General features: G+C 39.8%; 8 protein-coding genes across 19 annotated transcripts in view; 3 read left to right on the plus strand and 5 right to left on the minus strand.

Annotated features, from left to right (window-relative positions):
- Window positions 1–385: 385 nt before the first annotated feature.
- RHOT1 (ras homolog family member T1) lies at window positions 386–27,677 on the minus strand. 5 transcript variants are annotated; one of them, XM_086762048.1, is made up of 21 exons: window positions 27,500–27,677; window positions 23,742–23,800; window positions 21,391–21,472; window positions 20,152–20,195; window positions 19,302–19,355; window positions 18,885–18,937; window positions 18,224–18,332; window positions 17,538–17,639; window positions 15,986–16,084; window positions 15,465–15,573; window positions 14,402–14,522; window positions 13,610–13,694; window positions 13,050–13,195; window positions 12,351–12,451; window positions 11,975–12,105; window positions 11,542–11,625; window positions 10,658–10,777; window positions 10,127–10,329; window positions 8,627–8,749; window positions 3,055–3,198; window positions 386–1,548 (listed from the first exon to the last, which is right to left on the minus strand). In XM_086762048.1, exons 1-21 carry the CDS (start codon window positions 27,534–27,536, stop codon window positions 1,431–1,433), a joined length of 2,124 nt encoding a protein of 707 aa, XP_086618174.1. In that variant the 5' UTR covers window positions 27,537–27,677; the 3' UTR covers window positions 386–1,430. The 5 variants fall into 5 exon arrangements, with proteins under 5 accessions (XP_086618174.1, XP_086618175.1, XP_086618178.1 ...); XM_086762049.1 differs by lacking the exon at window positions 3,055–3,198; XM_086762052.1 differs by lacking the exons at window positions 23,742–23,800; window positions 27,500–27,677 and adding an exon at window positions 22,901–22,916.
- Window positions 27,678–29,217: 1,540 nt separating this feature from the next.
- RNF135 (ring finger protein 135) lies at window positions 29,218–35,875 on the minus strand. The gene is made up of 6 exons (XM_086762097.1): window positions 35,329–35,875; window positions 34,401–34,487; window positions 33,659–33,850; window positions 32,239–32,398; window positions 30,849–30,950; window positions 29,218–29,972 (listed from the first exon to the last, which is right to left on the minus strand). The coding sequence occupies exons 1-6, from the start codon at window positions 35,674–35,676 to the stop codon at window positions 29,437–29,439; spliced, it is 1,425 nt and encodes a 474-aa protein (XP_086618223.1). The 5' UTR covers window positions 35,677–35,875; the 3' UTR covers window positions 29,218–29,436.
- Window positions 35,876–37,232: 1,357 nt separating this feature from the next.
- ADAP2 (ArfGAP with dual PH domains 2) lies at window positions 37,233–44,926 on the minus strand. 4 transcript variants are annotated; one of them, XM_086762099.1, is made up of 10 exons: window positions 44,716–44,926; window positions 43,412–43,542; window positions 42,631–42,722; window positions 42,411–42,496; window positions 41,965–42,074; window positions 41,149–41,295; window positions 40,365–40,445; window positions 39,912–39,974; window positions 38,553–38,630; window positions 37,233–38,227 (listed from the first exon to the last, which is right to left on the minus strand). In XM_086762099.1, the coding sequence occupies exons 1-10, from the start codon at window positions 44,801–44,803 to the stop codon at window positions 38,009–38,011; spliced, it is 1,095 nt and encodes a 364-aa protein (XP_086618225.1). In that variant the 5' UTR covers window positions 44,804–44,926; the 3' UTR covers window positions 37,233–38,008. The 4 variants fall into 4 exon arrangements, with proteins under 4 accessions (XP_086618225.1, XP_086618224.1, XP_086618226.1 ...); XM_086762098.1 differs by having other exon boundaries at window positions 40,365–40,448; window positions 44,716–44,925; XM_086762100.1 differs by lacking the exon at window positions 38,553–38,630 and having other exon boundaries at window positions 40,365–40,448.
- A 2,492-nt stretch (window positions 44,927–47,418) lies between these two features.
- ATAD5 (ATPase family AAA domain containing 5) lies at window positions 47,419–66,159 on the minus strand. Of its 2 annotated transcripts, none has more exons than XM_086762521.1 (23): window positions 66,086–66,159; window positions 63,341–65,142; window positions 63,062–63,149; window positions 62,780–62,944; window positions 62,130–62,268; window positions 61,566–61,650; window positions 60,872–61,053; window positions 59,922–60,079; window positions 59,462–59,615; window positions 58,929–59,222; window positions 58,659–58,755; window positions 57,706–57,788; window positions 57,425–57,570; window positions 57,158–57,308; window positions 56,519–56,689; window positions 55,404–55,522; window positions 53,708–53,801; window positions 53,410–53,474; window positions 52,317–52,497; window positions 51,343–51,527; window positions 50,239–51,056; window positions 48,911–49,075; window positions 47,419–48,720 (listed from the first exon to the last, which is right to left on the minus strand). In XM_086762521.1, exons 1-23 carry the CDS (start codon window positions 66,149–66,151, stop codon window positions 48,642–48,644), a joined length of 5,487 nt encoding a protein of 1,828 aa, XP_086618647.1. In that variant the 5' UTR covers window positions 66,152–66,159; the 3' UTR covers window positions 47,419–48,641. The 2 variants fall into 2 exon arrangements, with proteins under 2 accessions (XP_086618647.1, XP_086618646.1); XM_086762520.1 differs by having other exon boundaries at window positions 51,343–51,530.
- Window positions 66,160–66,608: 449 nt separating this feature from the next.
- CRLF3 (cytokine receptor like factor 3) lies at window positions 66,609–84,374 on the plus strand. 3 transcript variants are annotated; one of them, XR_015260531.1, is made up of 9 exons: window positions 66,609–66,918; window positions 69,571–69,778; window positions 71,600–71,687; window positions 72,153–72,330; window positions 73,808–74,030; window positions 74,733–74,865; window positions 78,582–78,694; window positions 82,980–83,305; window positions 84,008–84,374. XR_015260531.1 is itself a non-coding variant. In XM_086762090.1 (8 exons), the coding sequence occupies exons 1-8, from the start codon at window positions 66,790–66,792 to the stop codon at window positions 83,036–83,038; spliced, it is 1,131 nt and encodes a 376-aa protein (XP_086618216.1). In that variant the 5' UTR covers window positions 66,609–66,789; the 3' UTR covers window positions 83,039–84,374. The 3 variants fall into 3 exon arrangements, 2 of the variants coding, with proteins under 2 accessions (XP_086618216.1, XP_086618215.1); XM_086762090.1 differs by having other exon boundaries at window positions 82,980–84,374; XM_086762089.1 differs by lacking the exons at window positions 82,980–83,305; window positions 84,008–84,374 and adding an exon at window positions 78,996–82,108.
- A 153-nt stretch (window positions 84,375–84,527) lies between these two features.
- On the minus strand, window positions 84,528–115,080 carry SUZ12 (SUZ12 polycomb repressive complex 2 subunit). Its single transcript, XM_086762088.1, has 16 exons — window positions 114,762–115,080; window positions 111,834–111,880; window positions 111,666–111,730; window positions 105,775–105,843; window positions 102,941–102,990; window positions 100,039–100,124; window positions 98,387–98,618; window positions 97,537–97,639; window positions 95,050–95,155; window positions 93,213–93,390; window positions 89,764–89,855; window positions 89,163–89,306; window positions 88,365–88,522; window positions 87,694–87,892; window positions 87,081–87,160; window positions 84,528–86,745 (listed from the first exon to the last, which is right to left on the minus strand). Exons 1-16 carry the CDS (start codon window positions 115,078–115,080, stop codon window positions 86,400–86,402), a joined length of 2,274 nt encoding a protein of 757 aa, XP_086618214.1. The 3' UTR covers window positions 84,528–86,399.
- Window positions 115,081–126,361: 11,281 nt separating this feature from the next.
- Window positions 126,362–138,394, plus strand: UTP6 (UTP6 small subunit processome component). The gene is made up of 19 exons (XM_086762266.1): window positions 126,362–126,453; window positions 126,554–126,638; window positions 127,244–127,285; window positions 127,372–127,464; window positions 128,136–128,183; window positions 129,001–129,064; window positions 129,607–129,725; window positions 130,325–130,402; window positions 130,825–130,906; window positions 132,021–132,102; window positions 132,721–132,902; window positions 133,756–133,835; window positions 134,513–134,590; window positions 134,756–134,935; window positions 135,676–135,756; window positions 136,561–136,670; window positions 136,757–136,823; window positions 137,116–137,188; window positions 138,212–138,394. Exons 1-19 carry the CDS (start codon window positions 126,362–126,364, stop codon window positions 138,367–138,369), a joined length of 1,794 nt encoding a protein of 597 aa, XP_086618392.1. The 3' UTR covers window positions 138,370–138,394.
- Window positions 138,297–141,644, plus strand: part of COPRS (coordinator of PRMT5 and differentiation stimulator) — a 6,344-nt gene continuing 2,996 nt past the window's right edge. Inside the window, exons 1-2 of one of the 2 annotated variants that reach the window (XM_086762269.1) lie at window positions 138,297–138,431; window positions 141,060–141,147. In XM_086762269.1, the coding sequence (XP_086618395.1) occupies window positions 141,063–141,147 (85 nt within the window). In that variant the 5' untranslated portion in view covers window positions 138,297–138,431; window positions 141,060–141,062. Of the gene's footprint in view, window positions 138,432–140,151; window positions 140,210–141,059; window positions 141,148–141,644 lie in introns of those variants that run through there. The other variant, XM_086762268.1, reaches the window with a different exon arrangement.

Below are 141,644 nucleotides of genomic sequence, written 5' to 3' on the forward strand. Positions count from 1 at the left end.
GATAAAACTTTTCTTATTCACCTCCTCCCACCTAACTTTTTTGGAAGGCCAGTGTAAGAGACAGGCATTAGCTTTCCCAAACAACACACTGAACTATTCACTTTCTTCTCCCACTCTATTTTGTCTTTGACAATAAACACAAAGCTCATTGACTACGCATTTGTGTTTCTACTTTGAAATATCATAGAAGTAACTTTTGTCTTCTGATAAAAATAAAATATAAACTAATGCAGGCAGCACAGTCGTAAGACAAATCAAAGAAACTACACAGCCAAGACATTTAAGCTCCGACAGTGATTTTCTTGGATAAAGGACAAGGTTTTATAAGGATCGCCTTTCAGGGAGGGAAAGGAGACAGGGGCAGGGGAAAAAACAAAAACACAAACACAGTACACAGTTATTTTATTGAAATACTTGAAAAGGCCAGCAATGGAAAAATAGGTCTGTCAGGAGGAATTAATGTTTGATTTACTTGATTATTAAAAAAGCTGTGTCTATAGGTAATTCTAGCCAGTTACAGAATGCACTGTGATCCATGCAACTAATATACTACAGTAGAATAGGGACTGTGTACTATTTTAGTTTTATCTTATACACAGCTTTCAACAGGTATGATTGACAGATGTGAGAAATTAAACAGCAACATTTTTTGAATTATAAACATTTATAATATACAAATTTGTTCATCTGATTCATAAGGGTTATAAAATACCACATAATGGAAAATGAAAAACATGAATTACACACAGCACATGAAGTTGATCTGGCAGTTTTTTAAGTTTTTGCTTTTCCTTCTAAAAGAAATATCAGACTGCTAAATATGTCACTGGTCATGTAACATACAAAATCATAGGCCAGAAAAGCAACAGTGACATTTTCTTGAAATACATAGTTGTTGGGGAAATTTGTTCATCAGTTAAAAAGAATAGATAAGAATGAAAATCACAAATTCTGCCTGGTATAGCTTATAGTCCAAAAAGATGAAGTCACTTCAAATGAACGTGAAATAAATAAGCAATCCTTGAGAAGTATGATCCTTGAGTTGAGCCTACTCTACTGAAAAAGAGTTTCGACTATACACTAGTATGTCACCATGGTGAAACACCTAAGAACAGTATTTTGAATAGCTTTTTAGGAAGCAATCTCTTACTGCTTTAATATATACAGGTTATTTACAACAAATTCCCTTTTGGCCTCACAAGTTAAGCCATTACATCTGGCTGTCAAGATGCAATTCTTTTTTCCACGCATGATGCAATACTGTAGTTAGAGCTATAATTTAAAATAATCTTATGCATGAATTACAAATATTAATAAAGTAACTCTGCATATATAAATATTTCTAGCAGAATTTAAAGCATTCAGAATGTACATAAAAGTTTTTTTAAATTTATTTTTATTTGGTAGGGCCAGATATGTTTCTTCTCAGATCATCGTTGCTTTAGTAATGCTTTGTACATAGCAAAACCCAAAACTGCAAAGACAGTAGCACCAAAACTTGCTCGGAGCCAAAATGTAGAGCTCTTGAGGTCCGCTTGTGTCACATGCCTAAAATACAACACACATACAAAACCAAGTTAATTCCATGACAGGAACATCAGACAACTTGTGCTAAACTACTGTGCTTTTGGAAATTCATCACTACACTTGTCACTGGCAAGCAGCTTACAATTCAGCCTTACAAATACTTATACAGTCATTTTACTTTTCTTAAAAGCTTAGGATTTGATCTGCTGCCCTGATCACATTAGTAGATCTCAAAGTCAGAGAGCTCACACAGCGGAAGGGAAAGGCAGGAGCAGATCATTAGTCATGAATGTGGGGAGGGCACTGTGTCTTCTTTGAGAGTACCAGCAAGCATTCAGAAAAGCAAAACAAAAATAGCTAGCAAATAATTAATAATTCATAGCGAGAACAACTCTGTCCAGCAAAATCCTTTTTTTAAAAAAAAAAATGTTGAGTTTGCATATTTCTGCTTTTCCATGAAAAACTTTCTAGTCCTGTTGAAAACCTATTTATACTTCTTTCCCAAAAAAAAGTTTACTGACAAGTAGCAAGTAATATTTTTCCAAAAGCTAGAATCAAAAGAAGGGCCATTTGTAAATCCCTTTCTTCCCAGTACAGTCACAAGAACAGCAACAGAAACAGTCATCCAATACACCAAGCTGAAAGCTAAGAGAAAGTGCTAGTGAAACAAGCAGTGACAATGGCATCAACAGAAAAAGACAAGATGTAACAACAGCATGAAGTGACTATATGACATAAAAACCCACATCTTGCATGACAGTAGAGACAGCCAATGACCCAACTCTCCCAAATATTGCAAGAAGTTTGTCAGCATGCTCAGTTAAACACGGCTAGCCATCCTCAAAAGTAGTCTCAAGTATGACAGCTTACCATAAAGCAGGAGCTACCATTTAAAACAAGTTATCATAAATAATTCAAAGCACAAAAAGTTCCTGAACAATAGTAATGGGTTTTGCTTGTTTGTTTGCTTTTATTTAAGATAGAACTCACAATAGAACTTCACTAGCCTACGTATTTTAGCCTGTATTAGTCATGACGGGTTACTCAGTGAAAGCTGCAGGAGGAGTATTAAGTACAAGGAGCATACAGAGGTCTTAAGCATACACGGTGCACTGAGAGTTCATACAGTGTGAACTGCAGAGCTATCACATACGAGCTGTTTAATAAAGCGGGAATTGTTACTTGTTATCAAAATACACAAAACCATTTTAGGATATCCTTCAGTAGGTATTTGCAGAAGCAATACAAGCCATATAGATAATCAGTGTACCCTAATACCACATGCTGAAGAACACGCTCGTTGGTGCACAAACAGCGAAAACACAGCTGCTCTCTAAAAAAATCCTAATCTCATTAAAGAGTATCTTGCTGTGTTATGGAACAGATCAAATTCATGAATTCCTGCAAGCATTAGTTCTTCTACAGCTAGCTTTGACAAATTCTCTGCAAACTAGATGTCAAGTGGTTTGCTGAGGGGAAGAAAGGGAAAAGGCAATGGCAAGGTCACCTTAGTTAGGCTGCTGTTACCTGTCTTCAAGTAAACGTGGACCAAGAGATGACTCCATGAAGATGGAATCTTCTACAAAGTTGACGGCGTGCACCTGCTGCATAATACTGCTCTCCTCGTCTGCTAACAGCATGGCCCCCAACTCATCTATGTAGGGTCTTAACCTTTTTACACACACGCACAGTTTGCAGTTCATAGCATAGCTCAACAACAGCAAGTGTTTCAAATACGCTCAAATGACAAAGCCCAGAGAATTTATAATTTTAAGCTATCTAACCTCTGATTCTTGTGCAGTTTTTAAAAATTTAGTGCTTGGGGAAAAACAGAAATAAATGGAGTTTGTAATTTTGATGAGTTAAGTAAAATATATTATTTTATACAGCTAAATGCCATTGCTTTAAGGACAAAGAAAACTGCTTAGGAAACTGAATCTCTTCCCACTCCAGTCCCAAAGCCTCAAGTTTCATGTGTCCACAGGACACTGCAATACTCCTGCACCATACGCATGTGCTAGAGTACCTGGGCTAAGTACACTGGAATGTCTCCAACACACCAGCCCTAAAACTGACAAGATCTCGTTACTGTTGGTAATTCAATTAAAGACTGTATTTTATCACTACACATGGTGGGTTTTTTTAGTAAAAGATTATAAAACCCTTGTCTTCAGGTCTGTAAATTACAAAACTTATCCGTGTATGTAAAATAAATCACTTTTATGTAACATGATTTTAATAGACTGTGACAAGTTCTGTTGGGTATTTGTGTAACTAACAACTCTCAAGCTTAATTTCGTTAGTTCAAATGCCCAACTATTTGTATGGTTTAAAAACCATCCTTTTAATCGTGCAAATCATTATTTAAATTGCAAATGACTGCTTTTGCGTTGCTTCACAAAGCACTCTCACATCTAGATTTTATGACTCCTATCTATAACTTGCCTTGTTTTGACTTTTGCACATGTCCATATTTAATACCATGCAAGAAACTTGCTGAGCATGCTTCATCCTTTTAGAAAACAATTAATATATTCTCACTTATTATAAAATCCTCTTTACATGTTTAAAGGGAGAGTAAATTGACTCTGATCCCTTTTCTAAGCCTAGCAGTAACAAATTCATTTAAATAAAGGAACTAAATCAAGGCAGAGATTGGTCTTATAACCTCAAGGAAATCTACTGACTTTAATAAGAAACGATTAGGGCCCTCTGAACATCTCAGCCCAAAAATCCAAAGTACAAAAATACTTACTGAAATTCAGAACACTATAGATGTCTAATTGCTTTATACATTTGAAAAAAATTCTAATTTTTCTTCCTTAAATATTCCTTATGCTGTCATAAATTCAATTTTCGCAGCTTTGATCCCTGATATTGTTTAGCTGCCATTCAAGTGATTAAAAAAAAAAATCTGTCTGAAATAACTGAAATAATAATAAAGGAACAATGTTTGTTTCCAGGATAGGTTCTTTGACACAAAGGTGGCTATAAATGCAGAAAAACTTATCTCAATATATACTTTTCCCATACATTTTCTCAATACCTTTATCTCAATGCAGGTAAGAGAGTAACTCTGAATTAGAAAAATTATTGTCTCCAAGGGTAAAACTTATATATGAATGTGCACATATACACACGTACAATAGTAGTTAGGACTCCATAAAAGAAGCTGTATTTGAAACTCTTGCTTATTAGCAATAATAATTAGCTTTCAAACTTCCAAAATAGATTAGTGTGTGTATTTAATCATACAATTAGTTCCACATACATAAGAAACTCTACAAATTTTGCCTTTGGCATAAAAATTAAGATTTTAATGCACGTTTTGGAAAAAAAGGACAGATTTTTATTCAACCTACCCTTAAGAGTGAGTCAAATAACCTGTCACTTCTTGAATAAAATCTTTGAAATCTGTAGTCTTTCTTTTAAGAAGCTTTAACAGCTCACAAGAAGTTTGCTACATGCACTTACCAAGAGGTTAACTGAGCATGCCTGTCATGGTTACACACAGAGCTGCTGAGCCACGGGCCAATACTGACACTTCTCCCCATGTCAGCAGCAGGAGAATCCCAAGTCTGGGAAGGTCTAACCTTGACTATAAAAGTTCAGAAACATTCCTCTATTAACTACAAAAGCATTTTAAAAGCACACTGGTGAGGCCAACAGGCTACTCACACCAAACTTACAAGCAAGTTAATGCAGCCAGCCAGCAGCAGCAGCCTGCTCTGATAGACAATAGGTTCTAACAATAAAATATAAGCAACCAAATTCCAAAAACATCACGTAACATCTGCAAGCTGCTGCAGCTTCCCTTCAGGCACATATTCTCCTAGGATGCAAACAACTCCAGCAGTTAGAATTTTCTCCCATGTATTAGTCATCTAAAATGTGAAAAGCTCCAAGTGCATCTTATAATCTACAAAACCTAAATGGAATGTAGAATGCCAATTCAATAGATCCTATTTGGAAAGAAATCTGGGGACGCAGCTTTGCAAAGCTCTACTCAGTATGGGGCATTACACAGTTTAGGGAAATAAAATACTGTTATACTGTCCTAATTTGGAGGACACCAAGTATAAGGATAGATTTCTGCAATTGGATTTAATGGAAATACACTACAGTTTTGAAAAATAACCTGCATATAGTGCACATAGTAAAAAATAAATCCTGGGTTATATTCTTAAAATTTTCTTATTACTACAGGAAAAGGAAACTATTGTCTTAACTTTAATTTCACAGAAGGAAGCTTTTCATAGGACGAAGAAAAAAAAAAGTCTTACAAATAACTCCTGAAACAACTTTGTTTTATACGCAAGTAGAACTTCACTTCTGTTCCTCAATATTTTAAAATTTCAGAAGGAAGAAAAACATGCTCTGAGAAGTCTCCCTCACTGAACAACACAATTCTCATGCATTATAATTATTTTATTTTGAAATGAACTTAGCTGACAAAGAAATGCCACTAATATACAAGCAAAAGGCAACAAGTGATGATTTAAAACCAAGAAAGCAGAAAAAACACACTTAAAATTGATGCTCTGGAGTTAAAAAAGGCCAAAAATCCAAGCTCATCATTAAAGAAAATGTTAGAATGACATAAGCAGAAATCTTGCTTTTAAAAAGAGGTAAAACAATGTAGCAAAAAGAGATTAAGTGCCAGCCACACAAATACAAATGAACACCTAAAGGAAAGAACAAATTAAAAATATAAAAATACTACAGCATAGTAAGAAGTCTCATACATGCATGTACAGTGCTTTGAATGCAGTGCCTTCTTCCTCAAAGAACCAATAAAATGTGATCCTGGGTAGTTCAAACCAACAATCCTGTTCCTGCACAATAAACATCTCCAAACTGAACTTCCATGTGTGTTGAACCTGTCCTTTGGTCGTCTACAAACCCTCAGGAGAGCCTAGGAAATTTGTCCATAGAAGAGAAACTGAAGGTGGGCATGAATAGGTTCTTCAGCTGCACAGAGGCAATGTTCTTCCGTTAACTACTAAGGTGGGAATATTCACATGTGATATTGTATTTTGCCTTGGTAACAGAGTTTAAGCACTTCTTTAGCAACAAATAATACAGGAAGGGGTCTAATGTGAAAAATTTTAGTTTACCTACTTCCACTGTCTAAAGCTGCAGAATAGGAAGGGGTCAGGAGAATAAAGTACTCCTGAGTAACCTTTCACCCATCAGTTATCTAACTTTTGCCCAACTATCTGACCTAATGGTAAACACTTGTAAAGGCAAAATAAGAGAAGTTATACAAACTAACTACATCAGAACATCCTTCTTGATACAAATGCTTTTTGTAACCTAATCACAAATCATTAGATTAAAAATGCATCTAAGGAGCTACATTTTTAAACAAGAAAACTCTCTCCATCCTCCTTAGTCTACAATTAGGAGCTATTCCCTCTTGTTCACAAATACCTCAGCTCTGCTATATACGCAGTTACACAGCAGTCCGTGCACTGAACGGTGAATAACCTGCAGCAACGGGTTCGTGAGGAAACACCCTTGAAGAGAGTTGGTGAGGTGAAGTGAGCATGCGGGGAACCTGCAACAAAACCTTAGGGACTGAGTGACGATAGACAAAGAGATCCTAGCAAATAATTCTTCCTTTCTATTGGAAAGTGGAAAACTCTACAAGGAACTCATATCAAGTGCAGTATCTATTAAAAAAAAAAAATAAAGGCCCATACAAGAGAGAAACAAGCCACAACAGCTAACGTAGCAACCCATAACCATTCCAAAAAATGAGGATGCGTTATAGAGGTGATTTCAGCCTCAATAATGAAGAGCTGGGGTTTTCTAGTAGTGACTGCTGAATTAAGTTTTAAAGCAATAACATGCAAAGAGGTTGCTGTTTCGAGGGATTTTTGTCCAAGGGATGCCTGCTGTGGAAGACATGCAGCATGAACAGTCTCACTCAATTCACAGTCTTTTCCTGAGCTGATGAGTTTTTCACCCTTCTCTGAACTCTCACTCTGTGGTTAACATTTTTATCTTTGATTAAAGTGGGATTTCACAGCGATCAGTCGATGGGTGTATCAGTAGGCCTCCTATGTGCATGTAACTTGGATTTAAAGGAGACAGCCACTCTTACTTGGAGCAGCTACCTCCGAAAACAGTAAAAAGTAGTAACACACATGGATCAGCAGTATGTCTGGACATTCTAACCACGGCCTTCAAATGAACACGTTTTTCATAGTTGCCTCCAAGAATCACATTTACTATATAAGCCTCCAATAAGGCTATAAATGATGGAACCACTGCACTACAAAAATTGTTTGGTTTGAACTCCCATTTGCTGGGGTGCAATGACAAGGGCTAAGGTGTTAGTAAGTGGTGTGTCAAAAACTGCCTGCAGTACACACAAGACAAGGGACAGCACGGTTTTCAATGCTGAAAACGAGTTCTCTCTCTTTCCCAATTGTTTTTTTTCCAAAGTTCTGCAAATGCAAAGGTTGAACTCTCTACCAATTCTTATATGTTGCATTCCATCCAGAGAGAAATTGGATGTTAAAAGCTCTAGATTTTGTACACAAAATACTCACTCTGTGTAAACCAAGCATAACACACACACACACAGAAATTCTATGAATTTCCAAATATCAAACTAGCAATTTCAAATACGTAATAGATTATACGATGTTGCTATAAGTCAAGCTATGCCTTTATGAAAATATTTTGTAACTGGTATCTAAGAGGCGCTACCTCCACTCAATACTAAACAAACCCATAATGTCTCAAGTGAGACACATTACACAGATTTATAGACGCTACTTAACATCCATTACCAGTTCCCTAAAAACATAGTCCTAATTCCTCCACAGTACTTCTGCAATCACTAAGTGCCTGAATCAACTACCAAACTGGTAATGTTTCAAAGAAATTACTGGACTAAGCTCAAACAACCAAAAGTACCTTCATGTTAAACAAAGTTTGACAATTCTATGACAATTATTAAAGTAATTATCTGCCTATTTAGTGGATATGGAGTGAAAAATCTGCAGTATATTAGGTTACCAATTGCTTTTTCAAAAAACCTTTATTTTTAAAGCACACCTGGTACCTAGTAAATAAAGTTAAGGACCTGTTAAGAACTGCAGTGAAGAGTTTGTTCTTTACAGATTGCAGCAAGTCTGAGTTGAGGAAGTTCTGACAGATGCAAAATGTACACCTGTTGCAGGCGCACATACAGCGTAACCGGGCATGGCTGCGAAAACACACAGAAGGACAGGAGTTGAAATCTTGCTCATAAAATCAGGTGCACATTAGGACTGTGCCACAACCAAGAGAGATTTAGGAATAAAAGGTACATTTGAATGAGTAAGGAGAGGAGAAAAAAAAAAATACACTGAGGAAGCAAGGGTACAACTACAGCTGTGCAGAATTTTAAGGTTAGATGTTCTACGTCTTGGACATTTTGGCATGACCACCATACACAGATCTTAATAGCAAAGCACAAACATGACTGAAAATGTTTGCTGAATTTATTTAAGTTTGTAAGGAGAGCATCTAAAGGCTTCTGAGTATGTCTGCACAGCAATAGGTAACACCCCTTTTTCAAAGGAAAGTAAGCCACGTTTTCTACCACTTTGAATGCACACTTTACAAGGTTGCCTCTACTTTTCCCACCCTAACAAACACACATGCTTGAAAACTAAGGGAGAAGCAGGAATATTGATATGACAAGACATTTGGTCAGTGCTACACTTTAGTGGTTTCCCAGTATTCCAGTGCTACAAAATAAATACAAGAGAACAAAAACAAAACAAAAGCTTTACAAATCTAATTCAATAAACTCAGTTTCAAATATTTAAAAAAAAATCCTATTATTTTGGGTGAAAGTGACATTAGTTCTATTTAATTTAAAGCAAATGTCAGCTGTCATACTAGACTCCACCTGCTGTAATATTTATGTAGTTCAACACCATATTAAAAGCTCCACCCACCAAAAAAAAGAGATGCAAAGTGAGCTTAGCAACAGTGAGATGTGTAGTGAAGAATGTGAGCTTAAGTATCTTCTATCTGAAGCTCAAAGGGTGTTTATACAGAAACTCCTTTTTAAAAAAAAAAAATAAGATCTATTAGATTAATGAACCAAAGCACATAGTAATAAACACCCTGAAAATAAAAAAAAAAAGCTTCAAGCAGTACATTGGGGGAACTGTTGTTGACTAAAGAGTGTCATTACTTGTAATCAACTGTCAAGCCAAGCTATTAACAAGGATTACACTACAACTTGTTCACAAGTATCTCAAAAATACCAAGATATGAGTATTGACATACTGAGTTATGCATCCACTGTAAGGACAGAACCCTACATATTCATTGGAATTTGCAACAGGAGCTGGATGAAGTAGTGTATTCTTTAAAAAATATGTTAGCAACAATAGCCGACACTATTTATATGTTGGATACATATCGACTTTCTCAATTTGAAATTATTTGAAGGTTCTACTCAAGTCACTTCGGTCTCTCTGTTGCTAAATCTCAGCGAGGCAGTTCCAGCCTCGTGGCAAACAATGACATGCAGTGGTATTGTGCGTGACCCATGCAATATGAAAAATGTAACAGTTCAGGTACTTACGGATACATTGCCATAGTTGTCAGTTTAACAAAGATATCTTTACTCGGCACGTCAACAGTATTGCAAGTAAAGGCTTGAGGTGGAGGCATTTTGTGTTTTTTGCAGAATTCAGCAGGAGAAATACTATATTCCTGTCTAACTTCATGCAAGTCAGACTTTGCAGCTACTACTAAGCATGGTATTCTGCTATCCATGAAGTGCTGCTGCAAATTTAAAAGAAAAAAGTGAAAGAAACAGTATACAATACATTCAGCTTGGAACAGCCAAAATTGAACTCGTTGCAGCAGCATTAAGATACATTCATTGCACTGAAGGCAAGCATTTCTAGAAGCAGAATATTTTATACAGACAAGTAGACATTAGCTTTGTATGAATAACAAAACTGCATTTTTAATGCATCAACCATATATAACCAGCACTCATAAATAAAGCGTCTTTTAAATGCTACAAGTTGTGTATAGGAACAGTAACTCTCACTGAATATTTTGTCAGAGAAAAGATACATAAATGTAAAGGTTTGTATATACAAACCTTAAAAATCCTGGCACAGTACTCAAAGGACTTTGGGTTACTGACATCATATACCAGGCAGACAGCATCGCATATGGTCTCAGCATCAGTTAAAAATTCAGAGTCACTGACATCATGTAGCTGGAAAAAAGAGATGGTTGGAGACGAAGAAAAGCTTTCTCATTATGCAGGTAAAAGGAATTTTATAACTTACTTTCTCTCATAATTTTTATGGCTCATTTTTATGTATCCTTAGAACTAACGGACTGACTATAGGTAGAATTAATGAAAAAGAAATATAGGAATGTACTATACAGCCAACATATGAGAGCTGTATCACAGGCAATCACAGCCCCAGCACATAAAAAGTTACATTTACTTTAACACAAAGTTCTAGATACCCATAGAAACTGGCATTGATCCTACAGAGGAAAACCAAAGAGCAGAGAACTAGATCTTGGAAAACAAAGAAAGATATCATATTATCAAAAAGGAAAACTACAGTGGAACGAGCTTTAAAGAAAGTATTTCACCCACTGAAGACTAACTTTAGCCACCCTAATCACTTTACATGACAGATTCTTCTCTACTGAATAGGTAGCTAGCTTGCTGATAGTTTATCATATGTTGTAATTTGATGCCCTGCAGCACAAACATAATGGACTGGGTTCTGTAGAATTTAGGTCAAGGTTTCAAAAATAACTGGTCCTCAACTGGTTCAGTGTAAAGTATTAGCAACAGGTAAAACCAAAAGCTATTTGAGCTGGGAAAGGAGTCAGGCGGGGGATTCCACATTTATGAAGAAGAGACAATTAAAACATAAATTTGTTTGCAGCAGGCTCTGAATAATTCACTGAATTTTAAGATTAATCAGTCATATGGAAATAATAATGATGCAGCCTTACCAGCAAGTATTTTTCTTGTCCATATACATAGATTGTATTAATGGCATAGTAAGATTTGTGTTCTGCACGTATTTGCCTCTGTCTCTGAAAATGCAGAATTTCATGTTAGACCACAGCAACTTTCTCCTTTAAGTCAGATTTGAACAGCTGGTTTACTCCATTTATCAGTGAATGAAAATTACAGTCATCTGTGGTTTATGTTGCAAGCAAATGCATAGCTATAGTCTATGATTCTCAAGTAATTATTGCATGCAATAGCCATTTGTATTTGCTAATAATAATAAAATAACCCCATCCACAATAATTCTATATTCCCTCAAAGAACTTTCCAAACTCAGTAACAACCAGTAAAGCTCTAAGATCAATTGGTTTTGCTTAACTTCATCCTTAACTCAAAAGCATATATAGGTGAATACAGCCAAAGGTTTCTTACGATTAGATTTCTTCCAAGAAGAGCCTGAAGAACGCCACTTTTTCCACAGCCTTTCATTCCAACAACATTGCATCGGAAAACATTTCTCTGAGTCTGTTTTTTCTGGAGGTCTATCTTTTTATCTCTCGTTACTTTTGAGAAAACAGAAATATTTTTCACAAGACATACATGCATGTATGTATATGAAAATATGAAATAATTGTCCATTTGCATTAAAATACACAAAAATATCTGTTAAAAAAATTGAATCAAAAGTTTGACTTGAGTAGAAACTAAAAGAAAATATATGTTAAAAAAAGGCAGATAATTTGTTCAAATAATTTACTCTTGATCAGATTTCTAAATTTAAGTTGTACCGAATTTATTTTTTTATTACCTGTAATTGCTGATGCTTGAGATTCCTGTTCTGCAAGTATTGAGTAGCCCAAATAACCCAGGTACTCCAGGCAACGCTGTACATCCAAGTATGTGGTTAGTCTAGCAGAGGGGACAAAAAGAAGTTTCTAAATTGTTAGCATCTGTGATATCAATTCTGTACAGTACTGAAATATTTTTTTCCTCCTATCTCCAGACTGATATCTTGAAGTATTCCTGGCACTATGTAGTATGGAAGGACAAAATACTCTGAAGGTAAACAGTGGCAGCTTTACCAGTCTTAATAGCCAGCAAAACACTATGAAGGCAGTACTGAGGCCTATCAATCCACACTGTATTTTTTTCCCCTCAGCAAATAATGTTTTCTTCATTTTCCATATTTTCAATCGGAAAAAAACCCTCATTATTGAACATCATTATTCAAACTGTCTCTAAAGAGTAGAACGGAAATAAATATTTCAACAAGTTTCAGGGAGACTTCCACATTTTTGAAGAGATGCTTCTTCATAGTTAGCCTAAATCCTGAACAGGTTATAACAATTGCCTGAAGATTAGGCCACTGGATGGCTATAAAACTTGACTGCTTCGGTTGACTTTCAACTACTGCACTTCCACTCTTTCTGCTAGATTTAAGAGGAACGTACAAATGCATTACCATATCCAAAGTTCTTAACTACTAAAGATAATGTATCACACTTACGTCCACTGAGAGAGAAACCCTTGGTACGTGATCCACCCCCTTTCGTTCGTACAAACAGTGTTGTTAACATCAGGTCCCCATGGCATATAAGGGAAGACTTTGAACAAATCTTTCAATTCATCAGGAGACAAAGCACAATCTCTATCCTGAAAACAAGCATATGATATCAGATATAAATCGCTTAATGTCTATTCTAAACTGGTATTTTCTTGCTGTACGCTTGCAAGATTCAAGAAACTGGCTATAAGAAACTGAGCTGCTTTCTTTGTAATCATTGTTCTTTTCTTGTTTTTAAATAAGACTAAACACATGATCAAGTTAAAAAAATCTGGTAGTACAACTCTAACTGCCAACTCTCCTTGTAGACAGAAATATAAACAGCAGGTCAGTTTTGAATGCATAGCTTCAGGTTAGTTTTGAATGCATAGCTTAAGTCGGAGCCAGTTTCTGAATGAAAAGACATAATGACAAAAACTACGCTTTTTGCTAGCAAAATTGCTAGCAAGCTAAGGCTCTTAAGTATAAGGGCACACACACATACTCTGAAACTAAAAGCTTACCAAATCATGTTTATCAAAAATACTTTGAAGAAACAAGTATGCATGATGATTTAATTCTGTTGTGCAGTCTGGAGGAATTTTTAGCCTGTTTATTGAAAACAAAACCAAATACAGTAAGTGTTAAGTGTGTTCATGAAATATAGAATATTAAAACTCAAAATACAGATTTTTTGAAATTACAACAACATTTCGTGGTACTTGACCTTTGCATTTAGCTTTAATAATTTATCTTTAAAGAGATCAAAGCATGTACTTTTTATTAGGAATTCTAAAATTATGAGTGAATGTCTTTATAGTATGAGATATATAGATATATAGTAATCAGGATTTTGTTTGGTTTGGTTGTTTGTTTTTTTGTTTGTTGTTTTTTTTTTAATGGAAAATCATGTAGTTATTTTTTTTTAAAGAAGCCACAGTGTTGGTCGATCTCTTAACTTTTTAATTTGGGAATTTTCAAAGGATCTCAAACTGCTATGAAAATACTGACAAGACTTTTCTAATTTGTTGCCACATACAATAAGCAACTGCTCAGGTTCATGTTCCTGTTTTGTATTGAGAGTCTCTTTTGTCATCTTTCTTATAGAGAGAGATGGCAGTACACGATGTGGCGCAAGAGAGAGTAATTTTCAGTCACAGGAAGATTTTGGCTCGTAGGTCATAAGTAAGAGAGATACTTGATGTAACGACGTGTTAAATAAACACACTACAATAACCCTTTCCTCCTGCCAAAGCAGGAGGCAGCATAAATTAAATGCCTGTAACTTAAAGCAAGCTAAAATAAGCAATACATACGGAGGAAACAAATACTCTGGTGTAAGCTCTAAGTCATCATCATATCCAAAGCGACGTAAAACAGTCCAAGTTGTTTCATGTCTTCCTCGCTGAATGAAAAGTGTGTGTAGAAAAAGAAAACCTAAAAACCAAATTATGAAATCTTAAGGCCCGGAAATGCTTTACCTGCTACAAATATTTTTAATAGAATCAATATCAGATTGAAAACATAAAAGCTTGAAATACACACTCGGATTTTAAACCTCCTGGGTGACATTACAGTATTCTCTACACAGATTGAAACCATGTTATTTGTAAAAGTGTTATTCAAAGAATTGTCTCCTTAAAACAGTCCACTTGGTTTTCTGTTGTTGTTTGCTTCTTTCAGTACCAGCATTTTAGAAGAACTTAGCTGTATGAAAATAAAGACAATATTTTCAACAACTTAAAATAATAAGCCTTAGCAAGAAGCCTGGAGAGTAGTCTCATGGAGACTGCCTTTTAGTTTTCCTGTACCAAAATAACCAAGTAGGAATTTGTTTAGCACTTCCCAGGGCTTAATGAACACTGAGATTTCACTGTTTAGTAAGGCTATGCCTTAAGTTTCCCACTCTTTACAATTTCTCATGAGTCCTATTAAATATGTAAGCTCCACAAGCAAAACAGTTACACTGATGCTCAGAAAGAGAATATTTTTTCTCCTTTCACTTTTGCCATATGCTCTGAGCAAATCTGTACAACATAGCTGTTAAGATGTTGACAGACACCACACCTTGCTGACAAGTGTTGCAGTCAGTGAGCCTAGAGACAAGATACAGATTTATCTAGGAGACAATCTCTTTTGAATCAGTATATATTATGTGGATTCCAAACCCTGTAATGAGAAGTAAGAAAGACCTTATTTTATTCACCCCGTTATTTCCCAGTTTAATCACCCTTTGTTATCATGCTGTCACTACCACCCAGCTCTTGTAGTCTAAAAGAATCAAGATAAGGATCATATTCCAAAGTTTTGGATTTTTTTACTTAAGAATGATTATCATCTGTATAAAGACACATTTTTTAAGAGTTAAGTAAGGCTTACCTTTTAACGTTAATCCATTATCTGCAACTCCATCACTTAGGTTTTTCCTGACTACATTCTTTACATCTTCCAAAGCTTGAGGTGCCAATGGTGTATTAAAACAAATTCTCTAAAAAAAAAAAAAAACAAAACGAGCATGTTAGGACCACTGGCACTAAGCTGGACAAACAACATGTCCTGTATGAAATAAGCTAGTAAAGGACAATCCAATTTCTTAGTGGAAATAAAGGTGTACAAACCTGATTTTATTTTTAACCACAAGCATTGAGGCTTGTACATTTAACAGGTTTTAAAAAAATTTTAAATTTTGCTCCTGTACTAAAACTTGAACAATGGTTAGAAATAAAATTGATACCATTTCCATTTTTATAGATCCACTCTTTTATGCTGCACTTTAGACTTTTAATATTTACACCTGATCCCCTTACAATTCACCTTACTACTATTCCTTCAGAAACAATCACTTGTTTTTCCAGAATTATATAGTTCAACTATGAAGCGTGGTGAAAAGCAAAAGTTACCTGAAAGAAGTTGAGCTCTGCATCATTGAGAGTACCATCATTATCCTGATCAGAAATTCTAAAAATGCGAGTCAGTGCTTTAATACAGGCAGGTTTCATCTAAGGAATAAAAGAAAGTTCAGTACCTTTCTAGGCTTGACTATAAAAAGTTTACATTGAAAGACAACAGGCAGCTCAATCACATCAAAACAAACATTAGCCTTCATTTCAAATTTTTAGAAGAGACACATTCATACACACATACACAAACATAAAAAGCAAGAGGAAACAAAATCCTGATCTAGCAAATTTATATGCATAAATTTATAGCAATGATTCCACATTTAATGTCTTTCTATTCAATTATTAGAAGAGCCTCAAGCTCTTGATAAGCTGAAGGTGGCTCTACTTAGTTATTAAAAAAATCAGTTTTCTAAATTCAGCCTTATTGCTACAGAAAGCTTTAAAAAACAACTGAATCATTTTTTTTTCCCCAGACACTTTTTGTTGGGTAAAAAAAAAATAATCTTGCAATCTCAGTGCCTTGCAAAACGAAACAGCTCTACAACTACAGCCAACTCTTTCTAAACAAGCATACTATCTCTATTCACCATTTCAACTATGGCTTCAGAAGGCTTCAAACATCAAATACTGAAAATCTTCACAGGGCTCATTCATCTACCAGGCAAACCACTGATCATATGGACTATCTCTATGACAAAAGAACTGCTAGGATACCTTCCAAGTGAAGGAAAACAGACACTGGTAATTCTCTCCCAACAACTACAGTGATGATGGACTCTTCTCTTCATAGAGGTCACACAGATTGCATAGAGATTGGTTTTGGAAAACCAAAAAGATTTCAGCACAACAATTTTATCACAACATTACTAACTCATAAAGATGATTCTGATGGAAGAAATCAAAACAGGGTTATTCTCTGGTTCTCTACTTAACAAAGTATTTATGACTGAAGCAACTTTCCTACTACCCAATATTACATGGGGGTTACATTTAAAGATTTTATTTGTACGTGCCCATGAAATCAACGTTTTAAAAAAAAAAAAATTCATATTCCTGCATAACATGCTTAGCTAAGTAACTGTGATACTTAAAAACCAGCCACATCACTTGTGAGACTTTGGCAAAAGCTGTGAAAAACAAGATGCTCAGAAAGTTATTTCCCTTAAATCAGGACAAGTCTGGAGTATTTTCCCTGAAACAAATGGAGTTACTGTGAAACTTATCTCCAAAGGAGAACTGAGTTGAACACATTATTTTGTTCACATTACATTTGGCTTAAAGCCATTATCAAAGCTTCTCATTTTACTTAGCAGTTCACATGGGCAACAAAAACTGTCTTCATTGCTTTGAACGAAGAGGAAAGACAGATTGGATTAATATGGCACAAAACAATCACCATGGCTCAGGAATATAATGCTTGACATCTGGGGGTAGGGTGGTGGCAACAGAACGCACTAAGAAATGCAAAATCCACTGAAAAGGAAAGAACAGGAAAGTGATTAACTCCCTGCCCCCATAATGGTTGTTTGTAGAATCTATGTATAAATACCTCTTTCTCCTCTGGGCAATAAAGAGGACCTGTAGGATGTAGAACAGCTTTCTGCGCATAATAAAATAGCTCAGATATGTTCTTCAAGTTTTTGGCTGAACACTGAAAGAGAAATCCTTATATTGATTAGTTAGTTTCTTCAATATTTGGCAATTTCTTCTGAAATTTAAGCAAGCATCAAACTGCTAAAAATCTAGCCCCCTCTCGTGGGTACAGCTCTGTTTTGGAAAAAAAGAGATCTAGCCCCTGTATCTGTTCAGTAATTAATAAAGGAGGTCTCACCACAACTTGCTGTCGTACCAGCAACAGAGAAATAAAGAAGTTGTATCTACTTGGGGGCGGGGGGGAAGGAGAGAGGCATATCTACACATATTAATTCAATTTTTAATACTTTGTAAAAACCTGTCTGGCGTAATAATAAATTTAAAACATGTGCTAAAGGCAAGGATATGAGGAGGCTCTAAATATTAGAAGAATTTGAAAGTAACGTTTGATGATACAATAGTGTAATCTTCTCTAAAGGAAAACAACATATAAACTCATCATGACAATGACTTATCTTTTAATATTTTATTTTGAACAACAACAACAAAAAAATCACCTTTTCTATTAAAAAAGCATGCCATACATGCTTGGCAAGAACGTATTTTTTGTTACTCATTCTAACTTCAGAAAGTCTTGCATACCTCTACACAGGTTTCTATCTCTGTATATTGATTCATAATGGGAAGGATAGTTTCCATACTGCTATATTCCACTAGATCAGACTTGTTTCCAACTAATATAAGAGGCAGCCTGAAAACAAAAAAAAAAACGATAAGAGCTTTAAAGACAGAGGGCTAAAAAGATCTATCTTAATTTAGCATCCTACCTCCCACCAGAAGCCATTACATTATTTTCATTCTGGAATTAAGTATCACTGACAGCCAACAGGCAAAACTAAACGATAGCAGTTTTAAGTAAGTTGTTTTGATATACAGTTAGACAGAAATGTACTTCTTGTTGATACTACAAAAACCACATAGTTTAGCACATAAGTAACTAATCATATTATTATTTTACAAAACCAGCATCAGTAGAAAACCTATACAGACCACGTAGCCAAAACTAGTTATACCAGAACACACACACACACACCTGGTAAAAGCTGCCCATGAAATTCAAAATAAATAGCATTGCTGTCATATGTAACAGACCTACATACGTTAAATCTCTTGTTGCTTGGACTTCTTATATAAACTTTAAGTTTAGAATTTGATTTTCTTAAACAATTAACATCCTCAACACTGTCCATTGACACTCATCGACGTGCAGCCTAATTCACACTTCTCATCTTTACTTATGCACCTGCTATCTTTGTCTGTCCTTTCATTGATGAGAGGAATCCATCGACTTGTTACCTAAAGTTAAAAACACACATTAAAAAAAAGACATTTTCAATTTGAATGTGACTGAACTGTGCACAAGTTTGACTACATCTGCTACTGCTTCTTTCCCAGCAAGGCACGTATTTATTCATAAAGGAGGAAACAAATAAAAACTGGAGTTGATTAATGAGCAACTTTGTCATATGACTGAAAGGACTGAAAACTCAGATGTTGAAACAGACCAGAAGCAATACTACATCTGTACGTTCTCTTAACAACTTCATCTCAAACACCATCTTACGCATTTTAAACGTCTAATACATTTTTCAGCTTGCCAACAATTAACAATGCACAAGTTGCATCTCAAGGAATAATTGAATAAAATGTGTTACCATACCTTATCAATAGAATTCTTGTTGTTAACAGCATATACTATACAAATCACATTTGCCTAAAATGAGAAGAAAGGAAAGGCATGGGATTCCACTGTTCAGAGTCTCTACAGCAACAGAGAGAATTAAGTACCATACGTAACAACATCAGAGTAAGAACAGTTCCACTACTAGTCAAGAATTGCGTCCCTGACTTGTTTAAGCTATTTGTAGCCTGAACAACAGCTTAAACTGAATAATTTTTATGTTGAGAAATGCCAAAAAGCCTATCTTGCAGTGTGACATTCACAGCTTATGCCTGCAGAGAGACCTATGCTCCCAAGAAATCTAAACGGAAGAATTATAATTTGCCGCCTCTACTCAAGTACCAAACTAAATGCCAGAAATGGAACATAACACCATGACAGACTGTACAGAAAATATGAAAAGGTGCTCAGAAAGAACTGAAAATAGGAAACAGAAGGAATCAAAAATTACCAAGAATCTCATGCTTTTCATAAATACAATAATACAAGATGACAGAAAGAAGGGAAACTGATCTTTCCAGGGTAGGATTACTTCTGTCAGTCCCTTGAGCTATTGATTAAAAGATATTTAGGTTCTATCATTTCACTCCGAAGGCCAAAGCTTAAGCTCAATTCACAAACACAGTGGCAGTACCTACTTTTCTTAAATAGAGGAAGGTTTACTACGCAGGGCACAAAGCAAAACAAAATGAAATGTCAAGCAAGAAAAAGCAAGGCAGGGTTTTTTTTCTTAAATTCATACTGAAGCCCATCTAATGCAGAGAACTTAAAATGAAAGGTTTCTCCAAAAGCAGGAAGTATTTTCTAGTAAACACTAAAATACGCTTACCTGTGATATTTCATGGTAAAGCTGCTCATCACTTTGCTCTGCTTCTGCATTTGATAGAATAAGTCATTCATTAATACTTCGCATTTTTTGCAAACAAAACTGAAAAACTTAAGAGCATTGTGAAATACCCTAGTTCAGTTTCTTAAGACGGTCCTGTGAAAGCTCTTGTTATTTAAATGTTTTTTTAATAAAACACACTAAAGAGGGCTTCTGCTGTAACAATAATGGAATTGATCCATTAACACACAAGACAGAGTCTGTTTCACACAAGTTTTTTAGCAGCTATTTTAAAGAAGAATAATTACATTTGTAGACAGGTGTTCTCTGGAATGAGTTATAGTCTGCATCCCCCTGCATTTATCAACGGCTCCTTCCTGGGATAATAAGTAGCAATGTCGTTCTATAATGTAAATTTTACCACAGAATACGGCATATTTTAATTTTGTTGCAGTGTCAATTTTTTTTAGTAAGATCAAGCCTTCTGTTAACCAAAGCTACGAATTTACTCCACATAAATTTAAGCTGAAGTCCAACAAAAAGATAAACATTCTTGCTTTGTTCCAAACAGGTAAACCAAACTAAAGATATTTCCTCAGCAGTGGTGGGAGAGAGAAGACAGGAAGGTATCTGCTGACATGGCCTAATTCTTGGCTGCCATTATAAATGGCAGAAGGATTTTTCTAGCTGTGCAACAGTTGCATATATTTATCATAGCATATGAACCTTGACACTGAGCCTACTTATCTACTCAGTAAGGTCAAGAAGATTAGAATATATCAAAAAAACCCCCAAAATACAAAATATTAAACTGGCACAAAAAGATAAGGTGTCCAAACTTAGAAATTTAGAAAGACATAGAATATAAGGTATGTAAAGTCTCCTGCATCTTACTGAATTCTTCACTGAAAGAAAGAAAAACAGTTTTGAATTCCATGAAAGTACTCACCTTTGTCTGAACCTGTAAATACGTCTGTCACAGAAAGAACGCTAACTTCACTGGAAGATTGCTACAACTACTTTTCATGGAAGTACCAACAGCAGATAATGTTAGGCTTGGAAGTAGTAGGACCAGCCATCATAGTCTGATTTAGTTTTATCCCAGGGGTTTCTACTTTAATCTAGTCTTCTCCTACACGTAGCTTTGGTCCTACACCAATAAGACTCTTAAAGAGAGTACTGAGTTAGATAAATAATTCCATACCAAATCAGTCAATCAGTAACGGCATTGTGTAGTCTTACCTGAATAATCCACTATGTGGGTTGGCACTCTTTCAGGGGTGACATCAGCTGGAATGGTGATTTCTTCAGCTCGTGGTGGAACCTTGGGTTGTAAAGAAACAGCAAGAAAAAGCCTTTAAAGATAATCCAGAAAATCCACAGGGTCAAAAAAAGTTGTACACTATAATATATCTGCCAATTAGTCAGCTTTAAATAGAACAACTTAATTGTATTTCAAGTACTTTGGGTTTGTTTTTTGTTTTGCTATGACTGAAAGTCAGTGCTGCTTTCTCATTCTTTATTAGTCTACTTCCTGCAGTAGTAAGTACTTCATTAGTCTGCTACTACTGCATGCTGTCTAAGACAGCAATGTTAAGGGATTCAGTGAATGCTTCTATAAAACTCAAATCCACTACACCCAACCACCTACAGAGAACTATTGTAACATTGAAAACTATAAACAAAACCTGAATTGCAATTGACTTTAAACAAAAATGTCATATAAATGAAAGTTCTAAAATTTTGTGGATTATCAAATTCAATCAATCGCTTCAAAGGGCTACACGTTCTTTAGCAGGACAGTAACATCAGAGCTTGCAGGCCATTATTGACAAATCAAATACTGTTTAATCTACATTTAAACATTTTAATTTTTGAACAAAGTATCCTGATCCTACCCCCACTGAAATCAGTGCAAACAGGGCATGAGTTGTTAAAAAAAAATTAAATATTCATGATACGGCAAACAAGCATGACAGACAAAATACAAAAGACAAAAAGTCAATTTTTATATAATCAAAAGGTGACAAGTTCCATATTTCTGAAAGAGTGCTAAACATTAAGTTCAGAGAAGTCTGCAAAGTAAAACATGATACTAATAAAAAGCGTGTTCTGCAAAATACTGTAAGTTAGCTATGACTGCTGGCCATTTTTTCCAGAGAACACTAATCCATATTCAGGAAGAATGAACTTAAACCTATTTTTAATCAAAACTTCCTGCACAGCTATTCATTGCCTCTTACCTGCTGACACTGAACTTCAATTATACTTTTGTTTTCTTTTAATGAAAAATGGAAAAAAGAAAAGCCAATCACCGGAAGAATGGCTCTTTGTAAGGCTTCAGGCTCTACTTACATCTTCATCCAGAGTGATTACTGATAATAGCCAGTATATTAAACACTATTTCAAAGTCTGAAATGTCCGTTACACACATACAGACAGCTCTGATCTGCATGACTGACCTGCAGGAATTGTACATGTCTCTTTCAGCAGTTCATATGGGATGCTGTGTTTAAAAAAAAAAAAAAAAAAACAAAAAACTTCTCTAATTTCAGGCTGATTTTGTGTTATATATAAATGATGCTTTTTATCTCAACATGAATTTAGAGAAATTTTATAAGATTATACAGCAGGAAGAAGCCGAGAAGGGAAGAGAGGCCGACAATTAATTAAATACGTCAACAAACAACCTGTCAAAGGAATGGGTCCCTGAGCATTTTAAGAACAAATAGAAACGGGAGCTCCTCCTTACCTGTAAGGTAAATTCAGTTATGTTAACACTCTAATCTTGACTCATGAACTGCGGTAACCTAGTGATTTGCATTAAACACAACACAGTGCAGATTCAAAGAGCAGCACATGATGTCTATTTTAAGACTTGTGATCAGAAGAAATAAACATTCATGTTTATATGTAAAAAGCTTAACTATTTGCAGCAGCTGCAGTTCTTTTCATGGTAGAAAGAGAACTATGTGCAGGTTTTTAAAAGGAATAAAACATAGAAGTAGCTTTACTTTCATTCTGGAAGAAAGCAATAAGAGTTTTTGGCATGTTTTACTTCGAAAGAGTCAGGAAAACATTCTTCAAAAATAGAAATAAAGGAATGCCTTCGTTAGTTACAAAAAATGGCTAAGTTATACAATGTAGTTTTTTATTTTCTCATTCATTTTTCAATGTACTTGCTCTTTAAATACAACATTAAAAAAAAATTTGAAGGTCTTGCCTCTTTCAGCAGCTTCCCATTTATGAGTCTCTAATGTTGAAATGCAGTCAGTTATGACCAGTTTCAACTACTTAAAAAAAAAAAAAGTCTAACATTCCTCAGATATAAAAAAAATAGTTTAATTAATCATGTCAAAAACAAGACAGGAACTTAGATAAAATTTAAATTCCTAATCTTCATGGAGAGGTATATTTAAACCAACCTACAACACTATTCCAGAAGTCATCATTGCAGCTTTAGAGTTTAAGGCTTTATTTTTTTTCTAAATAGGAAACACTAGCTTAAAGCAGAGCCTATTAACTTACTCTTTGAAAATAAGTTATACAAGAGGATAGAAATAAAACATAGAAAACAAATAAGGATGCTCTACCTCTTCTGGAAATTCTTCACTAACAAGAGACATAATTAGTGATGTCTTCCCAACTCTGGCTGCAAAAGCATTAAAAACAGAGATTAGATAATTTGATTTTGTTATACTCAATAGTTGCATCGCATCTTAAAATAGGAAGTATTTTAAAAACATTTCCCAACATTCACCATGTTAAAGGCTTTTTATCTCTTGTTGAAACATACTAAATAAGGATGACAGCAATTCTCTCTGATTCTTGTATCGAAAAACTTTAGGCTCCATTTCACACTTCTGCATTTCATCCAGAAGGGAATCAAATCCTGCTCTGGCTTACAGAATAGAATTAGCAGATTTGTCTTAATACAAAACTCTTAAGCAAACAAACAGAAATTCAAAACAAACCAGAAGTGCATTAATACAACCTAATAAATAGAAACAAAGAAAGTACACAGAAAGGAATCTAGGAATTAACTATTTTTACGGCATTCTTGATACCATGATTGTGCTTCAGTCCTGAACTACCAAGGATAAGAGCTAGACAAGAACACACGGCTCTATCATCACAAAGTCTCTACAAACTAGTCTGACTACTTTCAAAGTGCAAGAGCATAATCTCCTAAACACAAATGATCTGTGTCCCCCCCCCAAAAAAAAGTAAAAAATCCCAAACCACCAACCATTCTGAAGTCACAGGTTTCTTAATCCAAGAAGAAAAAGAATATAATCTCTGCTTCAATATTCAACTCTACTCAATCAAATAAAGCACTCAGTTCACGTGCAAAGTTCAGACTTCTGATATCACAGTTGGATTGCTTGGTTTTGAGCATCTTTAAATGTGACTATTTAAAATCAAGAGGTGGTAACTTTTCTCAGGGTTCCTCCCTCTCTAAAAACCTTCATCTGCCAAATTCTTGTTCCTATCAAAGCCTTGAAAGGCTACTACTGCTTTATTTGTTTTTGAGACATTTCTTAAAACCCAAGATGTTCAGATTCAAATGTTATCTGGGATTGTATATTTCTGACAGCCCTCAATTCAAGCAAAAAACTATTTAATCCCAGACCTACAGCATCTTTACTCGTGTGCATGTTTTATTAACCAAGACATTGCTCACAATCAGTCAGAGCCTGCATCACTGCTCCTACTGAAAACAATATAAAATGTCACCAATGGACAGGAACTGTTTTGCTGATACCACTGCATTTACACTTGTCTGTTTCACTGTATATAATTCTGAATATGGGAGGAAGAAGAAGAGATGAAATTGTAAGACTGATTGGTTTTGTGCAGAAAATGGTATTACTGAACTGATGATCTAGTCAAAGTACATTCAACTTCTTCAAGTCTATTTTTGGTATAGTAACAAAGGGCTTTCTGACAAACTGAAACAAAAGCTTCTCTTCATCATGGTAAGTTAAAGAGTAGTTATTACAAAATTATGAAAGTAAAGGACAAGTTATCCTGGGGAGGAAGACTTTTTTTTCCTTAGGGAGAAGAGTTGTACGTTTTTCACCAGTGGTATTAGCTGGAGAGCAGCAAGAAGTAGGTTTTTGTAACAGCAGTATGGCTGTGTTTTCATCAAATGAGCTAAAACTGTAATTTACACTGCCAGGTGTCCTCCTGCATAAACTACTTCTTAAGTTTCATCCTGACAGAATCAAAAGAACTTTACAAGCTCTCCTATTTCCATAGATAACTACTTTACTGATAGGCAAGTAAAGTTATTAGATAATTACTGAAAATGATGCAGCGTATTTTGCATCTGACCAAGTCAGCTTTAATTTGAAACGGTGACAAAACATGTTGGCTTTGAGACACAGGAACTCATTTCATTACTGTTATATGACTGAAAATAGAATATTATGGACTAGCAGTTAGTAAAGATGCTCAGTATGTATAAGCTTCTGATATGATACACTTACAAGTGTTCTAGAGTTGTTTTTTTTTTTATGAAAATCTATAGGTTCAAGTCTAGAGATTTGGTTTATTTTGCTTGAAAAATAGGTCAACTATTTGCCTTCCCAGTTCTATTTGTAGTCCTAGAAATAACAGCCTAAACAGTACTGGCTGACTAGGAAGAAGAAAACAGCATAGCACGTTGTGATAATTAACTCATCTTTTTCCTATATAAGTCATGCTGCATAAAATAACATGCTGAACACATTCTGAAAATGATTGTCTATTAAAAATGGATGTTTGCACCCCAGATACTAGGACTAAAACAACCTTAAACCTAAAATGTAGACCACCGAGTATGAAAAAGGCCGTGTTTTGGACAGGCTTGCAACAAAAGGTCTTCATCAGACATTTCAGAGGCTGAATGCGACCGTCTGCTGTTATCACCTAACAGGTATACATGGTCTGAACTAACTTGTGGTTTCAGACTAATATAAAACACGTGTACAAAACAGCACTAACAGTGTAAGTGACAAGTTCTACTGACTTATAAAATAAATTTCTCCCTTGTCTTTGCTACAATTCCAACAAAAATACAATATAAAGATGCTCACAGGCTCTGACGTGTACCACGTACTACATGTTGCTATATTTAAGAGACCTGTATCTTGGAAATTTTCAGTTGGACACGCTGCAAACTTAGTTGCCAAATCAAAGCACCTGTTACACCTCTACTGAAACCACTGTACAGAGCCAGTTCAGAACACACCGTTGCCAGAGAAAGTAAGGTAAATTAGGTTTATAGTCTGAAGAGAAATTCAACTGTGCATCCAAATGCATAAATATATTTCTAAATAAACTGAATATTGTAAAACTAGACAAATACAAGCTTAACAAGTTAACTCTTTCTGCATAGTACCACTTCCCTGAAGATTTCACTCTAAAGAAGTCACAGAGGATCCTTCTAGGAAGTAGGGACAGAGCCAACCCATGCTATAAAATAACTGCATTAACTGTACCATAAATACCTACGAGGCATTCAACTGTCAGGACAGCTTTGCTAGTAGCACTATGTTCTTAGTATAATTAAGTAATTTTACTAATAACACTTGGCAATTACTCTGTATTCTTTTACTGTGAGGAACTTAAGTGCACTTTACAAACTAGCAGAACAACCTCCTTGCTGCTCTCTACATCAGTAAGAGCCGTATCTTTGAGATCCTGCCCACTGATCTGGGTACCTAAGCGTGAACATAAGGACACAAGTTTAGGATCACAGGAAAAAGCACAGACTCACTGTAACTTTGGCATGCACATAAGTATGCGCTGTTTATTCAAGGTCACGCAGTAAGCTAATGGCAGAAACAAGGGTCTGGCTCCCCGGCCCTGTCCTGGCCACGAGTCCACACCACCCGACTGATAACCGCCTGGAGCACGCCCGGCCGCAGGTTTCCAAACTCAGTAAATAAGAAAGCTTTAAGTTTGGTTTCCACAAGAAAAAAAAAAAAAAAGTTTAAATAGTCCATGGCCAAATACAGGGCAAGAATTTCACCCCGGTTTCATCTCCAGGGACGCCCGAGCTCACCAACTCCCGCGCAGCAAACGGACGCGAGAGGCCGGGCGCTCCCGGGCCCGCCCGCACCTCCCTCCCGCCGCTGGAATCAAGCGCGGAGCGGTCACGGAGCACCCAACCCACGCAGGGCCTCTCCTCTCCCGGGCGCCCTGGCCCAGGCTCACCGCCCGGAGGCGAGGGAGCCCGGGCGGGGACGAGGGACCCCCGGCCCCGCAGCCCCAGGGCGATCTGACAGCCGGCGGCATGGCGACAGCGGCCCCCCCCTCACCCCAGCGGCCCCCGCCCTGCCCCACAGCCCCGGCCAACACTCACGTTCTCCCACCAGCAGGATCCTCACGTCTTTCTTCATGGCCCCGCTCCCTGGCCCCGCCGCGGAGCGGCTCACATCGGGCTCGAGCGCGGGAAGCGGAGCCGCTGCGGCCTGAGATCCCCCCCCGGCCCCGCGCCGCCTCCTCCCCGCCGAGAAGCGGCCGAGCTACGGCGGCTCGCGAGGGACAGAGCGGGCAGTGGCGCCAGGCGCGCCTGCGTGCGGCTGCGCGGGGCGCGCAAGGCCGCGCGCCGCCCTGAGGCGATTTGGGCGGGCGCCCCTCAGAGCCCGGCCGGGAAATAGAGCGGGGAGCGGGCTGGAGAGGGGGAGATTTGCTCTGGGCTTCCAAGAGACCGTGGCTGAGGTCTCTGCCACGAAGGAGCCGCGATGCAGATGTCCTGTACCGGACTGAAACGGGGCTGGCTGCAGGGGCGCGCGGCCCAGCGAGTGCGTCCGAGGCGCAGGGACACATCAGCAGAGATGCAGTGCACTCCCTTTCAAATTGTGTGGTAATTTATGATCCAGACCATAACAAACTGCTGCTCCTGGGCAGCGCAGCACAACTTCCATGTGGAAAATCAGTGGTGCCCAGCGAGTTCATCGTGCTGCCGCTGCTCTTTTTCCCGATGGACCGGGAAAGGACACCTCGCTCCTAACCAGGCCGCAGCAGCAGCTGTGCGTTACACTGTTGGCAACACTGGGAGAGAGCTACCCCCTGCTCCTGTAGAAGCTGACAGACGCACCTCTGAGATCTTAAAAACGTGCATTTAGTCCAGAGTGGTCAGTGACAGCGAAGCAGAGCAACGTTGAAGATTACCACCACTTCTGTCAATGACTTCAAAAGCCACGAAGCTCCATTTGGCTAAATGAACTAGTTGAATCCTGCATGCTTTATTCACATTAAATTTCTCTTTTTTTTTTGTGTCCATTCTGGAACACCACTGTCATCCTGAAAAAGCTTTTGCTTCTTGGGAACTGTGTTTTCAGTTTGCCTGCATGAAGCAGTCGTCCTCTCAGAAATTCAGCTGCCGGTAGCTTTTCCAGGATCTCAGCTCTGGCCCCTTCAACCCGCAGAGGCAACAGAGACCCAGCTACAGCCAGAAAGATACAATATGCAAGAGCAGAAACATTGCCTGTACGCTGGCAAGGAAACTCACAGAACCACTTGTTTCCTCAGGCTTTCTGGCAAGAAAAGATGGTCCTTTCCATGACGCAGTCCTGTTTGCTGGCTCTTAAAAAGAGCAATAAAGTGACTGCATGATTTATTAGCTGGTACAAGCACCTTTTAAAACATCTGCTTCCAAAACCATTCCCATGGTCACATTACAACCAGGACTGACAATGCTTTAGTCTGGGCAAGACTAAAACAAGATAAGGTACCAGCGAGATAGGATGTTCTTCTGGGAGATCTCCCTCAAGTGTCAGGTCCTCAAATACAAAGCTTATTTCCTGTAGTTTAGTACTTAGATATTTTAATGCATGAGATCAGTAACAGTCTTGCCCTCTGAGCATTCCTTACTCAATCAGATCTTTCCAAATAAAGCTCACTTAATAGAATGAAACGGCATAATCTGTTCACATATAATTTTTTTTATCAATGTAGGAAAATGAGGCCCATGGAAAGGGCTTATCCCCAATCTCAGAGCTTCTTTGGTGCATTCCTTCTTAGGAATATCCCGGGATGATCTGAAGCTGCTTAAGAAATCCACTTCACTCCCACAGGGACAGTTACCACCTACAGCATACGCTGGAATTGCTTTAATTAAGTTTGGCTACATCAGAGCACAGCATGAAGAAAAGCAGAGCAGACAAAGTATCAGCTGCTGATTTCCAGAAAAGCCTGGGTGGCAATACGCTCCTTGGTAAATTGTTGTGCTAAACACTGAAGTTTGTATGGAAGCTCTGCAGTCACAGCCAAAATAGTCACTTTTCTGAACAGGCATTACCTCCTGTTTGTGTGACTTATAGTTAAAGATCCATTTCTTTCTAGGCTATATAGCCAGAAAGCAGGGTAAAGAGGATTTGAGGTATTGATTTCAAAAGTATGCAAAAGCATTTCTTTGTCATTGATGGAGTAAAATGACACCATCTTCTTTTCTAGCTCCAGGAAAACTCCAACCCTCAATGGTTTATCCTTGTGCAATAATGTTTCTTGATCTCTGTGCCACGCTGACAGCTGCTTTTTTGGACCTAGCCATTCTACACACCAGGAATGCTCTGTTCTTCCTAATTTGTCCCTTTTACCAATCATTTCATGAGCAACTCCAACAGCCCATCCATCGCTGTCCTTGGTAATTACTTCCCAGTAGTGGCACCCAGTAGAGAAGCTCTGGGAACACATTACTTGGCTGATGCAGAATCTGTTGGGTGCTGGTTCATAATTGGTCGAGTAGCTGGAAACCATTACTTTCCTGTTCTGGGCTGTGATTGCTAAGCGCTCGTATACTCTTTTGAGATCAAAAGTCACATCATCTGCCCCTAGAAGAGAGAAAGGAAAATATTCTCACCTGCAGGCAATGAGAAGGCAGATCACCTCAGTATTTAGCCATCCTAAATAACAGTGGATGTACATGCCTACTCAAGAACAGAAATGAAAACCAATGATCATACAATAAACCTTAATCAAAGTTCAACCTGCAAATCAGTAAGAATGCTCAACCAAACACTAACAGCTGTATCCTGAGCCCAGTGCATGCTGAAACACTTAACAGCCACAGATGAGTAAACATGAATGACAGACTCATGCACTCCAGTGGGAAGGTGAAGGTAATTGGCACCCTACACGATGGATCTTATTCCTAACCACAACCTTATTAAAAAATTAACCTTTTGCCAATAATAAATGGGATGATTACCTTAATAAAACTTACATAGTCATCTGTTCACTGGGACATGTTCTTGCATACCTTGGCAGCAAAAGCATTTCGTTTGTGTTTTAAGCTACAGCTGTAGTAGTGTGTGTTGACTGTAAAAATATTTCTGTAAAAACGATGGCGAATTCAGACAACAAATGGAGTCGTGACGGCTTAACACGGTAACGATCAGTAAGGTGCAGCAACTGCCCTGCCCGTGCACCAACTTGGACTCTGCGGCCAGCACAAGCCACAACACAGCTTATATACCTCCATGAAAAAGGTTTCTTATCCTTTGTATCTTGCACACGCAGTCAGGTATAGTATTGCATTATGCTGCAGCAACTGATTAATTCATGGTAACGTTATTGTGTTTCTGTGCTTCAGGTAAACAGCCAGACCTCCTGCTGATGTTTGTAAGTACAGTTTACTTCAGCAAATCCACAGTCTCATAGTCACTTGAACATTGTCATTGAAGAGTCATGTTGGCTTGCATACTTACACTGAGAAAACTGGCTTGAAATAATTGGCTCTGGATTTTTAGCTGCAGACTCTGGAGATAATGAGCAGACATTTGTCTCCTGATGTGGGTCTGGAGGTTGCACTAAATATGAAAAAAATAAAGCGTTAAGGCACTCTTCAAAATGTAAATAGGAAGTATTTATGCTTCTAAAGGAAAATATACATAAAATAAACCTAGCTAGTGGTTAAAGTACAAAACAAGTAGTTATTTTTTTGATTGTTTAAATTATCAAAGGATGTGTAGACAAACATTTTTATCAAAAAAAGTGTATGCTGTTGCCCTAAGTGTGGTCAGAATGGAGCAGTCAGAAAAGTTGGATGGGTAAAGCAGTTGGATCTTTCTACGCAGATAAACCAGTTTCTGTCATAAAAGTGTTTACGATGGTGGTCTTTTTTTTTCTGAGTATCGTGTGTTTCTTCTGTTACTTGCACACACATTTCATAAGCACAAAGTAATTTTTTATTGTACTTGCTGACCAAAAATCCTGACATTTAGCTCTGCAGCTATAAGGGCTGTTTCTAATTTTCTAGGGCATTGTAGTACATATTTACAAGACTCATTTGCAGACACTTTCTGGCATAGTTAGGTAATACATTGCCTTCATCATGAAAGCCGTCCTTAAGAGTTCCTGCCCCACACCTCTGCCCACTGATTCCTTGGTTTTGCTAGTAAAAATGATTGTGGAGCAAAGCTGCAAACTCAGTTGCTGAAATGATCAAGAAAAACCCTGAAGTAAAAATATAATTAAGTATCTGGGGTTTCTGAGAACCGGTGCAGGTAGTATTGGGAAGAGTGGGAAGGGGAGGATTGCCCCTCAGTGCCAGTGGGGTTTTAAGTCAGTCTTAAATTGCTCTCAAAAACACTCAGTAGTCTTTCTACAGCAGACAGATGGTGCTGGGAGGAGAAGTCCATAGCAAAGGCCATCCCAGATCTAAAGTTTTGCTTAAATAAAGCTTTTGGTGGGAGGGAATTTTATGTCTGCTCTTAGCAAAGACTTTCCTCTTACGTTATTCTGTATTTAGAAAAAAAAAATCTTTAAATGGATTATGTGTTATTCTTCATTCCTGATCTGCATGTCAGTCAGTTCTTTTATTTTGGGCTCCCATGAAAGAAGTATAAAGTAATCATGCTGTCTCCAAAACACACAGGCACACCTGTCTTGTCTGAAGTTTTTGTTTTCCAAAGTTACAGACCTACCTGTTTGTAAGAATGGTTCTTTCACACAAATCTTTACTGTGGGGTCAAAATAGTGTCAAATTACAGCAGCCCAACCCCGCCACGCAAGGGACTGAGTTGAGGGGAGTCACATGCAGGACCCTGCTAGATCCACTCCCTCTAAAAATGAGATTTCAAAATAAGGAAAACTCACCTGTTGGGAACTTCTGAGCATATTTCTCCAAAAGTAAAATTTCCAACTTTCTTTTAAGATCTTCTACAGCACTTTTGACAACATTAAGCTTCTGATCAAGTGCAATTTTATTCACTGTTGAAAGTAAGTCTTTGTACCTATGTCTCTCAGGTAAGTAACTCTAATAACAGAAAAGAATCAAGGAGAAAATGTAAATAATAGCAGTTATTTTGCCTACCATATCAGATTATATTATAAAGCCAGAGTGGAAAAACAGCAGTGATCTCTCCAAACTCTTATCCTTTTATTGAGAGCTTCCTTTATAGGATAGTTATCTGGGAGAGACAACTTGAAATCTTACAGAAAATATGAAAGAATAGTTTATTTGTAATAAAAAATAAAACACTTTGTTTTCTGCAAGAAAACTAAGAATGGAACTGATTTTTCTTTTATATGTGTGTATATATATAAACCAATTTCTTTAAATATACATATGTATACATAAACTTTCTCTTTTTAAACTTTCTTCTTGTTCTAGAACCCAAACCAAAAGTTTTAAAATGCTTTAGTAAAATGTAGCATAAAACACCCACAAACGGCTAAGCCTCATTTGCCTAAATTTAGCAATTGTGGAAATCTACATCTGAGGTTGTTCTCTTAGTCTGCCTTTATAGTCTGCGGAAAGCAACAGGCGTTTTGAAGGCTTGATTAACCTCATTTGCAGGTAGGTGTCTCAAATAGGCCAAATGACTCACGCTTTAAAAGTAGCCCCTTATTGCCTATAAGTGGGCTCTGGCTCTGATATAAATCCATAGTCACACGAGGTGAATTCCAGTGTAGGCCCCTGTGCCTTGGCCCTGGAAGTCCACTTCTGCCTCCTGGCACTGTCACACCCAGTGAGCACCACTCCAAATTCCTGCTAGCTAATTTGCATCATTGGAATTGTTGTTTTCAACATCAAAACAGGCTCTGCAGAATTTAAAGTGCTTTAACTGCCTCATCTGAGAGCCCTTGACATATTTTCCCCCGTACAGTTGTTAGAAAGCACTTAATCACTTTGTGAATTCTTTACTTTGCATACATAAGTGTATATACATGTTCTGGAAAATAAACAGATAGTAAATGATCTATCTTAACCTTAGATTTGATGCAGGACTGGATTTAAGCAACGCAGTCCCCACTTCACTCCAGCTGACCAATGCCCTTGGAACAAATCTAGTTCTGAATTGCACCCCCAGCCTATGTCTTTTCTGAGACTTTTTCCCTGTGAATTTCTAACCCCAAACTTTCCACAGTAACAGCAATGTCTGTGGATTAGTATCATTGTCTTAGTGAGAACAGTGCAGCAAGGACCTGAAAGTGCTCTGTACATGTTCAGCTATTCAAGACATTTAGCTTAAGAGTTTCTACTCATATTCTGCCACTTCATTTCATCACTTACCGTTTCAGCTTTCATGTCCATGAGGTTGTTTGCTTCAACACAGAGCTGGTGAATAGTCTCTTCAATTTTCTGTTGAGCTGCTTTTTGCTCCTGTTCAATGAACATCAGTGTGTTACGCCCCTGTCTTTCAACATACTCCTTCATGCAACAGAAATCTTCAATAATCTGGCTTTTGATCCGAGATGCATATTCCTGAAAGGCAGAAAACACAGAGTTCATTGTGTTGTTAGACAAGATACATGGAATACGAGAACCTACCGCCCCGTCTAACATTTTATTTGACTGACCCCTGCAGACCAGAAACAGCTACCTTTATTCAAAGGTATAAAATATATTTGATGCTATCCTGCATTACTTGCAATGAGATTTTGGACACGTTAAGGATCTTGACTATTTTATCACCAGCAGTCTTTACTTGACAACTTAGAAAGATCAATATTCCCTCTTTATGATTTACATTTTGCATCTAAGAGATCCAGAAACATTCAGGCTACTCCTGGGATAGGCAGAAAAAGGCAACAATGCACAACTCCAGTGGCTTTTGTGCCAGCCAAGATAGGAGTTAGTACAGCTGATGCCATAGTTCACTCTCATCAATAAAAACAAGAGTTGTGACAGCAAAATAAAGAAACAAAAAGGCAGATTCCTGCTCTGGGCTGGAAAGCTGCACTGGAGTCAATCATATGTCCAGGTGGCAGTGGAAACAGCAGCTAACTGCAGGTAATTAATGTACAATGTGTACCTTTGTTTCACTGAGATTTTTCCCCAAAAGGTGGATGGTCTCTACAGTCACTTCTAGTTGCTTGGAGATGTCCCATATCTCTTCCTCCTTTAAAGTGACACATTGGACCATTTATATAACTCTCAAAGAAAGCATGACTAGGTTAAACAGCAGGATAACAAAAATCCATATGTCACTGACGTTAACTAAGCACTGGACTGGTTGAGGAGGGGTCTAGAAGACACGATTAATTCTGAGTGGGAATAGTCACAATGAAGTCAACAAGCAACAGCCATCAATTACGTGTTCAAATAGAACTGTGAGCTTCAGCTCTTTGCTCGACTGCAGAGACTGAAGACGACTTTTTAGATACGGATCTGCTAAAATAATGAAGGTCAACAGATTTTTCTCATATCCTCCTCCTAAGTTTGGGAGCTATTTTAAGCAGAGATTTAGATAATGAAGCAGTCTTATTTTGTGCCATTCAGCTGGGCGGAGCTGTAGCACTGTATAACAATGTCATGTGTCCTTTCAGGCATCCCCAATGCTACGCAGGTGCAATAAATACCACCCAGCACAAAGAGGAGTCAGTTACTACTAGTGTACATCAGCCAAATACATACAGCTGTCAGTTCTTCTGATTCAGCTGTGCAGTCCCCAGTGTACCAACCCCACCAGTGAACCCCAAACACTGCTTTAGCTAAACCAGTCCGCTCAACATACACGATACTGGCGTGACAATACTCATCTTAGCACGGGAAACGCAAAGCATCCGGGAAGGGGGGGAAGCGAACACAAAGATAAAGTTAACTCCGTCCCCACGTTCATGACCCCGGTGAAGTATCTACAATCGCGGCCAGAGCTGTCCCGGGTCGGGGGGGGACAGTGGGGCGGGGAGCAGCCCCGGGCTGTCGGCGGGGGTGCCGCGGGGAGGAGCCGGGGGCCGTACCTTCTCCGCAGGTCGCCACCCCGCCGCGTTCCAGTGGCTGGAGGCTGCAGCTCCAGCGAGTGTGGGTTCATCCCGTGTCTCCCACTCTTCCTCCTGCACCTCCTGCGAGATTAAGCTGACCAGAGCGGCCAGCTCCCGGTTGGGCCGCAGGTCCTTCAGCTCGAAGCCTTCCCGGCAGAGCGGGCAGCCGGCGCGCTGCTTCCCCTTGCAGTACTCGCTGATGCAGGCCCGGCAGAAGCTGTGGCTGCAGCCCGTGATCCGCACGGGCTCCGTGAAGTACTGCAGGCAGCAGGAGCAGCTCAGGTCCACGGCGCGCAGCAGCCGCTCGAGTTCCACGGCGGCGGCCATGGCCCGGCCCGGCTCGGGGCGGAGCGGCCGGCCGAGTTTCGTTTCCCCCGGGCGCCTCCTCCCGCCGTGTTCCGGAGAGAGAGCCGGGAGGGGCAAAGGCGCGGAGCAGGAGGGCCCCGCTGTGCCGGTGGCTCCGGTAGAGGCCGCCGCGCTGCACCGGGCCGTGCGCCGCCGCTCAGCCCGCGCCCCGGGGCCCTGGGCGGGACCCCCAGTGCGGGACCCCCAGTGCCGGCCCGGCTCCTCCTCTGCTGGCGGCTCGGTCCGAAAAGTTGGGGGGAGATGGGACACTGAGAAATGAACGGTGACGCAGAGCTCTCCATGACCTGGCCTTGACTTTTACTGGCTCTCCAAAAAAAAGTTCCTGTTATCTGCAGGATTTCATTTTCAGAGGGAATTTCCCGGTTTTGTAACAAGCCCCACCAGAGCTGCTGACATGGCTGCTCTGCTGACCCATCCGGGAGAGCAAGCACCGCAGCGCCGTGGACTTGCAGAGCCCTGTCCCCTGTGAAGTTTGGGCCTCTGGGTGGACTGAACTCTTCTGGGGTCATCCTGGCTTACTCAGCTCATCTCAAAACAACCGTTCACGTAGGTCACACCAAAGAAAGACTGACATTATTCCTTGTACAAGTCAGAAGGTGCTTTGCTATCGATTTCAAGAGCTGCAGGATTCAGTTGTTAAAAAAGATTTGCTGAACCAGCGGGAGCTAGACTGAATCAGGTTGCATGGGGAGAGAGTGGGAAGACAGGGAAGTTTATAGGAGCCCATCAGCAAGCAAAACTGCTGCAGATTGCTCAGAGTTGGATGGTGATGAGCTGGCTGAAACAGGCAGAATGATGATCCAATTCAAACCATTCTTCTGCACTACTGTGGGGAGGGAAAAAAAAAAAAAAAAAAGAATTAATCTCTGTAATCCCTGCAAGTATTGGCAGTTCCTCATTTGTGCAGAAGAAAACTATTCCGGGTATTTCAGACTGGCTGGCAATTGTCAGCAAAAGGTGGAAGACTCACCAGAAACTTAGTCTGCAAGACTTCCTCTTGATTTGCAACCTAAGGACTAAGGCTATCTAAAATAAGAATTAAATATCTGAATGACTGGCTGCTTGGTAGAACCAAATCTCAGACTTGGTCTTGAGGCAAGAAAATACTCAATGCAAATCTTCACCAATTCCTGCACAGAATGGAGGTAAGTGGTACCTGATCAGGAGGCACTCACCCTCCAGCACTGGAAGTGTCATTGAGTGTCTTCAAGCAAGTCACTGAAGACAAAGAAGTCACTGAAGTAACTTTTAAAACTAGTTTCTGCCTTTCAATCCTCAGAGTAATCAAGCTCATTAAGCTTCATCTGGTTTTTAGGAGGTGAGACAGATCAGCATACGTTCATCCTATACTTATGATGTGTTTGCTGGAGCACTTTGTGGGGTTGCTTTGGAAAAAATTTGGTCTTCACATGTTGGATTTGCCACTCATTAAAAAGTCAAACAGTAGAGACTGTTGAAAGCAAGCAGCTAGAAGTATTTGTCATCAGAGTGATTCCATTACAGTATCTTCCAAAATTAAAACTTAACTTTTATTTTTTACTGTGCCAATAATGTAACACTGTAAAATACATTAAACCCACTCTGTTGAAAACAACCATGTCCCTGTCTGGACAGGAGCTGCAGGCAGGTGGAGCACAGCTGCCTGACTCTACTCCTCCCTGAGAAGGACATCCAGTGAGTCCAGCATGAATTGGCATCTCAGATCTATCCACCCTGCATCTTCCTATAGGAGATAATATCTTTGCCTCTCGTTCACCATCCCTATGTACTCATGCAACAGAAGCAGCTGATACACACACCTCTTCTGGATATATACCACTGGCTGGATTGTCAGGTGCACTCTTCAGGATGTACAGGAGTCCTTCTGACATGAAAGGCAAGGAAAAAAGGAGCTGATAGAACAGCATTTGCAGGAGTCCTCAAGGAAACGCATGCCAGCCCTTCTAGGGTCAGACTTTCTCCACTGGCTTTGGGGTTTTTTCCATAAGGCAACACTGGATGATTCATCCCATCAGGCTAGGAAGGCCTCCTCTGCTCAAAGCAGAGAAGGGTAGGGAGAGAGAAGGCAGTTCAAGCAAGGTTCTGCAGGGGCACAGATAATTTCTGAGTATCTGCACTCCCTCTTACTCATTCCTCTGTTGCCACTCTTCCTGTGCGTGTGGCTGTTCAAGGAAGAAGCCTTTTGCAGTAGAGTCACTGCAGGGTCTTGAGAACCATCCTTGCCAACAGGAGGCCATAGAGCAGTGCTGAACAGAGCCTAAGAAGTGCAGTCCACCGGAACTCAGTGCTAGTCTTAACCAGTCAAAGGCTGGGCAATGACTCCATTTAAGGCGTCTATCCACTCCCTCTGCTCCCTGTCGTTCTCACATATAAACACAAACTCTCTCATTGGTGTGACCACAGTGATCGCTGGTTTCCTCTTCTTCACTCGGAGTCCCTGGGGCAAGCCAGCTCGTACTTCATATCCCTCATCCATGCTTCCAATAAAAACTTGGCCCTGCGCAAATGCATCCTGGAGAGAAGGAAGCAGAAGACAGCCATTAGCCAGTGGACAGCGCAGCTCCAGCAGACATTGTTCTATCCTCTGACATGGAGCAGGAACTGGGAACGTGTGAGGGGGACACCAATTTGGTGACAGGCAACAGGAAACACACCAGAGTTTTTTTATACTCATGGGGATTCTCAGAAGGAGGAAGTAGGGACCCAACCTAGAGACTGACTGACAAGAGAGATGAGCTCTTGAGACTGAGCCCGCTTTCAGTCTTGTGAAGCCAGTGGAAAAGCTGGATGAGAAGAGACCCTTCCTCCCCTCCCAGCTCAATGAACACTCTCCTTACCAGTGGATTTTTAAAGTACATCAGGTTCCTTTCTTGAGAATCCAGGCAGAACCAGCGCACCTTAAAGGCCTCCTTCTGCTGCAAGTAGATGGTAGAAGTTCTTTAAAGACCAAGTCCCAGAGGGGGGTTTGGCCTATTCAAGGCAGATCCATGGACTGCTTAAATGACTCAGAGCTTGAGTTCAGTTTCATTCATCCGTGAAGCTGGTAACGGGTGAGTCACTGCTGTGTGCAGCCCTCACCTCCCTTCTGCCTCTTGAGTGGGTCCACACTAGAGATCTGCATTCAGTGGCAATCCCTTGGGGAAGGCAAGGAAGTTTGGCTCTACCAGTGCTCAAATTACCAAGATTACAAAAGTTGCAGCAAATGAATTAATTGAAAGCACTGCAAAGTATGATGCCTGGGCCAGTGGCGATAATGAGGAGAGAGTGCAATCAGCTTCAGCATTTTGGTTTTGGGGGTTGTCCCTAGCATTGTCGGATGCACAATCGTAGGGACAAATGATTTTTTAAAAGTGCTAATTCCAGCAACCACACTCATCCGACCATTCCCTGAGCTATTCACTGTTCTGTGCTGAACGGTCCTCTTCTAGGACTCACTTCAGTTTGAGCAGAATTTAGGCCTTAGGAGAAAAACACACAATCTTCCATGGTTGTAGCTGTGAGTATTCTCTGTGCAAGTACCTGCAGGAAGATGTATTGAGAGACTAACACTGAACTGGGCCAAAACCCCAGCATACTCAATACCAACATTTCACCACTGAACTTTATAATGGGACTTTGGCTCATGCTTCGCTCAGAGGAGAGCGAGGCAAAAGTGGCAATGTTCAAACAAGACCTCAGATCTTTATCTCCTCCTTCAGCAGAGCCTAAAATCTCCCTCTCGTGTTCCAAGAAGTAGTGGCCCAAATACTTTCCTGCAAAAAGTTAAACCAAACCATAGCTTCACTGTGCAGAATTTCCTCAATCACACTTTGCTGCTGTAAGCAGATGTGACTTATGTGCTACTGACTTGAAGAGAAACAAGGAAGTAGGGGAGTCAGCATGTGATGTTCTCTTCTAGCAGGAGCTGCAGTTCTAGAGCTGCAGTTAGGAGATACAGAAATACATTTAGTTTTGCATAACAGGACTTTCCACACCCATTGCCAGCCATTCTGCTTACTCTTCAAGGAGGATTCTTCTTCTCAGACTTATTCTCCACACAAAATAAAACATGATCATCCCAAAGAACATGACAGGCTTGAGTATAATGTCTTTTATCGTCCCAGGAAGTATACAGTCTAATAAATAAACATAATAGAATTATCAAATACTCTCCATCTAGAACAATTCTGTATGTGTACTGCCAAGGATGCACTTACTTTTGGTCCTGTTTTCTCCATATATCCTTCTTTGACATAATTTCTTGTGATCCTGGGTATGAGCTACGAGAACACAAACATACAGAAAAAAAGTCTGTCTCATTCAGGCTTGCTTTTCTGTTCTGTTCCTGTTAAAGCTAATCAACATCAATTTTGGCTTTTGGGGTCCGGGGCTTTTTTTGGCTGCTCAGTAAAGAGAAGTCTGAAATAAGAAGTAACATAAGATTTTTGAAAGATTACAAGTTACAAGGACCACATGGAGACTTCTAAGCCTTAAGTGTTGACTACGTTTTTGCATGTTACCCAATGTGGCCTTTCCTTCTATCTCTCTGTCCATTCCCAAGACCCACATGCTGCTGTTTGAGCACCTGACTCTGGCAGAAGAAGTCAGAAAATGTTTTCCCGTGCTATGTTTGCACAGACTGCTTCAAGCTCTTCAAGTTCAGTTCTCACCTCAGGCTCTGGAACAGCTGGGAAGGTTGTTCTGAGATAATGGTAACGTGCTGCCCGAATAGCATTGAACCAGTCAACAATCTCCTAGGGAAAACAGTGAATACAAACATAAAGACAAAAATAACAAGAATGAGTAAGAGTGCTGCCTCTCCAAAATCTCTTTCTCCTTCCTTGTGACCTATTTGCAAAGATGTACTTTCCTCCCCAAGGGGCAGAGAGAGTCAGTGACTTGTCCCAGACACCTGAAAAACGCTGAGCCTCCAAAATAATTTAAAAATTCCCCTACAGGGAGGTCCCAGACATTCTCAGCATGAACAGTCACCCAAGTCTGTGGACACAGGCTTTTTCAGTTGATTCAGTTATGGATTGTTTAAAAACTTTTGTACCTGGGAAGACATGAGAACTATGACAAGGGAAGAAAGAGAAATCTAACAAAACCTGTAGACATACTTCTTTAAAATATCATTGTTTTCTTGGAAATAATGCAGAACAGTAATATTTCATGAATGTCAAGAAGGCTTCAAAGAATATAACCGCAGAATTGTATAAAGCCATTAGGCAGTTACCTTACAGAGATTCACATACGTGCCCTACTGAGGCCTTAAGACTATTCAGGGTGTGAAGCTGAATACATGCCCCAGAAAAACAGGAACAACTTTCTATATTCTACAAGTCATAGCAACTTCAAATAAAATCACATTCTGCTGAAATATGGTATTTCTTCCAAAAATACAGATCCAACATCTAAGAATCTTGCTTATACCAAAATCTCTGTGGTATTCACCTTTCCACTTTCATGATAGACAAAAAGGTTCCTTGTTTGACCACCTGTGTTGTATGTGATCTGCAGCCCATGAGCGTGTTGGATTTTCTCTGTCTGGAACATTGCATTCAGATTCTCAATGCTGATAATGGCTTTTGGACCTCTGGACTGTGAAATGAAAAGCATCACTGTATTAAAGTGCTCTCAGGGAAAGTAACAGAGGACACATTAGCTGTATGAGAACTAGATCCCTACTGAAGAGAAAGCAGGCATCCTAAAATATCTGAATACTGGATATACCTGAAATATAAAGCCTTAATTACATGCTACATAAAATCACAAAGAGTGACTCCCTTTCCTTGACAAATGCTGGATCACTGAGATGGATGTGTCTCAATTGCAAGGCATGGGTTCTATCTCCAGCCTCGTGGTTGAAGAACAATTAGCTACACTCTCCCACAGAAAGGAGACATGTTGACCAAGATGCCACAGCAGTTGATGAGAGAATATTTTGGTAATATAAGAGGTAAAAACTCCTAACAGATCTCTTCTTCATCTTGCTGTTCAAGTGCCAGTATCCATTTCCTTTGTCCACTAAGCAAAAGGAGGCTGCAGGATTAAGATAAGGAATGAGGAAAAGGGCTAAATCCAAAAGAGCAATTGCCTAAGATACCACATATGTTAATGGGGAAACATCTGGGCTGCTCCAAACACAGGCTGGCCTGGCTGCAAAACTGGAGACAAAGCTATTTATGCTGTTTTTTTTCTGATGAAGAGCAGGGTTTGAGGATGGATGTTGACCAGCTACCTACAGCCAACTCTGGCTGAGGAACTCACTTCTTTGGTATAGTACTTCATCACCCCTTCCCTTGCTGATAGGAGAAATCGCCTCTTCTGGAACTGTCTGCTTTCCCGCCCACGTTTCCAGAGGAATCCTTCACGGCTCCCTACAGATTGGACCAAGATAAGTGTCAGAGAACAGCAGCACAATAGCAGGACTGTTTATCTGAATGGTGATGTGGCAAAGAGTTTCAAGTCTTTTTTCCATCTGAGAATTTTCACCTCAAATGAAAAAATCAGTGGAAAACTAGTGAGTACACCCTTGCTCTTGTCTAGGTGCCTTTTCTTAGAAGCTTCTTCTCAAAGTTAGACTTAAAGCAAGGCCTGCACATCAAACAGTTCAAATATAACAACCCACTTTAAAGATCTTCAAAGCTGCAAACAGAACACTGTGCTGTTGGCCTTAAGGCTAACACCTTTTCCCTGACAATCCTAACTTTTACCTGCAGAACAAGGATCTTGGCAGACTTGGGTGGCAACAAATTCCTCACGCTCATATTTAGCTCTAATCCATTGCTCTCTTAAAACCCTGAAAGAGGAAAACATGGATAAAGCTGATCTGCCTCTTCTCTATTTTCACCAACCAACCAACAAGACCTGTAGAGGGAAGCAGTAGTTCAACGGCTGTAAAGGTCTGTAGCAGTGAATACAGCATCAACTTACAAGCAATCGCAGGACTGGGGGATGTAATAGTAGGGAGGGACTTTCGCCTCATATTTAGCTTTGGCACAGAGATTCCCATGCTTCTTCATAAACTGAAATACAAAAAAAGTTACAGCTAGGTGTGCAACTAGAAAATCAATACCATGTCATGAACATAAATTGAAAATTGAATCAAAGGGAGCACAGCACAATCTTGCCATAACTCTCAGTGCATCTCTACTGATGTTTATAAATTCCCTTTAGCATTGTAGCTTGCACTTTTTAGGTGGCTGAGCCTTTTTCAGTATTTACAGTTCTGAACCAGATGGGAAGGAACACAAGATTGTAGCTGTTGATTAAAAGAACAAAAGAAAATTAGGAGAAAAATTATTTGTTTATGATTTCCCTGTACCTTCATCTCCTCCTAGACATTAACTGTGATTATGTTATTAACTCAATTAAATTGAAAGATGAGAGGCTGAATCAATATTTTAGAAGGGTATGTTGATGACCGAATAGAACACACTATCTGGAAATATCTGTGGGCTTCTGAACCAAAGTGAGGAGTTACTGTATACTGTATAAAAAAAATACACTGCAGGCTGTTAGAAACACGGTCACTTATCTATGCAATTTGATTGAGTAGGTCATAAAAAACCCCCTAACGTTACCCATGGAGTTAACTTGGCTCGGAGTGGCTTTGTTCCTCTGTCCATGGTGGATGACACAGGAATTACGAGGCAGAGGAGGTTATGATGAAATGTGGAGAAAAGTAAGCGAATTACTGCTTTTTCCTCTGTACCTCTATAAGATCGTTCTCCCAGAAGTCAAGCCGAAGGGATTTGACCCTGCTGATTTGAGGAAGATTGCGATGGATTCCAGAACAATTCAAGCAAATGAATATTCCAAGTTTGTAAGAAGCCCACTCTGGATCTAGACACAAACACAAAGAATGAACTAATAGATGGGGAAAGGCACAGCCATTGGCAAGGGAAAAAAAAAGCACGTCTGGTGCACAGCCCAGGCTTCACACATAATACATCAAATCCCACCCCATCATTTACGGCTGTCACTTCACTGTGTTCAGAGGAACAGCACCTGCTTTCCCCAGTGAAGAATGAAGCCCCTGCATTCGAAGGCTCTTTCACCGACTATTTGTTTAAAAATTAATGTGACTGTACAGGGAGCTGAGTGGTGATGTAAAAACTCAGCTAATTATTAGTTCTGCATGGAAAGCTGCTGTTGCTGAATTAACAAAGGAAGGATGTTGCGGACAGTGGGCACTGCTGAGCATACAACGGAGTACAACCACCCAGAGCCAGGACTCGAGTGTCCGCTGCCCACGAAAGCTCTGCTCTTGCCTGCTGCTGCATCCCCTGGAGCAGCCTCGATGGGTCGATGCTTAGAGGGGCTCTGAGTGCTCTAGCAAGATCGTTTCCTTGGACCGCCACTTTCACCGTACCACCCTCCGCTTCTCCCTTATCACATCAAACAGAAGCTACTTGTTGTCTTCTTCCAGCTGCTGTAGTCAGTAACGGCCGGGCACCACCACTGGGTTCGGTGAGGGTGACTCCCAGCTCAGACGAGCACAGGGTGCCAGCCCGGTGTGCGCTTTCCAGCAGACTCTTTGGTGCCTTTCTCCACGCCAACGCCAGTGCAGAGACGTTCCCCCCAGAGCTGGAAAACCACCCCACGCCCTCTCCTCCTCCGGCCCTATGCACTGTCTACAAATAACTCCGGGGAAGCTGCCGGTGCGCTGAGACCACTTCCTATCCCCCGCTGTCCTCCCCTCGCCCCGTGGGGCTCCCCGCCGCCGCTCCGGGCCCTGTCCGGCCGAGGGCAGCCCCGCAGGGCCCACCTGAACGGCTGCCCGCCCCGGGAACCACCTGTTCCCGCCTCCTGCCTCTGCGGCACATCAAGAGAAGGGTGACGACGGGCCCCGCTTTTCGGGAACTGAGCGAAACACAGATCGGCACGCCGGGAGGCTGACTGGACCTAGCCAGCCCCTCACTCATCCCCAGTCTCCCGTGAGAAGCCCGCCGGGTGAGGCCAGGGGAGGGGCGAGGGGAGCGGGGCTGGGCGCGCCGCCGGTCGGAGCCCCCTTACCTGGCTCCCCGCAGTCGGCGCAGCGGCCGTTCCCCGCGGCTCTCTGCAGCTCCAGCAGCAGCGTCTTGTTGCGGTCGCGGTCCATCATCGCCGCTCGGAGCTCTGCGGGAGGCTCGGCCTCAGGAGCAAAATGAGGAACTGGAGCGCGGCCCCGGCGCCGCGGGGCGCCCCGTCCCCTCCCGCGCCCCCTGCGCTGCCGCCCCTCAGGCCGCCTCCTGGCGGCGGCTCCCCTGGGCCGGCGGCGGCCCCGGCTTCGCGCCAAGGCCCGCGGCGGCGGCGGGCGGGGCCAGCGCGGTGAGAGCCCGCCCACCCGTGCCCGCGGCGCCGCGGGGGGAGCCGGCCGGTAACGGCCGGGAACAATCCTCGTCCTTTCTTTGCGCAGCACTGAATCCAGCGAGGACGGGCCTCCCCCAGCGAGCCAGGAGTTTCTGCTCTGAAAATTCCTTACTAAGGGTCCTGTTTGCAGGGAGAGGGCTCATTCCCCCGCCTACAGCGTTGCCTCAACTCCACCTCAGGCTCGTCTCTGAAAAAATAATTTCAAAAAGCCTGCTACGTAACAGAACGGCAGCCGTTCAGCTGACACTGATACCCCAAGACAGCAGCTGAGTTACGCTCTGCTCAGCGGAGCTCTGCCACCCCGCAGCTGCTCGGCGCAGTGTCCGAGGAGCTGTGCAACACCGAAGGGTTGCAAGGAAAAAAACCTGTCAGTATCACTAAAAATGGGGGAAAGGGAGCATTTCAGGATTTGCAAATCCTAATGAAAATGTCCCTCTTGCAAGATAAAGCCAATGTCAAAAAGTCTGTGACTTAATACTCAGTTTATCTAAGGAAAAAAAAAAGAGAAAACCTTAAGATGAAGGAAAGATTTTCAAGGTTAATTAAATCAGAACTAGATTAAGAGGTATTCAAATATTTTTCAGGTTAAACTTAATTTGCATAGTTAACTTGCATCACTATAGTGTACCATAACATGCCATTCTTTAGTAAATTTTATGTATAATCTTGTAAAAACACTGTAGTTACTTATTTTGCAGATGATTAAATACTATACTAGAGTTGTATTATCAGTTGAAATTTCTGACACATTTCTTCCATCAATTTAGGCACTAAACAGTATTGTGTCTTCCATTTTCATTTTAATATTGTGAAGTCATGAAATAAAGGTGAGCAGCAGCTGAAAAGCTGAGTTGTTGAGCTACCCACCTAAAAGGTCTCTCTTCAGCACTTACCCTTTAAGAACTGTTGTATACTAGAATGTAAACATGGACTTAATTTTCCCCAGAGATAATTTTCTTGCAAGCCATACACTGAAGCTCTTTTGCTAGCGTTAATTTTTGTGTTGTCCTTACAAATCCTGTAAAATACAAAGGAGAACCCATACGACGCTTGCAAAATGGTTATATTCAAGACAACCTATAAACCCACCACCACAAAAAGCTGGCATTGGTCAGAAGCCCTGTGATTTTTCTTATAGTGTCATACTCAGATGGCTGAGCTTCAGCAACTTGGAAGGGACACGTCCTTCCCAGCCATCAAGATAAAAGCCCTGAAACAGGGCAAAATGTACAAAGACTGAGATAGTCTTGCTTGTAAAGGGATCCATCCATCCCCCTACTTCTACTCTGCATTAGTATTAAAACACCCTGTGCTTGCAAGAACACACCTAAGACTTAACTGCTTTTTTCTGTATTACTCATGGGATTGTAGAATAATGTCAACTTCATTTGCATTATAAAAAGAAACGGTGGAATGACAGTAAAAAGAAAGAAAAGCTTGATACTTGACTGAGCTTTCAGCAATAACAACCTATTTGTTTTTTAATGTTTTTAAATTATTGTACATCTAGTAATAACTACTGCTTAGATAGGATGCAGAGTCATTGTGAAACTGCAGGGTGGGTTTTTTTTAACTTGTAGTTTCACTGAATTCTTTGTTTATGTAGATTGCAGATATGGGTTTTGTCTTTTACCTTTCCAGGTATCTCCAGTCATTCTCAAGATGCCTGAAGCTGATTTTTATGTTTTGGAAGAAAATGTGTTTTCTGCTAAGCAGGGCCCAAACCATTGCAAGAAAACATTTTGAATCAAAGGTAGGAGACTTCCGCAGTACTGGAATGGATTTTGTGAAGCATTTCCTTTTAAGCAGAGTTAATCAAAACCAGCCCCAGATCTCTTTTCCTCAAGACCAGCCTGTCCCTCATAGAAATGGGCTTTCTTCCAGCATACAAAAGGTGCTCATGCTTGATTGATAAAAATGCAAAGTTGCTCATTGATCAAATAAATCATCGCAAGTTGATTTATCTTTCACTCAAACAAGCTTGAGTTGTTTTTATGTGGTAATTGCACACAAGTATCTTATCAGAAAGTGAAATACTTGAATTCCACCTTACTGTTCAGACTCCTTTTGGACACTGTAGCCTGGAGATTCTATAAAAAAAAAATTTAAGGCAATTATTAGAACCAGAGAGTTGACTTCAAAAGGAGACAAGTTCTCTCCCATTGATTTCTAGTTTATGTCTTTTAAATTACCCATGAATTTCCTAAAGTAATGATACTTTGCAGGGTCTGTTTCCAATTTACATAGGTCCCCACTCTAATCTAGTTAGATTGACATTGCCTTTATAAAGCAGTGAACAGATATACTTTTACATTGTTAATTAAAAAAAAAATATTTATTTTTACAAAAATGTACAGAAATTCTTAGACCATTGACACGGCAACACAACCCATTAAGATTTTAACAGCCACCACTTCATTTCATTCTTATTTGACAATTCTGGGATACCGAAAGAGTAAGCTAAAAAGATTATTATCAACAATGCAGAAGCTTAAAATAATTTACTGTTTTCATAAATATTTCTCATTCCTGAACATCTTTAAGACATGAAAAATATAAGATGAGAACAGAATGTACTAGAAAATGGCCTTCCTTATTATTACAGAAACATTGAGGTAAGTGGAGTACCACTGCATGGCACCAATCTGACTCAGTTTGAGGAAGAGAAACATGGAAAAGTGCATACTTAAAATATTTCCAGTTAAAAAACCCCGAAACATCTTTCAGGGACTGAAAACATTAAGTTTTAGGAGTCTTACTTTTCATACAACAGAAATATTCACAATTGTTGCAAAGTCTCACAAATTTATTGTATAAAACCATATTCAATCACAAATAATCAGGCTGAAGTCTTGTCAAATACAAAATGAAGTATAAAAATAGAACATAATATACAAGACTAAAGTAGTTAAATATTACTGAAACCAAAGTAACACTGGAATAATTGTTATTTACAAAGTCTTGCCTAATCTCCGAGTCCACCTTGAGCTACAGTCATAATTTCTCTACCTTTTTAGGAGATTAACATGCAGATCCGACAGCTGTAAATAATGAAATTAAGCTGATGTATACAAATATATGTACACTGAGGCACAGCGCTTTGTAAAGACTTTGTTACCCAGTCGTTATTGTGAAGAGTTGTTTTTAGTCATTTACATTTTAGAAGACTCGTTGCATCCTCTCCGTGCCCCCTCCCGCCCTGGGTTATTTAACACTTAACTGCAAATTAAGAAAGAAACAAGCTTATTTTAATAAAACAGTCTCCTCAGAAAAAAAGCTGCTCATTACAAAAGGACTTCTTGCTATGTGATACACAAATTACAGAGAAAGACAGTACAAAGTAGTCCCCATTGATTAGTTTGTGCATTTATTATTATAAATGCACTTACTGGACAAGCACCAAACCAACCCACGTTTCAGTTGTGGAGAGCAATATCATGACAATAGATATATACATTATTTTAAATACGTATAGAAATTTAATATACAAATGGCTCTGAATATACAATAAAATAATGTGGTTAAAAAAAAAAAAATCTAACTATGGTGAGAATACACCATTAGGCACAATATTTCTGGTGTTAGCAATTTTAAGGGAAGTCCAAAGCCAGACCGTTTATCATTTGTCTGGGTATTTCGAGATGAATCCCTTCAAGATAATGCAAGAACCTATAAAAAGAAAAGTAAAAGTGACTATAAGGGCACAAGGTTATTTCCAAACATGAGGCAACACTTTCATTATTTAGAGAAACAAGTGTTAGCCTTTCTTGTCCAGAATTATTTGACAAAGTATTTTATTAAAATTCTTAACTACCTTGTATATTCAAATGTAGCAAGATTTAGGAAAACCAAAACTTACCTTCTTTTAGTCTTCTCTTGCTCTTTAAGCTTCTCAGACCTACAGATACTGCGAAGAGTGGGGAGGTATTCAAGTACGCTGGCTTGCTTATTACCTAGGTTTAAAGGACTTCTGGAAAATACAGTTCTGATGACTGCCAGCCTCTTCTGAGCTTTTTTGTGAATACTAGAATGAAAAACAAAGCTTTATTGTTTCTTATTCAAGAATGTGCAGTCCTTATTTTGTTCCTTTAAGATCAAATCCACTGGTTTAAAATTCTGTTAAACATACTGATGTCCAAAACTGCATCCAAACGGATTAGATGCCTGCAAATTCTGATCGTGTGTTGCTTACACAGCATCACAAAGCTGCACTCGGACAGAAACAGAAGGAACAGTAGTTTGTTTGGCCAGTGCTCTTTGCTTAACTACAGAGTCTAATCTGGAAGGGACTCCACAATCTAGGTACGTGCGTGAGGTTGAGTATTATCTGTCAGACAATGTAACCAAAAGCATCTGTGGTCTTCAGAAATAAAGTGTCATGCAATTGGTATTTGCTAGAATGTCAATATCCAATCCAATGTATAACTCATGACACATTGGCCAAACGAGCACAGTTTGATGGTTAGATCCATTTTGACATTGCTCCTCTGGGGACTGACTTACAAAAATAGTAGACTCACCTGTTTTCCTATTCAGACCCTTGAATAGGTTTTATTCACCTATTATGCCAATTTCACATATGACAACTTGTTTATGTTAAAAATAACCTTTCATATCTACACTTGCTAGCAGCAATGTATTTTTTGATCTTTTATAGCACATTAAAGGTTATTCTTCTTTAGCATAAGTTACTACAAAAAATTTGCCATAGCTTTGCTCTGAATTTTGTTAGGTCTTCATCAAGCAATACCTATGCATTTAATACAAACTCAGTATGACCAAGCACTGGATGAAAAATTTGCATGTCCAGTACTTGCAGAATCCATTTCAGCCCATCTGTCTGTCTTGAAAAAGCCATTCCTCTTGGGTTTTGTTATTCTTTTGGGGGTGGGTGGTGGTGTTTGTTCACTTTTGAAGTAAATAGACTAGATTAAGGCTACCATTCCTGAACAACATTATAGTCAGGCTATTCAAACAAGAAAAGTAACTTTCTGCAGAGATTGCCAAGAAGTTAATTTAAGCTTCTACAAGCAAAATGAGCAATGTATTCCAGCATTTTGAGACACGCTGACAACACTCACATTGGTACGAATGTGTATACATAGTATCTGAAACAGTCCTACACCCTGTGAAATGCTCTTCTTGAAATAACTGCATTATATTCCAGAAATATTAGCAAAGTCTTACCTTGAATCAGCAGACTGACTGAAGGATACATCATTTCTTGTGTTTGAAATATGCAAAGTAAGTCCCTCCAGTTGATCACTTTCAGGTGTTTTACTGGTACTCAAAGAGGATTCCAAGTTTCGTGAAATACTAACGGAACATTTGTTAAAACTGAGTGCTTCAATAGCTGCCTTTATTTCACTACAGCTCTGGAAACTCCACCAATCAGTATTTTCTATACTGAATTCATCACAAAGACCATTTTTGATTTTGCCATTTGTCCAGTTAAATCCTTCATCTTTAGAAAACTCCAGTGGTTCCTTGGTGTTAGTGTTTACACAGCAATCCAAGAAAGACATGTTCTCCACAAATTCAGTCAGTGAATTCAGACACTGAAAAACAAAAGCAGACCTTTTCTCATTGGCTGAGGTTTTCGTTTCAATTTCTTTTTCCTTTTTGTTCATCAACAATTTTGATTCCTCTTTATTCACTCCAGCACATGATGTTGGACTATTTGATGGCAAAGTTATGAATTCAGATGAATAGTTCAGTCCAGTATCAAAGAGATCACTATCATCCAATACATCAAGCCTTTTCTGGTTCTTTGTCTTTTTAGACTTTTTTCCAGAGCGATAACAGTTAGTAGATCTGTTTTTTGAAGAAACTATGGTAGTCCTTTCAAGTACAGAGTTTGAGGCTTCAGATTGGTTTGAAAGAACTTGCACTGGTAAGGGAAGAATAAGTTCAAGATTACTATATACAAAATCCACTTTCTTCATCTGGAATTCTGTGAGAAGCTGCATCAATTTATTCCATTTCTCCATGGTTGTGATTTTGTGCTGTAAAATAATAATTGTGAAAAATTTATTAATACATTAAAAATATATGTACTTAATAAAACTCTTATTACAGAAAATCTCACACTCCTGTCTTTGTGTTTATGAGGCAAGGGACTGTTTTGCTTGCAGGAGACTGCTCCAGTTCAGATTTTGCTTAATAACGATACAAACTCCTAATTTCTACTACAAGCCTTTTCAAAGAGATTTGCCTCTAAGAAGATGCTATTTATAGCGATGATTACACTCAGTGTCATTCAAAGTATTAGCTAGTCAACTACAAAAATACCTTAAGAAATGTAAACAAGTCTTCTGAAGGCAACAGGATATTCTTAAGGCCAAGCAGTGTCTCTACACAGCCTGTATCACATTTTGGAAACTCCTGAAGACGCGCATCAGCTTGAGAAAAATCACTCTTGGAATCAGTAGTCTTTTCAGAATGAATTGCGTGATCTGCTTGATTTGTCTCATCTCCTGCTGCACAAAGATAACATGTTTTACTTGAAAAGAAGCAACTGCATCATGAAATTGATTTTTTCCCTCTCTTTGCCTCAATTCCTTTTGTAAAGGATACCTTAACTGTTGCCTCTTGCTGCAGTTCTGAATGCATGTAGCAACTGAAAGTAGTCCTTCCCATCCCCATTCATCATCCTCATTTAATTTCTTTAAGTGTCACCACTTTGCCTGCTCTCCCTTCTTTGCAAGCCACCATTTGAAAGTCTGTTCTTCCTTTTACGCCCCAGTCTAGTCTCTCTGTTGCTCGCTCACACGCTGCCTCACACACCGACACGTGTTGAGGTTACTCTTCCTATATCCTTTGGGACCAAGTTCTTACCCTTGCTGTCTGCTTGCTAGCTGTCCAATTTTTCTCCCTTTTTCAGTTCTGCTTCTTCTGGATGTATCACCTACAACTCAGCTAAACGGATAAAGAACTGCAAACCCTGAGTTGAAGGGAAACTACTACTGGTTCCCTGCTTTGCCCACTTTTGCTACTCAGAAGAGTAAAGGGAGATAATTAGGTACCATAATGATGGGTAATAAACAGGTGAAATAAAACCCAAACTTTTAGTTTGTTGTGCATATATACAAGGCTTTTAAGTAGCAAAAAAAAAAAAAACCCACCAAACCCAAAACTCTAACCAAATGTTTAGGAGTCTTACAGAAAGTTATCATCTATTCATACATGTCTAAGAACAGCTTGTTTTAATCAGATTCCTGTTAAGATGGAGAATTACTTTTTAAAATTAAATTAAATCAACCTACCATGATGTGCCACACATTTATCTTTCAAGTATCCACCTCCACTTCTAACCCAAAATTGTAAGTAGAGAACGCTTTGTCTGATATCACAGTTATTTGTGGTTAACAGAGCAGCTAAGTCTTTTACATCCGTTCGTAGATTCTCAGCCAGGCACAGCACTTGAAGATAGCTAGCAGCATTTATCTAAACAGAAGTTAGACAAAGACCACTCAACACAACTCCTACCAATCAGACTGCATAAGTCACACAGAAGCAAATTATTCTACTTATGCTTGCAATAGCTTTTTCCTTTTAATACAGAAGATTAGTTTATTAAATTACAGTTACGTTAAAACCTCTATTGAAAAGCAGAACACTCTACCAAATCTATACAGTCCATGTCAGAGAATTAAGTTCAGTTTAGAAATTCAACTCATTAAAAACAAAAAACCATATTCTGCTTATGCTCCTGAAACCATGTATATCTTGCTTCTCATCACCTGTGAATAGATTTTAGTGAACTATATTCACTTGTAAGGTTTTTCTTTCTTTCTTTCAACTCTGCAATTTTCTGGTAGCCTAAAAGACTTTCAATCTCACATTAAAAAAAATTCCCATCTCTAAAGTTAGTTCCTTCTGATTCTCATTTATTTAGGTTTGTCATATAATTACATAGCTGCAAATAAAGATATTTGCTATACAGAATACTAGTGTTTACATTAAAGGAATAACCCATAATTCTTCTAGAATAGTTTATATACTTTTTAATGAAAGAACCAATACTGCCGTAGTCAGCCTTCAGATCAAAACTATTAGATGTGTCATCTATGAAATTATTTACTACATCCTAAAAACTAAATTAAGTGATGTTCTTATTGTAGTTCTCTGAAACACTAAATGGCTAGGAAAATAAATCTTCCATGCTATTAAAAAACTCTACATGTGAAGATAAATACATCCTACACATCCTTGCATAAAACCTGAAAAAACAGTCTTCTGATGAAACAGATATGTTACGTCAGATAAATATAAAACTACACCAACAATGAAATGCGAAACTTAAGTTAGCTGACAATTACGTGCTTAGGATGTATCTGCATTTCCAAACAGACTTACCAAGGAAGGGGTTCTAAAATTGATCTCTTCAAAATAGCCATCAAACATTAAGCTGAATGTTGGATCTGTATAAAGAGATACAAGTGAACTGTCACAATGCTGTGTTCAAAACTAATTGTTCTTGTTACCCAGTAGAGCAGCTAGTATCTTTATCCAAATACTAAAATACTCGCTTTAAAGTCTCCACTCATCTAGTTTTACATTTAGGAGCTGTATTCAGCCATCACCCTTTAAACCATCTTATTAAAAGAAGCTCTTCTGTCCGTAAGGCCCAGTTACTGTAACAAACACTACTCACCGTTGGTAGTAAGAATTACAGGTCTCTTTGCAGTTGCCATGAATGTCTTTATGGCATTTAGAAATCCTGCATCTTCATCAAATATTATATCTACCTATAGAAAACAAATGAAGGGCAAAATATCAATAGCTTTAACAACAGCTACAAGCTGTGAAGGCAGTCACACCGTTAACCACTGAGTGAGGCTTAACATTAATACAGATTTCTTGAACGTGCATGGGCATACATGCTTCAGGTAAAGTTCACTTGTTAGCACACAGTGCTTTGATCAGTCTGCCATGCTGAAGCTTACAAAATCACAGGCTGGTTGAGCCTGGAAGGGACCTCGAGGTCAACACGTCCAACTCCCCTGCTCAAGCTGGGTCACTTAGAGCAGGTTGCCCAGGACCATGTCCAGGTGGCTTTTGAAGTTTACTTTTTTTCTTTTTAACAGAATTGCACCAGTGATCTGTATGATCAATCATTTAACAACACTGCTACACCTCTATTTACTTAAATTACATTCTTGGATGTAACTTTGTATTCTTAGTTTAAGATTCAAAGACATTTTGGGGCAAGAAGTTGAAGAAAAGAAGAATTTAATGTGGGCTTATATATTGTAATTACTGCGGTGTTAATGGTGACTTTTAAAGTGTCTCAGTGTATGCAAGTGGTGTAAAATCATAAACCAACACTTTTGACATAATTAAAATAATTAAACTAGCAGAATCCTGCAAACTGTTCCAACAGTGAACAACTGTTGATAGATGATAGTTTCTTTATCTTTTAAACTAAATTGGTAAAATAGTGATCTATGGTTAAAAAAAGTACTCATGAGGACGAAATGGAGAATGGATCGAAAGCAGCCCTGAGGAGAAGGACTTGGGGGTTCTGGTGGATGAGAAGCTCAACATGGGTTGGCATTGTGCGCTTGCAGCCCAGAAGGCCAACCACATCCTGGGCTGCATCGAAAAGCAGCGTGGCCAGCAGGTCGGGAGAGGGGATTCTGCCCCTCTACTCTGCTCTCGTGAGACCCCACTTGCAGCACTGTGTCCAGCTCTGGAGCCTCCAACATAGGAGAACATGGACCTGTTGGAGCAAGAACAGAGGAGGCCACAAAAGTGATGAGAGGGCTGGAGCACCTCTCCTGTGAGGACAGGCTGAGAGAGTTGGGGCTGTTCAGCCTGGAGAAGAGGAGGCTCTGGGGAGACCTGATAGTGGCCTTCCAGTGCCTAAAGGGGGCCTACAAGAAAGACGAGGAGAAACTCTTCAGCAGGGCCTGTTGTGATAGCACAAGGGGTAATGGTTTTAAAGTAGAAGGAGATAGATTCAGACTGGACATAAGGAAAAAAAAAAGTCTTTTACAATGAGGGTGGTGGAACCCTGGCCCAGGATGCCCAGAGAGGCGGTGGATGCCCCATCCCTGGAAACATTCCAGGCCAGGTTGGACGGGGCTCTGAGCAACCTGATCTGGTTGGAGATGTCCCTGCTCCTTGCAGGGGGGTTGGACTAGACAACCTTTAAGGGTCCCTTCCAACACGAATCATTCTATGATTCTATGATAAACCACTAAACATTGAATTAATCTTTAAGAAGTTGATAATGCTCACACTTTAATCTACCTAGAAGTCTCAAGGAGGAAAGGAAAAAAAAGTTAAGTTATTTAAACATAATGAAACCGTCTTGCTCACATAAATATATTTCACAGGAATTTTACCTCTTCAAAAAGAATGAGAGATGTTGCACTTTTTCTATTGTATTCTCCTCCTTCTACTTCTTTGTTTAGTGACTTAATTTGAGCATCTTTCTTTTCTTCACATGAATCCTGAGTATCTCCTGCAGATGGGCAAAGAATCAAGCAGGAAGTAAAGCAGGACAGAAACCATTTAATACGCATTCTAAACAGTGGTTTCAAAAACTCCCCATGTACAAACTGCTTAAGAAAATCTATAGCGACACAAAACCTTAGAAATCTGTCTTAAATCCTTTTCTGATGTCTCTTGTTTAAAAGAAAATTGAAAAAAAAAATTGCTGGGAATTCAACAGTGTTTGGTGAAGGGCTGACTATTTGTAAAATTAATTCTGCACCTAACCTGTTTGTGACCCATCGTGTCTCCGGGGCATGGAGTAGACACAAGTCCTGGAAGACAATGCAGTATGATTGCCTGAAAAGGCAAGGACTAGACTTGATTGGCCCACTTCTATTCAGCACTTTGCCCATGCATTCTTCTCTACTGTCTGTGCAAAAATACCAGTTGTCCAAATATATTATTTCCTTTCTAAAATCCTGTCTTTAACGCTTCCTGATTCCATGAAACATTTGGAAGTGTATCTTCCATTGTTAAGATGACTCAAATATTTCAGTGTGCCCTACTACGTATTAAAACCCACAGCCTGTAATCAAACATTTATTGGCTTTACGGGACTTCATAATTCTGTGGCGGTCATTTTGATGCATATCTACCACCCAGCACAATGACCATTCCACACCAATCTGAAACAAGCACTGAGGTAATATAAAGGTGTGTTTATCTAGAGACAGTTTTTAATTTATGTTCTCTTACCTAAATGCTCTGAAAAACAAAAAACAAAACCAAACAACTAAGAAAAGCCTACTGAACTTCAGATTGTCTGTACCCTAGTTAACTCTCCTGTAACACAGAGTAATGACTACTTCCTATATAGTTAAGTGTACCTGAGATGCATTAAATAACTCGTCAGCTGTCAGAGTGTAGTAAGTGTGCTCTACTCTTTTCTCCACATACAGAGTAGTACATACAGTGTAGCTTTTCCATCTCCAAAGGTAACGAGTTATTAAATAGTGATACCTACCTTTGTTTTTTTCTTGAGCTGTTACTGCTCCATCATTACCTTTACGTTTGGAAGAAATTTTGAAATAGTTTGCAAGTGTTTTAGGGGGTAAGCTTCTTTTCAGTCCTGCTCCTTTTGGTGACAGCGGAGGTTTTCTTGGTGAAATAACTTTCTTTGGAGAATACATTTTTTCTGCAAGATAGGTTTTATATTAAACTTAAGCTGGAAATGTAATCTTGACATTTCTCAGGCAAATTTAGAGCCAATCTGTACTGATTTCTACTTATTTTACTTTTCTCCTGCTACAGGAAAAGATTTCTGTTCACTTTTCTATTCAAGTGCCATAGCACTTACTCCACCACTACAGAAATAACTTAAGATAATCAAGAGTCAGTCATTTTGATGAAGTGAGTATTTAATTTGGTGTGTAGTTGTGTTAACCAACAGAGCATTTATTATTATTATGTCCAGATAAGCTGAAATTTGCAATTTGTTATCTTTTTTAAACAAGTGATGTCTAAAAATTGTTTTGGGAACTCAGTTCCAAAAACAAACAAACAAACAAAAAAAAACCCAACCAAAACAAACAAACAAACAAAAAAACCCCAATCAAACCAAACCCAGCCAAACAAAAAACCCAGATATAACCATGAAACTTACTTGGTGACCTGGCACTGTTACAACTGTTAAAAAAGCAAGGCTTATGTGCATTAATGCCTTTTTTGTCCACTTGATGAGACTGAGTAGCTTCTTTTAGTTGAGACAGTATCTGTCTACCACTACGCTGGCAAGAGGCATTGACTTCAAATATCTGCAATGGTATTTCATTTATATTAAAAAAAAAGTTTAGACATCTTGTATTATGAATGCTTTCATATCACTAGTTACAAATAAGAAAAATAGCAGTGAGGAAAGGACTCCACAAACCTTAAACCCAAGCTCCTGAGCACAAGCATATACTGCAGCGGTTTTCCCCACTCCCGGTGGACCAGTTATCAGAACTGTATTGCAAAGGCTAGTCTCTTCCTCAGCATCAGATTTATAATCTTTAAAGTCAAGGCTGTCCAAAGAATCTGTAGAATTATTGAAAAGAAAGAAAAAAAAAAAGAAAAAAAAAAGGACTGTTCATACCATTATCAATTCATGTCATTTTTATGCCAACTTTAACAAAGAGAAGCTATATATATTATTTTTAATTCTATTAGCACCTTGATGCTCTTTGTCCTCCTTTTCCGCTTTCTGATTTCTTTTTTCTTCCCAATCGGCTCTTTTTTTCCATTCTTTTAACCAACTATAAAAGGAAGGAACAGAACAAAAAATAAAAGTTACTGCTGAATAAAGTGAACCAAAAATCAGATGGAACAGAACATAAAACCAGGGGACACCAACCACTTGTTATCCTTTTCAGAAACTTATAAAATTCCTTTAGGATTAAGAAAAAAAAAATTCAATTCCAGGGTTTGTTTGATTCTTTTGTAAAACAGGATTCCTTATTTGTTCTCTGTTCTATTACTTGATTGGTATAAAACCAAGTCACTTATTGAGCTACTTAAACTCTGGAAAATGTTTTATCATTCATAGTTTAGTGCTGTTTGTCAGATGGATCTTTAAATTCTGCATTAGAGCCACAACAATAACTTAAACCCACACAGAAAACGCAACCGAAAGCACAACATATTAGATGTACTTGAGTGCTAAATTACTGTCAAAAGCAGAGGCAGTGCATCAAGATCAGGATCAGCCACACTTGCAGGGAAGTATACGCAGGTAGTGAGATAAGTTGCTGTATCTCACGCATAGTGCGCAAGCCTAAGTACCTGACAAAAATATTTTTTTTACTAACATTGTAAGGTCATTAGTTACTTATTTCATTCTAGCTCACAGCCTAATGTAGCATTTAATCTGTGTTTTTGTTTTGTACTGTATCATACAAGCTATAGAGGTGTTACTGTAAAAGAAACAATGAACAAAAGATCTTTCACACTAACTCACAATTTGTTTCTGCAACTTTTTGTAAGTAAACCAAAAGAAAAGCCACAAACATACAGCCTGTAAGTGTTATTCAAGCACACTGTAAAATAACTGACGTCACTCATTTGAGCATAATCAAGTAATAGGATGTTTTGAGTTATTTTAATGGATCCATACTCCCACTTCTGACCTGTGTAGCCTTTCAATTTCTTTCTTGTTCCCTACAAGTTCACTGGAATCTTGAGGCTGATATTTTTCTGTCCAGAGCATGTCTTCCTTTTCAACACCTACAGAAAAAACCAACAGTTTTTAAATAGTTCTTCATCCAAAAGAGCTGATCAAGTCTAGTAGAATATTAAGACTAGATATGATTTTTGCATCCCAGTGGAAAACTGACATACATTATATATAACTCTCTTTGCATTGAGGAAATGTAAAGTCAGACAGGAAATGTAGTTACCTGAAAGTGCATTTGGCTCTGATAAATATTCAGTGTCTTCTGTCATAACATCTGGTTTCTGGGTCCTGTTTTTTCCCAAATTTATTGCTTGTCCTGTCTCTGCTTTTTTTTCTCCAGATACAGGAGAAATAAGGTTCCTGGCAATTCTGGATTTTATTTCAGTCTCTGTACCTTCAATTTGTTTTCTTCTTTTTGATTTGTGGTCTTCTGTTTCTTTCCTTTTCCTCTTAGTTTCCTTCCAATTGTCAGAACGTTTCTGATTTACCTCAGAGTTTGCAGTGCCATCTCCGCTTTCTAAGGAAAAAAAAAAAAAAAAAAAAAATCACATAAGTTTAAAATTTTAAGTTATGTCCATTACAGTCATATGTTTGCTTAAGACATATTTGAAGAATTTGGTCAAAATTACGTAAAATATGAGGACCAATTTATTTCCAACAACAGTATTCCTTCACAGAAACATTTCTGGCAATTCCAAGTTGCCCTTTTATGTCAGAGAGTAAGCATGTTTATTTTTCCCTATGTATATTACTAACCTTGTATACTGTTTTCAAAAACCAGCTGTTCTGTTTGCTTTTTCAGAAACTTGTAGAAGTATTTTCTCACAGGAAATTGAGAATTAGAAGACGTGATCTCATCTAGTAAATCTTTCCTGGATGTATCAGGAAAAATTGGTCGGTGGCCAGAAAGCTGAAACAGACACACATGCAAAATTATTACTCAAAAATATTACACAGAATAACAACGACATTTTTTCATAATTTAAATTGGTAGCTGTCTTGTTAAACTCAGAAATTAACAGGAAGCCTTGAGAATTGCTAAACGTTATGATGCAGAATGGGTAAATCACACACAAGGGAAAAAAAAAAATCCAGGACTACACAGATTCAAACGACAAGATTTTTTAAAACAACAGAAGTCCTAACAAGTAACAAAACAAGTTCAATTTTCTTTTCATTTTTCTTGTAACATAAGTCCCCATTTTAAAGTACTAACCACACGTGCAGAACAGTTTCTGGTTAGTTCTGAATTCACAGTGGAAAATTCACCAAGTGAGAGAGTTATTTTTGTGACATTAGTGACTTCAGTATTCAGTTTTCTTAGCTTAGTTAATAGAGGACACGATGGTGATTTCAATTTCCACATTGGATAACCTACAGAAGAACCCCCACCAAAAACAAAACAACAAGAGAAAACTTTTGTTAACAGTGATACAGTCACAGACAAAACCATCCCACAGTAAATAAGAGTAAATGCTCTTTAAATTACAGCTTTATCACATCAAAGCTAAGCTTGTTTAACTTAGACTGGATCAATTTTTTATCTTTATGAGTTCTGCCTCCCACAAGCAGAACAAATGTGCACATATTTGCATACAGGATTTCTCCAGTAAGTTGCTCCTGGGCTCTGCTTGCTCTAAATAACCACCTGTGCCCTCACCAGGTCTCTGTAGGACAGATGCTCACCAAGGATTTTGCTTGTTTATTGGTTGGTCTGCAAATACAAACTCTGTTAAGAGGTATTCTACCTTCTGCTTTTCTGTCATGCCCTTTCCTAAGAACATTGCAGCACACTCCCTCAGTTAGTGGGAAGAAATGGGCTGTGTTTTGCTCTTCTGAGAAATATTTTGCCTTTGTCAGAAGGAAATGGTTTCTGGCCCAGTCAGTCCAACATGACCTTTATTCTCCAAACTGGAACTTGAAAGACTAACTTTTTGACTAAATATTACAAATTTTGCATCCCCACCCATAAATATATATTACTTCATAATCAATTTAATTTGTAAATTTTGTAATCAAAAGCATCTCACTTAGTGTGACGAGAACAAGAGGGAACTACCAATTTTTCCAGTTATAACAGTAAGTTCTGCTCTTCAAGTTTATTTTCTGCACAGATTTACTAGAAATTATTATATACATTTAAACAATGGCTGAACAAAAGCTTACAGTCATCCTTTTGCTGTACATGGACAACAGTCTGAAAACAGGAACTTGCAAGAGAGTACGCTTCCATTGCTGCTGCTTTCTTTGCAATCTGTCTTTTCAGTGACTCTGGCAATCCACTCATCAAGAATTCACGTTTTGCTCTGAACTGATCATCATCTTGAGAATTTTCAGACGCATCTTGGCTTTAATGAAAATAGAAATTAAAAAAAAAACCAAAACAAACCCAACCAAAAAAACCAACCACATTAGAACTACCAGCTATGTAAGGCTTACAACAGAATTTAATCACATTTATTTGTACACATCATTTAGAAATAGTCTGGGAGAACTGCTAAAATTAATTTAAAAGTAGTATGTTTACATTTATTTTTAAATTCTGTGTTAGAGATTTTTATTTAAAAATAATCCTCTTTGGTTTTGTATTTTTATATGCAATTTAGGATTTCTTTTTAATCAGCCATCAATTACATTTTCAACCATCTAAAATAGCTCCACAATGGCTGAAGAAACAACTCAAAAAAAAAAAAAAACAACCCAAAATTTTGCAAGCAGATTAACATATTGGTCATTATGAAAAACATGAACATTTATGTCACATTTCAATAAGTGTATTTAAATTTGTAAAATGAGAAAATGTTAAAGGAGCCTTGAAATGTATTTTGATTCTTAAGCAACTGCAATCTTGAAAACTGACCTGCTTTCATCAAAGATCACAATTGGTTCACGTGCAGAGTTCTGAGCATTTCTGCCTAGCATGGAAGCTGGATATCCCAGTTTTCCTTTAAAAAGAAAAAAAAAAAATCATGATTAGATTAGCATTAATATAGAATTCAAACCTTGCTTCTCTGTTCACTATCTATATTTAATAGCATGAGGGATTCTCCTTTCGTTAAGGGAAAGCTGAGTGTTTTAATAAAATTCATTATAGTTTTATTTCTAGTTATTTCATCACTAGAGGCGTTATTTTTGGTAACGTTAAAAAAAATCCTTACATTAGAAGCCAACAAAACATGGTATACTATTGGCATTTTTTTAAACAAACATAGTTTTCCCTGAATGAAGAAAAAATCAAAGCAGCACATGTAAATAACCTCTCCACTATTAACTTATGTTATAAAAATAAAAGGTATATATTGGAATAGTATATAAAAAAAACAGAATAAACAAAAAATGTACTGCAAAGGCAGCTTTACAAAATAAATTTATAATAGTCAATAACTGTAATAAAAATTACATATATTCAGTAAACCCCAATTACCACTTGAGTTCTTTGCAACCTTCAAGTTTCTAGACTTTTTCCCCAAAACATCATTTAAGCTCCGAAGATTTTTTTGCTTCACATTTTGCACTGTAGTAGTGGAATTACTCAGGCTTGATTCTAAAATTACTACTGATTCCTAGAGGGAAAGCAAATAAAATAAGAAAGTAAACACAACTTATCCTCCTTTATTAACTGTACAATTTAGTGATGGATTTAGTACTGAGAAAACAGAAGAAACTCCTAGAGAGCTTAGAAGTTTGCAAATATCATGTGAAGATTATATAATACTTTTATTACTGTTGTTTACACAGAAATAGTATATAGACTATATATTATAATGCCAGAATTACTCTCACCTAAATTTAAATGTCTAAAACATACACACTTGAAACAGACAGCTTGCTATCTGTTAGGAAAGAGAAACAGTCACTTCTGAAGTGGGACCCTCTGCTGCATTTTATAGGTCTGCATTAGGATGAGCTTTCTAGTCTATGCCTGGCAGTTATGTTACTATTTGACATTTACCATACCATTGCATAGATATCTACCTTATTTGATTCTTTAAAAGAAATGTTTACAAGATAAAAAACATTTTTGTTGCCTAAATTAATAGCAAAATTTTTCCCCTATGAAGCATAGAGGCTTACTTCATTTTCTTGCATTTTTTTCTTTTCAGCAAGAGCTTGCTGTCGAGATGAGCGCCTCACAGGAGTTGGTAAGTCTTCATTAGCCTTTGATCTGTTATGCTGTATAGCCTTTGCTTTTTCAATCAGCTGTTTTGCTTTCGATAAGTTTTTAGAAGTGGAACTCATCTGTTAATAAAGTACAGAAGAACCAAAATACTTAGCAATTAGTAGCAATGTACTTAGTGCCTTATGTACATATAGTAAATGACAAAATACTGAAACACAAACTGTTACCTAAATTACCTTTATATTTTTGGAGTTAAACTCTTCATTTTTCATCTCTTCAGCTTTATTTGATTTTGTAGTTGCACTGATACGTGTAAACCTCATTCTAAGTAGGGAAAAAATATTATGAAATGATTACTTTTTAATAAAGGGAGATGTACTCTCAGTCTCATTTTCAAAAGCCTTAAAAATATATACATGCAGCTTTCGTACACATTCCAATCAATCTGTAATTATGTCTTACTCTTAAAATACTTGCAAAATACAAAAAGGTGGAATATACTCTGAAATACTTACCTTATTGGGCTGTTTCCAGCAAAGGGCACGGTAATCACCTCAGCTTTATACAAGTTACTTTTCTTCAAGGATCGCTTGCTTGCTTTTGGTGTAGAAGTCTGAAAAGGACAGCCTCTTAATTCATCTTCAGAAAAGGTATTTTTAATCCTGGTTTTTTTAGGTGTAACGTTTTTTGATGTCTTGATTTTCTTCTGCCTTAAACTCCTCCTTAACTCATTCACTTTTGGACTTGATGAAATTCTTACATCTGAGGTGTTTTCATCACTAAGAACATTAGCTCCTGAATTCTCACCTTCACTGTAATTGCTAGTATTTGAGACATTTGTTTTCTTAGTTTCTGAAGCCTTCCTTCTTCTGTTTCTTTTTTTCTGAGACTTCTTAGATCTTTTGGGTTTAGTTCTATTGTTTTTGAGACTAGAATATGTATGTTTGTCCACATAATCTTCTGGTACTCCACTTTCTAATCCTTTATTGGAAGCAATGTCATCTTCAGGTCCTTCTTTTTCTTTGGAGGACTTTCTGATGGCTTGCTTTTGTTTTCCAGGTGCCTTTTTAACTCCACTTTTTATTCCATCTGATGCCGGTTGTCTAAACGCCTTCATAAACTGATGCCTTTCTTCCAGAGTACATTTTGGCTTCAAAGAATCTGACCCTGCAGTCTCTAGTACAGCTAACTCCAATTCTTCTTCCTCAATAACTACATTAGATTTTCTTTTCTGAGTAACCTGCTCAGTCTGTTCACTGTCCAAGAGGGGTGGGCTACTTTCTTTTTCCTCTACACATCCTTTCTGCTTCAAAAAAATGGAAGCTATTTTCCTAGAGCCTTTTTGCTCCTTATGTAAAGGAGCTAATTTGGGGGGAATGGAATGAACTTGTGCAAGGACAGTTACTGTTCTAAGTGGTAGCTGTTGAGATTCCTCACACTTTTCCGGGTCACCGATACTATCACTTCTGTCCGTTTCATTTGCTGTAGCAGAATTGTCCATTGTTGGCTTTGTGTCTTCTTCAACATGGTCTACATTATTTTCTTTCTGACTCTTCAAGAAGTCCTCAAATGACACCGTTATTATACTATTATTTACCTGTGACGTCTTATCATGCACAGGAACTTCAAAACTGGAGTCACTAATAACAGCGTCACACTCTGCTGTTGTAGGAGATACCATCTTTTTCTTGTCTTCAGTTTCCTTTTTCCACTTTTCATTCAGCTGGTTTTCAGAAGAAAAACTTTCAGACAAATCCATACTTACTTTGTGCTTCCTCTTCCTTGATTTTCTTATACTATTTTTTGTTGCATTTATTTCAGAACTAACTTTCTTTGCATTTTTTCTGCAGATGACAGCATTTGAGAAGTTCTCTCTTTGCACATTGTCTTCTGCTAGTTCTTTTGCTGATTTTTGGTCAACTAAAGTACAAGTAGCAATAAAATCATTATTGTCTTGTTTCAGTGCTGTTGTTTCTCTGTTGTCATCACTACTAATTTCTATTTCATGTTCATTCTCAGATTCTTTCATCTCTTTGAGTTTATTATTTAAATTAAGTCTCTTTCCTTTCCCCTTCCGCTTTAAAGGTGGTTTAAAAGGTAACTTACAGTCTTTGTCATCAGCATCCAACGGTGCTTTATTTTCTCCAGCTACAACTGGTAATGTAGCTTTCTCAGTTACAGATGTCTTTTTAAAATAATCCAATATATTGTTGGGTTTTGGTGGTGAAAACACTTTATCCACTGGTTTTGTTAATGGCGAAAAATATCTTGTGATTGTTTTCACAGAAGTATCTTCCTCTCGCCGTTTCTTGCATGGCTATAAAAAAGTTCAACATTAATCTTAGTCTTGAAAAATTTAAGATGACTTAGTACGGTAATATAAAGCAGTACAGTATCTGCAGTATATATTATCGACATTAGTACTTTTTCAGAGGATAAAAAACTCATGTCAATGCCCTAAGAGCGTGTGCACATCAACTTCATCTCCATGTTTTCAAAAGCCATCTAAGCTTGAAATAAATATTCTGCCATTTCAAAAAAAAATAAAAATCCCATGTAGATTTGAGACCGCCACAACTGAAAGTGACCACAAGGTCTTCAGAACAGCTCTCCAGAGAGCTCATAATACGAGAGTTTAGAAAGTCTACTTCAGTTCAGATGATCTACCTATTGGTTAGCTTGAGATGTTCATCAGAGCATTTGTAGGGCACTCGGAGGATTCCGTAAAGATGTATGATCCTACCGTAAACACCTGACATATCTGAGGAAGAAACTATACCCTTTAAAACACTCAAAGAAAATAAATACAAGGGAATTCATATCTCATAATTCAAACTATAAAATAATAGATTTGTACAAGTTCAAGAAAGATGTCTCACAAAGACTTCAATAACTCCCCTAGTTTATAAAAACCTGAACTCTTCCGAAATCACATCACCTGAAACGGAGAACGCTTCTTCCCAAAGCTACCGGGGGCTCCGCCGGGGCGCCCAAGAAGGCATTTCATGACAGCCCGGCCCGGGGGCTGCGCCGCGCTCCCGAGCGCCGACCGTCCGGCTGCCACCGAGGGCGCGGCGCCGGGCACCGGGCTGGGCACCCCCGTTCCGCCCCGGCGCCCTCTGACGCCTCCCCCGTTTCCCCAGGCGCGCTGTGACAAGCGCGACCGACCAAGGGGGGATCCCTCCGCGCCCCCCGCCCCGCTGCACCCCCGAGACGGCCGCCAGCCCCCTCTCCGCCCTCACAGCGCTCCGCCTCCGCACCTGAGCGTCGCCGTCTTTCCCGAGGAGGGAGGCGGCCGCCGCGGCCACGGCGACCCTGCCCACCATGCCCCGGTTGCTGGCGGGGAGCGGAGCCCTCAGCCGCGGGGGGAGGCGCTCGCTATCGCCATGGAGCGGCCCCGCCACAGCCCGCGCGCCCGATGGCCGCCGCCGCCGCCGCCTGTCAGGAGCGAGGGCCAGGCGGGCAGAAAAGCGCGCGCGGGACAAGATTCAGACCTCCGCGCGGAAGGGGGCGGTGCCGCCGCGCGCCCACGTGACCCACCCGCGCTGCCAACGGCCGGCGGCTTTCCGCCCTCACGTGACACGGGCCGGCAGCCTCTCACCCCGCCCTTTCCCGGTCACGTGCCGGCGGGGCCACGCCCGCCCCCCCCCCCCCCCACCCCTCCGCCATCCCCGCTTCGCCTCCGCCAGTCGGGTTTTCGCGCCGCGGGGCGGAGAGGGGCGGGGCGTGAGACGTCGTGCGGGTGGGGCACAGAGCGCGAGAGGGGCCAAACTTCGCTGAGGCGGCCCGGGGCGCTCTGGCAGCGCGTGCCGTGCTCGCTCCCGCCGACGTCACCCTCCGCGCGCCGCCGCTCCAACGGTCGGTGCTGCCGCCCCGCGGGGGACGGCGCCCGGGTCTGGGGCCCTTCCGGGGGCGAGGCCCGCCCCCCGCCGCCCCGCCGGCTGCCTCGCCGCCGCGGCTGCCCATGGAGGCCGAGGCTGAGGCCGAGGCGCGGTTCCTCTTGCAGGAGGCTCGGGAGAGCATTGAGGCGGCGCGGAGCTACCGGCGGGAGCTGGAGCAGCGGCTGCGGGGGCTGCACCAGGCGCGACAGCAGGTGGGGAAGCGGGACGGGACGGGGCTCTCCGGGGGTGCTCATCGCCGCGCCCGCCCCGCCGCTCCCCGGGGCTCCGCGATGTGCCCGGGCCGTGGGTGGCGGCGGCCGGGGTCTGCCCCGGGTGCGGGGTGGCGGCAGTGAAGTCTCCTCCGGGGCCGCGGCAGCGCCCGGTCCTGCGCTTCTCACCCGGAGCCGTGTTTTTCTGCGTAACCCCTGTCTGCAGGGTGCGCGGAGCTTGGAGGGGGACACGGGGGGCAGGGGGCGGGCGGAGAGTCCCGCCGGACGCGGGGCGGATGGAGGCCCCGGGCGCGCCTCGGGGAAACCTGTGCCTTGGCTCTGTAGGGGCCGGGGATGGAGGGCTCGGGCGTGGAGGGGTGCGGAAAGTGCCAGGAGGAATCAGCGGGGTCGCCACAGGCTGAGTCGAAGTCCGTTAAAGAACTGAGCCTGGTTTTCTGGGTGGATAGGAAGGTTTCCTAGGCGAGAATAAAGATGTCCAAAGGGACTACGTGTTCTAAAGTAGCTGGGATGCCGAGTCGTATTTTGTAGGGAGTGTCATGCCTGCGTCCTTCCCCTCACATCTAAAAGATCCTTGCCTAGGTGAGTTGCTCGCTGGTTTGGTTGCTGTCCTGGGCTCTGTTGTCCCCATGAACCAGACTCCATGGATCACGTACTCTGTGGGTCATGTATAAGTACTGCCAACATTCCAGGTTAGCTGGGTTTTTTTTGCAGCTGAGCACTGAAGCCACAGCAGAGTTTTCACTGGGACCAGTAACCCACCCACTCTGTGCTGAAGATGTGTGATAGGATATGCAAATGTGGGCAGGGAGATTATGGCGAGCCAGCAAAGGGCTGGCTTCTCTGCTAAGACGTCTTCTAAGCATTTTAGTTTTTGCAGAGTAGAACCAATGCTTTACTATCTTTGATTCAGCTCTGCAAGGAGTAGATAAATAAAACCAGAACCAAGCTCAGAAAATACATCTGTGGCGAGCTGGTAATTTTTCTGAAGCAGATTCCATTAGCATAGAAACCTGCTACCAATCTGCTAGGTTAGCGTCCTGCTACTGAGTGAATGTGGGTGATCACTAGACATTAAATTAGTCATCTTCAAAGCCACAAGCTACTAAAGAAAATGAGTTGTTCATGACCATCTTTGATCTAAACCTTGTAATCTCAGAGTGTTGCCTGATAACTCAAAATGCATTGAGAGGGAGCCGGTTTGCCTTTCTGCGGTGGCTGTGAGTGCTTAGCTTACCTTTCTTTCCTTTTCCCCTCTGGGGGATTTCTCTGCTTGTGTGTATGTTTCTGTTTTCTCTCTTCCCATCTTCAGGACCACATGCTGTTTTGTCCACAAAGAATCAGCCATGCAATGCATGTCCAAGAATTCTCTGTGTCCAGAAGTGCTGACTGTCTTAGACTGGGGTTCAGACAGCAGAAACTTTATTATTTGGGGACTGGGCCGATGTGATAGGAAAAGTGCTTTATGTCACTTTCATTGCATCCTTTTCTTTTGGACCAATGGGACACGATTTTCAAGAAGCTTCATACAGCTCTGTATGTTCCAGGACTTGCATTTCCTCTTCTGCGTAGCTAGAAGTATCTGTAATTGTGAGGCTGACTTGTTGATTCTGTACCTGCATGTAGTGGGGGTAATGGGCTTAGAGAAGTGACTGTTCGGTCTTCCTCCGCCCCACCCCTTCACGAAGCTAAATACTTCCTTTTTTTCTCAAGCCTTGAAATAACAAGAGAAGGGAAACTGAGCTGTGTGGCAGCTGGAGACGTTCATGAACATTACTTGAAGAGGAAATTTATTTTACCTAACCAGAGAACTTCCTGTGTTGGTTGTCTGTGCTTCTAAAGATCTAGAAATTGCGTGTAAGGCTGTGTGCATGTTACAGCGTTTCCTTGTGTGTGTGACTTAGAAAAGTTCTTCATAGGGAGATGTTTACTTCTGACTTTTGTATCTTTATCTCAGGTATGTTGCAAATGCGTTTTCTTCCCTTAAAGTCAGAGTCAGCAAGTTTGCAAATATTTTAATAAGCGCTTGTAGAACCTTCTGTGGTCTAATTCTTTCAGAATCAGAACAAACTTGCTGTTCACCCTGTCCTGTAGCCCTAAAGCACAGACAAATCAAAGGTGGCTACTTGAAAAAAAAAAAATTGAAAAGAATGCAGCTTTACAAGAATTTTAAAAATCCAATGAAGTAACAGAGCCTGGGAAGGTGCTTCTAGAGAGTCTTCTGAAAGTCTGGTATATTTTTTTTTTTCCCAGTGAGGTTTACCTGTATATGATGGCAGAGTGGCTTTTGAATAGGATTACAGCAGTTCTGAGGGGCGGCAGAGAGAAGACCTACAGAGCATTCAGACTTCTCTGACAATAAAAATTCCTTGATTGAAGAACACATATCCCAGTTTGTATTTTGCTCCATTAATATGCTCTTCCCATTGTCCAGGCTAGTTTCTTTGCCTCTGTCCCTGCTGTACGCGTACTAAAAATGACTGCGCTAGTTTGTTACTTGCTAGTGGTCCTTTTTTAAAACTGACTTCACACACAGCTTTTCTCCAGCAGATGCAGATGAAGTGGTTCAGAAAAATAAAATATATGTATGGCCTTTGCCTTTATCCTGAATCCTTCTTTCCTGTTGCCTGAATTTAGATCAGAGAAAGTGCAACATTGACCAGGGATGTACTTGAGCAACATTTTAATGATTTAAAAGGAACCCTAAAGAAGCTGTTGGATGAGCGACTGATGTCACTGCTGCAGCAAGTGGATGCTATAGAACAAGAGAGCATCAAACCCTTGGATGAATGCCAGAAGCTAATAGAGCATGGAGTCAGTACGGCCAATGATCTGCTCCGGGAAGGTAAGACAGGACCTGGTACTAGGCCTTAGCTCTGCCTTCCAGTGTGTATCTTCTCTCGACGGCTGGAATGTTCCTGTTATGATCAGCATATTTGGCTCATTTTGGACTTCTCTCAAACCAAATATTAAGAAAAGGTTACAGTTGGGTAGATGTAGTGAAGAGGTGATCAATATTCTCTCTTACAAATCTGTATTTTAGTATTTTATTCCAGTCCTAGGGTGTACATATGTCAGTGTAGCCTATCTATGAGGGCAAGAAGTAGCTGCTTTCGAAATGTCTCACTGCAGAGGTATCCTGCACCCCTCCATGCTAGAAAGAGGATTATGTCAGGCTACTTTGAAACAGAATACATCTTCAGTACCATAATAACAAAACATCTCTGCTGATTGAAGAAAGTTATTTGTGTCTTAGTGGAATAGCAGCTGGAGTGAACAGATTATCTTTCCTCTTAAGTGATTATGTTCACTGTTGATGGGGAACGTGAGGAATGAAGTGGCCCCTGTATGGGAGAAATTTCTCCAAAAAGTTTGAATAGAATATTACTGTAAGGGCCAGTTTGTACCCTGCTGATGCTAATGGCCAGAAAGGAATGTCACTCTTCACTGTTTTCCCCACACTGGAGAACCTACTGGGAGCATGTCTGAGCCATGAGTATGTTGGCAGTTTCCTTGCATTGTTCTCGTGTCTCAACTTTAACTTTCTTTCGACATGATCTCAGTGTTGCGAACTGAAGCGCATTGAGCGGCCTGCCATGGGTAGGAATCTACCAGCTTCCACTCAGACATGAGCTTTGCGCTTAAAGAACATGCTGGCTTGGTAGCTCTGTGCCTCCTGCTCGCAGGAGTAGTGGCAGTATTTAAGAATTAATTTGTTGGGTTTTGTTTTTCCCCCTAGCACTGTAACTTCTAGGACAGCTGGTAGTCACCTTGGTTTTTTTATGTCTGAAGTTACTGAATCACAGGGTGGTGACAGAGATTGCCTGTGTCTTATACGAGTTTCTGTCAGATCTCATGAGAACCTGACTAGCTGTGCGCCTCCTATCCCGTGGGTCACACCGTCCCCTCTGTTGCAGTAGAAGCATTGCTAAGTCATGTTGTCAGAATGAGTAGATGTTGCATCTGAGTCAGAAAGGAGTTAAGCGTCTGTGGTTATTAAATCCTGCTGCCAATTATGACATATGATTTCTTTAGAGATTTGTAACTTTTGTAATCCTCCATTTGGAAAAGGACTGAGCTTGCTTATGTTGTAAATTACCATAAAGTCATCAGATAGGAGAATAGAGCATGAGTATCTGTAAGCTGAAGTGTGGGACGCTACTTTATATGGAAAGCTTATGAAAATATTTCTATTTATCTCCACACTTTAATACACGGATGACTTCCTTCATTATGACAATAGTTACCATGTAGATTGTAGCAAACAGAACAATTATTGAAATTATTTTTTCCTTTTGAGCTCCTGCCTTTTTATTTTATGCTCAGTGACGGTGCTTCGCTTTTTTCTTCCTTTAAAGCAGGTAGAGGAAGGGATTAATCCTGATTTCTGGCATCTGACCCCTGTTCTTCTACTGTCTGAGACCTGAGGCATATTATTACATCTGTTATAGGTGTGTCTATAGGAAGCTTTGAGAGCTTCAAAAGTTGCTAGCTAGGCTTTATATTGTTAACTGTAATTGTATTTTCTAGCTAAGGGTTTAGCAAAATTGCTGAGAATGCTTCATGTTTAATTGGTTGTTCGTGTTGGAACTGGTTATTCTTTGAAGCAAAGAATGCCTTTCTTGGACATTTTCTCATTAGGAATATTTTTACCATTTGATTCCAGGAGAGAGTGCAGTCCATGGAGATGTGGGACAACAGAATGAGAAACTTTGCAGCTTTACAAAAAAAGCTTTACATATTCAGCTAGATAGGTAAGATACTGCCACACTGAGGTGATCTGAGGCAGCGGCACATGTGCCCTTCTTGTATAGGGAATCTCTTCTCCTTTTCAAACAAAAGCCTTCCGCTCCATTGCCTTAAAAGATTTGTTTGAGGTGTTACTGTCCTGTTTGTTTCGTAGACTTTCATTGGGGCTGGCAGTCACAAAATGGAGTAGTTTTCAACCTCCATATGTTCTGTAGAAATGTAGGCTGTTTATTTGTGAACGATGAAACCACTCCTGGTGGAACAGCCTGTGTTTCAGAGTATTTACTGAGAAACAGACAGTCTGGTTAGAGCTGAAACACAGTGTTTTCTGAGTCTGTTAAGTTTGAAGTGCACATGCCAATTTCTGCAGCTGTTCTGTCTTTGAAAATCTGCACAAATTCAAGTGTATGGACAAAATACAAATTTGTGGAAGCTGGCCCCTTTCATTACAGCAAACTTTCCTTTCTCAGCTTACCAGAAGTGCCCTCCTTGGTTGACGTGCCTTGTTTATCTGCCCAGTTGGATGACTGCCTTCTTACTATATTGAAAAATCAAATATTCAGACATGGAACTGTGGCATCTCGCCCACCTGTACAGCTAGAGGAATTTGTTGAGAAGCCTGGAGGTATTTTAGTCCGATGGTGTAAGGTAGGTAAAATACCTCGGGTGAAAATCATTCAGAGTTCAGTTTTATTGAAAGAAATCAAAAAAGCCACTTTCATTCCGGATTCTGTACGGACTTCAAAGGAATAGTCCACTCTGTGTGTAGTAAAACTTTTTAGAAGATATTTTTATGTCAATGGCCTCATTTAAGGCAAAGTAATCTAGTGATGTGATGGTTGGCACTGGCAGTGACACTTCTGTGTTAGACTCTTGCTGTTGGACTCTAGCTGCTCCCATCTGCAGGTGGAAGGGGCTGACACACCAGTGCACCTCTGCCTCATAATCTCCTTCCCTGTGTGTGGAACAGTCCGGAGGGGCAGCGGAAAACACTGCTACCCTTGCTTCCCATGCTTAAACAAGTGCCATATACTGGCCAAGCTGGAAACGCCTCCCTCATGTACTCTTCCCACTAAACAAATACTGGAGAGTAATCTGTCTGTGATGCTGTTGTACAAACAGGACCAGGAAATCCTGGGGAGTGTGTTTCTGACAGAGGTGGTTTGCACCTAGCCGTTTGTGTTGTGGAAGAGAGTGGTTTGTTTGTGTGGCAACAACTGCCAAACACTCGATGAGAGCGGGCCTCAGTGCCAGGGTGATGCTTATCTTCCCTTTGAAGATGCTTTAGCAGACCTCGCATGAGGCTGACCCTGTTCTGTTACGCTTTTACACCTAAAGATGTTTGTTGTCTTGGGGAGATGCAGTGGATAGAAATAAAGTATTTTAATGTGTGCATTAGCTAGTCAAGTAGCCTTTCTCTTCACTACCCGAAAACTATTTTTGAGTAAAACACTGCTGTGCTCTGATGTGGTTTAGTTGTTGTGGACGGCTGTAGGCTCCTTGGCAGCATTAAACAAACTGTTGTTGTTCTAGCAACAGCCAGCCATTGGTCAGCCATCCTCACCTTGTGAAGGATGCAGAGTCATGTTATCAAACCATAGGCACTACTGTCGCATGTGGTCTGATTTGCTGTGCTACAGAGGAGTTCCCTCAGTTCGGTCATGCTTGGGGGACAGAGGAGCTTTTGTAGGGGCGGGGAGGGAGGAATCTCTTGTGACTTGGAGATACCAAAGAATTGGAAATCATTCCCTGGAACAGTTTATGAAGGATAAGAGTGAGTTTCCCTTGCTGTTAAAAATTGGTGCTGAATTTTTTTTCTGCAGATTTGCCTTCAGCTTTTGGCTGAAGGATCTTGTTATATCTCTGGGAGATTTGAAAAACCTTCTATTAAATGTTTCTTCTCCTATAGTTTTAAACTGTGAGCAAATAATTCTTATACTACTCTTTGTATCAGTCGGTTCAGACACCGGTTTTATTTTCTTTAAGGTGTGCTTTCTGCTCTTTAGTACCTTGTGACTGAATCGCCTTTGATGAAAGCCTGCAGTATTAGCCTAGTATGTGCTGCTTCAGAGGCAAAAGGAAAAAAAGAGGAGGTCCTTCATTAATGTAATAACTGTTTCCCTAGGTGGATGATGACTTCATACCACAAGATTACAGACTGCAGTATCGTAAGAGCACTGCCAGTCACTTTGAAGATGTGTATGTCGGCTCGGAGACAGAGTTCATAGTGCTGCATATTGATCCTAATGTTGATTACCAGTTCAGAGTCTGTGCCCGAGGAGATGGACGGCAAGAGTGGAGTCCGTGGAGCGTTCCTCAGATCGGCTGTACCACGCTCGTTCCCCACGGTACTGTTTCGTTGCTGTTCATCTTCATCTTAAGCCCGTGTCATCCGTGCAGCACTCCTGAAGGTCTATAGCTGAATGACTCACGGAGCTGCTCTTTATATGGTGATGCGATGGCCTTAGCTGTGATGTGTGTGTAATGTAGGATGAACTCTCGTTTCAGCTGACAATTTATTCTTTGCTTTGTAGTGTGCCAGTGAGCCTTTGCCACAGGTAGCTCACTGCTTAGTTTTGGAAAGCATCAATGATCCAGAAGTGAAGCATTTTTTTTCCTTGTCCCTCACCCCTACCTAAGCATTGTTTGATGACCTACAGTCACATAACAAGCTCTTAATCTTGGAGAGAGAAAGACCTCTTTTTTCTCTTCATTTGCCAATTTTTAAGGGCAGTAAGTTGTGAAGGTTTTCTTTGACTACAATATAACTTCACAGGGATTGATTGCAGCAAAGAGTGAAATTCTGCGGAACCCTGTGAGCTGGGAAGTATTTTTTGTAATTGTGTAATTGCAAATGATTTGAAAAAGAAATGTCTCCATCAGAAGACGACAAAACTAGCCCCTGTTCCTAACATAGCTTAAGCTTCATATGAGGTAAAGTGAGCGGACATTGTGACTGACTTTATTTTGCACAGACAGAAGCTGGTCTAGTTGAGGTTCACACTGCTTTTTTTTTTTTTTTTTTTTTTTTTCTCCTCTCTTCTTTGAAGAATGGACGGCTGGTTTGGAGGGTTACAGCTTGAGCAGTCGAAGAAACATAGCACTTCGAAATGATTCTCAGTCATGCGGTGTGCTCTACTCCAAAGCTCCTACTTACTTCTGTGGGCAAACATTAACGTTCAGGCAAGTACTTTCTGCGTAGCTGTTGTCTGGTGCGTCTCCTGTGAACCAAGCTTCCTTCTCTAGTCTGTTACATTTGAATTGTATGTAAACCTGAGTCACAATGCATGTTTGAGTTTTACATCAGCTCAGCCCCAGTCAAAGTAGCGTGTTTGTGTGAAGTTGGAACTTCCTTCTCTTTACTTCTACTTCCTGGCTCTTTAGGAACACACCTGATGTTTTTGTAGGACCTGCACCTGTTGAAAATGGAGACCAGAGTGAACTCCTGGGCCAGGGTAAAATATAGCCCATGCTGAGCAAATCTGTGGAGTATTGAACTTCCTTGAGTTTTGTAGCAGCTGTTACTGGCTGGTCAGAAGTCCGTGGAGGGCAACCCCCAAAGGCAGTATAAGGGGGTTGTTGATGGTATTTTTATAACTTAGTCTGTAGTGTTTCATTTCTCCTTTCCTGATAATGAATTATCTTAACTTTAGACGATTGTAGTATGAGGATGTGTTCAGCTGCTCTGTCTGAGATGGGATAAACAGATCTAAAGCTTTCATTTAAAGTTGGCTGCTAGATTTAACATCTCTTGGCTCAGAAATGCTTGTGAAATTAAAGGCAGAACTCTGAGGTTTTCCTTGGTTCTCTTTCAGATTGATGCCTTTTATCTCCTTTTTTTTTTTATTGGTAACACATGAAAGTCTTTTGCTTTACATTTTAGTAACGTGGACTCCTCTCCAAGAGGAGATTGTTCCAGGATGGCAGAGCACTAACAAGCACATGTCCACAAGAACTTTAATAACATGAATCTTAAGATTGAAGACAACCTTAAAAATGGGTATTGTTCCTCTTCCAAGGTCCAATAGTAGCTTCCTGTTTCAAAGTGTGTGAGATTTTCCTAAGCAGGGAGTTGTAGTATTTGATGCTCGGCTTTCTCCATCTGTGGAAACAAAAATATATTCACAAGGGGATAAGTGGCTTGCAGAGCAAAACAAATAAGCAAGGTTCATCTTACAGATGTTTGTGAAGCAGCTTTGTATTCTTTTGTGTTTAGGACACAGGAATAGCTCATCTGTGAAAAGTGAAGCTGTGGTAAACGCGGTGCTTTGTATCTGATTTTTAAAGATAGACTGCTTTAGTTATCCTCTGAAGTTAGGCATTTGGGCAAGTGCCTCATGAAAACTTCGTTACTTTAAGTCAAGACTCATCCTGTTTCTTTACAGCCTTCAGGGAGCTGCCCTTCAGAAAGGGAACGTTTATCTGCAGTGACCTGCTCTGCAGCTGTGTCTAAAGCTTTTGCTTGCAGTGGGGAGCCATGGTCGGTCTGCCTGGGCTGGCAATTTGGGATCCTCCAGCAGACGCTCTCTGAAGGTCACGCTGACTTTGTCAGGACCCTACTACAGCTCTGCTGACAGCTATAGAAAGGCAGCGTGTGTGATACCCACAAGTTTACTTCTCTGTGCTCTGAGACAAATGGAAACTGGTGGTGGTTGAACTGGTTCAGTGTCTACGCCGCAGTGACAGAGGCAAGGTTTTGCTCTGCAGCATTGGAAGTGGTGACCGCTGAACATTGTTCCTACCCCGTATTCTGTGGGCTTTTTAAAAGTCCCAGGGATGATAGAGGCTGGAGAATAACTTTGTGATGTGATAGGAAAAATCAGCCTAGTAAAGTGAAGCCTAGGAGATTGTGCAGTGGTGCTCTGTACTGTACTTGGGCTGGTCATTAATTGCTGAGTAATCAAAACCTAGTTAGGAAAGGAGTGGTGGTCTACGCCAGATCCTGGCCCCTTCCCTGTGCGTGCGAGAAGAGGAGAGCTGCTGCAGAATTACAGGTTGGCTGTTGTATTGGGCACTCAGGTTGTGCGTCCTCGTTACGGTGTAAGGAAGGTTTGGCTCTTCCCCGCTTTGCGTTAGCGTGCAGCTTGGTCTGCCCTCTTGGAGTAAGGGCAGCGGTGTAGGGGGGTGGCCCTGATGCTGGAAAGCCTGAGTGTGGTGAGTACAGGAGTGCATGGAGAAAAACGTGGCCTCAGCCTGGATTCAGTGAGAGAGCTGAACCTAAAATGTTCAGCTGGTCCTAGACTGACTCCTGTGTAAACACTCCCGCTCTGGGTGTGCCGTCGCTCCTCCCTCAGTATTCACTGTCCTGTTACTCGTTTGATATTTTTCTTCTTCTGTTGCTTCTGGTCCAGGTTACCTTGACAGCGCTCTGCAGAAGGGGTCTGTATAAATGAGCGCGTACGAGTGGATACAGATTGATGTGACAGAATTCCTGCTTTTTAATGGCTTTATAATTAGGCATTTTTGGTCATTCTGGTGACTGTACAAACGCTTGTTTCCGACTCAAGAAAGGCTTCCTCAACTAGAGATGGCATGAATTAATGTTACCTAAGCACAAAGGCTTTACTTCTGAAGTTTGCCAATAAAAAGCTGTTTATAAAACTTCACCAGTAACTCAGGCAGAGTTTAAAATCTAAAGTAGAGTACCAAAATGAATTAGAAATATAATTAATATAATTCAAAGTTGTTTTGGGAAAACATTGTGGATCACTTTCAAATTAAAAGCTTCTTGGACTTTTTTTTTTTTTCCTTTGCTTTATAGTACAAGACTTTTGCTATCTCAGTGACATTCCCAAGGGACTGAAAAACGTAATGGAGTGCAAAAGTAAAACATGGTTCCAATTTTATCTTCCCTGTTTGTCTTGAAAGAGTTAACTCATTGTGTGCCAGTCTACTGCCGGGTTTAATTCAGAGTTCTTAAAAAGCTTCTGCTTCAGTTTTTCTGTTGTTTGGCAACAGCCACGTATCAGAGCTGCTCTTTCAAGCTGTAATGAAAATAATCTGTTTCACTTTCTGGAAAAGACCATCTGAGTTTCCCACGTTGCTCAGGCTCTCTCTAGAGTATGATTTAGCACCTTTGAGAAATGGCAGTATGAGAGAAAGGACTCGAATATAGAAGAGCCCTTCCGCGTACAGGCTGTGCAGCCTGGCTTAGCGGCTAGGGCCCAGAGGGAACTGCGACGCCGGTCATTTGCACAACTTGTTTGCTTTTTCTTCAGAGATTTTCCCAGGACCAAAATCCTCAGTGTAGCTGAGCAGAAGCCAGATTTGTAAATGCCCTTTTAGGCATTGTTTTTAATATCTATTTGCACCAAGCTGATTTATTTAAAAAGCAAAATAAACAAACAAACAAAAAATCAACAAAAACCCCACATATACCCCCAAATCCAGCAACCCTCCACCACCAAAACACATCAGCCTTCTGCCCCTGCCCTTTTACAGCAGAACATTGCAGGGCTCAAAGCCCTCCTGTTTCAGTCGTGCTTACTAAATGTTTGCTGAAACTACAGCCATCTTGCCATAGTACGGGATGCTGAGCAGTGATCTTGTATAGATGACTGTAGATTGTAGTTCTGCATATATTGGTTGTTTCAGACAACTGGAAACCATTTCGGAAGACTCTTTAAGTTGTGACAGTGGTGAATTTTATTAAATAGCAATGAAAGTTTGCAGGAAGCGGATTGATGTCTTGTACAGATTAATAGAGGTCAGTGCAGCTCTTGGGGAATCTGGTAGGACTTCTGGTCATTCAACAGGGATCTCCCCAAAAGGTTGCAGGAATTTGCTGAAAGCCCTGCAGCACAGTACAGAGGTCTGGTATGGCAGGGTACTACCGTCTGGATTTTATTGTATGTTTTGATTTAAAGTTTCAGGGTTTGACTTAACTTTTTGCTTGGTAGAATTGAAACCGTGGGACAGCCAGACAGACGAGACAGCCTAGGAGTGTGTGTGGAGCAGCAGAACGGCTACGATTCTTTGCAGAGGGATAAAGCAGTGTGCATTAGCACAAATGGTGAGTTGAAGAATGTGGTTTCTTTCCCAAAACCCATAGCCCCTGGTTCTTTGTATCCCTGGATCACATTTGAGCAGCTTCATCCACCTTTATGTACACACTGGGCAGTTACATCTTTGGTGAGATGGCAGGTCTCCTTTTTTCGCTTGCAGTTATTGCAGCCTGTTTGGTGTGACAAAAAGAAACGTGGCAGGGTTGCTTGCCATTTCTATTTGCCTGGAAAAAAAATAGGGAGACATCGTATTGCATGTTAGTGTGTACAGAGAGTGAGAAATAATCTTTGATGTCTTGATTGTTTCAGGGGCAGTATTTGTAAATGGAAAAGAGATGACAAACCAGCTGCCTGCTGTCACTTCTGGATCAACGGTGACATTTGACATGGAAGTGGTGCAGCTAGGGCCTCCCAACAATGAGGGAGGAATCTTCAAGCTTAGAGTAACCATTAGCTCTAACAACAGAGAAGTGGTCTTTGACTGGGTACTCGATCAGTGCTGTGTCTCTCTGTATTTTGGATGTTCATTTTCATACCCAGGCTGGAAAGTTTTGGTGTTTTAGCAGCAAGCAAAGGGATTTTTGTTCTTGCTATAAAGTGTGATGTTAAAACTTGGGTTTCCAGCTGTTTGACATCAACAATCAGTTAACAAAAACCTGTCTGTATACTACTTGAACTCCACTATATTGTACTTCCTACTGGATTCATTTCAAAAAATAATTGTGAAACATTGGATTTGTTACTCTGGAAAAAGTTAGAAACCGGCATTTGCGAAGGCAAATTAATTTAAGCAGTCCATAAGACCTTTCCCTTTTTTCCTCCAGACTTGATGTTTGTCAGTATTCCATTGTACTCTAGTCTCAGGGTACGCGTGTTGTGTAGAATTCACTTTGCTTAATGCTGCTGTTCCGTGAAAGAAGCCTGTAAATGTTTAGGGGGGTGGAGGGGTGGTAGTGGACCAAAGTTTTATTTATACCACTCAGAAAAGAGCAAAGTATTTAGAGCAGTGATGTCTTGCTATGCTTCCTTGTACACGATGCTGCCTTAATAGTGTGAATGGATAGTGGGTTCTGCATGCAACAGCCATTCCTTCATGCACGGTACTGTTCATTCCTCCAGAGCAAGGATGTCTGAGCCATAATGTCTGTTTAAATACGTAGCCAGGCTGTTAAATGTCTCACGTAAGTGCCTTATTTCCAGATATTTCTTGAACTGTTTTCTGTGTTGTCACGTGGAGTATATTTTCTAGAGCAGTTGCATGGTAATGCTTACATCAACTTAATGCAGATCTTTGCCTCAAACAAGACCAGTACCTGGAGTAGGACAGTTATCCTCGTCTGCTCTGAATTTACCTTGTAGCCTCTGTCAGAGCAAGCCTTGGCGATTTACCACTTAGGCGTGACGTGCAGATGGCAGCCACGATTCCTCCCAGAGCCCTTCTAAGACTTAGAGACGACCTTCTTTGTTGTTCAGCAGAAATGAGGGAAGCATCGTTCCGATGTGCAGCATTCCTGGATGTCCCAGGGTGGTAACACCTTGCATTCACGTACAATAGCGCAGGTTTACAGTTTGAGTGCTGGGGGGGACTGGGCTGCCCAAGCACGCGGGGGCTGCTGCTGGAGATCCACCTGAGGAGAGGGTGGAGATGGGCTTTGGGTAGGGCTTAGGGCAGACCCTGCTGGCACAGCTTTAACCTGCAGCAGTCAGAATGGGGCAGATGGGTGGTAATTTAGTTCTCTCCTCGGTGTAGTAGGATGGGATAAGAAATTATTATGAGTTAACTCACTTTGAATTCAAAAGTTTATAAAGTAATTATGTATATATGCTATTTCCCCTAAGGAGCAACTAGGGCTTAGAATGAGCTTATTGAAGAGTCTATTCCTGGTCAAAAGATTGCAGTACTACTGGATTTAAAGAATATTTCAAAATAATGCTGACTGTAGGCCTTAAAAGGGACCTTGTTACCTCAAGTTCAATTAAAATTAAACATATTTCAGCATGTTAGAATAGCAATATTTTTATAAAACCTAGACAATCATTCTGCCCTTTTTCCCGCAGTGTCCCTGTGCTACGTTAGCCCTCTAAGCTAGCGTAAAAAGCTAACGTACGTTGTGCTCATAGCCCCCACGCTCACATTGTCAGCACAGAAAGATTCGTCATCCTGTCTGCGTGTCTTCCCCAGGCATCTGGAGCAGGGCCACGTGAGCTTCAGAACAGGAGAATGGCGGTTGATATTTACACCATTTACGAGAAAAAAAAGTTGTGAGTAGATTCAGATGGATGCAAAGACCTTGCACATGGCAGAGTTAGGTTGGAATTTACTGTAAGACATGACGTGAGGAGGACTGGATACCTGCAGGTAAGATTATCCAGTGTTAGCAACAAAATCGTGCAGTATTCTCAGTTTTTAAGCTTAACTATTTCACTGTTGGGGAGTAAGAGAATACTAGCTTAGCTTGTGCTTTCAGTATTCCTTCGAATTATCCTGTGAAGAGTATTTTCCATACTTTTAAAATACGGTTCTTTAAGCAATAAGGTTCTGCAGATGATCAAACAGTAGCAGTCCTGTTCAGAGGGCCAGGCTGGCACTCCAGCTAGCAGCCAGTTCAAATCTTGCTCCACGTAGTATTGCTGGTAATGTTACTGACAGGTGTCAGGTACTAGTTGCAACTGAGTACTTTTACCATAGGGAAACTGAAAGTGTGAATATCTGCACTTCAGAGGTACCGAGGGGTCAGGTACCTTTTCATCCGCTTTTGGAGCGGTCAGACTGTGGCTTCTGCAGGATATTTCCTTGTGTATTAGAAAATAAAGCTTAAGCCTTGAATTCAGGTACTTCCAGAGAGGATCGTGCCTGTTAACATAGGTACACAGCAGCTTCAGATGAGTGTGAAGGGCCGCAGGAGGCCGCTACTACTTCTTGAGAGCTGAGGACGGCAATAGAAGAAACAGTTTCACTGACTTCAGTCTTTAGCTGCATGGTGAACAAGGGCAGCTTGCCGAGGGTGGGTTGTGTTGTTTGAGTTTTTGTGTGTGTGTTTGTTTAACTTAGCGTAAGTCTAGCTGTCCATGAATTAGGTACTGTTCAGACACCTCTTACAGCTGCACCTTTTAAACCTGGGAGGGGTGAAGTCTCAGGGCAAGAGACCTGGGTAATAAAGCATGCAGAGGATCAGAAGCAGCTTGAATTCAAAAGGTTGGCATTCTGTGCTTCCACAGTGGAGTGCGGCTGGATAGAAAACTTGACACTTCTCAGTTTTTCACCTCTAGCTATTGGAGCCTTGCAAGCAACAGTGGTGACTGCTTATGAAATCCAATCCTGCAAGTTGTTTTCTTAAGCTAGTACAGTCACTTACCTCAACTAAGACTTGTGTCAAGTGAAATCTGAATTTTTTAAAAATAAATAAAGTTTTATCCCTCAACTGTGTATGGTCTAGTAAATTATTGGGGCATAAAGCTGGACATCACTGCATTCTTCTAATAAGATCATAAAAATGTATTGGTAGCCCTGTAGCCATCTTTAAGAGCTTCTCCTTAAATTTTTAAAAATTATTTTTTATTTTTATCAGGGCCTGTTGTGATAGGACACGGGGTAATGGTTTTAAACTAGAAGGAGGTAGATTTAGATTAGACATAATGAAGAGAATCTTCTACACTGCAGGCGGTGGAGCACTGGTCCAGGTTGCCCAGCGAGGCGGTGGATGCCCCATCCCTGGAAACATTCCAGGCCAGGTTGGCCGGGGCTCTGAGCAACCTGATCTGGTTGGAGATGTCCCTGCTCCTGGCAGGGGGTTGGGCTGGGTGGGCTTTAAAAGTCCCTTCCAACCCAAACCATTCTATGATTATTTTCATCTTCTGTCCGTTAGATGTCCCAAACAATTTTTTTTTTTCTCAGATTTCTCACTTATGTCTTTTCTGTTACTTCCAGCTGAAGTTCAGCTCTTAACTGACATCTCTTGCAGAAGTAATTTTCCTCCTTTTTTAAAAAACTAGTTACAGCAATATTCCATTCACAGCTAATTTATGGCAATTTTACTGTTCTCATCTCCTGACAGTTGCAGTAAATGGTACAAGTCATGTAACAGTAGTTTTTGGCCACCATCGCTGAGCAAGCAGCAGAGGTAGTGAATCCCCTTCAAATAAATCCCATGTTGAACGAACACACAGCTTTACTTCATTCTCTTAGTTCTGCTTTACCTGGAGCCTGTTCCCAGTTCTTTGGTCTCTTTTAAAAAGGAAAAATAACTTGTGAAACCAGTAAATAATGTTGCTGACAGCGCAGCTTTCTCTCAGGAATACACCATTCATCTGAAGAACCTGTTTCAGGGGAAGATGCTGAGCCTGTCTCCTGAAGGGCGCATCTTCAGTCTGAAACCAAGCAACTGAAGTCCTGCAGATCACCAGTCACAGAAGCCAGACTTACGTACCTCACCCGAAGCTCTCCTTTTCTCAGCTGTGAAACCACGCAGTACCAGATGGATAACCAGGATCTGCTCCAACAGGAGCACCACCATTCAAGCACTGGTTGATGGCACCAAACTGTTCAGTGAAGTAAGAAATACTTCATTTTGAACAATGTTGTCAAAATTGTCCTCAGAATGGTTTCTGCATCCTCAAAGGTAAAAATTGTTTGGGGGCTTTGTTTTAGCACTAAATGAAGTAATCGGAACAGTTCACATTATTTTCAATGGCTTCATTCCAGGCAGTGGATCTTCACCCCACCCACCAAAAATTCAAGGACTGTGTTCAAGACACACCCCAAGCAATATACACTTAAGGTTAACAACTTGAATTCATCTAAAAGATTTGAATACAGTCTTTAATGCACCAAATTAAATATTCGTGTGTTAGGTTCCAACTTGGGTTCACAGACCTGTTGTGTTATCATGACCACAAAATACAAAACATCACAAAAATCTGCCATGAACACACTAAAAGCTAGATCAGAAGAATCCGGCCAAGTTTAGAGACAAAAGCATACGGGGCAACCGCAGTCTGAAGTCAAGGTACAGAAGCTAACTGTCACACCCTGTACTCAGTACCAAATCAGTGTTAATACGGAAAAACATTTTCAGTGTCTGCTGTTCAACAGTCACTACTCAGCCAAGCAGAGCAATTCCTTACTTGTTTTGTTCTGCAGTACCTGGCGTACCCACCCTCTACAGTCCCACAGCAGCACTGCTTTGAACAGACACCGATTTAAACTTTACTCTGAATAAACTAAGTATCTTCTAAAATGTTTGAAATATGAACCACTTGCATGTAAAAAACTCCCAAGTCTTATTTTTACAACTGACACAAGTGATGCGTTTCATTTCCAGTTATATAAATTACAGTTCTAAACAGTGAGACACAGCTTAACAGACATCTCTCCGGTCTGCAGTTCTACCCTCAAGAAAGGAGAATGGAAGTTTTCATGATCTGGTAATTCACGGAGACACCTTAACGCAGCAGAACGACTGGACAGAAAGGTAGCTACCTTTGTAACAGCCCGGCAACGGAAGCACATGTGTTCAAGTCTTAACAGCCACGCAGAAGAGAAAGTTTGTCCAAGGCGCTGCGTGGGGCCTGCCTGCATGCACACAAAATGACGGGACAACCATCGCGGCAGATTTGATATGACTGAACTTTATGTACAAAAGCCGATTTCAAATAAACATTTAACGTAAAAACAACGGTTCCTTTAAACAGCTGAACTTGGTTTGGTTTTTGGTTTTGTTTGGGGTTTTGTTTTTACATCTACTGTACCATTCAAATTCTTTTTAACCAGCTTACAGGATACCTCCAAAATCTATCCAAGGTACACATAGAAAAGGCATCTTTATAAATAGAAAACAAAGGGATTTTTTCAGCTTTTATTATAAATTGACATGACATACAAAGTTTACTGGACAGAAGTAATTTCATTACTATTTTTGGGGGGATCACCAACTTTTTGTGCAAACAATGCTAGCCTTCTTTTAAGCATTAAGAGCATAACTGCTTAAGAAATGACATAAGCAATAATTCTAGAACTACTTCTCCCCTAAAATAATCTATTTTTTTACATATGTGCACAGCTTTAGCAAATTAAAGCCAGAGAGAAATGCTTGATGTACTATCCAGAGGCGTAATTAGAGTTTGCTAAAACTCAGAGAGCTGGCAAATTCAAGAAGTTTGTAACGAAAGCTGCAGTTTCCCTCTTTCCTATTTTGTACACAAAATCAGTGACTAAGAACTTAATACTGGATGACAAATCACATCCACACCATTAGTTAAATAGTCTCACAGTTAAACACATCTTAAGGACCATCAAAATCAGTATTTACATTTTATAAATTTCTGAAGACACCATTAGAAAGCTTATATGCCCCTTAAACAAACAGGGAACTGCATCTCATGGTGATGGAATGAAATAAAAAATTAAAAATACCTGTATTTACAGCAGCATTGTTCCTTTATAAATAAAGAATATGAAAAATGCAATATTTTAAGGATAATAAAAAATTGAGGTGATGTCACTCAACCACAGTGCTTGCTGGAATAAACCCTTCGGTGCTGATACTGTACCAGTAGTGAAACCACTTTCCATTGGAAAAAATCTGTAAACGTATGCATAAAATGTGTTAACAGCAGTGCAAAACTGCTCAAATATAGTTTAGTCAGCATCTTAGTATCTGTATTGAATACAATACATCACAGAATACTTGCATAAGAAGTGCAACACATTTTCTGGTCCAATTTTACAGTGCATTTTTCCCTCAAGAGTGGCATCTCGAAAGCCAAAGCTAAACCTATGGCCTGGACTTGCAGTCTGTACTCAGGCAGAACAGCAGGCATGAACTTCCAGGGAAGTTAATCGACGTAATGCCTACAAACTGACTCGACTCTCGGCTTTAGCATGGCACGCTATGACGCAGAACCCCAGTAAAGAGGGTTTACATCAAATAGTCTGTGTAGCTGTGTAAATGTATAATAAAAATAGAAAGGAGCTAATGTTCAAGTTTAAAATGGTACACTGGGTGATCAATACATCAGAATTATCCACGAAAACCGAACTGCTGGTAACCTCAAAAAGCCAAGGTGGTACTTCACTGTGTCTGTAACATGAAAAGCCAAGATCTTTCCAAACAGGCACAAGACAAAGGAAGTGCTAAGTTTGCCAACTTTGATAATTTTAGTGTAAAAAAAATTAATTTGTAATTTACGATCAATTGATAAATGATTTCAAATACAAGGATCAAGGTTAAACTTTAAATAGTGAGACGTTATTTTCACAAAAAGCTAACTGGAGAATTTCTAGATAAGAAAAGCAGAAACTGTATCCCAATCCCCGTTCCCCAATGTTTCACAACTTCATGGTAGGAAAAACAGCCAGATACAGATGCAAAAATCTTAATATAAAAACGGTTTTACATATACTTAAATTATGTAAATTCCATAAAGTTCTTAAGACACTAATTACTAAAATTACAAAAAGATTTTCATATTGCTCTTCATGCTCAAACTCTTAGAATATTGTCATTACATCACCAAACCGATATACATGTAGTACTTGCATAATTAACTGAATAGAAACCCTGTTAAAACAATATCCTTGTTGAAATCATTTATTTCCATCCAGCAGTGCCTGTTTGGAACCTCTGTATTTTTGTGTGTAATTCTTTATAGAGCTCATGCACCCTAGAATGTCACTTCAGCGCTTGTCCGTTTAATGGCAACTGACTTCTGACTTCAGAGCTTTTGTTTCTTGCTCTGTTTTGTGACACCTGAGATGCTATCCATTTCTGAAATTCTCTCTCTCGTATTATTTTCACTATATCCATTCGTTGTCCCACTTTGTTCCTCAGAAGATTCCTCATCCACTGGGGCAGCCGATTCTCCTTTCTCCAACTTCTGCTGCATCTCTCGGAGCCTAGCAACAGCTTTGTCTATGGACATTATGCTGATGAGGTTAAAGTCATGCATGCTGACCAGATGTAGCATAAAGTTTCGACACAAGTTCTTCTTAATTATTTTTTGTCCATAGTTTTCAACAAACAGCATACAGGCATGATTCATTTGATTGTCAGCAATAAACCTGTCAAATTAGAAAGCCATCACTCATTATGCAAGCAGAACATTTTCAAAACCAAAAATATACCCCACAACGTGGTTTATCAATGGAACTGCACAAACCATCTATCGCAGTCTCAACATCTGCAATGGTTTTTCTTTTCAAAGCTGTAGGGCTACTAGGCACAGTGATAGTTTTTAAAAACATACAATCAAAAGCTTCTTACCAAATTATCCTTTAAGGATCCTTTCCTAAACAACTGAGCTAACTGAATTTTAAGTGCTCAGTGAATTCCAATGCAAAATGGTTAACAAAATCAATACCATATTTGTATAAAAATTAAATTTATAGTAACATACCCGTGCTTCATAACATGAAGATTCCATAATTTCATCACTTCTTTCTCTCCTTCGTTAACATCAGAAAATTCTTCAATTTGCTGGTGAGATAAAGGATTGGGAGAAAGGACAGGAGAAGAAACAAACACACACATCAGAACTGCGTATCTGCTGCCAAGTAGTGAAAGTACATCTAGAATTCAACTTATGCCACCTATACATCACAGAAATAACTACTGCTGAAAATTCAGGCTTTTCAGTCAAAAGTGTCAGAAATAAGTCATATTAAGCAGAGCCCTGTGACGATAAATTGCTTCCATATTATATACACACACCACTGTGTACTCCTGCAATACCAGCATCTCTCCGAAGGAGAAATCCAGCCACAAACAATGAAAACTTGTTCAAACATACGTGTACTGAGCTAGCTTTGCAACTGAAGACATACCTGAAAACACAAACTTTGATTCATTTCTGTCATTAGTAGCTCAGCATCACAATTTTTTTTTACTTAATCTTAAACGAAAGGCATAATTTCTATAATATATGCCTTGCTTATTCCCTTCAACAACTGCAGACCATCTTTTAAAAACCACAATCCATTAAAATAATTTTGTGTAAATGGAATAATTACAGTAATGGTTTTCTCCCGCAGCCATTCAGGGTCCTTTTCATCCTCACTGTCTACTTCCATTTCTTGCGGACGGAGAGGTAAACACGTGTCACTGTGGAAATAGAGCCGATTGTGCCCGCTGCTGTATGTTCGCTGCTGTTCTACTTCTCCATCTTCAGATTCAAGAAATTCTGACATACTGGCTTTCGTACGCTTTGGCCTAGCAGAAAGCACAAAAAAGTTACTGCTTTCAATCATCATATCAAACACGCAAATACTAAGAACTGTAATTGATTAATATAAATTAATCTTTTAAGCTCTAGCTTGCAAAAATGGGGGGGGGGGGGAATAAACAAACAGAAGTGGAATAAATCCCATTAAAAAGCCAACAGCCCACTCCAACCCACACTCCACCTTTTGGGGAAGAAAAGTTTAGGATAAAGGCAGTTTTAAGAAGTTACATCATTATGAGTAGACACTTCAACTGAATAGATGTAGAAAAGTCACAGGTGAAGTTATCATCCTTCAGTAACATTTTATTTAGTAACAAACTGCTGTACTTTAATGATTTCATGATAGTGAAATTTAATGTGTTTATGTGCAAGTTTATTTACAACTTCCTAAGTTGCACAAATCCAGTGGATGCGCTATGTTACACAAACCCAGCCAGACCTTGTTTTCCATCTCCCTACCTGCAAACAAGTATGTGTGTGATAGGAGTTCTTTTGACCGGTCCATTGCGACTGAAGGCAAATCCAGGCTGACGATGGATGTCCTGGGGATTTCCTGCATAGGAGCCATCGTAACACTCGTTGATAGAGACGTCTATCCTAGCACCTTTTGGATGATACTGAAACAGATAATTGCAAGTGTATTTAGCAAGCAGGAACAACAATACATCAGAGTTTTAAACAAGTAACCTTTTAAATTCTGAATACCTGAAATATCACCCTATCAATAACCTGACGCATTCTAGTTTCCTTTTGCAACACCCAAATAATTTTTTCAGCCTCTAGAAATCAGTTACACTAAAGCTTCCTTGCACCATTTTACTGTTTTATATAAATCCACTCAGAACAGAACTACCTATAAAAATCAAAGAAAATAATAGCAAAAGACTGCTAACAAGCACCCTAGAATTAGAACATTTCTACATTTCCTAAAGCTTCAAGAAACTTCCAATCAAATGTCATTACATTGCTTTCTGTATCACATAAAAATGTGATTAATGCAAAAGCAGAATCCATCCTCCAGTGATCAGCATTATTTGAGATATATGTATTTTCTAAAAAATAAATAAATCAAGTCCACCAACTCTTCTTTTCCCCACGTAACACACAAAGCTTCACAGAGCATTCAGAAGAAGCTGCATTTAACCTGTAGATACAGCCCTACAACTTCACAGGCTAGCAGCAGAATCACTACGCACGTGGTATCTGTGACAAACTGTACAGTGTTTCATAGCGCTAAACTACAAAAAGATTACTTACAACATAATTAAAGATAAATCTGCTGTGGCAAAGCTTAAGATGTTTGAGTAAACTATACAGTTTCCGACAGTTCAGCGTGCACCACGGGCAATGCAAGTCATCTCGGGCCTCGGTCTGCTGTCTCGTGTTGTTGTTATAAAGGAACTGAGGCAAACAAAGCAACAGGCAGTATGAGCACCAAACGCATTTCTTTCATTCACCTCCCAACCCCCAAAACCAAAGTCAGAAATCACTTCAGGAAACCTCCACAGAAATAGTTAAGTTCCTGGGAACACTACATCACAGCTCAGCGTACTGAAACACTGGTATTTCAACATTTTTTTCCCCACAGGGAGACCACCTGTCCCCCTCCAGATGTCTAACAAGAGATGTCCTTTGTATTTTGGAGCACCAGACACGCCCCCAGGAAGACTGGTTTTCCAAAATACTTCCTGTAAGAAGAAATATGTTGAACGGCTCTTAAGACGTGAATCTGAGACCCCTTAAGGCACTTACTAAAAAGGCAAACGGAAATTTCCACCCAACTCAGAAGAGAAGTGAACATTTTAATTCCATGCAATGTTTACATATTTTTTCCCCCTCCAATGCTTATTTTCAATACCTGGTAAAATATTCGCAACTTTTGTCGAGGTTCATTTAAAATATCTCTCTCTTTTCTTGTTTGAAGGTCTGTCGGCAAGGATTCTTTCACAGCTGAAAAAAACCCACATATAGACATACTTTTTTTAGTGAAGAGGGAAAAAAAAAATACATTCTTTCTTATCCAAGTGGGAAAGTTCTAAGAAGGGCACACTGGTGCTGAAGGAAATGGGCTACTCTAGCGTACTACTTTGATATAAGTAGCTCAGAGCAGCAACGAGGAAGTCTCGATGCTCAGACTCCTTCACAGATCTTGCAGGCAAACTCACCACTTTAAAACACCAGATTTCTCTCCAGTTTTGGAGAACCCTTCAGAGAACTTAAAAACGGTCAGGTAAAAAGCAACATTTTTCTTACTGCATTTAAACAAACAGAGAATTCTTTAGGTATAGCTAAAAGCAGGCGTGGGTGGGAAACAAAAAAGAAACACTGCTTACAGATGGCTGCACTGCAAATACATTGCCTAAATTCAATTTCAGAAGTTTCCTGAATCACACAACAGACAAAACAGTATGAAACGCAAGTAACACAAAGTATTTAACTGAAACTTTAACTCTTATCCCTCAAACACCTGCTGTTTGTCTGTAATGGCACTGATCAGTTACCTCCGAGCCTCTTCCAAACACTCTGATCTCAGTAAGATTATTTGATTCTACACAATTAACAGGAAACTTCACATACCTAAGCAGGTTTATAAATCTATCCTCAGGAGAAACCAAATAACAACACCCACTTGCTTCTGAATTGTGAAAACTATGGCAAAACAAGTCTCAGCTCTACGGACATTATGAGATATTTTAGAAGATGTACTTGTTTCATATTCAGTATTTTGAAAAACAAGGGAAATTTCACCCTGTTTCTATATGAAAGGGAGAGGAGGCCTGACAGTTCAGCCTGCACTACACCAGAGAAATTAGAATTCCATGGCTCAGTTAGTTCGAGCACTTTGTAATTACAGCAAAGCTTAAGCCGCTGCATTTAGAAAGTCTTTGATGTCTTTATTCCACTGGTCTGCCTTGGGAAACACAGCAAAGTAAAATGACAACACCAAATTCATGTGCCCTTGGTAAAGATGCACTGGATCTTTTTCTTTTACTATCAGAACCTCTAACTGATGGATGCTTCCTGCTGTTTTCACTCTCCTCCTTTCTTGCTATTCAGAGACTGAGAACAGCACAACTGCCCTAAGTACCCTGCACTGCTGCACACTGCACTGCAATATCTTCCTTGCACTAAGAGCCTGCTGTACTATTTTGGAAGGTAACTTGCTGTAACTTTACCAGCCTACCAGAATCCTTAGCTGCTTTGATGCAAGAAAAAAATGAGTTCCATCAGTACATTAGCAATGTGGCCTCGCCACTTCCCCACTGTCCCTCTATTGTGTAGTAAACTAGTACACACCTTCCAGAGTCAGTCAACATACTGTCATTTCTTTTGCAAGTCTGAGCATAAAATCAGCCTAACAAATTACAATACAGGTCTCCATGAAACTCTAAAATACAAAGAGCCCTGGTATGAGGAAGTAAAAAGCAAGCAGAACAACTTTTAGAGTGAAAGTTCAAATACTTCCCTGCTTCTGTTGCTTCTCTTCTATTGGAAATTATTTCATGTTTGTGTGCATTAAGTGTCAGTCATTCATGCCAGTTTAAGAAACCTAACTGTCTGTAATCCTTAGCTCAGGTAAAATATTCAATTCAGAAGACAGGAATCAGTCTTATTTAAGTATTCTTGTACTCTTTCCGAAAACAAAGATTTCTGTAGGTTGGCTGAGGATGTTAGGGATCATTCTACAAAGTGGCTTCTGCACAGGCAGGGGTGAAATTCTTCTTGCTCTAACCTGTGTATTACTACACACTACAGCTCTAAAAGCAGTGAAAAGAATTGCCACTCTTAGAAAGTCTCACCAGAGCTGAGCTGTCATTGACCCATTGAGTTTCGCAACATACACTACAACACAACTGCATAAAAAGCACATTTGGAAATGCAGTATTTTTTTCCATGATAATCATTCCCTTGCTATCACTGCTCCAGGCGGAAATACAATTTTGCACAAATTCTCCGATGCACTACCACAGGTGAACACCTGAAACTCCAAGCAAGGTAACACTTCACAAACAGTGCCTGGCTACATACCCCAGAGAGTAAGCCTGGAGACAGAGCCACTGCTCTCTAGAGAATTACTTCTATAACAGGGACCTTGAAGTTTCCTTAATCACACAGTCCCAAACTAGTTACAAGCTTGGAAATACTGATCACACTGAAGCGAACTGGCTGCCAGTTGAGAGTCTATGTATGTTCATTGGTGTTTAAACAACAACAGGAGCAGCCTGTTGTCTTCTGTACAATTCAAGTTTTCCAGCTGTCCCTGGGCCTTACCTGCCAACACAATACTCCAAGCTAAAGTTACAAACAACTGTGAGCAAGACTAAAGAAAGATGGGACCTAGACCAGCCCCCACCGCCACTCAGGAATCAAAGGGGAGTTCCAGATTAAATGTGACCCTGAAACAGAAAGCTTATTAAAAAAAAAAAAAAAAAAAAAAAAAAAAAAGACATGACAGTCGAAGGTGCCTTTTCCACCTAGTGGCAAAATGCATCTCAGTAGTAAGTTTTTTGAGCTAAGCTCTGGACAGCAAGGAAGAAACATATTAACAAAATTGCAATTAAGCAAGTGAACTAAATTAATAACAAATCTGTATTTAAAAATAGGAAAATTAGGAAGTTTGACAACATGTAAACTCTTCTGGAGAGAATGTACAGGAATAACTTGCAGAAGGAAACCAGATCAGTTGCATTTCAGATCACTGAAAAAAATCCGAACTTAAAAAGCATTTAGTTTTAAACTACACTGCTCTAAACATTAATTAACAACTAGGGAGAAACTAGTTCAATAATACATACAGATTAATTTATATATAACATACAGACTTACCTCACATTATACTAATAGCTTGCAGACTTGCTAAGTTTCTCTCTTACGTACACAGAACTATTTTCAGGTAGAACTGTAAGCCTGCATTCTATCTAGACAACCTCAGACTGCCCAAAATGAATAAAAGCAGGAAAAAACCTTTAGCCCCAAACAGAAATGTTTGTTAACTTGTGTGAATATGCAGAAAATGCAGCTAAATAACAAGTGCTTCCCCCTGATTTTTTTTTCACATCAGGATTTACAGACACTGTATATAATCACTTCAATACTGTCATGATTTCAAAGGCCCCACTATTTTTGGCTTTTAAAAACTTATCTTAAAAAAAACCGTACACAATATGGGATACAACAAAGCCCACTCATTTTTGCTTTTTCATCTTTAAGATTACCTGAAGCAGCTGTACCAGTGAATAAGAAACCCTGAAACACGAAAGTGCTAAGCAGATGATTATTCAACAGCAAAAATCAAAGTTTGCTTACCTATAGTCTGAGTAGGTTTAACAGAACTGGGCTTGTTTTCTTGAGGGAGGCTTTCAGAATTGCGTGTTGCAAGAGGCTTAGCTATAGGAGCTGTAGACTTATCGTTTGTGTCTCCTGTCCAACGAAGAGTAAACTGAAGTGTAGGTCCCTGAGAAAATGTTTCAAACGGAGGCAATCTCTGTGGGAGGAATCAAAAAATAAAACAGAATTAGTGTCTTCCCACATACAGAAACAATCACAAGAAAATATTTACAAAATGGGGACAGATGTAATTTTTCAATCACCTGAAGTCCTTGTATTTTCAACATGAGCAAACATATTTAGATATTAAAAAACAGCTGAAAGATGACTATGCAGTTTCTTGCACATTACTGAGCAATCAGTTCACACACATACTGTGGTACACATATTGATCTTTGTGAAACACTAAACAGTAAACAGCATGGGCCCTAACTAGAAAGAAAACAGCACGTACCTGCTAGCCTGCTGCCAGCGCACTTCTCTTTCTGCTCACAGCTACTCCTAATTCTGCAGCCCAGTACGGTACATTAATACACAAGGCTTTAAAGACCACACCACTGTCTGCCATAGAAATGCTACTGTAATATTCTCCTGTGGATATGTTCTTACACTCCACTCCCTTATCAAGTTAATAGTAATAAAGAAATAGAAGAGATCCGAGTCAAGTCCAAACTCCTATGATCAAGTATTATACCCTAAATTTATCAATGAGACTATAGAATTCCATCTTAAAAGCTCTTTATTACAGTCAAGTCTCATTAGTTTACAGAAATGTTATTGCAAAAACATAAAACCAATTACAACGTGCATATCGGATCTGGGTGATAAACACATCGGCCATGACTGTTTTCTCCTCTCTTTGGGGTAGCTCCTCCAGCATGAAAATTCTACCCCCTCTCACATTCTCCCAACAACAGAAGGCAACCATATCCCTGTCCCAGTTTAACAAACTTACAGCAATTTACATATAACTTTTTAAGCACATTTATATGTGGAGGATCTCCTTCTATGATCTTCCTAAAAGCTGTTTCTAGCTTTTTCAATTTTAATTTCTTGAACAGTTTAACCGAACCAGAAGCAATAGTCCAGGTAAAGGCTGAAGAGGATAATAGAACTTATAACTATTTTTACTATATAATTTGGACAATCTCTGCTTTTTTCACATTTACATAATCATGTTGATAAACCACTACTTTGCAACCACCTAGAATTTTTATATTCTTCTCAGCCACTTACAACTGATACTCTTGCAGGACACAGGAGCATGCAACTATGTAAGTGCATACAATCACCTGCATTCACTGGATCACCGAGCATTGATTCACCTCGGTCAACAATGTCTCTTTGCACAACACTTTCTCTCTACTCTCTTCCTTTCATCAATGAATTTCATTAGCATTCTCTTAAGGTCTGCGTGTAAGATCACACCTATGAATCCTCTGGGTTCCTCTTTCTTACTCCAAAATCTGCTTTTGCAGTTTATTCCTTTTTATTGGTCCAACCTGAATTTATTACAAACATTTAATTTGCCTGATTTTATAAGACAGAAATTCAGAAGTCATTGAAAGAGACAGCTGCCATACCTACAGTAGTTAACATCTGCTTGTACTAATCATCTAGTGTAGCCAAAGCTTTCCCAAACCAAGAGCTAAATTAAAACTTATGTCCATATATCCCGAAAGAGACGTACTATTTCCTGTTCAATTTAATCCATTTTCAGAGGAACAGCCATTGGCTGCACTTCAAACTGTGTTCCAGCATAATCCAAACCATTTTAAATGAAGACAGGTCTTTCAGCCACTAAAACAATCCATACCTTCCCATCAAGTATTGTTTCCCATGTTGCTCTTTTCTTGCTAATGGGACACTCTTCCATTTCCTGCATGGCCACTTCATATTCCCCATCCAGAAGCTGTAAGCGCCTGTCAGGACAAAGTACGTATTATGAGTAAAGTACCTCATTTTTATGGTTTGCCTATTAAAATGCAGAATATATTACACAGTAACTAAGTTTCCATGAAACTAAAGGTAGATTTTCAGGCAAATTTATTTGGTAACCAAGTGTGAATCTTCAGTAAATACCATCCGTAATGAAAAAGCTGCCTAATGCCAAACATCAACACAAAAGCCTCCATCCAAGTGATTCCAAGAAATGCAAGAAATCTAATGTTAATGCAAAATTCGGATTATGATGGGACTCTTCCTGTGAAGAAACAAAAATCAAACTGAACAACAGCCCCTCCAAATCATCTCTTATTTATTCCTGCTTTATTAATAACTACTCTCTTCTAGCAAACCAATATGACCTCTCATCAGGCCTCCAAAACTAAAGAATCCTCTCTTCGTGTCAGAGCCATGTCAGATACAACCTCAAGAGGACTTCAACATTTACAAAAGAAAAAGCAGTGAATCCAAGGTATAATCTTAGGAAAATGTTTCACGGACATGTGTGTTTTAAAGATATCAACACAAATCAGCAGGTAACACCAATTTACAATGCAAGCTCACTTTCTCAAGATTTTGTATTCTTCCTTTCGAGACAAACAATGGCACTGAATCCTGACAGCAGATCAGAACGCTACAGAAGCGTTATTCAAAATAAGTGAGTTGTTGCCAAGTAGATAAATTCCATGTGAACATACGCAAACTGTTACACAGTTTGAACTTGGGAATTATGTCTTGTGGAAAGGTTTTTTCTGTTTCTAGACCCTTTAGTATTCTCCAGTGAGATATTTTTCTCTTACATGTAAACTGTATTACACCAGAAGTATCCCAGCAGAGTAAAGTTACAAACACAGCAAGCAAGCCGTCAGAGACCTTTTGCTCTATTTCTAGACAGCATCTTCCAAAGCACTAACGCCATCATTTACTCTATTTAGAACAGTTACAGATTCAAAAGGCTGGAAAAACCCCAAACAAAACAACGCCATCTAGGTAGAGGGGATAATGGCCTTAAGACAATACTTTTCCTAGATCTGCATGATAAGTATAATCCTTTTCCAGGCCTGGAGACTGGGCAAAGTAAGTTCTTCTTCAATTTCTCCATCAAACAGAAGATTGTAACTTCATGAGTTAACAGCTCCTATTTTGAGGATGGCTTTCCACAATGTAAAATTTTAAGTAATTTTTTTTTTAAATACCAATTCTTACACATGATTTGGTTCTAGTGCAAATCAGTCTCATTATACAACACCACGGCTGAAAATGTGCTAGCTTATGTTATCATCACTACAAAACCACCTAACGCTTCATACCACGCTTCGCATATTAAAGTTCTCCAGTGCAATACAGAAGAACTAAATATTGTCAAGATTTCTAAGACAACAGAGATTAGAGAAAGACACTTCTTTAAAAAACTCTACTCAAAAACTAAGACTTCTAAAACCGTATTTGAATAAACAACCATTTTGGCAGAATCACTTGGAGCTATGTTTTAAACGGCCTTTTTCTTGAAGCTATATTTACATTTTTGCTAATAAAATAAATTATCTAGATACCTACCTCCACCTGGAATCTACATTTGCCATGGATAGAACTCGTATTTTGGTTGTTGCTAGCATTATCATCTTCCGCAGGACAAACAACTACGATGTCCGCTTACCAGTAAATGGGATGCTACTTATCTTCTGAACCATCTGGATTGCTCTAAACTATAGCTACATGTGAGTTCACCCCCTCCACCTTCTTTAAAATATATTAAGTTGTGTCAAGATAACAAATATTAAAATATTTCATCACACTTGAACTACACAACAGGGTAAGCCTATTAGGATTTTAACTACTTGTTTTATTTCACTGTAGTAATGGAGAACTACTGTCTTCTTTAGGTGCTAGTAGAATAAAATCGGTGACAGCATCAGCAAGAGTCAGGGCATAGAGAAAATTCTGCCACCAAATAGAACGTAAGCAGTAAGCACATTTCAGAGGCTCTTTGGTTGTTTCACTTATTAATTATGCCACCACTGATTTTCAACAGAACCGACATATAATTTCAACATCAAAATAACATCAGTCAAAAAATTTACAGGAACAAACTGATATGAACTTGAGTATTGTCCTGTTGATACATAAAAGGGAATTATTTACAACTGTCACTGAACAGGTCTCAGTATAAAATGTGCATTATGAAACCTGTGATTTTTTTTTTTTTTTTTAAGACAACAAGTCTAAGCTCCTCTTGTAAATATAAAACAAAAAGAAGCCAAAAGGCAGGCAAGACTAAAAATAAAGAACAGATTTAAGTTTAATATTAAACAAATTCCTAACGATTAACTGAAACAATATTTATTTTGGATAATATTACCTGTTTTTATCAAATACAGTCATCTGTGCTACAAATGTCTTTTCCCCATCTTCACGGTTTGAAGAGTTTCTTTTTCTCCTAGCTGGAAGCTCCTCATTGACATCTGTACGTAAGAAATATGATATTCAATTATTACATAAGCACAAATTCAAAACATCAAAACAGCTTCTATGCAATTGTACAATATATTTGTCTGTTGACTATGTCAGAGGTGTCACACAATAGAAAAGGACATGCTATTTAATGAACAGCTCAATGGCAATGGAAGGAGCACTCAGTTTAACAGTAATCATATTTTAGATACGTTCACATAAATTAATAGTTTAGTCACGTAACTCCATCAGCATAAAGAATTTGTGATCTGATCTTCCTCCTCTTGTAGCTACAAAATAGCAAGAAATAAAGTTTTTCATTCTACATGCACTCTCCAAGGCTGTAACATTTGTGATGTAACATTTCATGTCTTGATAAGATTAAGGAAATAGCTTTTAAAAATTTGTTCTTAAAGGTATTTTCTTTATTGGTTAGTCATTTAGTTTTGATGGAAGACTATGATAGCACCTACAGCTGAGTTAGTAGCGACCAGTGTTGCTGGTGTCGCCTCATATCTTCACCATCACACGTTAGTAAAAACTGCTGCTAAATTTACACAAAACCAGAAGCACAGTTTCTAGCTATCAACTGTATTTTGGCTCCATCTTGAAAAAACACTGAAAATAAATGAAGGCCAATTCAGTCACTCATCTGTTACTGGCCCTTCTCAGAGCACAACCTATGCTGCACATCAAGACAACTGTATATGTGCCTACAAGATAAACCTTGTAAAAGCATATTTAAAGATTTAATTTACCAATGTTTTCATTAGTTTCACCATTGATCAGTCCATTAAACTCTCTTCTTCCTGGGCGAGTTACTCTGAATAACAATGAGTAAGACTTCACCATATGGCTGTTGCTTGGTTCAAACTCATTGCTGGAAACTGCAAGTGATGGGAAGTTGCCTGGTTTTATTTGGCTGAGGTCTGGGTTTAAAGGCACCTGCTTTTTACCTGTAGGAACCTGTCTTATCGGACAACTGACATCCTGTAGGAAAACAAGAAAGCTAAGGTTTAGGTTTTTAGAATACAAAGTAAAGATATTAAGTGTTAAAATTTCTACCACTTACGATTTGTACTTGTCCTGCCATCTTTTTGAAAATAAGCCTTGTAATAGATGTAAATTAAAAAATCTGGAATAACAATCCCAGGTTTTAAATGTAAAAACCGGTATCTGAAAATGTAAATAAAACTGGCATTTTATAACCACTTCTGGCAGCAGCCATCTTTCTCTAAGTGATTAAATTAACACTAACATGAGGCATTCAGAAAGATTGTAGAACAGTCATTAATACTAATTTAATTCTGTTTACCTAAAGAAATTAAATGTTTTGGTTATATATGTATTTCAAGGGCTTCCTATCTTCTCCTTCCAATATTACAAAGTGCACTTTGCACTATCTGGGAGAGAAAGAACCACTTACCTAGGATTTATTATATTCAGTATCTCTCAAGTAGATCATTGAACACTGTGTAGTATTGGAAAAACAGGCAAGATGGCCTAAGTATGCAACTTGCAGCAAAACATTTAAAATAACCATCAGCACCTCCTGCTTTTACCTTATTTATCTATACTATTCAGCAAGTAACAACAGTGGCTAGAAGCAATACTAACTCTTAAAAACACGTCAAGGCAGATTAGCATTCTTAGGGAAAATACATAAAGTCCTGACTGCAAATCTTTCCCTTTTTAGTTAAAAATTACAGTGTGCATTACTGAGCCTCCCATATTCCCATTGCTATGAAGATAATTTGCCAACTGGTGGGAAACAAACAGCTAAAACAGCAAGCAAATTCAAAGATGATGAGATGAAAATTGTTTATGATTCATAGTAGCTAAAATCTGCAATAATTGATATGATCAATGTAAAAAACACAGGTACAGAAAAAGCAAGGAAAGAGACAGGACTTAATAGATGATTGGGGAATTCAAAACAATTGCAGCTTGTTCCTTTTTATTTCTAAACTCTAAAAGGTGGAGTCTATTTTATGATTTTGTGACTGCCTGGTTTACTCAAGCCTCTGGACTTCACAACATAATTAATAGTTTAATGATGTGATACAAAATTGACGTAAAAACAGATGGCTGAAATTCACAATGAGTGAATCTGACTTACAAGCAAGCTATACTCAATGAACAAAGGTCATTTTTTTTTTTTTTAACTTCCAGTTATTTGTCACAAAGCAGAGCAAAATCCATATAAATGTATTTGCTTCTGAAGAATCCCTTACTCGGTTAACAGAAAACAACTTGGATAGATTAGTTCTTAAATTTAAAGACTAAATTAATCTCAACAGAAGCATCCTTTCACCATTACCTTGTTTTATGGCAATGTTAAATAGACATTCCAGAATCAGGTAAACATTTTACTTTACTATATATTAATAATTTGTTAAATAATTTTTACCTTTCGTTTCTTGTGGCAAACTTTCACAAGCAGTACTTCCAGGGTTACAGAATTTTGTTCATTCTCTGAGTTTTGTGATGGCTTATCTAAACAGAAATATATTTTAGGTTCTGAAGAAGTAAAGATCTATTCAATGGTGTAAATGCATCTGTAATTACTTTTTACCACATGTACCTTCAGGCACAAAGATCTCTAATTAAATTCTAAATTTCAATTCTCCTCAAACTTACTGCAAATTCCAACCTGAGAACACATCCTACCTAATTATTTTAACGCTAGCAGATTAAAAAACATAGTTGATCTCCAATGTTTAAAAGAGTAAGCTCGCTACCTTTGGCACTGCCAAAATCTTTTTATAGCAGAAAAAAAAGGATATGGGTAAATTTAAGGAAGTCAGAAGACACTAATTACAGATTAGTCAAATTATTTCCCATAATTTTTTCTTTACAGCTTGCAAACCCAGAATTTGGTTTGCATCAAAATTTAAGATCCAGATGCTATGAGACAGGAAAACAAAACAAAATTTAAAAACCCTTAAAGAATATGCAAGGGTTAATTATATGCAGAATAGCTGTTAAAGGATTCTTGAAAGAACACGAAAAATCTTAGAAAAGACGACTTCGCTTCACAGTCTCTGCACTATAAATTTCCTAGAGGCTGGATCTTCAAGATGGCTGCTATCAACAGCATGATCAGCCAAGTCAATTAAGAACTGCCTTACAAAATACAGTTCACTGTATGGTAAGAGAACTTCCAATCATTTGAATTTCTATTAATCTAGAAATGTGCTCTCATGGAAAGAGAATAAAAGATAAAACTTGATTATAAATCTTGTTAAGAAACTGTTTGTAGAAGAAATTCTGAAAAATAATGATTAGCCAAATCGGAATGAACCTATAAAGTTATTTCAGCTCTTTTAAAATCTTACAAATATGATTATGAGCTTAAGTTAAAAAGCACAATGGCTTCACCATAGTCCATGTCACAAAGACTCCGACATTCAGTGAAATCCTTTATGCTCATCAGATACAAAAAGCAAAGCTTCAGCACAATAAAGACAACATAACCCATGCCTCTCTACTTGCCTTTCTCCTGACACTACATCCACATTCAACAAGCTTAATGTGTTTCAGCTGAAAGAGTGTTCTGGTAACTCATCTAGAGACACTAGCAGTTTTAGGAAATGAATTTTTCTTTTTTTTTTTTTTATTTAAAAAACGAGACATATTAGACATTTTCTTAGCAAATACAGAAACTCAGGACAGGGGGAAACTGAAGCAAAACTCCACCACACACTCAGTTTCAAGATTCCAACACAACTTCTGTTCAGAAAAACAAACATGTTAATTGTAACAGTTTGATCAATTTTATATTTTATATATTTAATATTCACTATAAGCACACATTATTTATGTGATATCCTTTTCTACGGTACAAATGACCATCAGGTTCTCACTATATGTAGTATTCTCTTGAAATGAAAGGTTTTTCTAGTTAACAGTAGAGTTGCATAAACTAAACATTTAAAAACACAAACTCATCAAATACATTAACATCTTGAAAAATCTATTACAACCCTGTCTGTGTAAGACCACATTGTAATAGAAAAGGAGTAAGAAAAGGAAGGTCTGTCAGTAAAATCTATGCAGCAGCTATCCTATCCTCTAGGTATTTTAAATTCCATATGTGAGGTTTACTACTACACATTGCCCTGGAAGGACCAGATCTAGAAGTTACATATTTGAATTTAAGACACAGCATATCCTTTCCTCCACCTTCATTCTATACTTCTCTATTCTTATCACTAGCTGCCCCAGAAGTCCTTATGTCTTGTGGTTTCCTAGCTTAAATACTGAATGCAACAGGCAACATGAAGTTCCTGAGAGCAGAAACAAGATTAATATAACCCATGAGACCAGCAGTATTTTGAAGTTCCAGAAGCAGAATGTTCCTAATCCACAAATTTGAAGAATTTTCTCCGAATAATATTACAGTTTAACAAAAAAGCAATTCTGAAATCTAGACATTTGCAACTTTGACTTTCAAACATCTTACTGAATAGATCTGGTTAAGCACAAGATACTTTGAAGGAACATCACAACTTCCAGAAAAAAGTACAAAACTTGTAACATGAATTGTATTAGCTTTTACATCCAAAGACTAAGATGCCATTCAGAATACTTTTAACAAAAAATTTGAAACACTACTTTACTTTAATCGATAAACAGTTAGGTTTTTTTCAGGGAAGTAAAAAGATAGTAAATTTGCCCATGCTTATGTAGCACAAAGCATGTCACTTCTGCTTTCTTACAGGAAAAAAAATCCTTTGCTCTGTCTGGAAAGTCCAATATTCCGATTTTGAGAGATAAAGCCTTATGTGCTTGACACAACAGAATGACTGCAAGTCACTAATGCATGATTTCAGTTGCATTTATAACAGCTGACATGGCCTTTGCCACATTTCTAGGCTTTACCTGATAAAATTTATTCTCACATTTCTATTTTAAACCAAACCCCATTGAATCTTCTAACTATTTGAAGGCAGATGTTTTTTTTTAAAGCTACTTTAAATACCCTAAAGACAAACTCCCATAAAACCATCTTCTTCAGGAACTCCTCAAAGTCTATTTCAGTTTGAATGGCTGATGCCTTAAAGGGTTTCTCACAATCACTGTTTCGACTAAAAACCTAGAAGGCTTATCTGTTTAACACAACAATAATGCTAAAACATATTTAAAAAGTGTTATTGGAAGTATTGCAACTAATGGGACAGTCTGAGCTTAAATAAGTCAAAGTCTCCATCCAAACAGCAGAAATCCAAAATATTTCCCCTCATAGATCTACACTAACTTCAAAGGTGCTATACAAACCAATAGTATGACGAATGAATTAGTGAACATACCATTTTTATGGAAGAATCCAGTAAACGTAAGTTGCAAATGAGCAGACAAGCTAAACAGAAAAATGAAAGGAAATGTTAGAACTAATAAATATTTTCCTCTCACAGCAGCCACTCCACTCCATTCACCGATGTTCAGGACAGGCCTACACAAGAGGCAGAACTATAATCAAGCAGTCCATTTTCTAACTCAGAAACTGCATGGATACAGCAGATGCAATTGATGCAAAGTTGCAGACCAGTTTTCTCTTTACAGACTGATTCTCTCTATGTATTCTATGACTTGACACATTAAAAAAAAAAAAAGTAGAGGTTTAAACACTACAGTAGAAGGGCACTGCCTGAAGACATGAGATCTTGCCTTTACAGGCAGGCAAACACATTTCCTAGACATTCATCAGTAACAGGGGTGAGTTTTGCTGGAAGTTTTCTAGAACTCCACCCTGAAGCATGGACTTGGTGTCAATTTGTTTTTTTAACAAGTATTTTAAGTTTGGTAAGCAGAATACCTACAATAGGGAACCCACAGCCTCAGAAATAAATATTATCAGTCACATCAAGTCTGTATCATTCCTAACTCAGGCAATTATTATTTTGATTGCATATTTTTGTTGCACAGCACTGTAGCTCATAGCCTAGACTGTTCCACTGACTGTACTAATTTCATTTCCAATTGTTATATTCAGAATGCATTTCAGCTTAAAGCAAGTATTCACAAACCTAGGTTAAAATGGGTCTAAAAACACTTAGCATTTCTGAAGTACACGGTATTGAACAATACACTGTTACACTAGAACATCAGATACAATTTTGAGCACCTTCACTGACTTCTCAGGAAGATACAACCTGACATTCACCACCTATTTTTAAACACAAACATTCCCGAGAGCACCAAGATGAACAACGTGCCTAACAGCTTGAGCATTCAAAAGACTGCATCTATACCAATTTGCATCATTCATCCATGTTGCTTTTCCAGACCAACTCTAGACTAAAGTACATTTAGTACTTGATAGTTCTGAAAGCACAAAACACAACACAAAAATCAATATTCTATTTTGTTTCAACATGATGCTTATCCTTAAAAAGAGAACATTTACCTAGAAAGCATCCACGATATATGGAGTGAAAGATAATTAAGAAAAGCAATATACAATAAATCTATAAAATATCTTAGAACACAAAATTTATAAATTTGTTTCAGATTAAATTGTATCTAGTATGGTTGCCTCTGAAGCAGTCTAATTATTTGCAAATGCTATTGAAGAACAGCTGCTTAAAAAACAACCAAACATGACGACAAAAAAAAACCAACAAAAAAACCAACTATCTCAACAAGTCTTCATACATTCCAGCAACTTAGGTTAGTCTTTAAAATGTCTGGTTTTGTTTTAAGATTTCCAGAACGCTTTGCATTTCATGATCTATTCAGTACATTAAATAGAAGGCGCTTGGCAAATTACCTACAGTCTTTCAACCAAAAAAAAAACCACAAAGCCAGCCTGCAGGACTAAATCAGATCCAGAATAATTTTGTTCTAATCTGTAGAATTCACTGAGAAGTTTTACAATGGATTAGTTAACTTCCACAATACATACTTTCACAGAAAGTTTGGGTGTTTAACTAATTCATACAGAAGTAACAATTTTTAAAAATTTGTTACAGTCATCATCTATTACACTCAAATATCACAAATACATTGTACGCCACATCACTTCTCAATGAATACACTTTTCATATAATTTTATTTCAAGAAACAACAGACCAGGCATTATTTGCTCTGCCTTATTTTTACCATCGTTACAAAGACAGGCTAGGATAAAATTTAACTGAATGGCATCATTCCCAAGTTTCAGATCTCTACTGAACTCTGACTTTTGCCAAGTAGAATATGGCAAATTCAGCAAGAGTTCAGTATTTTTTCCAGAAGTAGAGTAGTAAGGCCTGATAAAATGAGTTTTATCTAATATTTAATTGTTACATAATTTACAGTAAACTCTTGTGGAAAAAAAAAATTAACATGACGAAGCCAATAAGTACACCAGTATAAAAGTAATTACTATTTCACAATTAGTATTTCACAATTAGTATTCACAGAGTAAGCCACCCACTCAAATGACAACTCCATACGGAATTAAGACTTGAAATTATATATTTGTTAAAGTAGGAACACTGGTATTCAGATAGAACTACACAAAGGTTCAACATGAGATATATGTTGAGTCAAACCAAAAGAAAAATCTCAGACTAAGCGATATTTCTCACAAGAAAATTAGAAGGGAAAATTTTAAGTTTTACAGCCTTTCATGAAAACATTTTATGACTAGATACCCTGTTATTGCCTGGGATGGGTAAGATCTTTTAAATATTGTTAAAAGTTCCAGAGTTTTTTGTTCTGTTGTTCGTTGGGTTTTTTTTTTTACGTAACTATGAACATAAGGTTAAAAATAGCAGGTATACAACCACATAAACCCCAAATAGTATAACTTCATAGTATTTTTTCCCAAATCTGCCTTTTTTTTAATTCTAGCACACACAGATTAGTTACTGACACAACTGACAGTCTTAAAAAAAAGTTAAGGCAAATACCTATTTGAGGTTTCTATACACACTTTAAGAAACGGCATGACGAATTTGGAAGTTTATCCTGATACTGCTTTTCTCCAGGTTTTTAAGTGACCAGCACACATACACACATTAAGATTTTTGAAGCAATATTTCAAAGAGTAAGTACCTTGCTTCTAATAATTACTCTATCACTTTCATTTTATCAATCAAGAAGACTTTGGCTTGTTCCCCATCTACATACACATACAAATATATATGCAGGACAATACCTGTGAGATTCTTGTTCTCCCTTCATTTTCTCTACTTTTGATAACATGTCATCTACTTTGAATGTTTTCCTGCAAAGAAAAAGCAAATAATAATTTCACATAGCCACTATAATAAGAAAATTTATTCAGTCTAAACTTGGACCTGCTTTTCAATCTAAAACTGCCTATATACACAATTTTATCTAGATAAAATACACAGGGTGCCTTCTGTTTAGAAAGCACCTTTTTTCTACCTTTTTAGGTAGAAAGGTAGCTTCTCACACAGCATCACAATATACAAAGAATTAAAAACAGACCTTTCAGAAGTAATCCTACTGCTTATAAGAAGTGTCATTTAACATCATCATATTCAAACCTAGCCATGAATGTGTCTAACCATATTTCAGCTTTGGTTAAAGAAAATCTTCCCCCTTCAGTGACACTTACACCTACTAGAAGTTTACGTGTCAGCTCTTCAGTCATTACTATTTTAATCTTGATTGTAATAATGAAAAACACTTAAAACCTTATCTGACAAACCAGTTCAAAACCTAATTATAAAAAAAACCCTCCAACTTCCTTCTCCACAAAGTTATATTTAATGGACAGAAAACAAAGAATGTGAATTCTGAAGCTACTTCTACAGCACACTCACAGGAAACAGGGGGGACAACGACAACCAGTGACAATAATGTCACAGAGAATAACCACATGAAATAATTTCTGTTTGCAATTCTGACATCAGTCTGTTCATGCTCACATGTTCAGCCTGTTCTACCATACATACAATTTAATGTTTGTTGTTAAATAAAGTAAGAACAGAAGTTATTCAGAAGTTTCCAGAATAGTCTTTCATTTGTCCTTAAAGGAATATTAATACTTGGACCTAGATGTCAACAAAATTGCACTAAACTACAGCAACAATGCAAGAGCTTTGAGGACATCCTTCCTTTACATTTATACCCTAAAAAAAAAAAGAAATAAGAAAACAAGCAGGTGACAAATACTGGATTTATTGTGGGGGGAACAATGATGACATACTCTGAGAAAGTGGGAAGCATCGTCCACAGAAATATCCTGACTGATGTCATACATTGACCAGATTCAGCACACAGTGCATCTGAACAATTTAGTTACAAATCACATGGTGGCTAAATAATAATACTGGACGCAAAACACTGGACAAGTACAGTGCTGCAGTCACATAACAAGAAGAAAAATAATCATGATTTACGTAGTAAACACTGATTCAAAGCTTTACTCAGTCTAAGGTTCACACAGATGACAGATTCAAGAAGTGACTCACATACACTAAAATGTGGGATTATTAAAATGAACATTGCAATGCTCAGCTTTAGAGAAAAGATGTTAAGAACAGAGGAATTTGTCAAAAGTTTCAGATTCTAAGGTAAAAAGATTTCTGCATGTACTTTGTCCAAGCTCCTCAAAATCAGCCACTGTTCTGCAGAACAGCAAGCAGGACACTTATCTTTAGAAGGCTTTCTTCAGACTGAAGAATTGCTTAGAACAGCTCTACAGCAAAGTTATGTCACAATCAGAATACGAGCCAGAAACCAGCTAACAGACAAACATGTTTCAGGAATGGGGGAAAAGTTTAACAATCTTTCGTAAAATACACTAACATCTAATACAGCTTGCATTCAATATTTGTGAGCATTATTGATCCAAAAAGAACAATGATAGAACAATGGTACAAGCTTTCCTAATTTCAAACCCAGGTTAATCAAAACAGGAAGAGTCCTCCTAAAAAAAAAATATTTCAGAAAAACTAAAAATAGCAGCCAAAAATGCCATTAAATCAAAATTGTTGCCTTTGAAGTTAACTCGTTCCCCATGCATAATAGACAACATTAAGTTTTTGTAGTAACCATCCCTAACATCCAGGACTTTCAAGACAGCATTTACTTGTGCTACAACTATGTGCATCTTGCGCATTCCTTTCTCCACTCACTCTTATTCCAGTCAAGCAGAGTAATAATTAACAAATTATTAAAAGTCACATCATAGAATGCCACTACTCTGCCAATAAATAAAAAATTCTTCCTTTATCCAAATACTGTATGGGAAACAACTTTTATTAACACTTCAACTTCTTTCCAACTTCATCATTGGTTTAACAATACAGTAACACCTGAAGGCAGACCCACGGCAGAAAGCCCATTTCAGCTCTCCATCAAGTATCACCTGACCAAAGCATATTACCTCTCCAGTGACAAGCAGCACCTTCAATACTTTTTTAGTCCAAGCTGACATATGCCCATTAACTCACCCTCTGCCAATATTTTTCTATATTCTAAGCATTCTAGTCTTTATAAACACTTTCTCAATATTAAACATACGGACCAAGATCAATGGATAATTTCTCAGTAAAAATGCAGTTTTTACTTCCCTATCTCCAAGTGATAAATTTATTTGGCATTTTTCTCAGACTACTGTAGAGCTAGAGATAAAAGATGTGGAGCTATAATTACTATTGTGATAGTTAAGATCTATAAAGCTTGGAGGTAAGTTCTTTATATTTTACATATGATACTGTTTACTGAAATGGCAATCAAAATCATCAGCAATTTAAAAACAGGATGAAGACGTTCTAGGGCAGTTAATAAATATACATGTATAGTCACAGTCTACAGAAGCAGGCTAACAGTGGTGCAGTTCCACAAGATAATTCTTTGCAAAGAGAACTCTACGAATATTTTCACTATACTGAAGCCAGGTACACAAATTTTTCCTCATATGGGCCTCAGGAAGATCATCTACTCTAGTCTGGATATTTTTCCTCTTTTAAAGCCCCTTTTTCACCATATACCTTAACTATTTATTCTGAATGAAGAATGGCAATTAAGGCTTTGTGCATATTTTCTAAGTGTTTACCTGCACAGATCAGCAAACAATTATCCTGCTAACCTGCTCTGGAAGTTCAGCTGAGACTGTTTTGCCATAGTCTCTCAGTTTTGCCACTACATCTAAATAGTCCAAAGTACCTTTAAACTACAACTTTAATGATTTTAATTAGGCTGAAAGAGAAGGACCAGAGTACTGACAGAGCATGGAAAAGTGAGAGGGGGGAAACCTAGGAGAGAACACACTTCTTAAAAATTATTTTCTATTTTTTTGCCACCTCAACTAGAGAATCATAGAATAGTTTGAGTTGGAAGGGACCTTTAAAGCCCATCCAGTCCAACCCCCCTGCAGAGCAGGGACATCTCCAACTAGGTCAGGTTGCTTAAAGCCCCGTCCAACCTGGCCTTGAACATTTCCAGGGACAGGGCTTCCACCGCCTCTCTGGGCAACCTGGGCTAGTGTTCCACCACCCTCAGTGTAACAAATTTTTTCCTTATGTCCAATCCGAATCTACCTCCTTCTAGTTTAAAACCATTACCCCTTGTGTTATCACAACAGGTCCTGATAAAGAGTTACTCCTCATCTTTTTTATAAGCCCCCTTTAGGCACTGGAAGGCCACTGTAAGGTCTCCCTGGAGCCTCCTCTTCTCCAGCTTGAACAGCCCCAACTCTCAGCCTGGCCTCACAGGAGAGGTGCTCCCAGCACTCTCATCATCTTCATGGCCTCCTCTGGACTTGCTCCAACAGGTCCACATCTTCCTTATGGTTCGGGTCTCCAGAGCTGGATGCAGTGCTGCAGGTGGGGTCTCACAGAGTGGAGTAGAGGGGCAGAATCCCCTCCCTCGACCTGCTGGCCACGCTTTTGATGCAGCCCAGGATGTGGTTGGCTTTCTGGGCTGCAAGCACGCATTGTCGGCTCATGTTAAGCTTCTTGTCCACCAGCACTCCCAAATCACTCTCAGCAGGGCTGCTCTTGATCCATTTTCCAACCAGCCTGTATTTGTGCCTGGGATTGCCGTGACCCAGGTGCAGGACCTTGCACTTTGCCTTGTTTAACTTCATGAGGTTCTCAAGTCCAGCTCTCCAACCTGTCAAGGTCCCTCTGGATGGCACCCCTTCCCTCCAGCGTGTTGACTGCACCACGCAGCTTCATGTTATCAGCAAACTTGCTCAGAGTGCACCCTATCCCACTGTCCATGTTGCCGACCAAGACATAAACAGGGCTGGTCCCAATATCAATCCCTGAGGAACACCACTCATCACCAGTCTCCACTTGGACATCAAGCCGTTGACCATCACTCTGAGTGCGGCCATCCAGCCAATTCCTTATCTACTGAGTGGTCCGTCCATCAAATCCATGTCTCTCCAGTTTAGGGAAAAGGATGTGCTAGCTATGATAGCTCACTTCTGTTGCATTATTATGCTTTTATAAAGAAAACATATTGAAATGTTTTACTTAATCTTCCTAGACCTAACTACTAGAATGACTTCAAGAAGTCAGCATTGCCAGAAATAGTGAGCAAAATGGCTATTAATCTGTTTGTTCTAAAACATACTGTTAGGGGAACTAGTAAAAATCTGTATGTTTCAAAGAGAACCTAAGCATTACTTGTGCAGCTGAATATGAACTGAAATTTGGAGCAGTGGACAACACAACGTACGGGTAAAGCACTATTTCTTGTTTTCCAACAACTATAGCAGATATCCAAAGAAACAGATTCAGGTAAAAGAATACATCATTTCAATCACCTATACATTAATTTAAGTTACAAGCAAGAACTTCCTGTTACATACTTCTAGTTAAAAAACCAAAACATCTTAAATATTATTTCTTAAAATTTTGCTCTGCCTTATTTCAAAATAAGCAAACAATTCACTCTGGTAACTTTTGTAAGAAAAAGCAAGTAGCAACTTCCAAGTTTTTAAAAATAGTAATCTGATCATTAATCGTCCTAAGTACCTGAAGTTGTATGTTGCAGATTCAGTTTTAAGAAAAGTTATATTGTAGCATTAAAGGAAATGGCAAGAATATTAAACAACAGCCAAGAAATCCAAGAATGCCAAAACCAGCTTCTTTAAATTAAAACTTGCAAATTCTATCGCTCAACACATCAAATATTACCTTCCTTAGATATAGTCTAAATTAGAACTGTCTGCATGATCAGATTTTATTGTTTAAGCGTTCATGATTAAGTATTTCCAGTCCCACAGCAACTGTTTCCAAGAGATATTTTAAAATAAATGTTCAGGTTACAAAAAAAAAAATCCAAAACCTAACAAATAATTTTCAGTGAAAGGGAAGTAACTGAAAGGACTTTGCGGTTCTACTAATAAATCATGTACACTGCTAATAAATCATGTACACTTTGCAGGATTTATATATTTTAAAGTCTGTTGACAGACAGCTGCAGCACCTCACATGATAGGAATGACTATTTTCCAATGTCAAAACTGAAGCCCATTTCTCAGATGGATCCAGTTCAAAGCAACCTTTTTAAAGTGTTTGCCAGACTTTTTGTAAAATGATATAAACTAATCTCCTTAATTTTTCAGTTTTTGAAATAATTACTGGATCCTTCCAAGGCCAATTAACAAACCCAATGCTTCTATGTTTGTTTTATTTTTTTAAAATAAACCATTAGGTTATAGATGAAAATAAAATGTTTCATATGATTATGATCAAGCACCATTGATTACAAGAGCTCAGATGCTACACAGTTTTGTTTGTTTTTTAATAAGCTCTCCCCCCAAACAGAAAACAAACATGGGAGAATCAGTTAGGATTCTGCAGACAGTTATCCACATTTGAGTACTTCCAGTACCAACAGAAGTCACAAGCATAAAGTCACGCACATCCTTAGCATTGCAGAAAAGTTCTTCGGTCTCAGAAACCAATTGTAAAGTGATGCACGCATTTTTTAAGTTCTTCAAAAAGAAAAGGTCATGTTTTACACATCACATGAAAAGCAGAGGTCATCCTCTACTATTTCTTGGACTTCTGCTACTTGGTTTAACATTTTAGGATTACTTTTCAAAAACAATTTTACCTTTTGATATTTGTTCGGGAGTTTCTGTGGGACATGTAAGTGAGAGTTCTGTGCAAAAATATTGGCTGCAAGGAAAAAAAAAAAAAAAAAAAAAAAAGAAAGAGTTATGCTTCAATTAAAATTTCCTACAAGTCTAAAGTAAAGGAGTGATAAAGACCAACTACTCACTGCTATTAGATTCCGGGTACGTAGAAATCTGTATATCTGTGTTGGTTCTAAGAAAAAAGAAACACATGTTATCCAACATGCCTTACACCTCCAAAAAGACAGCCTTATAATGATAAAAAGTATCTAACTTGGCATATTGATTTTTTTTTTTTTAAAAAAAACAATTTTCACAAGTAATAATTTAAGTGAAACATCATGATAGACAAATAACTCCAAGTTAAAGAAGTCAAAGGTTACCCCACCTACTGTATGACACGAAGTAACTTCTTGTTTAAGCTACCATAAATCAGTAGTCACAACTCTATGTCTGCTCTTGCTTTCCACAAAATATGTTGCTTAGAGGATTTATATCATAAAAGAGCAGCAAAAAATAGCTCAACATATTACAACTTACTGTTGAATAGGTGAGTTTTCTTCACAAGTTAATGAATACATCTGATCCGATACCAAAATAGTACACTAAATTTACACAGTCAGACAATTTGGTATCTGATTGTTTTATCCTTCTGGAAAGTACCAAGGTCACTGGCAGAAGGTACCAAAACAAGAACTGGGACCGTCAGTTGTTTATGATGCATTACGGATCATTCTAAGCTAGAAATTAATTTCCAAAGTCTTTTACACTCACAAGATATGAAAAATGTTGATTCTGGGAAAGCAACTACTGTTTCAATGTGCAAACGGCAGGAGGATGATACAGCCACAAGCTGACATGAAAGTAGCAGCACCATTTGAAATAAGTGTAATAATCAAAGTTCAAAAGATCAAGACTTGCCTACAGAAAAGAGGACCTTCAGTTTAGTTTAGTTTTAGTCAATTCTGTTAAATCAGGACAAAAAAAGGCTTTTGTATAGATCAGGTTATATCTAATAAGAATTCCAATCTAAACTGAAATACACCCTTTTAAAACTGAAATAAAAACCAGATTCATTAGGTGATGTCAGCAAGGAACTTGGAAATGACTTGAAAAAAACACATTAAGTGGAGAGAAAAAGACAGAAAATGGAGAATGCCTTGATGCTCATGCTAAGGCTGCTAACACTGCCTCTGTACACTACATGAAGAAAACAAACAACTATTTATTTTTAAAGAAATATAAAACTTTATTATCATATAAATGCAAAACATTTATTTCAAACAGCTGGAAACTTTACTGTAATTTATTAAATTCTGTCATTAGGAGTGAAAAAGGGCAGCATTTTATATCCCTTTTTAAAGATATGATTCAGTCTTATTTCTACACTTATAAATGTAAGATCCCAAAGAATCTATTATTAGAGAGTTGTATTATTATTAGAGAAGGAAATCTTAAAATTATCGCAGTTATTTCCTTTCAGAAGCCTGATGAAAACCAGTAAAATTCTGCTTAATGCAAATTATCACAATAAAATCTGTATTTTTCAAACCGAGACAGAAAACAGAAAATAAATTAAGAGATGTGCACTTTGCTAGAAAGTGGAAACACAGAGTAGTAACAACTTCTAAAGAAACATTCTTGTTTTTTCAGTCTCCAAAAAACCATGGCATAATTACAATTTAGAAAGGTATGAAAACATTAAATTACATTCACAATGATATAATTTAAAAGACAGTGCACTGCTGCTTCAACTTCAGTTTTCCCAAGTAGAAAAATTCTGAAACACACTTTTCAACCTGCAGATAGACGCGTTTCACAAGCCCATATTACTCAGCAAAAGCTTAAAATAAATCTTTATCTTTTTTCTAGCATGTGACCTTGAAAAGGGACAGAAACATTCAGGAAGAATGTTATTCAATACTACATGTATTACAATTTTTCAACTCAGTATTTATTGTAGTTTTCCCATAATATTCACACTACAGAGTTAACACACTACGATATCCTCACACTGTAACTCACTCCTGATCACCTGCACAGCTCTGTGCTTCCCTTGTCTGACACAGCAGGGCACGGGCAAGAGAATTTTCTCCCCCATCTCGGACATCAAACAAACCTCCAAAAAGCTTGCTTACGACTTGACCTATTTGCAGTACAGCATTCATTGAACACATAGGTATTGAACACAGGGCTAAGGTTCAAAGGACTCCACATTATTAAGGATCTGAGACATCACCAAAAACTCCAACACTTTCTCAAACGCTGTCACCGAGTGCGAGCAGTGACAGCACCGACCCCAGAACCAGATCATGTATTTAACAGGGCATTAAAAAATTCCTTCAAGTCTTAGCAATTGCACAGAAATCTTTTAACACAGTGTAAGTTTATCGCTACACTGTGCTTTTGAATCAAATTTCCATAAACAACTTTCTGGTGCATCCAAGGGGATTCTCCTCCTATCTGGAACTGCCACAAGGTGATGTGTGGGTCGCAAAGGTCAATTCTCAATATGAAATCTCAACTAAGGGACAATTATTGCCAGACAAAGAAAAAACAAGTATACTGAAGTCTTAATCGCATCCTGCCACTGAAAGGGGCTCGGAAGGCGGCCGCCGAAGAGGGAAGAGCCCCCTCGTTCCCAACTCCCCGGTGCCTCCCGGGGCTGTTAGAAAAGGGAAGGGAACCAGCCGCCCCGAAAGCCTGACGGGAACTGCTACCGAGAAACCAAGTTCATCGGCTGGGCGCAGACACACACCCCCGCCCTCCGCCCACCGGGCCCCGGCCCCGGCAGCCTCTCGCCACCCTGCCCGCACACCGGCCCCGAGCCTCGCGCTTCCGCCCGAGCCCCGCCGGGCCCCCGCCTCCCCGGCGGAGCCCCCTTCCTCCCCCAGCTCCGCTCCCCTTCGCCCTCCTCTCCGGTCCCAGCTCCCTTCCCTCCCCCGACCATGTTTACCCCCGGAAGCCCCTACTCTCCACAGCCCTCCCCTCCTCCTCCTCCCGCCCTTTCTGCGGCGGCCCCGGCCGGTCCCGCCGGCCCGGGCCCCCACTTCCTCCCCCGGCCCGGTACTCACTCTCGAAGGCCTGAAGAAAGAGCTCGTGGTCGGCCTGGATCTGCTCCATCTTCGGCTTCTTCACGGGGGGCAGCGCCGCCGCCGCTGCCGCCGCCGCCGAGGAGGCCGAGGAACCGCCCGAGTAACCGCTTCCTCCGCCGCCGCCGCCGCCTGCGGCACCACCGGATTTGCCGCCGGGAGCCGCCGCCGCCGCCGCGGCTGTGCCCCCGAACCCCCCACCGCCGCCGCCGCCTCCGCCGCCACCTCCTCCTCCTCCGGCGGCGCCGCCAGCGGAGCCCGAGCTGGGCCCTGCACCTCCACCGTGCTTCTGAGGAGCCATGGGCCTGGCCCCCGAGAGGGCCCCGGCAGGACGGAGACCGAGCGGGGAGGGAGGGGGCGGCTGGGGCGGGTGGGGTGAGGCGGGGGGAGGGGAAGCGCCGAGCTCCAACTCCTCTAAGTCTCCTCCGCTCCGCTCTCCTCGGCGCTACGACCAGCCGAACCCGACGACCACGACGCGCCCGCCTCCCTCACTCGCCCATTGGCTCCGAAGATGGCGCCGCACCGCCGCATTGGCAGGTTCGGGGCCCGCCCCCGCGTGACGCACGGATGGTTCTGGAAGAGTTTGGTTGGTCGGTGCGCTTCGCCGCTTGGCGCTTCTCCCCTCCCCCTCCTTTGAACTGAATTCGCGGGAAAGGGCCGCTCGCCCTCCGGCGCGGGGCATGCTGGGTAGAGCGGGCCGCCTCCGCCTCCCGCCCGGGGCCGCCCCTCGGGGCCGCTCCCCCGGCTCCCGCTGCCCTCGCACCCTCTGCCGTCGCACCCTGCTCTGAGCTCCGGGCTCGCCTTGCCCCTTCCCGGGGCTGTGCCCGGCGCCACGTTCCGCGGCCGCGCTGGTGCCCCTCTCCCCTGCAGGAAGGCGCCCCCGCCGCTGCGCGGAGGAGCTGGGGCTCGATCGTTGAAAGAGCCAAATGGGTCGAAATAGAAGCTTGGGTATAAATAGGTGTCGTTTTTGTGGTAAAAATGGTTATACTGGGTCGGACGTGAGGTCCTGCTGGTATCCCGTAGCTTTAACCTCAATTAGCCGTGAGGTTTCCTCAGAGGACGGCACAAGAAGTCGCCCATAGGTGCAGAGAGAGTTGAAATCTGAGGTAAAACGTTTCTGGTTTTATTCCCGCCTTTGGTTAATGAGGACCCACGGAGATCTCGGGGAAATAAAAGTGCCGCTTGTGGCAGCCTCCGGAGCCCTGACAGCCCCTGTGCGGCCGAGCACAGGCCAGGGTGAGGCCTTCAGGGCAGGGGCTGCCTCAGGCGTGGGGAGAGATGGAGTGGAGCCCAGCTGCGCTGGGGAAGTTCAGCACTGCCTGTACTTGATCAAACAAGTCCTTATCAGCGGTGCGGCCAGCTCAATACGTAAAAGGCTTCGACAGCCATCCTGTTCTATTTGCTTGCTTTTGCAAAACTTCTCAAGAGTAATTGTACATTGAAGGTAAAAACGGTGTACGTGTGAAATACAGCCTTGAATATTGAGACCAGGTACAACTGCGACGCTGGCACTATGCAGTCTGGATTTATTTTCCAATTCCTACTGTTAAGGAAAATTATGATAAATATTAAGAGGAAAACTGTATGTCAAAGTCAGCTGTACTGTAAATGTGCTTTACACTATCAACAGAGGATTCTGATGTGATGTCTCAATTGTCTGTTATTAACCCACTCATTTGCATAAACAAGTCTTTATTGGCTACTATTCCCCTCCTCAATTTGTTTTCTTTTAAATTCCTTAATATTTATTCTTATTTAATATTTGAAATCTTCATTTTCTTTTTCAATTATGTCTCTCTTTGCTTTTTCTTCTGCATCATTTATCTTTCATGTTTGCTCTGGAAAGATATTTTCTTCTCTGATGCTTTTTTTTTTTTTTAAATTACTCTTCTTTCCTTCCTTCCATTTTTACCAGACATTGACATTTTCCATGCAGTCTTTTCTGTAATTTGTTTCAACTTAATTTTAATACATTTTTTGAAATTAATCTTTGTCACCACTTCACCTACATTCTATTTTTCTTCCCTCCCAACAAAAAGTGATATTTCTAAAATACTCCATTTCACATTTTATCCTGCTTATCGTCATTGTCTCTGGTTAGTATTCCAGTTTCTTGATCTTCTATCTCCTACTCAGTTTCTCTTTGTTGTTGCTGAATATATCTGTAATTACTTACTGGCAGCAGCAATGTTTGATGCACTGAGGACCTTGCATGTAGCTTCTTCACTCTTAATGCCAGGTGGCTTCCTGGTGCACCTTCTGATGCACCGTTTATTTGCCAGCCTTCTGCAATCATAGACTAATCAGTAACAGTACACCAAATGAAGAGCATCTTTAGGTGATCAGAGGTTGACCTTGAGGTCAGCGATACCCTGTGCCAAGTGACAACAGGTAACAGATCCTGCAATGCGTGTGAGAAAGGCTCCTAAATGTTGTATAGCTGCAATTTTGTCCTTGGCAGTTGTTTATTGCCTAAAATCTATTCCCGTTTCCTCCCTACTGCTTACAAGCCTCTGCTGCTTCTGGTGGCTCATCCTTCTAAATTTCAAAACCAGGAGGAGGAGCCAGAGGGCAACTTTCCAAGCAGGAGTAAGAAAGATAATTAGGCAATTAATCTCTGGCATTGGAGTCATTGAAGAGAGGAACTAAGGATGAGACTCTAGCCTTGAGTGGGACAAGACAGCGCAATGCAAAATGTGTGCATACGAGCGCTCTGGAACCATAGGACTGACTGCCACATAGTAGAGCTTCAACAGCTTGAGCCTGTTTTGCTTAGTTTCTAGAGAGACACTTCCATTTTTCAAGTTGTTTAGCTCTGCTGCCCTGGGCTGTTCAGATGTACTTAAAGAGCGTAGAGTACTGTTGAGAGAACATTCAACTGAAAGGGCCTCAACAACCCTGAAATGTCATATTTGGGACTTCATAGGAAGGATGGCTAGAAAGAGCACAGAGCATAAAACGGCAGGTAACTTTTATTTACTTAGAACAGTCAGAAGCAAGAAAATAAATAGTCCATTTTAGAAAGATGGAAATCATGGTTTCTTCAGAATAAATTAGCTGTGGCATGAGACTGTTGTGTCCCTGACCTGCCGAGTAATACAGACCCCTGTAGATTTTACAGATGCGTTTATTAAAAAATAATAATAATTAAAAAAAACTTGTATATCTATACTGGATAACAGAAAGAAGTTGGACATATTTAGCAAATGGCAGGGTATGTGCAAAGCCAGTGAAAATGCACTTTCTAATAAAGTAGTCTAAAAAAGACAAGCAGTGAAATGCAGTGTACCTTACTGAAACTGGTATCAAGTAATAAAATTTTAAAAGAAAAAGATGATGACAAGTATTTTTTTTTACTAGAAATATAGAAAATATCCTAACATAATGCAAAGAGGGCAGTTTAATGAGTTTAATTTGATAAATAGAAGAAACAATCATTTGTGAACCAGGGTTGCGGTTGGAATAAATCCCTGGTACTGAAAGCAGAAATAATTGGCAGAGGTGCTTTTATGCTATGTCAGATTTTATGTTGTGAGATGGCCAATCCATTCTTGGTTTTGTGTACTGTTAGTGGGATTTGCATTTGATATCCAAAAGATCAGATTTGTTTCTGGCAGATTGAAAGCATATGCTACTTCTAAAACTATTTTCCAAAGCCTTTTTGCAACCTGTAAGTACCCAGGCACTCCTGTCATCCTGAAAGGCTAAACTGCAGTGATTTTCACCTCTTCAGAGGTATGAAAACGTGCATGCATATTTTATACCACTTTATTACTTCATTTCATAGTTACATGCTTTTTTTGGTTGCTTGTAGTACCCCTGTAGCCACACTACTTAACTTTCCAGCTTCCAGTCCTCCAAATTACTAGATCTCAGCACATGAACATTTGCAAAGTAAATCCTTTTTAAAAGGGGATATAAATACCTGTACATTTGGAACGCCGTTTAAATGGAAGCGCTGTCAGTGCCATTATACTGTTTTACTCACATTTTTAAGCTTGGGTCTGTCTATATTGTTAGTATCTAACTAAATACTACTACAGATCTAGCTTATCTTCAGAGAACTTATTTGTAAATAAATCTTTGAAACAAAAGAGTAATGTTTGCTAGCTGAATACGAACTTTTGGTCAATCTTTTTAAAAGTTGCTTAAAGATTCAGGCCATCATGAAAGCCAGTGTCAGTATTTGTTAGGGAGCACTATTATATCGCATTGGTGAGGAACTGAAGTTTGCTATTCAGGGTGTTGCTGAGAATAACAAATCCACAGCGAGCGTTCTGGGTAGCTGCCCTTCTTTATTTTGGCTTCGCTAATGAGCACATGCAGTGGGATTTAAGGGCATCCAGCATGGAAGAGACCTTACACACTCCACTTCTGTGGTTAAGTCCAAACTTTACTTCTTTCTGTTTTCACGCTCCCAAGTTCTCCTTCCCACTCTCTGTCCAGCCCACCAAACCCAGGTTTTCCATGAGAGAACTGGGAATGCACAAATGCTGTAGAACTCAGACAAGCAAAAATACTTCATCCATAGATGGAAAGGTATTGGTCCCCCAGCTGTATCGCCATACTCCAAATACAGAGCCATTTCAGTGGCATTGCTTCCTTTCACTTAACAAACTTCACTAGATGCTGAGTTAATTTCATCTACAGTAGTTACTAATTAATTTTTCAGTTAATATTCTTTATTTTCAGCCGATTCGATGTTGGCCAGCAGTAACAGGCCACGGAAAATATTAGATAAGCTACTCTTCCCTACCTACTCGGAAAGCAAAAGTTAACTCCCACTTTGTGTTTTCCCAGTCCCTTGTAAACAGAAGCTCAATAATATTGCAACTGGAGAAAGGGAGTAGCTACAGCTTTCTGGGTAACTGCGCCAGAGCAGGTAGGCGGAGTACTGGGGATATTTAGGATGGCAGGATCGTATTGCGATTGGGGTGGTAGCTCTCAGTTTCAGTTTGCTTTTGTGCATGTTAATGTCTAGTGCTGCCCTGTTTTTATATGCAGGGAACGAAGAAAAGAAAAAATAAACTTTGCTGTAAGGGAACAACTGTACTCGAGCATGGCAAAGGGAAGAGCTAAGATCTGACATAGCAATCCAAGTATCCTGAATGCCGTGTGTGTGGAAGATTGACGGAGCAGCCACTTGTGATTCTCATTCATGTGTTTGGCTGGGGACTGCTTTTGTACAGAGCTGTTGAAATGTATTCCAGGAGCACAGTACTCAAGGAACTTGGCCCTCAGGGAATCTTAGTACACCCATAATGCACAGCTTTCAGCGAGGAGGTTGCTTATGTGTCTTGAGTTATTGCAGGGAGGGAAAAGTGAATGCACAGTTCATTTTGAACCACTGAGTCACCTATCTTCTGCATTCACATGATGAAAAATAAGTGATAATCATTAGTCATTATTGCTTAGTAGAAATGTGTGCTCAGGAGTTGTTTCTTGGAGTTCTCTGAGAGATGTTTCAATGTATTTTTCATTACTCTTTTACAGTGAAATTTATTTCCTGATTTTCAGTTAATGATTTATTTTTGCTTGGTGTTTTTAACCAGTAGTGTTTAGATTGTGGACTAAAAATACCAGAATTGTTTCAAAAGCCTCATGAAAAACCTGGGCCAAATATATTAATTTGCTCTAAAAAGGTAGGAGATCTCTTCAGATGATTTAACTGTAAGCCCAGAAATGTATTAACAGTAACACTGTTAGGCTTTTAATAAGAAAGAACACTGTAGGCTTTTAATATTTTAATCCAGAATTGTTTGCCTTTTTCACACAAAATCTGTAGACCTCCTGGATATGATTCACAAAAAAGCACCCACACTACAGTGTGTTTAATGTATGATTCCAAACAAAATACACAGAAAAAAGACATGCCAAAACTTGAAGTTTAAATGCTTAATACATGGAAATGGAATGGGAATCATGCTAGTTCACACTGCAGTTTCAGAGATCCAGCATGTGTAGTACTTACAGCAAAACTATTAAGAAATGATTCTAAGTGAATTTCAGGAATTGTGTTCTCTTTATTGAGTCCCAGAAACTGTGAAAGATACGGCAATGGAAAAACTTCTGATGCAAACTTAATGATTAAACTCAGAAATGCAGAGATCAAAGAGAAACTACTGGGAAGATGTGAGAATTAAGTCAGTCACTGATACAAATAGAAGTTTCTCACCAAAAGGCCTTTTGACAGCGCAAGAATGAAAGCTTCAATCAATCAAAAAGAGAAATATAGGAGGATCAAAGAACATGTCAATAGATAGTAAAATGAAACCTCAAATTAATCAGTTTCAGCTTTAAGTAAGGGGTAAGTTTTAACAAGGATCAATTCTTTCTTTTATGTCTAAACCGAGTACAGATTAATAAGATGAGCATTTTGAATTTTATCATCAGCAATTACTTAAATGATAAGATCAGAGCAGAAACTGTTTTCCTAATGTTTTCCAGGTAGCACAGGTAAACAAAATTCACACATGGTTATCTAATGTTTCATACCAAAGTTAACATCTGTGGTTTCGTACACTAGCGGTTGCTTCAGAAGGCTTTTACAAGAGGTTTATCTTGGTTTTGGAATGCTGATTGGGATACATGATTCTGCACGCTATAATCTGAATTTTCCATACTCCAGAAGTAGTTTTACTGGTTGTTGCCATGACTGTGGTCAAAGTACTTTTACCATGCTAGACACATCTCCACAGAAGGAGGTGAGAAACAGCAGGAGGCAAATTGTGACCAATCCTAATCCTACTTTTTAGGAGGAGAAATAAATCTTACATGGGGCATAATTTATGCTCTTTGGCACGCCAGTTTAATTGATGCTGTTACTGACATCTTGGCATTTAAAAGATATGAGGCTTTGCTCTGAGGAAGTTCTATCTTTACCTGCCTTGTTACTTATGATATAGCTAGGTCACCCAAGGCCATGCCACAATTTCACCGACTCTTTGAACCTAGACAGGTTAGTGAGGTAAATTAAGATTAGCACAACTCTGCTCTACAGAGCTCTGGCAACAATCCTAAGTACAAATGTAAGTGCAAGAAATAATATTAAATTAAAGGTAATTAAGCGGTACATTTCATGGTGTTGACAATTTGGGAGTATGTAGGAGATGACTGATACAGTTTTAAATTGTTGAAATGTGACTGGCATTCCACTGGATTACGAATTGGCAACTAGAATATGATGACTGACTAGTTATAACTGCCCTGCTGCACTTAGACAGACTGTCAACTACTTACTAACCCTCCAAATGACAAAATCAAATTAAAAGGCGTACTTATAGCCACTGCTGTATAAGCCCTTGGAGACCCTGAACAAACAGATGGATCTTGTACTGAGTACCAGATGTGAACTGGCAAGGAAACAATTCCAGAGGCATCACTCCCCCTCACTGAAAATTCCCTGTGTGTAGATGTTCAGGTCTTAGGGCAACTGAGAAGAAACAGAATGCTTTAAAATGAGTAGGAGGAAAAAACTTGAATTTATAAAAACTCAAGTTCAGAGCCAATGTAGAGAAGAAGGTAAAGGTCTTGCCTTTCTAAAGAGACGATATGTAAGAGTAAATTGTCAGATAATAGTTCTGTTAAGGCATTGTTTTGTTTTGTTTTGTTTTTTACCAATAATAGTTGAAGAAGAGATAAGTAAGTGAATGAATTTCTAGGAAGCATTCAGATCTAATGCTGCAGGGTAAGGGCCAACAAACTGCAAGAGTAAAGCAATGCATTGACAAAGACAAGGATTTGTCTAACGGAGTGGAAAAAGTAACATTTGTGTAGGACAGGAACATCTACCAGTAGTCATGTAGGTAAGGAGCAGTCCAACTGATTGATTGCATAGTGTTAAATATAAATTTTGGGGGGCTCAGAATGGAATTGCAGTGATGAAACCACTGTTCATGCAGATTGATGGCTGGTTTTGGCAGAGGTGAAACCAAATTGCCATGTAAATGGTTTTAATTACAAAACTAGGGAAGTTAATATAGTCCAAAGTTTGGGTTAGTCTGTTTTTGAGAGTAAATTCCAAGCTGCTTTATTTACAGATGGGTTCATATATTTTTAGACCAAAGCCCCACATTCTCAGAAAGTACTTTGAGGGTTTTGTTAAAAATGTGTCTCTAAGGATGAACCACTCACAGCTGAAGTCAGTGGAAGTTTCCCAATTATTTTCATGAGGTCAGACCATCACTCTCATTGTTTAAAAGGCATCTTCATATGTTGTGTTAACAGTAAAATACTGTACATCTGGTGGAATAATCTTTTTAGATTATTTGAATTGTTTATGCACTCATGTAGTAAAGTAGCAGAAATAATTAAGATATATCTAGATCAATTTATAATTTAAATATTTGCCTTATGGACATTAACCATCATGTGTTATAATATAGACAAGACTTAAAGCAAAAACACTGTTATTACTCCTAATTCGCAAGATACTCACAATATATACGCTTGCAGACTACGATCTATAAATATTAAGCTGTGACAGCGTGCCAGAACTTCTCCTGCAAGGATCTACTGATGGAATTTTTCTAAAGAGACTTCAAAAAAGCAGCAGCAGCAAACTGAGTGACCCTACAGGTACAAGCTGCAGCAGTTGTCTCTCCAGTCTTCCCAATAAGATTTGTTGAAACTCTCTGCATTGCAACGTCTTTATTGGTAATGGATCCCTCCCTTAATTTGCACTGATGCATTTGAAATGTCAGCTTCCAAAACAAGGCACATGGGAGGCATTTAAAGTAGATTTTTTGAAAGGAAAATGAACAAAGAGCATGTCAGGTTCCATTTTGATTTGCATGACAAATCCAGCATGCGGTATTCTAGTGGGTCAGGCTGGGCTTGCCTGCCACTCACTGCATTTGTCACTTTGGTTTGAACACTTTTGACAGTCCGTTATGTTAATTGTTCTAAGGATTGTTTTTCTGGGGGAAGAAAAGGAAAGGCTTTTTTTATTTTTGTACTTCTTCCATTTAGAGGAAAGGAGGGATATCTGAGGGAACACAATGTTTTCAATTGGTTTGTGATCTGTTTTATTTGTAAGTAATCCTGTGAGAACATCAACAAGTTCAGTATTTTAAATCTTATTGTTACTCACTCTGGGTGTGTTTTGAGTGGGAAATACTAGGCCCCTAAACTAGAAACTTGGGGAGTCTATTGTTTTGGTGCACACCATTCTTTCTTCCTTTGAGTCACACAGTGATGGGTCCTGCGGAGTGGTCTGTGCTGTGTCTGTGTGCTTCTATCGGATGATATTGTGGTGCTTTGACAAGTGCCAACAAGGGATTTAATGCCCTAAGAGGCATTGTTGGACACACATTGTTGCTGGCATGTGGATAGTATGTGAGTAGCTCTCACATGTGTCAAAGACCTGTTGGTAGATATGTGCGCAATTCAAGATGGAGGTTGCTGTTGCCCCTTAGAGTACACACTCTTCTCTGTCATCTATGTTAAAACAGTTTGGTGGTGGGTTTTGAGTTTCAAAGTTCCTAACTGACTGCAGGTGGCAGAACACTGTAGGTTGATCAGAAAACACTATTTTCAGACTGACAGAATGATCAACCATAAAGTTACAGGAGAAGACTCCATTGTTTATGTTTGTGTCTTTTACAGTTACTGCTGGTTTTCAGCCAGAGGAGAGCTTAGTGTTTAAAGAATGAGAAGAACAAGAAGGTAGAAATAGAATTTCTCAGAGGTTTCCAGGTAGTGACTGACATCTACCTTTTAAGCTTTGAACTGCTACACTGCATGCGGTGTTCTCAGTGACATGTTGTGGTCTAAGTGCACCATGACAGATAAGCTCTAAATGCAGAATGCTTTTCTACCATGAAATCATGCAATGAGATGCAGAAATATGAAAATAAATGACGTTAACCAATCAAGTGTAGTAATTCAAATCAGCGATTTGTGTAGCGATTCAGTATGCTACTGTTAGTTTTCATGCCCATTGTAGTCCTCCTTAAGTATTATTTTAGTAAAGTCTGCAGACTTAACACGAGAATCAGTCTGAGCTGGTGCATCTCGAAAAAAGTCAAAACTAATATAAGTGTTACTAATGATCATGAATAATATTCTTATACCACCACTTTGAGAAGGATTACCTGTTGTGCTGCTTTACTGAATGCTGAACTCACTGAATTTAGCTCTCGAGAGATTGAAGGCTTTCCTCACAAGTGAGGATGGCTCACGCTGGGATGGCTGTGCCGATCCCCCTCTGCTGTCCTTGCTGGGAGAAGTTCCTCCCCTTGAGCAGGGATGGCTCAACTGTTCTGAGGCAGCTCCTGGATTTTGCCAATTCTAGGGTGAACATTGTGAGTATATAAAGGTGAACTGATAGCACTGCAGTATGCAAATCCGTAGGTTGTGGCAGTTCAGTGTAGGACGTGGGAGCCTCCAGCATGGCCAGCCTACATCGGGAGGTGGGCCAGTGGTGCCTTTGCGTGAGACAGCTGCGGTTGAGAGCGGCCTCAGCCACCCAGCTCTGAACTCATTAGTCTGTAGTTCTTGGTCTTGTGACTGGATGGTGCCTCTCCATTTCCTGGTAGCTTTCCTGTTTGATCACTTCTGGGAAAACAGTGTCACTGTTTCCTGTCAGAGTGAAAAGCTGCTAAACCTCTCTCACTGAGAATTCATTGTTTTCTTTAGCTAGTGACAAATATTGAGGAAAAAACGCCATGAATCCAAGTCATAGCAGGTGAAAAAAATTACCACTGTTCTTCACAGTTCTTGCAAACTGTTTTCTCTTTTTCCTGTTCTACTATAATAAAAGGGAAAGATCACCCACAGCCTTTTTTGGCAATTATATATGAAAAAAGTTGTGCCAGAGTCCTCTTGCCCTTAGTCCACTGCCTTCTCCCCCTGTGCTTTTTCAGAGAAACAGCTCCTGCCTTTTCCTCCCGGAAGGAGTCATCATCGCAGCAGGGCAGAGCAGGTCCGAAGGTGTGATTTTTGTCTCCTATGAGCTGAGTGACGGCAGTGACAACTCAAAGCATAAGCAAAAGATACCACTGTGGATAACGTGTTCAAAAAAGAACTCTCTCAAAAAGTTATCTTCCACCTCCATTTGTTTGATTTCCTGGGACTTCCCTCATTTAAGAAAGAGAAATCTACCGTCACCAGCTTTTATTGTTGATTTTCTCAGAAGAAAGGTGCCGTGTGAGACAGGAAGAGCCCCGTATCCCGGGAGGAATCCCACCAGAATGCAAAGCGCTTGCAAGGGTTCCGGGTTGGCCTCCCCTCACCCAAGCCCACGTCGATGCTTGTAGAAGATGCCACCCGACAGCACCCAGCATCTCTGCGGTGCTTGAAACGCTAAAGGTCACCTCTCCTCCCTGCCCTCGAGACGTCCCGGCCCGCAGGACTCTTCCCACCCCAAACCCGTGGTAACTGGAACCGGTTCCACTGCGGGCGCTCGCCGGGCGCTGCTCCTCCGTGTCCCGGCGGCCCGCGCCGGCCCGGCCGCTGGCGGGGCCGGCAGGGGGCGGCAGAGCGGCGCGCTCCCGGAAGGCGGCAGAGCGGCGCGCTCCCGGAAGGCGGCGGGCGGCGCGGTCCCGGAAGTGGCGGCGGGCTGGGTGCGCGCGTGAGGCGCCATGGCGGAGCGCATCGAGCAGCGGCTGGAGGACCGCGTCCCGGAGCTGGAGCAGCTGGAGCGGGTCGGGCTGTTCACGCGTAGGGAGATCAGGTGAGCCGGGCCGGGGGCCGCGGCGGCGGGACTGGCTGCCCGATGAGGGGCAGGGGGCGCGGCCGGGCTCGCTCCGCTCGCTGATTTCCCCTTCCCGCAGGGCCGTCCTGAGGAAGGCGTCGGCTCTGGAGTACAAAATACAGCGGAGAGCGCTTCGGAAGGAGGATTTTATTAACTATATTCAGGTAGGCTTTACTGATGAGCAGAGTGCGCTGGCTCACGGTGTAGATGCAGCTCAGTTAGAAGGTAAGCGATTTTGTAGTGACCCGCGCGGGGAGGAGGCGAGGCCTCTCCTCAGTTCCTCCCTGGCGTTCGCTCGCGAGTGGTTTATTGGCACCGGCTCCTAGTCAGGGCGCAGCAGAGCGTGAGACATAGCCGGGAGCTGGTGCCCGAGGTTGGGATGAGAGAGTCGTCTTTCTTCTTGTGTCTCTTTCCTATAGTTTCTTCTTTCCAGGGATGCAGAAACCCCAGTTCCCTGATGTGCTGTGCAAATTATAATTAATTTTTTTTGGTGGCATTAGAGCGTTGGCTTGTGCATTACGATTCTAGGGATATGTCGGGTGCTGACAGCTCCGCTCTGAAGTATCATGTGCAATACGAATACTCAAGTTTCCTTTCAGTCAGCCTAAGAAATGCAGTGATCTGGTTGAAAAAATTGGTGCTTATGTTTTCCTGGATGTAATTTTTGTTATCCACCTAATCAACTATAGAAAACTTGCTCTATTTTTTTCTTTTCTTACTGTTATGTGCCTCCTAATTAGCTCTTAAATGTTTTTTCTCCCCATTTTAGTATGAAATTAATCTGCTGGAACTGATCAAGAAAAGAAGAGCAGTAAGTTTGTCAATTATTTGGAATTCAAAATACTTTATGCCAAATGCTTATGGTAATAAAATTAATACTTTTTTTTTGCCCTCCAGCGCATTGGATATTCATTTAAGAAGGATGAAATTGAGTACTCTATTCTGCAGAGAGTCCATAGGCTCTTCAACCGTGCTACAGGGAAATGGAAAGTAAGTTTGTTTCTTTCATTCATACGGATAGATTGAAAAATACCCTTTTGGTTGCGATATAAAAATCGATCCAGATATCACTGCCACCAAATATTTGCAATAATATGTAAGAATGTAATAGAAAAGCTAAGTGGACATTTGATTTTCCAGTTAGCAGTAGCCTAGAAGTAGGTCATTGATACCAGATCGATGTTTTTTGTGCACACACGCTACTTTGTCGTTTGAGTCATTAGTCCACAACTGTCTAGTGCCATGTATTGCCATGTGGGTTGGTTTGTCTGATTGCAAGGACTAGAAACAGATTGAAAAGAACTTTCAGCTGCTTTAGGAGAAGGTACATCTTTGTCTTGATACATCTAATGGTAAAACCTAAATTAGGTGCCTCAGGAACCATTGCAGTGAGCTCTCTGTTGGGTTCAGTGTAATGTAGATTTGACTGTAGAGGCTGTGAGGGTGTGTCTTGAGATGAGAGGGTTGGTTTTCTTCAGGTGTTTTGCAGGAATTTGAAAATCTGGAGGGGGAAAAAAAAAGGAGAGTTTGAGATTGAAAATTCCTTCTTTCTGCATGCCAAGTCATGGTAGCAAGGGTGCATTGTTTGCTTGTCAATGTGCAAGTGATTTTGTGCTTGCCTTACTGTAAGGTTGATTCTCTCCCTGTTTTATTTCCAACAGGAAGATCTCCAGCTTTGGCTTTCACATGTTGCATTTTGCAAGCAGTGGGTGAGTTTTCAAAATGCTAATCTTATCTGATTTGAGATGCTGGATTGGTGTTTCATCAGGCATCTGGAACTTGAATTAGAACACAGGGGTACAAACTTTACTGCTACATGCTGTAATACTGAAATAATTTGGATAGTATTATTGGTACCGCCTGGAATTTTCACTGATGTATGTAAGTGTACAATTTGACTCGGAATGCAATAGTATGAGATTTCCTGCTTGCATGTGGCAAAGGTGAGGCTGCTTGTATTGACTCTGGAGTACCATTTGTTTGGGAGAGTAGTAATATTAGTTATACCTTCTCTGGAATGAATGGATCACCTGTTTGTGAAATGTGGTTTTGTTCCAGATGTTTCTTATAGTGGCTGTGCTGAAAGATACAATTCTGACAATTCTGTACTTTGTGCAAGTTTTCGCATTATTATTAGCATTCAGTCGTCGTCCTTCCCCTACCGGACAAGGTGAGCTTGTCACAGTAATGCAAGCGGCCGAAGAAAATTGCAGTCTTTAACTCAAAAGTGGTCAGTGAGACTATGGATTTGTGACTTGGGTAACATTAGTGTTAGCTACATAATTCAGAAGGGTTTGAGTTAATTATGCTAATCCAGTCTGTTAATGTTTGAAAGCTGGTCAGTATCATAGAATGGTTAGGGTAGGAAACAAATATGAGAAACTTTCTACTGAAAATAAAGTAAAGAGAAATGTCTTTTCCAGTACAATTGCATTACAACTTGTAACCTTTCTTCTCAATGAAACTTAGATGCTAGTGGTTCAGTTTGGTACTAGAGTGGGTAAAACTAAACTTCTTGTTTTACAGAATTCAAAACATCAGCTTAGCAAGGTGTTTTCTTGCATGTTGGCCATTCATCCCAATAAACCAGGTAAATAAAATAATGACGAGTGCTGCATAAATGACTGAGTATAGATTGTATAGTGTTCATTTACGTTCTTATAGGTCTCAGTTCAAGCTATTGGGGTAAAAGTTCCTACTCTTTCCTTTGCCTTGCTGCTACTTCAGAGAGAAGGGCTCTGACAGAGATTGTGCTGAGCCATCAAAAGGATCTGAAGTAGGTGTGGTTTGAATGACCATTTCCCAGGTAGACTGGGGACTATGTAATTGTTTCAGAGGTTGATGTTGAATACTTACGGCTGCTTTTTGGCTTTTGAAGACATCATTGTACATCATTGGATCTGTACCTGTACCAAATTAAACTTCCTGGATCTGCTTAGCTTTTAGTCCTTTAACTCAATTTTACGTGGGAGGTAATCAGTCTCACTCTGTTGCTGAGCTTGTGGATTATGTTGGGGTGGGTACCTTGAACAAAACCAACCTGTGCATTATGGAGAGTAGCTTCAAAATGCGTTCTGATGACCAGCCGCTTCCTTTGCCTTAAAATGGATTTATTTGTATCATCTGTTGCAGCACTGTGGATCATGGCAGCAAAATGGGAAATGGAGACACGGCTGTCATCAGAAAGTGCTAGGCACTTGTTTCTTCGTGCTTTGCGCTTCCATCCAGAGTGCCCAAAACTTTATCAAGAAGTGAGTTTCTGGTTTTCTTTTACGACCTGTTATTTAATCAATCAGAGCAAATCAGTCCAGTGTATTTCTCGGATCAGTCAGAGAAAACTGAAGAGAACTTGTTTCCCTATCAGTAGGGAAATGTCAAAAAGTTGGGTTTTTTTTAAACAAAAGAAAGATACTTTGTACTGGTAGCCTTTATCATTTTTTTAGCAAATCCTGCATTTCTGTGTGCTAAGTGAGGGTTTTACACTGTTTATAGATAAGTGTGTCAATTCCCTTTTAAAGTACTGTAAGGTCTGCTAGGACATAATTCTCTGGATTGGATCTGGCATCCTTAGCGCTCACTGGGGAACATGGTTTTCTTTGAAGGCAAGTTAAGGTTTAGAGAATGACTAGAAAGTGGTAATTCCTACATGTGGGAAATTACAGAGTAAATATGTAGGGCAGATAGCTATATGCACAAAGCTTTCCAAAACAAGGCTCTCGGACTTATGTGGAATGTTGGCAAAGTCCTGATCTGTAGCTCCTCAGGTAGAGCTTGTTTTACCCCGTTTGTGGACTTAGATGCTTTATGATTTATCCCCACCCAGCAATAATTTCATTTTATTCTCTTGTAGTATTTCAGAATGGAGCTGATGCATGCTGAAAAACAGAGGAAGGAAAAGAAAGAATTTGAGCAAGCAAAGATGGATTTGGTAGGTCATCTAAACTTGTCTGCTTGTGTATCACACGTTTGGATGCATATTTTGAAGGGATCTGTATTAATGGTTTGTTTGAGAATAGCTTAAAGAAAGCCTTTCCCCGCCCCCCCACCCTGTGCCTGTCTTAAGCTTTTAAAGTGTTTGCTGATGCTCAGCTCAAAACATAAGTTGATTTTTCTTTACAGAAAAATAATTTATAAATTCTTTTTTTGTATTCTCCATTTTGAAAGTAAATAGTAATTTCTGGAAAGGAATAGTTAAACTTACTATATCTTATTTATAGTTGGCTTGTGCAAATTAGCTAAAGATAGATGACTAACAACATTAATATCTTCTGATGTTTTTTCCATGTTTGCAAAAATAGTATCTGAGAAAGGAAAATAATTTTTTCAATCATGTTATGCTTGATACTGCAGGGGGAATTCAACTATTCTGAAGAGATTCTCAATGGGGAAATGGCTCGCATAATCTACAGAGATGCTGCTCAGAAAATTAAAGGTGATTTAACATTTCTTGTATTTATTCAACAGAATAATCGTCAGTTTTAACTCAGCTATCCAGTAGGTATTACAGATAGGCTTAGCTCCAGTGCACACACTAAGATATTTTAAACTATACCATTTATTCAGTAGAACCTAGATAATACTGAAGTATAAATTAGTAGTGCTCATAGGTCCGATTTCATAACTGTTCTGCAGGCTGACACCTTTTCCAGTACAGCAGCTTTTGGGCTGAAGTGGCACAGGTGCTGGGCGTACAGTCTCAAAACTCCTTTGTTTGCTAAAAAAACAAAGGGAGGACGGTTCCGAATTACATACCTTTTTTGCTTTGTTGTTTATTGAACGTTAGATCACAACTAGTCAGCTAGCACTGGCAACAAAGAAGAAAGAATTCAGACTAATAATAAAATAGGTTAGATGGTTCTAAATTAGCCAGGCTTGGTAAAATTCACCTGTTTTATTGAAAGAATTGGGTAAAATAACTGCAAAATATTAGCAGATATCTTTGAGAACCCATGATAGATTGGGATATTTTGGAAGACAATGGACAAAATAAAATACCACCATTGACAAATGAGGGGGAAGGGGGGGAGGACATTACAGGGAAATGACAGAAAGAGTTGGCTTAGTTTGAATTCCTGGAGAAACAGTGGAATAAATAGGCATACATATGATTTGTAAGCACCTAAGAAATAAGCAGGTGAGTAATGGCTGATAGAGATTTGCAATGAACTAATTATGTCAAGTCATGTCACTTGTCATTCTCAAAGATAAGGTACAGAGATGCAAGATGGATGGATATAATTCATTGACGTATACCGTGTGGAGCTTTGGAGAGGTCTGTCCCAAGTGTGGAGCCTTCTGTGTTTTCATGGCAGAGTCAAATAAGGAGTAGAGGAGGTGCTGATTAAATTTGCAGGTGGGACCAAGCTGGAAGGATCTGTAAGCATGTCAGGATAGGGCTCAGTGTATCACTTTGGAGTCTAGGCACTCAAATGTTACCTGCGTCTTGACAAAAGCTTGCAAAGATAAAGAAATGCAAGGTGTGCAATGAATGTAACACTCCACTTGATAGCTTTTTTTTTCTTTTTTCTCTCTCTCTTGAAATGTAGGTGTTGAGTTCCATTTGGCTGTGCTTTCTATTGCAAAGCTCTTTGATTTTACCCAAGATTTGCAAAAAGAAATTCTTGAAAGGTGAGGTTTTGTGTTTTTGTTTCTTTGTTTGTTTTTGAAATAAACGTGTTCTCATAACTTAACTAATTTTATAGTGAGCTGACAGGTTAACAACTACAGGCTCGTCCTTTAGGGAAACAGAATCTAAAGGCCTATGGGAAATCCCCTAAGAAGAAAAAAACTTGGGGCAAGCATGCTCTTTAGAAAAGGATACTTGTATCTAACTTCAGAAGAAGCTTTGAGAAGTTGCTAAGAAAAATGTAGATAAAATACAGTTTTCACTGAATAATTACTACACTTAGCTTCTGTAAATTTACTGCAGGAATTGTGGATTTTCATAGTTTACTTTGTGGTTCTTTTGCGTCTTTTCTCCAGTTGTTCGTGTCATGAAAGAAAGATCTCGAGAGAGATCTCTCTTAAAAGCTGCCTATCTAGTTTATGCCATTACTGGAGAATATCTGTACTAAAAAAACCCACCCCAAAATAGACTTTCTCTTGCGGAAAGGTAAAATGTTATTTTCTCTAGCATTTGATTACTTAGAAATTAAGTACATTTCTATACCAATGTAAGAACCCTTCTAAACATACTTGCAAAAGAAGATTGGCAGTTGAGGGGTATTACAGACATGGTGTGTTTAGTTTGCAGACCAAGTACGCTGATGATCCTCTTACGTGGGACTACATGGCCCGTCGTGAGCTGGAGCTGGGGTCCCTGCAGTCCACAGAACACACCACAAAACAGATGAAGGTATCTGAGATGACCCAGAGAGAGGAACGGTGCTGTGCAGTCTTTGAAGAGGCTGTGGGAGCAGTCCCAACAGGTGAAAAGTTCTGCCTGCATTTATACATTTTTTTTTTTTTTTTTCCCCCCCAGTACTTTAGCATACAGTAGACCGTGAAAGTTTTGACGTAGGTGTTGGCAGGCTCTACCACATTTAAGAGAAGGCAAGCAGTTTTTAGATGTTATCTTTTGGGGATTTATTTTATGGGTTATTTGGGTTATTTTCCACTGCATTTATGCTCTTGAAGGAGCTGCTTAAATGAAAGTGCTTTTTGTTGTTTATTTCCAACAAAATGTGATTTAACCAATAAGAATAGCCCACAGATGAAGAGAGGTTTGGGAGTTGTAAATAGAGAAAATTTCCTAAATAAAGGAATCCTGTAGAACTTGAGTATATTGCTAGTTGGCTGTGAGTAAGCAATGTTTTTGAGTTGCCAGCGGAGTGGATATCCAACTTCAACATCTGGCATTGACCTTGCTTTCAAAGGAGGCTGTCACGGGACTATCTGTAGAGTAGGCTCAAACTTGCCGCTTATGTAGCCTTTGAAGTCAGGCAGACGGAATTTTCTCAGCTGCCTGTGAGTGTCCTCACTTTTGCAGGTCCATTGAAAACTACAGGCACTGAACATTTATTGTGACAGTGTGCGCTGAAGCCTCAGCTAAACTAAAAGCTTGATGCTCTTTTTAGAAAGAGTTAAAGTCTGCAGCTAATACTGAGAAGCCATTTCTAAATGTGAATCTGATAAATGCAGGTCCTGTTTTATAATACAACATGTAAAAACAAAGTTGGCATTGACACTTAATACTTGAATTCTCTATATTCCTAAAAAACAAATATATGTGCTTATTTTTGTGAGTCTACAAAGTGTGATATTATGCCTTTGATTCTACAGAGGACATGTGGAAATGCTACATCACGTTTTGTTTAGAGAGATGTAACAGGAAAACCAACAGTGAAGAACTAAAGCAAAAGGTAAAAGCTTATTAGGAAATCATAGCAACAAATTGTCCCTATTTTTACTGACTTCTGTAATCTATCGGACAAGGAGCAAATATATTTTGACATTTTATCAAAAATCAGCCATCATTAAAAATAATTTTGTTTGCTTCTGAGAGGATCACTTTTACTGTCAGGCTTGCGTATGGCCTGCCTGAACATGAATAACTTGGTCATAAACCAGCCTTGTCAGTGACCTCTTTGGATGGAAGTTAAGAATGCAAACTTGTTAATGTTCGCTGACAGTCCTGCAAACTTGTGCTTGTTCAAAGAAAAGCATGAATAAAAAAAGACTCTTGCAAATAAGTTTGTAAAGTTTGGTGCTGGCACATGGGCACCTTAATTATGCATCTGTGCTTGAGCGTGACTCAGTGAATTAACTAATCATCCTGTGCAGTTTGATTCCCTTATAATATAGTAAAAACACATTGCTATCTTGTTCTTTTGTACCTTAAGAAAAAAGTGTAATTCAAATGCTTAGATTTCCCCTTTATCTTGGAACGTTTGCAGGTACTGAAAGCATTAGATACATAACTTTTACGGAATTTCAATCACATGTTGATACACTAATCCGCTGTTCTTGTAATGCTGGGATCTTGTATATGCAGGAATAATTCTTATTTTCTTTACTTTTTCTTCTCTGTTGGTTCTAGAGGCTGGAGAGGACACTGCGTGTGTTCAACAAAGCCCATGAGTCCAGTTTGCTGCCAGAAGCTCTCTATAAGCAGTGGGTAAGAGTTGACACAGAAAAATACTGTGAGACTGTCCTGCATTGCTTGTATGCCTATCTTTACCATCTTGAGTAGACAGAAAGGTGTGCAGTATTTTGATCAAGGCCTTGCTTTTTTAATGTTACAAGTCTCTTGTGGTGATTAGCTGTATCTGCTGGATTTTAGCTTCAATTATTGCTGGAGTCCAACCTCTTTGAGAAGGCTACAGAGGTGGCAGAAGCTGCAACTAAGTGCTTCAGCTTGTCCGTGGAAATGTGGCAGATGAGGCTGCAGGTGCTGATCCAACTGAAGAGTGACGACGTGAGCCAGTGTTTTGAAGAAGCCATTAAGCATGTGAAATCTAAGGTCTGTGCTGGTTTTATGGACTTGCATGCATTAGTCTTGGGCAGGAAACCTCTGATACTTGAGGTGTTGGGGTTTTTGTTTGTTTGGTTTTCCCCTTTACAAGGCATTCTAAGTCCCTAACCATTTTTAAGGTCAGAAATTAGAACTTGACACTTTACATGCACATTGCATTCAGGAGCTTTTAGCAATTGCAGATTCACTTCATATTCACAGTTTTAAAGTTTGAATGCTCACTGGTGACATTTTGGATCCTCTTCTAGCAATCAGCTGGTATTCTTGTGTTTTACTTGAAAAACATTTTTCCTTTTCTTCACTGTCCTGATACATTGTTTGTGTGTGTAGTATTTCAAGCCTTGAATTAGCTATATGCTCTATTACTCTTCCATTTCAAACCCTGAGCACAAGGAGTGAGGAGGGGAAACAAGGAGGTGATTGTTTCTTTCCTCCTTGTTGTTCTCTAAGTTACCTTTGTACTGCAGTGTTTGGTGATGCAGAAGAACTTCTCTCTCATCCCTGGCAATGTCTTGCAGCTGTCCAGCTAAGTAGTATTTCCCTTGTAATTGAGAAAGGAACAGGAAGTTATTTCAGTGTCAGTCCAAAGTTGTCTTGCTAAGAGCTATGTCTAAAGGACATTTTTAATGGCAGCTCTTAATACAGAACCTGGTTTATGTGTTGCTGTCTGTTTCTGTAAATCAGAGTCACTGTATTTCAGTCATTTGATTTACCTGCTTGCCTTGTAGGGCACTTTGCCGTTATGGACCCTCTGGGTGGAATGGAGTGAAGGCATAAACAGCAAGGAAGACACAGAAGCTCTCTACCAGGTATTTAGCTAATAGAAATCTACTTTCAAGACAGTGTGTAAACAAACAGGAAAGATGTGTGTGGATGGAACATGTAACAAATGCTTTATACTGCGGTTCCTTTATGGATGTGTTGATACCAAAGAATTTCAAGTAAAATTGTGTATATTACCAAAAATCAGTTGGACATAGGCTTATAAGCACAAATGTTGTCCTCATGTTTGTAAGCACAGCCAGTGTAAAACAACTTTTACTTTGTGGTCTAGAATTTTTGCTCTATTTTCAGATACCTGTCTGAACATGGCAAAGAGAATTTTCCAATCTGTGTGAAAACATCAACCTTGTTACAGAAAACTCAAGAACAAAACTGTGATTTTAATCTCACTGTAAATTTCCTACATAGTTCAGGGAAAAACATTTCCTCTTTGCCTTGCATGTTGGGTTGAGGTGGTTTTTTCCCTATTTACAGCATAAAACATGTATTTCAGGTGAAAGCTTGAATTCAGTTGTTTGCAGAGCATTGTGAAACCTTCTGCATGAAGGATGTTAGGGAAGTACCAGTTGCCAGCTGTATGGAATATTGGAGGAGACATGTATTTTAGGTTACAATTAATATTTTAATTTGAAAAATATTTGGTGCGTTACCTAATGATGTCTTTCAGGCATCATTTGGGATGCTTTTGTCCAGTACTTTTTCTCACTTATGAGATCTACTTTATGTCAGATCCTTAATTAGAGAGAAGGTACTATTTGGTTTCTTCTCCCTTGTTGCCTTTTCATTGTAACCTCTGTGGTTTTAATTTTTTTTTTCTTTTAAACTTGCAGAGATCCCTACGTGCCACAACTCCTGCTGAATCCATGACTATGAAAGAAAAGTATCTTGACTGGACTTACAGAAATAGTGGTTATAAGAAAGCTAAAAGACTTTTTACCAGGTGACAAATAAAGCCTTCAAACCTGATTGTTTTAGGGCCTATGTTAAAAGGCTTGATGTTTAAAGTTACTTTTGTTTTCACTTCAGCCTGTGTGAAGATCGTCCATTTTCACTTGACTTCTTCAAGAAGATGATCCAAATAGAAAAGGAGCAAGTAAGTTGTTGAATATCGAGTTAGTGCCTTGTACATGTAAAATACACTTGTAACTTTGGATTTAAATAGGAAACAGAGGGCTTATGAGTAGTGTCATTAGTTTGTGATAGTTCATATTGTCTTCTAAAGCAGATTTACAGCATGTAATACAAAACCAAGTTCCATGGTAACTAATCTTTGGCAGTGTGCACGTGCACCTGTAATTACAATAACTTTCTTTGTAAGAATCTAATCAAGCTGCAGATTCACTTCTGTACAAAATAAATGGCCTTTTAATGCCTACCTTTGTTAGGAATCCTGCAAAATGCTTCATTTGAGAGAATACTATGAACGTGCCTTGAGAGAGTTTGGTTCAACAGATCCTGGTAAGGGGGTTTTATTTATTTAATTATTTATTCCTTCAGTGCTGCCTCTTATTTCCATCCATTTCAAAAAGTAGCTGTTTGTTCTGCCCTTGTGACTGCTGTCATGCACAGTGGAGCCTGTTTCTTCTGTGCCATTAGGTGCATGGCACTGCAGTGACCCTTCACTTTCAGTCCAGAGTCATTGTTCACTATGGGATGGCGTCAGCAGAACTACTAGCAAATAAGGTTTTGACACTGGCTGGCTTAAGAGATGCACATCACCTTTAATTTGGTTTTGCGAACAATATGGAGTTACGTTTTTATAATAAAAATTTCTGCAGTATTCTTTTTTAAGAAAGTAATGGCTCAATTATTGCTGCATTATTTCTTAAGAGATCACTGTTCCAGCTGGGAATAGAGCCCAGGCTTTTGATCCTCAAGGGGCAGGGGATTGTAGTTTCACAAAGTAAACTTCATTGCATTAACATCATGGACTCTTGTGGTTTTGCCCTACTCAGTGGCTAAAATATCATGCAGTTGTTTGCTCACAGGGTAGGGTAGGAGAACTGGGAAAGAAACAAAGGCAAAACCTGTGGGCTGGGATTAAAAACAGTTTAACAGAACAGCAGAGGATGAGAAAACAGAGATGGAAAACAAAACAATAACACAATAACAATGTACTTAAGCATGTAATTTGTAGTACAGTAGCTCATGGTGGATCCTGATGCCCAGCTCCCTCCTGAGTAGCAAATCCTACCCCCCAGCACCATCCCTGCTTTAGGAACTGAGCATGGGATGGAAGGGCCTGTTGGCTGATTTGGGTAAATGATCCCAGCTGCTGGCTGATCAGTAACCTATCCCAGCTGCGTCCCCCAGCCAGAGGTGCCTCCAGCTCCTCTCCCAACTCAGATGAAAATGAACTCTATCCTGGCCAGAACCAGGACAACTTGCAAAAAAGGAGAGTTTTCTAGGTTAGGTTTGGTATGTTTTTTTTAAGCAATATCCAGTCAAAATCTAACCAGGACTTCTATTTTCCTTTTAAAGATCTCTGGCTAGATTACATCAAAGAAGAGCTAAGTCATCCCCAAGGCAAACCAGAAAACTGTGGGAGCATTCACTGGCGAGCTATGAAGATGTTGCAGGGAGACCTGGTGGAAGAATTTATTTCCAAATACACTTTATTGCAAACTGGACATTTATGAAAAACTATAAATAGTTACAACATGACAGTGTGGATTTTTTTTATAAACTTCTTTGTACAAAGGTAAATATGTGCCTGGATCACCTGGTCCACAGATCTTTGTTTCTTACTAAGTTGAATAATGAAAACTGGACCACTGGAGAAACAATCTGTAAAATTACAGTATTGTTTCCTAATCTTGAAGTCATCTGTAATCCTCTTTTTGAAAACAAAATCTCTGCAACTACCTTGCATTTCTGTAATTCTGAGAGTGACTATGAAATGTAGAGGGAAGCTGAGATGTGCTACGTGTCCCTGATGTGACAGTAGAAAGCTCTTGTCTACACTTCAGTTTTCTGTCTACAGTGCTTGAAAAATGGGTAACAGTTTTTTGAGACAGTGCTGTCCTCGGCTGTTTGCAGAGCCACATTTTCCCATGTCAAACCTGTTACATCAGCATCAATGCTGTCCCCAAACCAATAGAGCATGCCTAGGGAAAGTGCAGGAATATGCAGTAATAATCCCTTTATCTGATTTCCCAGTGACTGAATAATAACAATACAGAGAAATATTTAAGATTTTTCTCACAAGTGCAAACTACAGCTTCTCTCAAGCAATGCATTCTGGTAACTTTTGACTAGCTGGAAACAGCCCGTTAGCTTGCTGCTTCTGTGACATCTGAAGTATGTCCTGGTTTGTCTTTCCGAAGCATTTAGCGAGCCCATCTTCTATCTCCCTACTAATCTCGGCTGTGCTGTGCCTGGCATCAAGCTTTCCCGCCAATACTCACTCCTTGCATACTGGTTGCTCTTGATTATGTTGCTCCTTCCCCTTAATCACTCTCTTCTTCAGCTGCACAGCAAAGAGCTTTAAAGAGCAAAGTATGAGTTTGGGGGATTTTTTTGTTTGTTTGGGGCTTTGAGGTTTGTTTTGTTTGTTTGTTTGGTTGGTTTTTTTTAAGTCCAACAAAGCTGCTGTCTCCACAATTTATGAAAGTGGGCCCTTTACTTGTTCTGGCTCCTTACAGAACTTTGCAACTCACTTCGCTACCTGCAGCACCTTTGAGCAGTATGCATTCCTAAAAGTGCCTTTAGCTGACACCTGTTCGCAAGCACCTCCCAGAGCTGTCCAGTACAGGTCCTTCCCGTCTCTTAATGCTGTCTCTGAGCCTGCTTCCAAGAAGCACCAGGCCTAAAGGAGATGCCTATCTTTGGGCAACATTAAGAAGCTACAGAGCCTGCAGGGACAACTTTCTGAATGTAAAGGTGTTTTATTATAGCTCTTACATCTGTAATTCTCTGCCTTTTTTCCTCCACTTTTAATTGCTTGTTTCTGCCCTCAAGTCAGAGTTTTCCTCTCTCACTGGACAAAATTTCCTGTAGCAATGAAAGAAGTTACGTGTTCAGAAAATACAGCCAGCAGTGGTCTCTGCAGGTCCACAGGCATGCGGGAGCTGGCAGCCTTGCCCGCAGCAGGCTGAAGCGGGAGAAGCCGCCGCTCGCCCTGCGGCTGCCGGCTCCCGCGGCGCCTCCTGCCCGGCCTCTTGCGCACCGCGCTCCTCGGGCGGCGGGGGCCGCGGCGCCTCCTGCCCGGCCTCTTGCGCACCGCGCTCCTCGGGCGGCGGGGGCCGCGGCGCCTCCTGCCCGGCCTCTTGCGCACCGCGCTCCTCGGGCGGCGGGGGCCGCGGCGCAGCCCTCGCGTTCCCGCCTTCAGCGGCGGCGGCCGCCCGCCTGACGGGCGCAGGCGCTGCGGGGGCGCGCGGCCGCGGCAGGGCGGGAAGGCGGGCGGGACGGATGGACGGACGGACGCCTCATTCGGCGCCGGCAGGCATGGCGCAGCCGGGGGCACCGCCGCCTCTGCAGGTGCGGTGGGCTCCTGCGGGGAGGGGAGAGGGGGTCGGGCAGGCTGGCTTCCCCCGCGCAGCCCGGGCGGGAAGCGGTGGCGGCGGGGCTCGCCCGAAGCGTGCGGCGGTCTGCCCGCGACCCCTGTTAGGCCCCTCCCGGCAGCGGGCCCGGCCTGGGGCGCGGCGAGCTCGGCTCTGGGAGCACCTGGGAGCACCCACCGCCCTGGGCCGGGGCTGTCCTTCAGCGAATTCGTCTTTGCTGTAGTGGAAGCGGCGGGGGTAGCTCACCCTTCTTCCCCTCTTGGGTGGAGACCGTTAAACCAGTCGAGGTGTTACCTCCTGCTCTCCAGGTGCTCCTCCTGCTCTCCTTCTCTCATCCGCCATCTTGCTCCAGCTCCTCCGGGCTGCTGGAGGGTCAGGCCCTCTCCTGTCTCGTTGCCGTGTCCGCTCCCATGAGTTGGTTGGTTCATTGTCCTTGGTGCTTGTACTCGTTCTACTGCTGTGTCTTCATTACCTCCTCAGCTTTCACAGTCTGCTGCTGTTCCCAAAGGGGCACGTTTTGGGTCAGTTTTGGGACCTGTTACCAAAACTCATGGTGGCAGCAGGGTTACAGTTGTGACCGAGGAGGTTGGCAATTCTGTGTTGGCTGCTGCCTGGGGTGACTGATGGCAGCAGCAGGATGAGCCATCCCTCGGGAGATTTGCCTTCTGAAGTGAAAGCCTGTCTGGTTCAAAAACTCATCAAGGGAACAAACAAACAGGTCATGCTCAAGGGCTCAGAAACACTCAAATGTGGTAGAAGTTGCTTGAGCCTCATTGGAGGAATCAATGAAAGGTGCTACTGGATTCTTTAAAAAAAATGTCTTGTAGGTGATGGCTGCTGCCATGGAGTCTGCAAGCTTTGAGGAGCAACAGCTTCCTAATAAAAGAGAAACTATGACCTGGAAGCCCAGAAAAGGTAAGCCTAAAATATTAGGACAAAACAAAGCAGGGGGTGAGTAGTGAAACTTACATCTGCGTGAAATGTACTTAAAACTGGTGGTGCTTGGGAAATGCCTCTTCAGTTACTGCACTGAATTATTTTTGTGTTGATATGTATTTTGTGTGTGGCTAGGTGTAAGAGTAATTAATCAATACTACAGAAAAATCCTTGTTGTTTTCGTTTGTTTTAAACCAGAGCTATGTTTTTTCAACATACCTATTTTTAAAAGATACTAACAAGTGAATGTGGTGAAACAAGACTTCTAAGTCCCTTGCCCTCTTTTATAAAGACTTGATTTTCCACAGACTTTTTTTAGAAATTTTGACTTAGACTTGCACCACAACACTTGCCTATGTCTGGTGTTCCCAGGCATCTGAAGCAGCACTGTAGTGATATTGTATATGTAAGAAATTACATGTATTGCAATTAGATTAGTAGTCACAAAGAGCATTTGTATACCTGTCTGAATCATT

The sequence above is a fragment of the Chlamydotis macqueenii genome, chromosome 18 (genome assembly GCF_036417535.1).
Source record: "Chlamydotis macqueenii isolate bChlMac1 chromosome 18, bChlMac1.mat, whole genome shotgun sequence".
Taxonomy (NCBI): domain Eukaryota; kingdom Metazoa; phylum Chordata; class Aves; order Otidiformes; family Otididae; genus Chlamydotis; species Chlamydotis macqueenii.

Coding starts and splice junctions, on each gene's coding strand:
- ATAD5 (XM_086762520.1), bottom strand. CDS start 66,151: ATGGTGGGCAGGGTCGCCGTGGCCGCGGCGGCCGCCTCCCTCCTCGGG. Junction 63,150..63,340: donor GCTGGAAACAGCCCAATAAG/GTAAGTATTTCA, acceptor TTCCCTACTTAG/AATGAGGTTTACACGTATCA. Junction 51,531..52,316: donor TAAATGTGTGGCACATCATG/GTAGGTTGATTT, acceptor ATCTTTGTGCAG/CAGGAGATGAGACAAATCAA.
- SUZ12 (XM_086762088.1), bottom strand. CDS start 115,080: ATGGCTCCTCAGAAGCACGGTGGAGGTGCAGGGCCCAGCTCGGGCTCC. Junction 111,731..111,833: donor GTACCCGGAATCTAATAGCA/GTGAGTAGTTGG, acceptor TTTTCCTTGCAG/CCAATATTTTTGCACAGAAC. Junction 89,307..89,763: donor AGTTGCGAATATTTTACCAG/GTATTGAAAATA, acceptor TGTTTGCCTCAG/TTCCTTTATAACAACAACAC.
- CRLF3 (XM_086762089.1), top strand. CDS start 66,790: ATGGAGGCCGAGGCTGAGGCCGAGGCGCGGTTCCTCTTGCAGGAGGCT. Junction 69,779..71,599: donor CAATGATCTGCTCCGGGAAG/GTAAGACAGGAC, acceptor ATTTGATTCCAG/GAGAGAGTGCAGTCCATGGA. Junction 71,688..72,152: donor TTACATATTCAGCTAGATAG/GTAAGATACTGC, acceptor TTCCTTTCTCAG/CTTACCAGAAGTGCCCTCCT.
- RNF135 (XM_086762097.1), bottom strand. CDS start 35,676: ATGGCCGCCGCCGTGGAACTCGAGCGGCTGCTGCGCGCCGTGGACCTG. Junction 34,488..35,328: donor GGTGGCGACCTGCGGAGAAG/GTACGGCCCCCG, acceptor GTCACTTTAAAG/GAGGAAGAGATATGGGACAT. Junction 29,973..30,848: donor TTCAAGCCAGTTTTCTCAGT/GTAAGTATGCAA, acceptor TCTCTCTTCTAG/GGGCAGATGATGTGACTTTT.
- ADAP2 (XM_086762098.1), bottom strand. CDS start 44,803: ATGATGGACCGCGACCGCAACAAGACGCTGCTGCTGGAGCTGCAGAGA. Junction 41,296..41,964: donor TGAAGTACTATACCAAAGAA/GTGAGTTCCTCA, acceptor TTCATTTCACAG/TCCAGAGGTCCAAAAGCCAT. Junction 38,631..39,911: donor TGGAGAAAACAGGACCAAAA/GTAAGTGCATCC, acceptor ATCTACTTGCAG/CAGAAGGAGGCCTTTAAGGT.
- RHOT1 (XM_086762048.1), bottom strand. CDS start 27,536: ATGAAGAAAGACGTGAGGATCCTGCTGGTGGGAGAAC. Junction 18,938..19,301: donor ACAAGAATTCTATTGATAAG/GTATGGTAACAC, acceptor TTTTAACTTTAG/GTAACAAGTCGATGGATTCC. Junction 18,333..18,884: donor AGGACAGACAAAGATAGCAG/GTGCATAAGTAA, acceptor TTTTGTTTTCAG/GCTGCCTCTTATATTAGTTG.
- UTP6 (XM_086762266.1), top strand. CDS start 126,362: ATGGCGGAGCGCATCGAGCAGCGGCTGGAGGACCGCGTCCCGGAGCTG. Junction 129,065..129,606: donor CATTCATCCCAATAAACCAG/GTAAATAAAATA, acceptor CATCTGTTGCAG/CACTGTGGATCATGGCAGCA. Junction 133,836..134,512: donor GTGAAGAACTAAAGCAAAAG/GTAAAAGCTTAT, acceptor TGTTGGTTCTAG/AGGCTGGAGAGGACACTGCG.